Source organism: Lethenteron reissneri, chromosome 8, assembly GCF_015708825.2.
Source record: "Lethenteron reissneri isolate LAM-NWPU_2019-01 chromosome 8, ASM1570882v1, whole genome shotgun sequence".
NCBI lineage: Eukaryota > Metazoa > Chordata > Hyperoartia > Petromyzontiformes > Petromyzontidae > Lethenteron > Lethenteron reissneri.
This window is the reverse complement of record NC_083786.1, coordinates 11,403,951-11,548,129: the sequence shown is the minus strand read 5'-3', so window position 1 is coordinate 11,548,129 and position 144,179 is coordinate 11,403,951. Positions and strand designations below refer to the sequence as shown.

The window sequence follows — 144,179 nt, the reverse complement described above, 5'->3', positions numbered from 1 at the left end:
GCACTTCCATCTGCTGCACTGCCAGTCGACAAGCGGTCTGTCTCATGGCCGGTGGTGGCCCATCCAAAGCCCGGTCCGAGTTCAACTCCTGCTTAGCTTCCACCATCTGGGCACATTCCGCACGATTTGGTCAGAGGCTTTTCTCTTATAAAACGGTGCTCGTAACAATGTGGTGAATTTTTTTTTTACCGGTGCTTGTACATCACTGCCAACGCATGTCATTATTGTTTTGTTCTTCCTCATTGTATTTCTTCAATCACAATCATGCACGCACACACAGACACACAAACAAAGCCTGCCCCTATAGCCTTGACAGACTATTGGGGCGAGTACTGTTAGCGGACACCTATGAAGACCGGCACGGGGTGGCAGCACCACGGCCGACCGCCTTTGTCTCCCCAGTGGGGATGTTTTACACACCGCTGGGGAGTCAACCTAGGGGAGGCCCAGGACCGGTTCAGATAATCTTCACTGGTGTTGGCCCGTGCACAGGAATCGAACTCGGGTCACCGGGTTCGTAGCACAGTGCAATAACCACTCCATCACTGCTCCCCACACACAACAAAGACAAAGATCCACCGTGTAGCCTGGACAGACTGTTGGGGCAAGTGCTGTTCGTGAGCACCTCTTAAGACCAGCACGGCACACGAGGGGGTGGGTGGCCAGTTCCACGCCCGGCCGCCTTTGTCTCCCCAGTGGCGATAGTTCAGATAATCGTCACCAGTCTTGGCCATGAGCCGCAATTAAACTCGGGTCACAAGGTTCATAGCGCAGCGTGCTATTCGCTACACTACCGCTCCCCACACACACACATACACACACGTACGTATTATTACGTACACAAATGCCATCTTATCCAGAGTAAATTAGCAACTGCTATACGAGGCTCCATCAATTGCATCTCTCTGGTTACCACATTAGATTAGGGCTCTGTTAGCTGTTACCGGAAAGAGCATGTGGATATCATTGTTCCTGGAAGCTGCATAACACAACTGGAGGTTGATGACAGGGTAGCCAAGCTTTCATTGAATGCGACTCTTTGATGTATAAGTGGTGCGAAAGTGGCTTTATGTCTGAAACTGCTCACCCCAGAGAATTGTCATTTCAGAGATTTTGTTTGAGAAAGGTGGAGAGATTGGGGGGGGGGGATGCTTGAGTGAGGAAGGGATGTTAGGGTTTGGTGGGAGTGACAGGAAGGTGGCTGAAAGGTTTATCCCAAGCTCAGCAACCACTCACAATTTTCTTTGTAAAAAAAAGAAAGAAAATGTGATTTTAAATTATTTGCATGAAATGAGATTTCATAATAATTTTGAGTTCCTTTTTGATTCCACTGCTTTCCATTAGAGTTTATTTTTAACGTAGTCCCAATAATTTATTTTCCCGCACGGCGTTTGAATGCAGCTCTTGTAGTGCCATCAATGAGATGACAATGAGTGACATCCTTGCCATCTTTCATTGCTGGTTTAAAATAATCCTGCCTTTTGCATTCCAAATTCGGAAATGACTACGGCACAGCATTCAAAATTAAGCATGCAAAAAAAGATAACTTTCCTTTTTATATTATTGCTCAAATGAGGGCTTACATTATACAGATAATTTTAATTGCGTAACTTTTTTTTAACAGCATCGTCCTCAAGTAATTCCCGAGCAATTAAAAACAATTGTTATTTCGGAAACCGGACATATTTATATGTGCACACACAGAAATGTATATTTCCACACCTTGCCTTCACTTTGCACTGTGAGCCCCCCCCGCAACCACAGAGGAGGTATCACGCCCGACGAGATGTGCGCAGCGTAACGCACCCACAATTCCTGCTGCCAGGACGCAATCAGCGGCATGTGGCGGGCAAATCGGTCGCCGTTTTTTTTAGCTCTTCCCTTTCTTTTCTTCCCCTGAGCTGTGTCACGGCGGCGTAATGCTAAGTGTTCCATAACCTTGCAGCCCCCCCCCCCCCTCTGCGCACAGACCGTATGGCCCATCTGGGTAATGCGTACAAAGGGAATGGCGCATCTCTGCAGATCGGGACGATCGAAAGGGAATCTCGAGCGCAAGTGCACACATACGGCACGCTAATCCCCGGCAGAAGGGAGCGCCAGTGTTCTGCTTCAGGGAGAGGGAGAGCCACATTACTCCAAAATGGGTCTCAGCTGGAAAGCAATATGCGCCCTACAATAGCTGCATGCGCGGGGAATAATCCCGTCCTGCGCTCCTCCTCGCGAGCACACACGGGTGCTCTCGCCGTTATTATTTTCATTATTATCATCATCATCATCATCCGCCATCGTCGATGCCCTTAATGTAATTTATGTATCTTTGAAATTAAGCAATTAATTACGCAGCAATGACACCACTTGTAAATTGGTAAATACCGTGATGCATTGATGCGATTAGCCACGATTCTATTACAGGTAAATTAAATTTATGCACAAGGCAAGAGACCCGAGAGTTCGGGCTTGCTATGCAAATGCGGAGCGTGCGAAGGTGGAGTCATGTTTACAGTCGATGTGAGTGGATTTTTAATAAACATCTTTGTTAATATAATAATTAATCAGAATGTTCCGATTCGCATTAGCATGTGTTGCACAACCTCTTACAAGTTCACAAGCTGTTTTAGTTAATCTAGCTGATGCCTAATATAGCATAAATGTGTTAATGTTGTGTGCTCAAGGTGATGTCATGCATTTTAACTGCTTATTCCTATATTGTATGGACAATTATGAAAAGAACACACCCAAAACTCGTATTACCGCAAAACGCATACCGTACCTATACTGCAAATGCCATTAGGCCACTTGAGATCGTTAAACCAAAACAATAACACACCGATCTCTTACTTTCACCTTCGCTACTAAAACACTTTGCCATTCACCAACATCTTGAAAAGCTCTGATGGTGGCCAGAAGAGAGAAGAAAAAGAGGATGCATAAATCATGAAGATTTATCACTTCTTGTCGAAAAGAAAACAAACCCGATCTCAGCCGGGGCTGGGGCCAGCGCTTAGCCCGAGGAGGGATAGAAAGAAAGAAAGAATGGAGGGGAAAAAAACGCGTGGGGGGTGGAGGAATGAGTGAGCTGAGGCTAGGCCACAGCGTGACTCGAGTGAAACCAGAGAGGGCATCTCCGTAACCAGGCACCAGGTATAGAGAGACGCCGTCGTTGTGATATGGTCCCTTGCCATGTGTGTCTGGCCGGAATTCAGTTTCTCGCCAAGCCCCGCGTGGCTTGGAGCCGCTTTTGTAGAAACAGACAGCAGCCGGAGCGTCCGGCTGTCATCATGACTATATATGGATGGCAGTGGCGGTTATTAATATATATTAAAGCCCAATTTTCTGTTGATTTATCGAAGTTGGCGATCCATTCGAGGTGCGAAAGGCGCCCGAGCAATTGAGAGCGTCATATGACCGGATACAAAACGGCGTGAAATAATTGATCAACTGTCACAACACTGCGTTGGAATACCCCCCCACCACCCCCCAATAAAGACGGGGCAGCGATGTGCATCGCAATGAAAACCTGCAGTCGGCAACGAGAGGGAATGCTCTATGCAACCCATGGAAAATTGCACGACATCCGAAAAGAGAAAATGAGTTGCATTGGATTATCAGCTGGCCAGAGTGCATTACATTTAAATGAAATGGGTTTTATTTAAACTCGACTGTAATTTGGCTACTTTTTTCAAAGAAATAATATCACTCGCGACAGCTGCTAAAGTGGCTTATAAGGGTGACTGCCCCGACCTTACGATGCGTGCATCAAGTTCACCGCTTCCAATGAAGCCAGTTGGCCCCCGCTTTGTGTGCCTCCCCTGCTTAACAAGCTGTTGCGTTGTCACGGCCCTAATGTGATTTACAGAAACGGAGATTACCTGGGATATGACAATGGGAAGGTCTGTTGTTAAACACGGACGCAAGTCAGCAATGACTAAACCTGCTGTCGTCTCTGCCTGTGCCGGCTAACACGCCGGCGTGCGCGTTGCCGTCGGCACACTGTCTGAGGATAGCGGTGGCAAATTGGAGAATGGCTGCAAATCGAAAAGACAAATATTTGTCGGGCTGAGCATGAATATGAGAAACGCAACAGACACGTAGAATAGTTTTATCTGAACAGAAAATGAGGTTTGTTGGAGGGACATAGCTGGAGAAGAGAGATTATATGTATGATAATTGTTGAAGACACACATACTTTCCTTTGTTAGGAACATGCTGTTTTGCTCTAGCGAATTAATTTTACGTTTGCTCACGTTCATTTTGAGCCAACCTATGCAGCCTACTTTGTTAAGATCATAAATTATTTCCTATAGCTCCTTTCCATTGGCTGAGATGACTGTTATCTGAAAATCTGAGATGATGAATTATTCCTCCACTTATGTTCATGTCTTTATTTCTCCAGTCCATTGTTTTTAATGTCTTCCAGCATCATTGTGCATAACTTGATTGGGTTTCTCCTTTTGTAGAAATAAATGTATTTATTGGGTATTTATTGATGGCAGATCAAGATAAAAATGGTGAGTGAGGAAAAACTAGAGTCCTTTTTAAAAAACGAATTCTGGCAATACAAATCAGCATAGCGATGTGATTAAAGAGAACGTTTTCAATCAGTGCATGTTACCTGCTATGACATACGGATCAGACCCATGGTCATTGGCCAAAGAAAATATGACAATAGCTGAAAAGTATTCAAAGAAGTGTCGTGAATCATTTCAGAGACACTATTAGGAGGCAACAACGTTCATTCTACACTTTACACGACACCGGTACACACGTGACTAATACGCCTGTCTCTCACTCTTGTTACCCACGGGACCATAATACACCGATCTCTTTTCTATACTCGATAACTACAATCGGGTCAGAGCAGCCACGTGCTGTCTGACCCACGATGTCGAAGGCGTAGACGTAGCACCTCGGTTCCACTTCACCCACGGACAGCCCCGACATGCGATCGGGGCTCCCCTTTTATCCCTCTCGGCGCGACCTGGCTCCACCCTCGGCTGCGTCCCCCTTCTCGAACGTTCCCGAAGGTTTCCGACAACCTCGCACATGCTACCTGCCTGGCTCCGCCCTTAACCACGCCCCCCTGAGGAACTCTCCAGAAGATTTTCGGCTACACTAACCGAGAGATGAATGCTTGAAATGAGCCTTAGACGGACAGAGATACTCGTAGATTAGATATTACATGTCAGTTACAGACACGAAACGGACCGTTAAGAGCAGTGAGTGTGCTTGTGTAGGACACATTGCAAGAAGGGGTTGATGGCCGATCGTTAACTACGGTGGAGGACTACCCGCCATGGGAGGAAAAGCACCAGAGAGTATAACAACTGTGGAGATGCAGAAACGAGATGAGCTCACGTGCACGAGCAAGGCAGATCGTGGCATCGTCGCAGGACCGCGAGAGACGACAATGACTTGCAGAGGCCTTCATCCAGCAATGGACAGACCACGGATAATGATGATGAGGATGATGACATTGACAAAAATAAAGTGCCATGGTGTAGTATCTGCGCGAAAGAGAGCGCTGTTGTTAGGCAGCCGTTTATGCGATGGGCAGACTGCGAGCAGCGCTCTCAAAACACCCAACCGCTTCTTCTTGGTTCTTTCGGTAAAGTCACGTAGAAGGGAAATAATAAAAGAATAAAAATTAAACATTATTTTATTATGTTTTATTTTTATTATTTAAACATAATAATTGTATTATGTTTTATTTTTATTATTTTATTATTTCCCTTCTATGTGACTTTACCGAAAGAACCAATAAGATGAATCCCTGCAGTCACGAAAGCTTTAAATCGAAACCCAACCGCTTGCTCCCGCCGCGTGGCGTTGAACAAGGAGGCGCCTCTCCTGAGTTGTCGTGGGGGGTTGGGGGGGAGCACTCTCACAGCCAAGGAGACGGATTCCCTCCGTGGGCGCTGGGAGATAAATCTGAGCCCGAATAAGCAATTATGGAACTCAATGCCCTTGCAAATAGATCGTGCATCTCGCGTACTCCTAAAGACGCTTCCTAACGCGGGAGAGTGCAAGGTCTATTATCCACGGCAGTATACGGGGGTCGCCATTGGCAGATCCCATTATCCACGTTTATCCAGGGAAATTACTCCTGTTATCAGTGTGGTTATGCTATGTGCAGATAATAGGATGAATCCAAAGGACTTCTGTTAACCGTGGATGAATATGGATAGAGCAAAAGCTGGCTGCAAGCACACCTTATTTAAGCCCAGTTCCCATATAAGCAACACATACTTACACTACGCTGGTGGGGATAAGACAAAGAGCAACTACTGATGCAAGAACACCTCGGATATAAGCACACATGGTCTTGCTCCCAAGGGTTGTGCTTATATCCAGTTTGTACCGTAAAAGGATACATCTAGGCTAAGTTAATGGGACTTTCTGAAAATGTATTGGGATCATGCATACCCGAAGCGGCAGATAAATCACTGTGTAACAAAACATATTTCTTTTTTATTCCTGGGTAGTAAGTGTTATTTTCCAATTGCTTATGCCTCAAAAGTACAGAAAATGGCTATTATTCCCCACTCTATTAATAACACTGTGTAACAAATCTTGACTGAATGCTTTCGTGACTGCAGGAATTCATATTTTTGGGGTATTTCGGTAAAGTCACATAGATAGGTTTCAAAGAAAATAACAAAATAACAAAAAACTACGACATTTCGATCGCAACACAAGCGGTCGTCATCAGGAAAAGGGGGATTAGCTTCCAAGGCAAATTGTTTATAAGGGTTTGAAATGGGCGTAGCCCAAATATCAGCAGCCAATGCCAATGCAAGTGGTGGGCAGTGACTGCGGAAGTGGTGGGCTTTCCACCAATCACAAGGCTGCCAGCTAAAATATAGCATGTCAATGTATTAACTAGTTAAAGTCATAACTAGCTGTGATGTTCCCATCCTACCACCTTACCGATGTTAGTTGTTAATTTCGGCTCTATAATTTTTACAATAACAGATAAAATGTCTCACTAACACAGCGACATACTGTAACACAGCTACCTCGCGTACCATCCTCGAGGACTGCTTCACCATCTGCCATTAACATGCTAAGCTCTCACATTAACATGCTCATCTCTCACATTAACATGCTCATCTCTCACATTAACATGCTAATCTCACACATTAACATAGCCACCTTTGCGCACTCGCCGTGGAAGCTGCTGAACGATCTTAGCCATGTTGTACCGTAGTCGGTATGCGTTGTCAATCGCCTTGGTGAAAGGCACTTTATAAATTCAAAATGGAATAGAAGAGAACTTAAACATTTTTCATCTCGGTGCTAACAGCCGGAGACATAACGCTATATAGCATAAGTAACACGGGTCACCGTCCCCTTGCAATTCCACATTTTCGCTGCGTTTCTGCACGCGAGCACACCCACAGTCGAGGCCCAGTGAGAACTTTGGGAATAGCCGGCAAAAACGACCAAGCGTCGGGATTAAACAAAAAAACACTTCCACGCCAACAAGAGCTGCCGATTGAGTTACGGTAAATAAATTGGAATACGGCGCGATCGTAAATTGTCCCCCCTTTGGCCACACCTGGCGGGGGCGAAATAAAACAAAAGCAATGTCAGATCACCAGCGAGGGCTCTAAACAAAGTCGCTAGCGGCTGTGTTCCGGAGTGCATCGTTTTTATATGCATTCAATACACTTTGGATTTATCGGCGCGTTAAGCGGAGAATGGGGAATATACGACCGTACGTGGCGCAGAATGGCAGTGGCCTTAAATATATATTTTTTCAGGTTGCAAAATGGTCCAAGTTGCCCACGTACCTGCAATAACGCCTCATAGCGTTGTTTATTTCATTATATAACCATAGTAACCATGATTTTTTATTGACCTCTTGTAATATTATACCATACCCCCCCCCCCCCCCACCATTTTCTCCAAGTTTTTACTTTATATTTCACGAGCCAAATAATAAAAATCGAATTACCAGAGGTATCTAAAGTCGTTTGTTTAATGCGCTTATTCTGTTGAAACACGACTGGTTTGCGACAGCCACGTCTGTTTTAAATTCGTGGATTTTTTTTTTTACCCAGAGACCCAACGGCTTACGGCCCTTTTTTTATTTCTTCTTATATAAATATGTATTTATACGCTTAGCGTAGGTTTTTTTTTCTCCTCGCTTCCCCACGGCTGCAACGACGTGGGAATTAAGAAACCGCAACACCTTTTACGTGGAAACCCGATTCCGTTCCCATCTTCACACCAACCCCCGCTCCGCCACCACCACTGAGAGCTGGGGGGGTGGGGGTCCCATAGGGGGCCCGGCCTGGAATGTTTCAATTCCCCTCGCCCTTTAAGTTTTCCGACGAACGAAGCCAAATGCTGCACTCGATATTTTCGTCAACGCCCCCAGGCAGACTTGTAGGAGTATGGAATATCGACGTAAGGCACGACCACTCGAGTACAACGGGTGGTCGAGATGTCTAAGTCTCGATGTGAAACCTCTTCGTCTTGCAGCCCATGGTGGCTGTTGCCACCAAAACTATTCGTGTTTGCTTCCAGCTAAAATTTTCTCATTTTTTTAAAAGTCCATCCTTAACATAACAAAAACGCAACGCCTCTGAGTGTCACAATTACGTAACATAAGAAACTAAACATGACCCAAAAAGCTTCCCAAGTGGAACAGTTCATGATTCACTTCCTAAAAGAATGTTACAATTTATTCAAATTTGTATTATTTTTTTTGCTTGGTATTATGAGAAGTACCAGTATGGAATATTGCCATATACTCTACTGGTCAATTTCAACCACTGCCTAACCATTATATTCCTCTATGATTGTACCCTATATTGCTCTAACCCCATAAGAACATAATACGTAGCACGGGGATAAAATGAGGTGAGATAGATGTGGCATGCCAAAATAATTCCCGGAACAGGAGGGTTCCAGACTGTTCTGCTGAATCTTTTTTTGTTCTGCTGAAATTCAGCACTGTCGGCAAGCATTAGAAGTTGCACATAAACTGCAGTCACTTCACTTCAAGGCTTCCCTAGCACAATCCATGATGATGGTGATGAATTCTGGGTAAGCTGGCATTAATAATTATTGGGATCCAAGGGCAAGTTTTACAAAAGGACTCCATTAATTTCTCCTCTTCCTGCAATGAAGGCCTAATTTTAGAGCGTGTGTGACACAATCCCTTTAGCCTTTCTCCACGACTGATGCCAGAACGCACTTCTTCAGATGTTTGTCCCCGCAAACAGGTGGCCGAGTGGCTCAGAGGTCAGAGTGCTGAGCTGGCACCGGCGAGATTCGAGATTTCGGTCCAGGTTTCAGCTGCCTGTGATCAAGTTGTGCGTTGATGGGCTCAGCCAGGTCACCAGTGCCTGTACAATAACAAAAACCACATCACATTACAGCTCGAAGAATAAAAAAAATAAGGGTTTTAAATTCATGCGATGAACACGACTTTTGTATGCAGATTGGGTGGGAAATTGCTGGACCAGATGTCACTTGAAAGGATCTCTCAGGGGTAGCTCTGTGCTATCCGCTTCCGTGGGACGTCTCTCTTAGACGAAGAGTTGGCCTGCTCTGCGAGACATCCAAATTGATTCCTCGTCATATGAAGCAATGCCGATACCACAATGAGGACAACGTTATTTATTTATTAAGATGTTGTCCACAGTGGGGTTCAACATTGCATCGATGCAAGAGCACGGTCATACAATTTCCCCCGTCAAGCGATTTGTGGCCCAGTGGCACAGGAGAGTAGTAACTCTAGAGCCCATAGCACTGGGCAATGAAAACCTGGTTTATTAATCTTCATTTGCCTCTTCAAGCTCTGCAGTTTTAATAACAAAAAACCCATGCGATTACAAAATATGTCTCCACTTGAAAATACTGTTCATATTATTGCCACGGAGCGACATTTCCATCTTAATGTTGCTCTTATGCTTGGTGGATTTGGGGGGGTAATCAAAATAAATCGGCACCCCCCCGCCCCCTTCCAAACCCAACTAAAAGGCCTCGTGAACAGGAAGTATAAGCCAATTCACTTAATGTTAAAAGAACATTTTTACGTAACAGAATATATCTTTGGTGCGTTGTAAAGTGCACTCGAATGTACTGTAGATTGTTTCATTTTAAACGTAATTGCTCAGTGGAGAGACCCTGTGGACAAAGAGGGGGCAGTGGTTTAATAATAACACCGTATGACCTGAGCTAGGAATTTAAAACCTTATCATTCACACGTTACATAAACACAGGGTCGCCTCCTCGTATCCTCTTCTCAACATTTGCAGCATCACCTCAGCCCCCCCTCCTCAGCCCCCACTTCTGTGCCATACCAATCCCCCCCCCCCATTCTCCACCCCCCCCCCCCGACGTCAGCTACCCACAGCAATGTCATTTCGCCCCCCCAATGTGCAAAATGGCAGTACCACCCATAGCGGAGTGAATGAGCCACCACACACACCTTGATGTGGTCGAGAATCCCAGTGCTGGTATGCCGGTACACACGGACCAACCAAACATCTGCCAGCAATGTGGACTCGTGGTCGGTTGCACACACCTGATCATTACGGGTTTAGGCCCCTTAGCGACTCCCTGATTGATGAAGGGGGCGGGGGGGGAGGTGAAAGTTACACGCATTGGAGGGGGATTACGGAGGTCAGGATGTTCTCATTTCAACTGTGCGTCCGCGTATGGTAACATTTGTACGGTTGTCTCGAAAAGTAAGCCTTTGTTGTTTGAAAAAAAAAAGAAATCCCATATTCTGTTTTAGTTTCAGATTAACGGCATTAACCATGAACAGCTTTGGCGATATCACGCAACAATTCCAAAATCTCCCGTTGGACTACACGTGGCGACTATTCACGTGTGGCTCTGATCTCGGTTGTTTGGAAAGCTTTCCCTTGTTCAAGCTCATTCATCATCCTCCTATGATGTATCGACTGCTGGAAGAAAGTCCTCAGCAAGCCGTCACCGCGTCTCTCGCTCGTGCGGATCCAGCTAATCCATCTCGTCCCTCTTACACACGGCCTCGTTTCACTGATCCATCTCCACGTCGGTCATCCCCTTGGTCTCTTGATCCCGTGGCTGCCGCTCCGTTTGCATTTCAAGTTCAAGTTCATTTATTAGGTAGAGCTCTGTGAGCCATTCGGCTCTTGAATCGGGTGCAACCGCAACAAACAAAAAACAAAAACATGAACAAAAAACATCTTAAAGTGAATATGTGACTGAGTGCAAACAGAAAATCCAAGAAAAGACAGCAAAATATTGCAGAAAAAGCACTGTACACCACCGCTGTGTGCAAAAATCCCAGTGGGATGCAAGTCAAACAACAACAACCACAAGACAACTTAGATTAAGGCCATCAGTCTAACTCTGTACTACAACAAACAAACATGGCCAAAGCAAAAAACTTTTCGAAAATCACCAAAATAAAGCCATAAAAGCAATGAAACAGTGCTCATAGGAACTGTGACCGAATTTTCACAATAAACGACGTAAACAACAACATGTACTACCAAACTCTGCAGCCATAGCTGGCTGCATGAGTCACTCCACAACAGTAGGAGCATCTGAGCACAGGGCCCTCGCTCCTTCTCGTGACGTGTCGACCGTGTCGTGCCCCAGCACACTTCATCCCCCGAGTGGTCAATCTATCGTCTCGAACTCACGAATTTGTTGTCTCTCGAATTCACGCGTTCGTCTGTCGGTGTGATCGCGAGCGAGCGCGCGAGCCAGTGAGCGAGCACCTCTCCACATTTCTCCGCGCACTTTTCTGCGTTTGTTCCATTCCCTTTGTCGTTTTCCATGTTTAGCTCATTACGGCCATTACAATGTTCAAGGCATGCAACGTCAACAGATGTGCACCAGATGAGTGTCGATTCAATTGTAAACAACTGGCATTTCGTTGCTGACTCTGCACAAAGGCTCACACACACACACACATGCGCGCGCACAATCACCATATAAAGTACGCATGAGGTCGCAGCTGCTTGCGAATGCTCATAGCTTCACTTTGTTGACCCTTTTCTTTTTTACGAAAAGTAGTTTTACTTTTGCATTTTTTTTAGAGCGTCTACGTGAAGTCCTACTCAGAATTAATGGTGACATTTCCAAGGCAAGGCTAGAAATAAAAAAATGAAAAGTGACTTTCGGCTCTCAAAAGCTGCCCGAGGCGAGCACCGCAAGCCATCAATGCACTCGCAGTCTCGTCTTGGAACACATTGGACATGCGTCACTACAAACCCCCTGCACTCAAAGGTGACATTGCCATTCTGCCATAATGTATGCCTTCTAATTTGTCCGTCGGTAAAGGAAATGCATGTATGTTGAACTTCTTTCGCACCGCACGTAGCCGTACCGCGCTAATTGGAGGTAATATAAATAATAAAATAATAAAATAAAACATAATAAGATAATTCTCACGACGTTTCGGCCACAACGCAAGCAGCCTTCCTCAGGTGAAGACCAGGTCTGTCGGGGAGACAGCGTCTGAATGAAACGTCGTGAGAATTATCTTATTATGCTTTTTTTTATTATTTTATTATTTCCATTCTACGTGACTTTACCGAAAGAAACAAGAAGATGAATCCCTGCAGTCACGAAAGCTTTACATCGAAATTGGAGGTAAGAGGTAAAGGCGCAGCCCTGCAAAGGCTTTCACGCGCCGCTGCTGGCAGAAGGGCGCCTTAACACCGAGGGAGCTCAAGATCGTGTTTTGGCCTACTCATCCACGTTGCCCAAACGTTTTAGAAGGAATTGGCGCACCCACACGTGACCCCCCGCCGCACGAGACCTGCCGATTGGCTGTCCGTGGTGCTACACATTGAGAGCGCTTGGTGGGCGCAGGCCGGGAGGGATTAAATAAACGTGCGCCGTCTCTTCTACCCAATTATCTTTGTTCTTCTTCCCTAATCCTCCTCTACCCATAATAATAATACAAAAAAATACATGCTCCAGCTAGCGGTCCTCCACCTGGGTGAGGAATTTAGCCCAATTTTTGTCCGTCGAGTTTATGTGCCCCCTCCCTTATGTTGACAGGTTTATGGTCTGCACCGGGCTCATGTTGAATTACAATCAGAATAATAATAAACACAACAATAAACTTGCACCGTTGTTTTCAAATGCCACGCCTGGAAAGCGGAATCGAACCGGCAACATCTGGATTGCAAATCGATTGCACTTTTAAATTTAGATGGAAAACCCATTTCCTTACAAACTGCATTTTGTGTTTAGTTTGGTGTCCTTCCCCGCAGTACGGTTGGCTACATCCGGTGCGAAAGAAGTTCACCATGCTTCCATTGTGCCAGCCATTACACCACAGCAGCTCCAGAATTCATGGCAAGCTGCTACAAGTCCTCGCAATGTCGCGAGCGCAGTGGCAAGTACTAGGAGACGTGGGTGGATGGATTGGTGGCACAGTGGTTCGCGTGCTGCTGTACCCAAGATCGATTCCAGGCCATGGCTAGCTATCAACGGCCACACAAAAGAGTCAAGTTTATTCCCGCGGTGGACGAATGTCAATGCCACCGGAGAGGCTTAACCTCGAACAGACTGATCGAGGCAGACAGCTGTACAACGAAGGAAAGATATTTTGATGAATGTTTTAATTCTAGTTAAATGTCAGCGATTGATTAATTCAATAGCTTAAGTAGAATTGAGTTGTTAATTGTTCTTTGAATTAAACTTAAGTGCTGTTTAGTGGCTGTTTGGATTGTTGTTTGAATTTTAATCGATAAATTTGTGGTTATTTGAAAAGTGGAAGATGTTAAGGAAGTCGCATGAAGCGTTGTTACTACATTGCGTCACAGCATAACATCATTGTATTTGCGTGACGTCATTGTCCCTGAACATGGCTGCTTAACTCAGACACGAGTCTGATCTCGTCATTCTATGAATCTGGAACAAACAATCAGTGCCAGTTAATATCAGAACCATTGCTGCCTCGGTCTCGACCATATTTCACCAGGCATGCACGGATCAGCGTGGTGAAGTAGTGTTACAAAAGCATGACCAACATGGCATGACAGGCCTTCATACATCGGTGGATTGATATAAGGCCTGAATATGTATGATTGTTATTATGATTGTTCTAGCCGGGCGGCGGTGGCGCATATCTGTAATCCAGGGATCGGCGGATCGCACAAAATGCCGCGAAACTCTCTTCCCGTGGGTATCAGGGAGGTGTCATACCCTGGCTCGCTGGAGGAAGACAGTACAGCAAGTTGACTAATCGCCATCTGTTTCCATCTGTACGGGGATGGAGTGCCCCCCCCCCCCCCAGTGCAAGGCGTGGGTCTTCCCCGGGTGCTCTGGTTTCCTCTCACACGTATAAACACTCGTGAATTGGCTGAAAACATCTGAAAATATAATACCAAATACAGGACCCTCGTGAAAGAGACTTGTATAATAATTGTTTACTTACAATAATTAATGTAATACGTTACGACACACCGTCATAAGTTTACAACACAATCTAAATGGCCCTGCACAGATTTGGCGTGGGAAAAGCATGCAGTTTTATTTACTTATTATTTTAACGTTCCAAAATGTGTGGTAAGCCACAGCGAGTCCACGCCGTGTCGATGCCAGGAGCAGGGCCGCTAAGAAGTGCTCAAGAGGAGGCCAATTAATTTGTCCCTCGGCTGCAGATGGCGACACGTCGTTGTGGCATCTGTCAGCGGAGAGCTTTGACTCACGGGTGACTTAGTGATGGATGGGGCTCATTCTTCATGTCCTTCGGTTTGTTGTTTCTTCTCGACAATCCGGAGCGATGGGTTAGTGGGGGGGGGGGGGGGGTGCGGTCAGTTTCCCAGCCACACCTTGAGAAACGTGGGGCAGGCGAGTCAGGGTGGACGGTGAGAGAGAGATGGGGCGTGGGGTAAAAAACAAATATGCCAGGACGTTTGTCCGTAGGGATGGACAAATTGATACCGTATGCCAACCATGTGGCCCTCATGGAAGGTCGAAAGAGTGACCTGCGCTTGCTTCGGCCGTCGGAAATGAGCTCGTAAATCATCGTAGCTTTCTTAGCTGAGCTCAACATCTGAACCCTCTTCAGGGAGATACCGTTATCGGGAAGGAAGACTACGATAATTCAATCCGCTATTTCAGCTCAATTATTTGTTTGCCCAATTCTTGTTACCCCAGAAAAACTTTGCTCCCGTGCCGCAAACCTGCTGCCTGCCTTGCCAGCAGACAACCTCTTCAGAAAATCATTCTCTCAAGATTCTTCTTTCATTGTTTTCGTCTTCCCACCAGTGCCCACAACTTAGGGAAAGGGAAACTCAATACTGACCTTTTAGCTCACAAGTTTATTTCTCCTGCGCCAACTCCAACCGGATAATGCACGTCGTATTGTGGGTATGTAATCCCTAAACCTGAGACCCATTAAGAATTTGCGAGCATCTGCCCTGTGTTGACCACCGAGAGCTAATGTTCTGACGCTGGGGAGAGCAGCGTGATGCATAATGCAGCTGCCGGCCTCAGACAAACTTTATAACTCGAGCCCGCCTTGTCTCCCGCAGCACAAACAACATAAATTCGACTGTTTCCTCTCAACCCCTTCCACGAGCCCCAGCTTTTTTTTCTCTTCCCCTTCCCAGTTTTGTTCAAATCCATTGATGCGGCATGCACAGACGACACTGGGCCCATTACACAAAGGCAAACGAACAGAGTTTTGATTAAAGTGAAGTCGTTGCCAACTTGGATCCCGAATTACACGCACAACGCAATTAGTAGCGGTGAATGTTTCATGGATAATATTAGTTTTGTTAAACATATACATCGATGTTTAAATTATAATACCTTCTGGGGGGGGGGGGGCGGGGGCTTTTGCAGAGCTTCCTCTTGTCAAGGCCCTTCTACCAGCAGTGGCCTGAGCAGGAAATTGCAGGGTTCCGCCGTCTAAGTTAGTATTGTGAGAGCGACATCAGCGGTGGTATTCATCTCAACGCGTTTTTTTTGTCGTCACTGCCATCACCAAGCATTCTCTATCCACTGCTGGACAAATGCTGGCGTTGGTTTGTTTTCTCGGTCGAAGATTTACAAGGCTACAAACTGCAGTGGAAATGCAAACATAAAAAAAACACGAATGAAAATACAATATTGCTATGGGTTTATTGTATCACTTTGGTTTAAAATTATATCTGTTTAAATTTGTGGGCAAAAAAAAAAAGATTGGAAAAGACAACTTGGCAAGTAGTTGTGTTGGTTTAGCTTTTTTTCCGCCCAATATTAACTTTGCTTCTCATGCATATTTAAACGAAACACAACAGCACGTTACGTAAGTTGCATTGTCTGTGTCCTTATCATCTGCGGACTCATTTAAGGAGATGTCTTGCTGGGCTTAATGAGGTGTGGAATTAAATAGAATGTGCAATGTGCGGCACATCCACGGGGGTTCTCAGGGGCACCTTCCCGACCACTTTGACTGCAGGGCCCTTCCAAGTCCTCCGCCAAAGTTGACCAACGCAACGTGGACTATTATCCAAATGTACGCTGTCTCATAAAACGATGACTGAGGCAGAGACAGTGTATGTGTCCTTGGAGACATCTCCCCTCCCATCCACCAACCCCCTCCATCACAAAGTCACCTACGGGCCGATGTTCATTATCGGCCGAGCTATGTACATGTACAGAGCCATTTCAGTGCACTGCTGAGTGAGGGCCTCTCCGCGCTGTGTGGGTATTTGGGGTTGTTTGACCATAATTCACCACTACGGTTTGTGCGGTTTGCTGAAAGGAGTGGCAGGAGGGAGCCAGCGACAGTTCTGTTATCGCTCGCCACCGATGTAAGCCAAGGCAGGGAATTTAACTCAGTTTATCAGGTGAAAAAATTAGTTCGCTATCCACTGTGCGAAGAAGCTCCTTCCATTAAACTTGTATTCACCATAATCAGCGGCCATGATTAATCCACTGTTAGATGAAGTTGTAAACTCTTGAGGAAAAGAATGAGAAGAGAAATCATGGGCGCAACACACACACACACGCGCAAGATCAAAGACGTCACAGCGAGCAATGCAAGCATTTGAGCAGCAGCAGCAACCATATAGAGCAATTAAGCAAACAAGTAAAACAAAAGTTACACAGCAGGCAGCTGCAACACGCACACACGAGCATCTCTTCCAGCGTTCGAACCCAGCTCGTCCGAGTCGGTTCGGTGGATTGCGGGAATTCTGGCGACGACGGCGTTCAGAGACCGCTCGCTTGGTGCTCTTCATCGCCAGCCCAGCGGCTCCGACTCCCCCTGGCACGACGAAGACGACGCACGCGCACGCACGCACGCACGCGCACGCCGCCACGGCAACCCGAGAACGACGGGCACACAAGCACTGAGATCCCTCGTGGTGATGGGGGGGGGGGAGAAGCAGCGGATCTCGGCTCCCGAGTCTTGTTTGTAGAGATTGGGCCACTTACGAAAAGAGATTCGCCGAACAACAGGTGGCTCTTTATTACCCCGTTTCAGATGTCTCCTCCGTTGATAGGTTCGAGGCTGTTGTCGGGGGCCATTCCGTGTACGTTGCACGCCGTCTTTCGCGTACTCGTCGAGACCTCTGAGATATGCAGAGAATGCTGGTGAAGCACTTCTGGTTATTTGCCTATTCCCTCGACGTAATTTGCGAAATTAACATCGGACTTAATGAGATGCGTCGTACCTGGGGTGGGGAGTCTGGGAGGAGGAGGGGGGGTGCAGTGTTTCCTGCACTTGGCTGGTGACCTCAATTTGAATCCCGGCCATGGATAATATCAGTGGTGAGTGATATCGAAAGCGCACTGAAGAAGCGAGGTGAAGTATGGTCAAACAATTCCCCACGACGGAGGCGGCATGCTGCGAGCAGTGGATTGGCAAAGGCCTGCAAATTATCCATCATCACCATCAGCCTTGGTCAAGCCACTGCTGGATGAAGGCCACCCAAACTACCACCATCTCTCTTGATCCTGCGATGAAATCGAGTATGAAACACTCTTTTCTATTTTATTTCACGATGTCTATATATTTGAATTCAGCTTGCGTCTGCCTGGCTCCTGTGAGACTGTAATGGTTGGCTACAGTTCAAGGTGTAATTTAAGCGCCTTTATTTTAAGAGGCCACTTTTGGGGTGTGACAATACGGTGATTGAGCCATTTCTAGAATGACCTTTGTTAAACCCGTGACATTTCTGCACATGTAACCACACAGATGTCCTTGCAATTAGGTCCACACTGTTTGGTCCTGCGAGGCTAAAGGTGGAATTTTTATTTCCACATTTGAATATGCAGCCCTTCCCTGCACGGCCACCCGCGAGCTTTGTCCTCGAAGGATAGATGCGTCATACCGCTATTCCTACTCATTAACGCGAACTAATGTTTACGTTCAAATGAGACGAATTACTACAAAAATAAATTCACTTATTCTTTGTCAATCCACTGCTAGATGAAGGCCTCCCCATGCTGTGTCGCTCATGGGATCTAGTGACGAGGCAGAGGAGGGTTGCAGGACCGGTTCAGGTATCACTCACCACTGATGTTCGTCGTGGCAGGGAATCGAATTGAGATTGTTGGGTTTATAACGGCAGTGTTCTAACCAATGTGCCACTGTTCCACCCTGTTTAACATTTTAACATGTATTATTCATGTAGATAGTTTATTTTATCATGTCCGATGCTATTTTATTTGTTTCAACGATTTATTTTTGCACGCCTTCTTGCAATAGGCATTATTTTATTGTTAACGGTATTTCTCTAACGGCTTTTAAAACATGTATGGCATTCACTTAACTCGTTTTGCCTTCCCTGCAGATTCACAATGCGCGTTAGAAATATGGGACGTTGTATACCTCACGAATTAACATTTCATACACATTTCACATTATGCAGAACAGACAGATTAACATTTAAAAGCAAATTACCATCCAATAAAGCCAAGAGTTTTTTTTTTAAATTAGTTTAATTCATTGTTCGCACTGATGTTATGCCCAATAACGTTGACCCTATTAAACACAACACCCTACCACTTTATATTCATACTACAAATGTTAGACATGTATTTATCTTTTGTTGTAACCTAATGTAATAATTCAGTGTAAAGTGTTTTAATTGTACACAGTAAGAATAATTTCCACTTGTAATGCACCCCGCCAGTATTCGCTCACTGTCAATGAGATGGAAACGACTCAGAGGCGCGAGGAACCACAGACACCCCCCCTCTCCCCCCAGCTCTGCAGTCCTCTATATATTAAGATGTTTCAGCCAATCAGTGAGTGTTTACATGTAGGAGGAAACCTGAGCACCCAGGAAAAAGCCTGCGTGTGCGAGGGGACAACACTCCATCTCATACAGATGGGGAACAGGTCGAGTCAATATGTTGCTGTACCTGCCTTCTGGCCAGCCAGGATATGGCTGGATGAAGCGCTCCCCACGCCATGGGGGCCATGCTGGTTATTGACCATACTTCACCACGCTGGGTCAGTGTGGGAGAGTGAAGTGGGGGCAGAGTACAAAGGACAATTTTTACACGCACTGTACGTTTGTTTTCTCTCTCTCAATATTCGCCTTACTATGTCACGGTGGTGAGATGTTAGCTACCTCGCCTGGTATACAATAAGTCGTGGGTTCAATCCCGACCCTGATGCCTGTATATTTGGAGTTTGCATGTTCTCCCCGTGATCACGTGCATTTTTCTCCGAGTCCTCCGGTGTTTCCCTCCACAATTAGAATCGACTTGCATGTAGAGTATTTGGCTACTATGAATTTACACTTGATACGCCACTATAATGAGCTATCATTTGTGGCCAGGTCGCTACTGAAAAAGAGCTATACAGCTCAGTGAGCTTTACCTGATAAAATAAACTAGTTTCGTTTAATTTTTTATGTCACATGAAAATATAGACCAATACATTCATCATTCAATAACTGAATTCATGACTAAGATTTATATATATACTCTTAAAGCGACTATAAATATTACAGCCATTAACAACATCACATTCCATATATATGAAGATAAGCAATTTATATATGTGAAATGGCGTAATTATTTTTCAGTAACATGCGGCTGTTTAAAGAATGCATGGATTACTGATATTTGTGAACAGCAGCAGCAGGCACAACCGACGATAAGAGTTATCACAGTGTCCGCTGCTACAGCCTGAAATAAAAGCTGTTAAAAGACACAAACCAGGCCCTCGATGAGACTGACAACCGATAAAGAGCGTGAGAGCATCTTAGAATTTGGCTAAAGAATCCCACTTGAAGCTCCCGTTGGGCTAAAATTAAATAGCTGTTATTCGAGCGTGGGCATTGTGTTACGAATAGTCTCATCCTATAAACTTCCTTTCTTTGGCTTTGCTGTAAACACCTCCTTCAAAGTAATTGCCGTGCTTGCCCACTTCACCGGACAAAATATGTGCTTCGAGACGTATCGGCATTTAATTGGCTTTACCTCTGACATGCAGACACAGCCTCTGATGTGACAAAGCCACTCTACTATGCAGCACTGATAAGATTGAGTGGGGCCCCTCTTTAAAGCTGACACAAAAATGTAATCAGCTTAGCCCGAACATAAGTTAACAGTGTTATTTCTGGGCGGCCTAAAAGATAAATCTAATAGTTTACATATATATAAATGCACTTGCATTGCTGCTTTGGGTTTTTTTTTCTTCCGCGTTGAGCATTTGTGTGTCACTTCACACGCTATGCGGGAGAAAAATAAAACTTCCCCCCAAAGAATTGTTATACAATCGACGGCCATACATGTGTAAAACGTCAGCAAATGCGAAGGCGGCAATACACCGGAGTAATTGGGAACAGACTTACCGGCTAAAACGCAAAGTATCTTTTTTTTTAAACAATTCTGATCACGCACCCTGTGCACGTAAACTGGATGAGAAACAGACGACGCAGTTGCGCAACTCTGGCGAATGACTGCCAACAGACACACGTGTCTCGTGCCAGGCCTGATCCCAACGCTTGCATCTCTCTGTCTCTCTCTCTCTCTCTCCTGCTCAGAAGCAAAAGTTAAACAACAAAACGTTCTCGTTTAAAAACAAAGCTCGCGGGCTCTTCGTTGCAAATGTGAGGCAGCTTTTATCAAGAAAGAGAGAGAGACAGAACGAGATTAAGACAAACCTGAACTGTATGGTTGGCAATGAGGCTCTGAAATGTGATCTTCCGATTTCAAAACGCCCACAAATGCCATTACAACTCAAGGTCTTCCTAGGGCACAGTCTGGCACCTAGAACGCATGGGGGGTGGCTGTGTCTGTCGCCACTTCAAAAGGACCCCAAGTGCATCATCTCCGCTGCGCTGCGCTACTTGAGTTTAAGTTACACGTTATGTACCGTGACTCACCAATATTGGTTTGGTGTTTTTTGTTTCAGCTTTCCCCCCCCAATTCTCGCTTTCTCTACTCCGTTACTGTGTTTAAAAAAATAAACCACAGCACGATATTCGTTGTTATATCAGTGTAGTAGATTTGTTTTATTAAAATAGATAAAGGCGCAGACTTTCAATTGCTTGCTTACGGCTCTTCTGACGGAAGGTCCTTCACGACAGGGAGCTCTGGACAACCTCTGGAGGATATTTGGCCTACTCTTCCACACTGACCAGACATATTGGAAGAGCTGGGAGTACGCACGAAACAAGAACTGCTGATGGATTCACTTTTGTGAATCCGTTGATGCTGTTGGGGGCCCCATTTTTTTACTCTCGTGCCAGAAGATCGAAACGGCGACCTCTGTATTTAGATACAGTCTACATCCACATTTATACTGTTATATTGTCAATATAGTCAATGTTGTTCCCACAGGCAAAACAGGATATACAGTTGAAGTATCGGCTCATGCCTGAAATGTCTTTGTGACACCATTGCTGAAAGAAGGGCCTCCAAATACGTTCTCGACAGCTCCTCTACAGGGCATTTGGCCTACTCTACCACTTTAGGGAAATATTTTCGAAGTAGTGAGAGTGGTCGAACGTGATCCCCACCACAAGTAACCTGGCGATTGATGAACAGTGGTGGACCCATGTGCACAGCGGACTTTGCGTGGACAGAGGCGGGGCGATTTAAGAGACGTGCCCCATTGTTTCAATTGCCACACGCTGGGAGATCCAAGCGGAGACTTCGTGAGTCCGCTGCCCCCATCACACCACGGCAGCATCCCGTAACCAAGAGGAGTAACGCCCATTTATACTTACCCATCATCACCATTTATCGCAGTGGATTTGCTCAAACCCACTTTCTTTAATTCTCTATATATAACAAAAATATATATTTTAGAAAGGTAACTGGGACCAAAGTCTACCCTTGCATGTTTCTTTTTAAAGAAGCATGGCTGCAAAATGCAGCCTTTAATTGTGGTTTGCAAACGTGGCAGCCAGGGTAGGATTACAGATTAATTTAACGAGCAACACGCAGGCTCCCAAGACCCCACGACATCTTTACAAGTGCAGGCTACGCGAGGGCACGTGCTTTTTTTTCATGACAAATCAAATACAATCAATGAACGTGAGAGCGATCAACGCGTCTCGACGGTGAAGCTTGTGTTGCCTCCGAAACGTCGTGATTTTATTTTATTTTACTTTTTTTTATTTACATTTTTTACCTACGTGACTTTACCGAAAAAACCTACGAATATCGGGAAGCTGCTCGGAGTGCGTCGGCAAGCGGTGGATTGCAAAGATCCCCCGCCCACTCATCGGCGCAGCAGCAAGATGTCGTGCCAGGCATCACATTGTTGTTTCACATGGAGAACGAGTTGCTTTTCTTTCGGTCGGAATATTATTTCTGTTCTTGGCAAAAAAATGTATTCCACGCTGCGTGCAGGCCCAGGATACAAACCGTATGCTTCGTTTGAGGATGGTGCGAACCATTCTAAGCGTTTTCTTTTGTCGTTTGCCGATATTCTCGCCAGAAATAACGAGCTACAGTTTGGTTATGTAATTCCACAATTTGATTTAAGAAAACCCCATCATTAAAATATTTTGGTTAACATAAACATTTTCAAACATTACCCCATTAGAGTTGTTGCATGTTAGTGCTGTGTCAAACAAGGTTTATAAACGAAACATATATAAAAGTTTAACTTTATATCGTGAAAAATACAGCTCAATACAAGGGATTAATAATCTTTGGAGAAACTAATTAATACCGCCCATTGGCTAAACGTCCAGTATCGCACTTGGGCAAGCGCAATTGTTTTAAACTTAAGTTTGGAGTGCTTCCTTTTTTTTTACACAAAACAGAAAATACTGACCACCTCCGGCAACCAACACACTAAACAGCCCAGAGCGGCATAACAAGATGAAAGGAATTCCCCAGCCAGTCTCCTTGCTGTGAAGCGGAGGAGGGAGGAGGGAGGAGGGAGGTGGTGGGGCGCTGTCCGACTTTACCGAGGGAGGGTTAAGCTCGGTGGTCAGTTTGGTGGAGTGTGTGTGTGGGGTGGGGGTCGTTATCGATGGGCCGACGTGTTTAGAGAGACAGAAGCCACGGAAGGACGAGTTCACCTGACACTCGCCCGCCCTCACCACACCCCCCACCCCCTCGCGTGCCCCCGAGGTGAATCGTTCATCGCGTATAGGTGGAACGACGGCTGACTTTCCAGGTTACAAAGTGGCCACTTGAGCAAGGGGCACAGCGGCGCGATTCAGCCAGTCACCTTCAGGATGACAGCTCTGACGACGCCCCATGTCGCTCTGAAAAGCCGTCGCCGGTATTCAGTGCGTGTCAGTTTGACGGCGCGTTTGACACGTGGATGGGAGCAAGAGTGGGAAGAGCTGGATGAGGAGGAGGGATGAGGAGGAGGGGGAGTTTGGGAGAAAACAACGAAACGGGTTTCGTATATATATAAAAATAAACAGGCAGTAGAATTTGCAACACGCACTCCGCTTGCATCCAACCCTGCCTGCAGAGATTCTTCTCAACACTCGTTGATGCACTTGGGGTTGTGGCAGGGTTAGCTGCGAGCTTTCAAAGGGAACACAGGTAGGACTTGAAGTAGCCGGGTTCATATCTCACGGCGAAGACAAACACATTAGCCGCCCGGCCAAATGGAATCCCAGACTTTGAGCCCTAATGCCGCCTCGCGACGCCTTTGAAGCAACCATTTCAATTTGTGAGTCAAGAGTTCATAGTTGAAGCGCAGGTTTAGTCAGCTCAGTAACAGGTGCTCAAGCATTTAATCAATGGACAGTGAGTGATGGGGCCCATTCTCCGCACGCACGCGCCGCGCAGCCTGTGCACTCAGGTAGGCAGCGATAGCACGCGGGGCTCGTGTTCGGCAACACCGCGTAGCGAGCATCTGATCAAATGAGAATTTCCCAGCAAAGTCAAAGCGAGTTCCTGCCGCTCAAATGAGCATCGAGGCTGCGCTCATCTCCCGTTTAACAGGTTCGAGGTGAGGGGTGGAAATTGCACATTGCTATGACAGGGGTGAGTCTATCCATCGGACAACCACCGTTGACTTCTCCACAAATGGGTATGTTGTTTCATTGACGACGAAGGGACGATGGATTCCCATAAACACACTGGGATTTATACGTGTGAAAACACAGCTTCGAGACAACTTACTTCGAGAAATGGGTCGCTATTTGAAACAATCCCATGCACATCTTTGTTTTGTTTTCGTATTACACGAGCAATGCCTTTTAAACTACAAAGTGAGAGGGGGCACAGCCACACTTGGGCAGTGTCTGGGTGTTCTACTCGCGAATGGCTCCCGGCGCTAATTGTTGAGATCACGGACGCGATCCGCAACGATCACCGCCCACTCCGTCACAGAGGACCTGCACGACACTGTCATTATATTAAATCCACGTAACTACTACTGGCTACGGGACGCAGTACTGAGCCGCCTGTTTTCATGTTACTTTGTATTTAAGTTGTTGTCAGCAGAACGAGCGTTCATCACCTTGTCGAAAACGTCAAAATGGTGTGTCTTAGCCATATCTAAACATGTTGGGGGTCTCTCTTAGCCATGTCCAAACATCTTGGTGCAGTCCAGACATCCAAGCCACCTCTTCACCAGGCACAACGCTGTTTTTATTGTTTTCAAATTGGAGTGAAATAGCATGTTTCCCACAATGCCTTGCAAGGAAGCACACGTTGGACGATGTGTAATTTTAAAGGTATATTTCACAATACATTACACGGAGCTCCCCACGTGCCTAGCACGACTCAATTGCAATTCTTTGCACCGGAGCCTCCGCAAGGCTGTGCTCCGGTGGCAAGAGGTCATGAATCTCAGCTGTAGGAAAGCAGCCGCTTTGCTCGTGATGAGAAAAGCAGAACTCACGGTGCGGCATCTGGTTTCATATGGGCCTCATTGCTTCTGCCTACTGTGGGGCAGATGGAAGCTTGTGTTTTCATTTCCTCCTTGATTTTCGTCAAAGGCTGAAGAAGATTTCCTTGATTGTTTTAACATTCTGCGACTCTTAAAAGTTGCTTGCCATTAATTTTCGCCGCGGTCTCGACCTCGTGTCGTCTGAAAGCACTTCGCTGGACCAAAAGTTGAGATGTAAAATGCATGCAGAGGTGAGCCTTTTACTTTAAACATAACGTGCAATATAACTTTTCAAAGTGTTGTTGCCACCTTGTTTATAAAACACCGTGTACTTTTTGCCGATGCCTATCACCTACATTATCTGTCCTCACACCTACTAATAACTACGGAGAAAGCGTTTTTTTTTTAAAACAAACACCATATTCTAAAAAAATAGCAATCTGTGTGTCTTTAGACAATGGCTCATTTGAAACACTTCAGTAATTTCGCGCGCGCGCATAATTGCCTTCGATGAAACACAACACAGAGAGAAAAAAAAGACGAATCCCCATTCACAATGAGCGCACTATCCCAAACACATTCTTCATTCATAGCCACCATGCAATTTACACCATTTTTTATAATTTGAATAGGAAAATAACGGTTCTGCCACACCTAAACATTAGCGGTAATCGCTTAATTAGATGCGACATAAGACTGCCAGTTCCCTTTGTCCTTGCAAAATGTCCCAAATCTAATTGCGAAAGCACCTGGTCTATTATGCCAGATGCACCGCACATTTTTGGAAATTCACATGGACAGCAAAATCCAAAAGTATCGCTTTGCCAACAACGCCGTTAATGATTAAGGCACAAGTTGGATGCCTTCGCGCTCGGACCCTTTCCATCTGAAAAGGACACCCAGATGATGTACATTGGGGAAGCCAACCGTTTGACTAAGATGCATGTTATTTTCGTTTTTTTTACCTATGGAGTTTGGAGAAATATCCTCTTTCAGAGGTTAAATCCCAAAGACGCAGGTCAAAGGGCAATAAGTGCCACGTAAGCGCAAGGGCCCAAGACACAGCGAGAATGTTGACAAAGTTAAGGTTTGGGAAAAATGCTTTAGAAGAAGAATACGATTACAACATTGTCCCTTTGGAAAAAAACAAAAAATCGTTGCTCGAAACAACCTCCAACAAAATGTGCCATCAAGTTTCTCCTGTGAAGGAACGCAAGACGGGAAGTGGCATATTTACAAATATTTTGGTTCAGGCTTTAGGACAAAGTTACGTAGTTTAGGCTGACATTATCATGTTACAAGCGGCTCAACGTCTTTACAAAGCGGGCCCGAAACACTTCACATATTTATTCTGTAGAAAATAAAAGCACATGTGATCACTCAAGCGGCATTGCGATAGTATTCTACTCCATCTCTATTCCACATTTCAGTGGTGTTGTTCTGCTGGTAATAATCTTGGAAATGTGAAACCAGAAAGAATCGCCGCTGTTCACTTTTTTTCTCTCCCTCCTTTTTCCAATTTTGTCATTGGAATCCGAATCTCTGGTGCGTGTATTTGTATATTCATCTAACTACAATGAGAGGAATAGAATTTGGATTTTCACCGATACTGTTTTCATTATCGTCTTGTTCCCATCTCGTTTAAGGCTCAATATCTAAGAGGAAAACAAAGCAACAGCTTATATCCATCTCTCCGTCTCATATAAAAGGTCTTGATTGAGACAAATTTAATCCGACACAATAAATAAGAAGCACTTTTATAGAGATGCAATCGATGATTTTTTTTTAACAAGCAGGTGAAAGGAATTGTATCTTGTTACTGTGGATAAGCCATTGGCCGTATTTAACGACATATCTTACTCTCTATCTTGAAATACAAGGATTCTGCAATTTTTTGTTTTACTATGCTGGATTTTTCGCCTGTTAAGCAAATATACGAGTTTGATTTGCTAACTTAACAGTAGCGTGCATAGACTGTGCATTACTCCCCAAAGGGTCTGGCTCCAGAAAAGAAACGGTATTCTCGCTGTGGATCAAGCAATATTAATCCCACATCAAAACGATCAATGAAGCCAAATCCCATTAAAAAAATTAGCCAAACACTACGCCCTGTAACATAACGCTTGGACACGAACACTGCTGGACTAAAACCCACCGGTTTAAACAAAGCGCCCTATGGCGCAGTGGTGACACGTGGCGAAGAAGCCCGATTCTAACTTCCTAGGTTTTCACGGTCGTGCTGCTGAATAGCTCACCGATGACAAGTCTGGTCGTGCCACGTGTTGTTCGGCATAATGCCCGACGTTTCGCTCCACCTGCTGGAAGCCTCTTCAAGGAAGCGAAATGCTGGGCATCAAGTCGAACAACGCGCGGTCAAACCCGAAAGGACATCGGAGAGCGCCCAAATTATGGTTGGAAAGTCAAAATAATTCGAAGAGCCTCCTCTGTTGCCACCTGTTACTCCCAAACCATAGATGGAGCCCTTGAGCAATTTCTCACCAGACTGAATGAACCAACAACGTCCACTGTTTATTTAGCATGGCAAATTGGGCGTGCGTCAATGGTTCGTGGCACGCACCTCTTGTTTAGGCTAGCTTCAACAGCCCACATACAGGCCCTCAATCACCTGACTGGCCAGACTTGGTTTCACAGAGAGCGCTGCTGGGTGTGGCTGATTCAGATAATTCATTGAGAGATAAAGTGGCTTTTGAATTGCAGCTTGCGTCGGCTATATTGTTTCTGCGCCTGAGGCTGGTTGTGTGCCAAGTCGCCTTTGGCACGGAGGGCGGGGGGGCTACAAATTGATGAACTAAAATGTCCGCATTGGCCTGAAATGCAGGCCGCTGGCAAGGAAAACGAGAGTGGAGGATCGAGTGATAGCTTGCCCATAATGGAGCAGAAGTAAATGCTACAGCTGGCCTTGACGTCGGCTTAACAACAAGAAGTGGCACATATGCTGGGAGGGGGGGGGCACGCAGAATCCGTCATTACATGTGAGACAAAGTGTGTCATTTAGGTACATGCTGAAGGTTACCACCTGGTTTGCGTGTGAATGGAAAAAGATTGCCAAGAAGTATTAACGTGGCCCCTTGTACACGGTGGCCCAAAAGTCAAGACGCATCGGGTTATTTAATTTATGTTAACACTGACATTAAAACATTAACACATTGTATTTTTAAGTTAATATATTATATGCATTGTTAATATCTATTTTTCTTTTTAGATGACATTTAAAAATGGAAGGAAATTTGACTCAAGACGAATGAGTTCAAGGGTTTTTATGTATGCTAAAGGAGGCAGATGTAATCTTTTTTTAAGTCCTAAATTCATTTCAGAACAGAATTCATGCATGCATTAATGTTAGATTGAACATTTGTTAAAATAAGTTAAATAACCCTACGTGTCTTGACTCTTTTGCCACCCTGCATATTCATTGCTCTTTTGGCCAAATGTGTCTCATCCCTTCATCTCTACAAAAGCAAATACCGTACATTGAGTTTAAACTGATATGTCCTTGGTAGCGGCGAAATTCATGGCTCTCTTTTCCCCTTTGTACCATCCTACAAAAATACATTTATTTCACCCATGACTAATGTGTAAGAGATTCTCGCAACATTTTTCATATATGATATATTTTTTCAATAACACTGAAAATTGTAAAAATTCTAAAATTAAAAACTTTTACAATTTTAATTTTTTTTAAACAAATCTTATAACATAAAATTCCGAGCAACAATTGTACATCATACCTTTCAGAGTTTTTTTTGCATTGCTCGCAGGTGAAATGAGGTGCCCAGGGTTTGTCTTGATCCTTGAAAACCATGCCGAAATATGCCTTGTAGGCCTCACACATCTTAGCAGATGCTTCCACAGAGTACTTTTTCGCTCTTGTCTTGATAAATTGACCGCAGACGTAGTAAAATGCGTCTGCCGGATGCTTGTAGCCTCTTGATGCCATCTCAGAAAATGCAGATATGTATCCAAACTGAACTGGTGGGCTGAAGGTCCCTGTACTTATACTACTATTTATATTACTGGAAAGTTCTAGAATGTTCTAGAAGTTACTCCAAGTTTACTCAGCACTGAATCTATCTGGAATGTTCTGGAAAATAGGTAAATTTCAAAATATCACTGTCCTGGTTACAAAAGGAAAGTTTGTGGGGAATAATTGCCATTTTCTGTACTTTTGAGGCATAAGCAATTAAGAAATAACACTTACTACCTAGGAAGAAAAAACAATTGTTACACAGTCATTTATCTGAATTTTACAATCAAGAGCAAACGGTCAAAACAAATGTTCAAGGCCGATTTAATAAATGTTACTGTACATATGTGGTGATATATGTTTTTTATTTAGTTCGGGATAGAAATAATTGGCACGACAATTGCAGTGTACCCAATGCATACTTTGGATGGGCAGAGGAGGGTGTCCGGGGTTGTTGGGGGGAGCTTTGTAAACTTGCCACCAGTGATTGAACTGGCAATCGGATGATTGAACTGGAGATTGAACTGGCAATCACTGAAGTGCAAGACAGTCCAGCATGCTATAACCATTACACCACGCGAAAGGATACAGTCAAAAAGTTCAACTCGCATTTCTACTTTATTATTTACATCATGAAAAAAAACAAATCTGGCAGCCAATATCGCTGCTTCAACCTGAACATATTTCGGGTATCTTTTTTGGGCTATTCTCAGGAGAGATATCGTGCTCCCTTATAATACATTATTTACTCATAGCTGCCTGCTGCTTCCCTCAGAGCAAGAAATAAAAACAGTTGGGCTATCATAAATATAGCCGCGTGTGTATGAGCCACTGATGATGATGGTGCTGATGGAGGAGGCAATTGTAATTATGCAACACTAAACAGATAGAAACTTGTCCGGCTCTGGCCACAGCTTCCTTTAGTCACTTAGAGATGTAATTTTACGGCATTGAAAGCCAGCCAGCTTATATCAAAAATAAAAAATAAACTTTCATTGCTCATCCAGAAGGAGTTGGCCTTCGCTCAGAGACATTCTGCTGCTGGGATTGGTATAATCTGGAAATTACCTGCCACCTAGAGCACATTTAGCGCCCAATCCTCGCTCAACGTAATGAACATAAAAATCGAGGGACGATATCCCCCCTCGCCCCCTCCGACGCCTACTGTGTGCCTGGGATCAGACAATCCACAATAAATGAGTTTGCAAAAAACGGTATCGTTTTTCCGCCACCTGTTTTAAAGTGGCATTTAAGCCCTCCCTGATGTAGGCGATCAGACACGGCAAGAAAATGTGAAATCCGGTTATGTCATTTTGTGAAATGTAACTGCAAAAATGAATGTGAGGGCCGCATTTGTCGGCACTGCAGGGGATGCTGCATCGCAGTCGCAGCAGCCCGGCGAAGAGCTGCGGGTTCGTTCTTATTAAATCCTTTATATTAAGTTCGCTTGTTTGCTTGCGTGCTTGCTTACGACCGTGCAAATCTTTCGGTCGTTTTTTAACCCACTTCCCGTGATCCAATCGAGCTGACATTATCCACACAGACTCGTTGTGCGTGACAATTAATTTTCGTGAAAAAAAATTCCCAAAATTGTACACTTTTTAGGCAAAAAAAAAATTATTTTACATATATTCAAATAGAACTCATTCTTGGCTTTGGCTGAACGTCACAGTATAAGAGCCCAGAGCGTAACCCCTCCACAGGCCGTGGCGGAGTAGCGCAGTTGGTAGCGCCCTCGCTTTCCATGCCAAAGGTCGCGGGATCGATACCCGCGTCCTCCACAGGCGAATATATCTTTAAATCCTTTATATTAAGTTCGCTGCCACGCATATAAAGGATTTATAGTGAAAAACTTTGTTTTTACGGGTTATATACTTATATTAAGTTCGCTTGCTTGCGTGCTTGCTTGCTTACGACCGTGCAAATCTTTCGGTCGTTTTTTAACCCACTTCCCGTGATCCAATCGAGCTGACATTTTCCACACAGACTCGTTGTGCGTGACAATGAATTTTCGTGGAAAAAAAATTCCTAAATTTTACACTGTTTAGGGGAAAATAAATAAATATTTAATTACCAAATGCTTAATGCTGGCAGACAATCATCCGACCCATAGGTGGCAGCCATCTCAAGCCAGAGGACGAGAGGACTCTAGCCGCCACGCATATAAAGGATTTAGAGTGAAAAACTTTGTTTTTACGGGTTAATTATTTTTGGATGCGAAGGCGCACGAAGATGCAATCCGGCGGAGGCGCACGGTGACGCATTCATGCCTGTGAAGTTCACGAGAGGGCGCCCTTTTACAGGGGTGTCGTTTATATTTGTCAATCTTCAATTAAAACACAAATAGTTACTAAAGAACATCTAATTGCAGTTTCCAACTGCACATACTTTTTAATTAAATGTCATGCACTAGGCGCTGTTTCATTTGGCGTTGGTCCGTTGTCATTTTTTATAAACGTATTATTTGTTATGACGACAGGCACGAGGTAAAACTCGGCTGAAACACGCAAGGTCTGTATAAATATGTACTAGAATATAAGTCCCGAGTTAGGATATAGGGAACAGTAGAAAAGCAAAGAGATGATTATAGAAAAGGAATATGCCCTTCCACCTCAATTAACTTTGCCAGCCTTCCTATAACGTCGTATCGTTCAATGAATGTACTACAACATTAATTGTTCTTTCTCCCTATCTTTGAATTCCGGCATTTCGTGTTAAATCATTGAAGGTCCACAGCATGATAACAACTTCATAGGAACGTTGGACATTGAGACGGCGTTGAATAGCAGTCATTTTGGCCAAGACTTGCGCTGTTTTAACACGGGAACTGCGTTACCACAGCCACCGTATTGCCGTTATAGCCATGACATAATGCACATGCACAGTCCATGCATTTGTCAATCCACTCCAAGACGAGGGGCCTCCCCACACCTTGCAGGAATGTGGAATGTATTGACCATACTTCACCACGCTTGTTCGTGCCGTCTGGTGTGGATTGAGAGGAGTGGAGACGCAGGGATGTTGCGGCACTGTCCTCTACAGGTCACACCGCCGACTGCATCTGTTTGTTGCCCATGGTCGTCGACGCATGGTGGTCACCCATCCAAGCGTTGTCCGGGCTTAAAAATCCCTGCAGAGCTTCTGAGATCGGACAAGATTGGGCTCATTCCGGGTGATTTGGTCATAGTTGTCGTCACGAGAATGACTTCCGTATGCCTGTACGCTGATAAAACTGGACGTATGGATGCGGTAGACGTTTGCAGTGGCCAGGCCTCATGTCAATACGTTGTTGGGCACTTTCTCTCCTCGTACATTTCGTCGTGGAATTAAAATTCCGCAATGATAAACAAAACATACTGCGAGCCTCATAACACTTCAGCGGTGCAATGTACGCATTTTTGGCCCTGAACCAGTGGAGGAAATTACGCGTGACTATGGAAGATGCCACTTACTGTACCAACTCACCCAGATTGTATCTGATCTCATCAAATCTCACAACCTACGCAGGGTTAAGCCTGAAAGATGCTTGTGTGGGTGGCCAGACTTGAAGCTCCTGCATGGCTACATACTTAGCAGCACAGGGCAGTGGCAGCGACATACATTATTTTTTATTATAATGTACTAGACCTTTTAATTTAAAGCTTTCGTGACTGCAGGGATCATATTCTTGGTTCTTTCTTGCTTGTGTTGCAATCGAACAGTCGTGAGAATTGTATTGTTTTATATTTTTCTTACTTTATTGTTTCCCTTCTACGTGACTTTACCGAAAGAACCAAGAATATATACTATACCTGTCAATGCTTCCCACATTTTCCAATCGGCACTGACCAGCGTGGGGAAATATGGCCAAATAGCCCCATGATTCACACAACCTGGGGAGGCCCTCATCCAACGGTGGGTTGACAGTCTGGCCACAGGTCAATGTCTCGTTCAATACATAGTCTTTCTCACAATTCACGTGTGAATGACAAATTCTGATAAGGGGGCATTTACATGGTGACTCCCTTCCTTGCTGTGCCCCAGAGGTTACACATCAATGCCTTGAGAGGAATCTGATGTCATGAGAATGTATATATTAAAACCTGGGCCACACAATCATGGGTGTAGCAAGAGCATTGTTAAACTAAAAAAAGTCCCAGACACACACACAATCGCGTATTGTGCCGCTGTCAATCTCACAGAGATAGGGGTGTGTTGGATGTGTTGTGACCAATTTACTCAAAATCTCTGTGCAAGTACATGAGACGCACTTTTTGTGAAATAACTTGTAAAGTATTATACATCATTATCGTTTGCTTTCCTTGACAGACTTCAGCTCAATCTTTGGTTAATGCCTGCATCAATGTTTGGATATATTGTAATTAAATAACCTCTCCCCCACTATTATCATATCTCCGATTATCACGGTTGGCTACGTATGGCGAGAAATAAGTTATACATATATGTACATTTTATTCCGATTGCTTCATAAGAGTATTCTAAACAAAACAGCTATTTCCAATTACAATGTGCCCCTTGTATTGCCTTAATAAACGGCACATCTACCTGTATAACAACTTTAAATGCCTTATTCTCTCTTCACCAACCTCCACTAGTCAGCATGGTGAAGTATGGCCAAACAACCCCCATGACCAACACGGCATGGTGATATCCAGCAGTGAATGGACAAAGATGGGTCCATTACAAAAATATATATGACATCCAGTTTGTAGAAACACATTGACACAATGTCAATAATTGCATCTAAGATCACACTCGCTTGCCATACTTTCCCCGGTAAACAATGTGAACGATCACAGTCAAATGCCGAGCCTTCACATCGCGCCCTGCTTTCACATCGTAAACAGTGCTGCGCGGTTTCAACTGGCTCAGTTAGTGGACCGGTGCTGCCCTCTCGTGCCGGCTGTGTGTGGGTGTGTTGTTGTCTCTGCACGTCTGACAATGTGCAGCCCACATTTCAACAAAGGACACGCGCGCCACGTGGAGTGCATCTTCGTGCACTCTAGAATGCAGTCTTGTGCAGTGCATTGATTTGCTGGCACAGTTGTGGAGTGTTCGGTTGAGCGTACACTGTTACAGGCACTGCGCTTTTGTCTCACGTCCGCATCGCCCCATTGGCAGGGTGAGATACGTACGGTGCGAAAAAAGTTTAACGTACATACATTTAAAAGCGAGTATACGTTCCAAAGCAGGATGTTGTGAGAATCGTATATAGGTTCAGAACGTCAATGAGATTTTCCATAATAAAAAATACATTATAAGTAGCCTCACATTACTCTCACCCTCCATAGCTCATCATTAGACGCAGTTATAAAATAAAAATATGCCGGATTAGCAATTCCTCTTTGCAGAATTCCTCTCAGCCATCCTTATTTCTTCCGGCTCACAGTCATCTGCTTATGATTGGCTCCGAGGATATGATTTTTAATTACGTGTGCTGGCAACCCGACAATGTTTATGAATGCAATAACTCACAAACGCATTACAGCGTTATAATACGACTTTTGGAAAGGCTTAAGGTCAGTGGGCAGGGCACACACTGCAATATTGTAAATCTGACGGTGAACGTTCAAGATTATGAATGATAATGTTTACCATTTGTTTTGGAAACTGCAAACCAGTTTCCATACACACAGTGGGTGAAACTGTCACGTGACAAAGGAACGGGAACTTTATGCTTCAAGGCCACTTCTGAGTGAATATTGGACACAATACCACACAAGAGGAACCCTTCAATAGCAAGATAACAATCATTTACAGCCCTTTGTCAATCCACTGCTAGATGAAGGCACATGATGTTTGACCGTCCTTGACCACGCTGGTCGAGTTGGTGACAGGGTTGGAGGCCTCGGACCGGTTCCGATGTCACTCGCCACTGATGTTAGCCGTGGCAGGGAATCAAACGCCGCTTGCTGGATCCATAGGGCAGTGCACAGACCACCGCACCGTCACTCCCGCTCCCTTCGATAAATCAAGCAATGCTTTCACAGATGCTGGAAAATGTCACTTTTTGAAAAGAAGCCTTCACATGTTTATATTTATTTATTTTATTCATCAGATGTAAAAGTCACATGAATAAATGAAATATTCGCTTTGCTTAGCCCGCTCTATCTATATGTACAGCAGGTATTTTGAAGTAAGTAGCGGCAAGTAGATTGGTACAGTGTCATTGTATTATTATTATTCGCATGCGTTCTAACCGGTAGCATGGCATTGTTGGGGCGCCACAGTGGAGAGATGTTAACTACCTCGCCTGGCATACAGGAGGTCGTGTGTTTGATCACGACTCTGACACCTGCTGTATATTTGGAGTTTGGATGTTACTCTCCCCGTAGTCGTGTGCATTTTTCTCCGGACCCTCAGGGTTTCCCCTCCACATTTAGTCACGTACGTTTGGAGTATTTGGCTGCTATAAATTCCCAAAGGATAAGCTACTTTGTTGAGCTATCAATTGTGGCCAGGTCGCTTCTGAAAAAGAGCAATATAGCTCCGTGGGCCTTACCTGGTAAAATACAAGTAGTTTGTAAGTAGTTTAATTGGGATAGGTCCTCGTGAAAGTAATAAAATGGGGGCTCTTGTACAATTCACTCCCCAAGCTCGACGCAGCTCAGCACTTGGGCCCTTTGTCCTGTAGGCCCTGGTGCAGTTTCACCGCCTGTACACTCCACAGCTACGCCACCGACGGCACCCCGCACGCCTGTTTACTCCCACACTCATGACAACACTTGGTGATACATCGGTTCGACAAAACTTACAAATCGTTCTTTATGCGTCTGAAACTTTTACACACTTTTACATTCCAGTCACCCATTCATCGTCATCGTCGACCACGATCGATCTACTTCTGTTTGAAGACCTCCACAACTGCCGTTTATCCCTGATGGCCCTGTGATGCTCACCACTGTCAGTATCCTCTTGGTTCTTTCGGTAAAGTCATGTAGAATGGAAATAATTAAATATAATAATAAAATAATAATACCGAAATAACCAAGAAGATAAATCCCTGCAGTCACGAAAGCTTTAAATCGAAATTATTATTGTATCAAGAACTTGCAGTGGCCATTTGCTCATAACATAACACCACTACGGTAAACATTCGGCCGTCAGTAAAGTGCTGCGCCAGTCCTCTCAGCGCGGCAGCAGCAATAATGAGCAATTTCCTCCAACTCCCCCTCTCCTCCCACCTCTGTCCATCCAACAAATATCAACAGGACCACCAACAGTGAGTCGATCAGCAAGGTCACGTGTGGTGGGGTAAAGTGTGGGTACTCCTACCTCTTCCATGATACGTGGCAGAGTAGGCATGGAAGTGTTTATTGTGGAAGCATAGGCTACAAACCACCTAGACCAGGGTTGGGTCAGCAACCAAAATGAGAAGAACAGCCCCATTTGATTTCAAATTCGGTAAAACCCCCCTCCCCTCCCCACTCAATGTTGCAAGTGCCGCAATGTCAAGTGGACAATGTCACGAAGCAGCCCTTAAAGAGCCGCGAGTTGGTGACCTCCATGCTCTGGACTCTAGAGGGGATCCCTAGAGCCTGCTGCAGAAACAACCTTTCTGCTGGCAGTGGCGTGAGGCAGAAATTGCAGGGCTGCGCTTTAACCCTTTTTTTTTCAAACAGCCAGCTGCTTCCTCCACGTGCTTATTTTCCTCTCTCTACCACCCAGGTTCCTGTCTGTCTAATTTCAGTTCCATGTGTGCCCTTGTTTATAATCTCTCTTTACGTGGATGCTGCCATTGTAAAATGGGGGTGGTTTAAGGTTTGCCAGGAATTACACAGCAAATGAAAGTGTGTGGAGCAATGCTCTGCCCCTTAATGCTCCCATGTTGCGTTTGGATTAATGTAATGGAGTACACTATATTGGATTCACGAGAATGAACTGCCTGCCAATGACCAACTTACTCGGAATGCGCCAGATCGTGTCAGTTCCCTGTCGCCAAGCAGGTTGTAGCCTGTATACTGAAGTTCTCGAATGTGTCCCCACGATAATAAAGAAAACAGGTGTTATAGGTGGCTGCAGAGCTACACGGTGGACAGGAGAGATCCGTGCAGTAAGAATCCATAGTTGGACTCTACTTTGATGCCCTCACATCTGTGCTCCCCGCCTTCATCCGTACTGACAAGCGTGGTGAAGAATGGTGAAGTAAGGTCACTGAACCTCCACAATCCTGCAGTGTATTGATTATCGGGTGATACGTGTGAGTGTGTGTATATACACGTGGAATGTAATATATAAAGTTTAGCAGCGGTTGACTAAATGTCCATGATCTGTGAATGTAATTTAAGATCCCGTGCCAGGTTAATAAAGCTTTCACAGCGATGCCCTGAGATGAACTTGAGGATGTCAACCGACTGTTTGATTTCTTGCGAAGAAAACGTGGGAGTTTAAGCCCGCGATGTGTGGCGCCGACGCACACAGCCATACATCAACGGACTGCCATAAGCCGAATGGCAAAGTCTCTTCTGTAGAAATTATCGCAGTCGGGAAGGAGGTGTGGTGATATGAACTGCACGTGTGTAAGTACCACGACACGTGCCAAACATTATGGGCGAACACACGGACGTATACGCAGTGCTCTGTTCTGTGTGTCCACACGTGAGAAAAAAATATCAAAAGTTCAGTTCAAAACTGATATTATCCAGCAGCGTTTATGGTTGATGAAACATAGGCCTTTCATCAAGCCGGCTTGCTCATCATGAGGATGGTCGACCTCTTCAAAAAAGGTTCCACTATTCTGCTCCCCAAGAGTATTCATGGACAATTTACATGCGTGTGACAAGAGGGTTAATGGGTCTGTGACTCTTCAAGTCAATTTTATAGAAACACTTTTTGAATAGATGAATGATCGAGGCATCATTCCGTGACTTATTTATTTTATCTGTAAACGTGTAATCAATGAGTCCTCTAGCTTTGTTTCAATAACGGGTTCCTTCTTTGGATGATGTCCTCCGTTTATTTTTGTCTGGTTCAGGAGCTCTCCCCTCATGTGCTCTGTAAAGCGCCGCGGTGGTGAGATGTTAACTCCATCGCCTGGTATGCATGAGATTGTGGGTTCGATCACGACCGTGATCCCTGTATATTTGGAGTTTGCACGTCTCTCTCACCGTGGTCGCGTGGATTTTTCTCCGGGTCCTCCAGTTTTCCCCTCCAAATTTTGTAATCAACTTGCGTTTAGAGTATTTGGCTGCTGTAAATGTCTACACAAACCACTTCATTGGCCTATCATATGCGGCCAGATCGCTTTTGAAAAAGAGCTATGTAGCTCAGTTGACCTTACCTGGTGCAATAAAAAACATGTTTATAGTTTTAAGTGCAATATGCACTTATTTAGGTGTATTCATTTGATGGTCCAATCCACAGCTATATGATTATTTATTTTATTACAAACATCTGCAGCAAGTTCCCCAAATAATGTAAGATGTTATCTCTATGGTAAGTTATGGTCCCATCATTCTCTACAATGTGTGACATTCCAATCACCAATCTCCTCTTTGCTGGTTTTATGTATGTATAAGTTATTTTGCATCGTACGTAGCCACCCACGCTAATCGGATGTGCGGCGGATAGACAACAAACTAAACACAAAAAGCAGTTCTAAAGAATTTTTTTTCAATCTAGATGATTTAAAAGTGCATAGCTCCAGTGGATTCCTAATATCGGAAGAGCGTTCCAGACGGCCGCATGCTTCCTTGCTCACTATGGCGCCTTCAATCACTGTCGTGTTGTTTTCTATTCTTTATTTTGTCAGTCTTGTCCTGTTTGTTTTTCGAGTTCTGTGTATTCAACCATTGTCTAGCATCTCCATCATCTCTCTTCATCTCTCCTCTTCCTTCATCTGTATTTTATGGTTTCATATCATTCGTTCTCCGTTATTGTGTCTTTCCCTCAATTTTAATGCACTATTACTATTCCAGCTATTGCATCGTTTAATGTGGTGGAATCCATTTACGAGTTTGCTTAACTTAATGCCGGTTCGGTTTGTGCGATTTCGTGTGTTTGTGGCTAACCTATATATGACATTTGAATTAATCATATGAGGCTAAGTGGTTGGACGTGGGACAACGTTGTCTGCAACTGTCTCCTCGTGCGGTGCATTGTGGGTTGGGTGACTGTGGGGTCCATGCTACGCGATGTCGGTTTGTGTGCCCTACTTTTGGAACGCATCTACTACCTCGTGAAGACCTGTAAGAATGTTCCTCCTCTTGCCATTCGAAACTGTCGCTTAGAGTTAGTCGAACATCGCCGATCTCCTGACTCAGATTTTCATGTTAACTTATGTTTGCCTATAATTAGCTTTTTATAAGTGGCTATATTAAAGTTCAGCTTGCATAACAAGAGCCTAAGCTCACGTCCTGCATTGGAATTCTTGAGGACATAGGCATCTCTTACATTATAATCATTACAATTAAGACGATCTCATTCATAACGTCACCAACTGGGCTTCTGCATGGCCATTTCCTCGATTCCTTCATTCTGAAAAAAAGTATTCGTTCCTGTCCCGTCTGTGTTGGTGGCATGTTCTAATAGTCACTCACCTACCCCAGTCCACACTCAGATACAAAACTTACAAATCGTTCTTTATGCGTCTGAACCTTAAACCCACTTTTACATTCCAGTCACGCATTCATCGTCAACGTCGACCACGATCGATCTACTTCTTATGAAGACCTCCACAAGCTGCCGTTTATCCCTGATGTCCCTGTGATGCTGCAAAACATCTTGCACCTACACCCGAGCTGATCTCATTGCTGTGCGGTCCACGTCCCCTTGAACGCCTTTGGCTGTCGTTCCGTAGTCAGTCTTGACCACCAGGCATCATCATCTGCTACCGACATGTTCTGCCCAAACAGGCTCACTTCTCTCTTCGTGAACTCCCTCGTCTCTAACTCGCGTTTGATGTCTCCCGTGGCGTGTTCGTTGCCTGACCCACGTGCCCCTCTGGCAGCGTGCGGCCACGTATCCCAAACCATCGACCACATCGTAAACACTCCGCCGACTTCTGCTGTTTTCACTCCTTTACAGGAGGAATAGACGAGGTCCACTCTTGCCTTTGATCAAACAATTTAGTGGCTAACAACATGTACAATTACATATTCAATCTGATGTTATAAATCCATGTTATTAATCCATGTTATTGATCCATACGACAGAAGAAGAGTGATTCCAAGTCCGCAACTCTCCGCGTCTATCACCACGCACTTCTTAGCGTTTGTTCTATTTTTCTTTGCCATTATATTTATATGCCCTGATGAATAAAAATGTTCTTCTTAAACACACTGGTAAGTTGCTTGGATTTTTTTTTAAATGCCCTGGAAATACCCATCGGTTGAAAGCAGAAGCAGCGTTAGGCTTGTTTTCATCTTTCCTCAGACACCAAGTCAAGTGATTTGGAGAACTGATTAGTTGTTCATGGGGCCATTCGCACAAAAATGCCCCTTGGTACCACACAGGGCGGCAAAGCTAACAATGCATATCGTGAATAATTGCATCTCTCAATTAAAAATACGTGTAATAGTAAGCTCTCCCTTGCAGTTTGTTGACGTAAGAAAATGTTAAATTATATTTGATAGAGAATGTATTGTTGAATATCAAAAACACTAATATATGAAATATCTACAGAATGACAAAATAAATATGTGAGTTTGTCTATGAAATGGAGAGTATATATGCGAATGTTTCTGCCCTGGAAGGTACTACCCATGGTGAAGTCTGCCCATGGTGAAGACTGGCCGGGTTGAAGAATGATATCATCTTTCACCCCAGGTGTTACCAACCAAACCCCTTGGCTCATGGGAGTTTCAAATATTCCACCTGGTGGCATATGGAAGGAATCATTACGTTTTGAAAGTTATCGACAATGGCAAAGCACACTACGGTGTATATATATATATATAAATCCTCCTAATGGGTTCTATGTTTGTGAATGTTCTTTGTCTGATTTTTGGTGAAAACTGTACCAATGTCTCCATTATATCGCTCTGCTATGAAGAGAAGGGCCATTGCCCGAAACGTCAACTATGAAACGTTTTATTCTATTTTACCGCAAAGTTATTGACCAATGTTCGGATTTCGATTGCATTGTTCGTGCTCATTGCTCTACTGGCAACGCACACTCACGAATGTGGTTCTACTACGACATTGTGCCCGCACCAGTTGCAGAACCGACACAGCTCTGCGGACCTTTGCCAGAGATGGAGACCACTCCTCTATTGTTTTCCATCACGGCCCTGTTTGGTGGTTGACATTCGAAAGAAGGCCGCTTGAAAGAAAGGCCGAAACTTACTTCACCAACGCGATGTTTAAATTTCCTTCCCAGCAGCTGTGCCTCTATGCCAATGCGGCATATATATTATTTTATATGAACTTTTTTTGGTTTTTCTCTCCCCGTCCGCCCCTCCCTCCCTCTCTCTCTCTCAAACAGAACTGTATTTGGCCTTCAGGCGATATCCTTGCATTGCGTGCAATCGCTTCCTGAGTCTCGCTGCCTTTTTCCCACTATTGTCCGCGAGCCCCCCCCCCCCCGTGGCTTTGCCCAAACCCGCTGGTGGCGGGGGGGGAGTTTCGCTGCTGCAAGAGCAGTCACTGTACGGCGGGGTTATTTTTCGTTACTTTTTTGTTTTTCTTTTCGTGCTCATCGTCTCCCGGTTCCTTCACCCAGGCTTTTCTACCACGGCTATTTTCGGGGAGGAAACTACATTCAAAGAAAGGAACCTCCCCCCCTCTGAGTAAAGTAACCAGTAGCATCTGAAATAATGAGTTTACCTTGGGCTTGGATCGCGGTTAGGTTTCGTGAAAGATCATGGTTAGGAGATCGACGTTGCGAAATTACATTTCTTGGCAATATTCCACTCACGTACCGAATGTGCACATGATAGGAACACCGCTCGTTCTTTCTTTTTTTAGATCCATGCGTGGAAGCAGCATTATTCGCTCATTTCCAGAGTGGGCCCACTTTCGCCGACAAGACGCCACCAGTGTGGGGGCCGCAACGCCGCTTGCGAAGCGAGTTTTTCATCATATAGGGCCTTGTCGTGGGCCCTACGTTACGGGCCGCACTTAAAGCCACCAGGGTCCACCATTGGCCCGCGGGCCTTGAAATGAAGAACACTGTGCAAGGCGTACATACGATATTAAAATTCAATATTTGCGTGTACTGCGCTGTAGATGGAAACGCTGTGATGAATCCACATTGCGCCGTGGGGGAGCGATGGCACAGCGAGCGGTCTGTGCACTGCGACATTAACTTGCCGACCCGAGTTTGAGCGCAGGCCAAGGCTAACATCAGCGACAAATTAAATATGAATTGGTCTTTCGCTCCACACCCCCCCCCCCTTTAACAACCTGTACTATGCAGCGTGAAGTATGGTGAAACAATAGCCGTAACCAACAGCATGGAGAGGATCTCACCCAGCAGAGGATTCATTGTGAATTGTTTTGCTTGCACTAAATTGCATGAGATCGTTCACTTTAATATCCATAACTCTGTCTCATTTACAAATATTATAGTGCTCATTAACACGAAGGATTTGCCGTACATAGACTGCTGTGCAGTAACGTCACACTGTTGATAAATTGCGTGTGTTTATTAGGCGAAAGTTGTGCCATATTGTACGTACGAACGAGGCACCAAGTCCAGATTTTTTTTCCACTGCTCGGAAAAGGGAAAATAAAACGGGGGATAGGAGGAGGAGGGGGTGGGGTGGGTACGTTTCCAGCATGGCTTTTAGAATTTTGCTTGGCATTTGTTGTCAAACATTTTTCTCACATGTTTCACATTTTGTGCGGCAGTTCGACACGCGCAACACAAGAGCTGACTCATTCTGCTTGGCACGGAGACGAAGGGAGAGCTCTCTGCGAAGCTGGAGCTCACAGCTACCGCAAACTCCAGCGCAAAAAAACAACAATTCGTAATTGTTTACGACTCCCACCGACGGCTGGCAACAGACACACACACACACACACGCGGCGTGTGTGCGATGAGGATCTGCGAGGTCTATTTAACGCGCCGTGTGTTTGACGCGTGGGTTTAAATGCCACTCTCGGGATAAACTGCAGCCGTTTTCATTCCACCAATGAACGAGGCCCCTCGCCACCACTAAACACGCTAATTCGGTCAGATTGTGTGTTATTTTTACTTACCATACTTTATCGTGTTGGTCTTTACCGGTTGGTGAAATGGAGGGGTGGCAGGACCGGTTCAGATATCCCACGCGACTAATAGTAGCCATGGTTGGGAATTGAACTGGGTCGCAGGGTTCATGGCACAGCGCGATTAGCCAGGCCCGGTGCTCTGGGTGGTAACGCAGTCGGCTGTGCACCCGCACGCCCCCTCAACCCCTACACACGTCTCAACTTCACTGCCGCCGAACATTGTAACACCGTTCCACGTCCATCGATGTCATGAAGCCACTGTGTTATCCAGAGCTTCTCAAACTCGAGTTGAAAACTGGAGTTCAATTCCCCACGACTCGTCGATATTACCAACATAACATTGCGGTGGCGCGCGTGTTTGGCACATGTTGGGAAATGGGTTGATTTGTAATCAACCAAGATTGAGACGTCCCGATCGAAGCGTTGTTTGAGTCGGGTTAACTCGGGTCTGTACAATGTCGGGCGTATAGTTCTGAATCCCGTGCGATGATTCAGCAGCAGTGGGTTGTAAGCAACATGTGGCGTCGTTCTATGGGTGTGTGTGTGCTTGTGTGCGTTTTGATATTAAGTGGAGGCGAAATGGTTTGCGCAGTGTGCTACGAACACGGCTCCCGAGTTCAATTCCCGCTCACGACAGATAACAGTGTGCGAATGTTTGAACCGGTTGTGGGCCTCCCCCTAGGTCGACTCAGCCTCAAATGAGTACCTGGTGCGGTGTATGAACATTTCCGCTTGGTGGGTGGTTAGCGGTGCTGACCACGAGCGGTGCTGACCACTCACCCTCTCGTGTGCCGTTCCGGCCTTCACAAGTACTGCTCGCTGACAGCACTTGCCCCAGCAGTACGTTAAGGCTACACGGGGGAGCTTTGTCTCTTGGTTCGACATTGAAGCTGCGTAACCGCACAAATCAGTTGTCACGCGGGCCGCCGCCGGTCAGAAAGAGAGACATCACAGGACGGCTTCTCGGGGACAAATGGCAGCAGGAGGGACACTTGGATGGTGCAGGCATCGACGTGGCATCGTCGGCGCGCTTGGCAACGCTCGCACACGAGGCGAGGAGGCTGTACTCCACTCTAAACCCTCCGCACCCGCCAAAGCGCAGGGCACCCAGAGCACAAGAAACGACTCAGAGCCACACCAAAGTCACCTTAAGCATCGCTTCTCAATTGTCAATAGCAACAGCACAGGACTATCGAGTTGCAGCCCTGCGGCACATTTGCTCGCTCAAGCCGCTGCTGGCAGGAGCTCCACAAGAGAGAGTTCCTCTCGAGAGCACCTCTAGAGTAGAGGGTATTTGGCCTACTCTTCCACGTTCGCCGGACATCTTGGAAGAGGTTAGAGTACCCACACTTTACCCCACGACACGTGATCTTCCCATCAACTGATGTTCACCCGTCTACTGTATGTGTTCCTGCTTCGTGGGTAGAGATGGGCGGATTTAAGAAACTGGCACCATTGTTTAGACTGCCAAGCCGGGAGATCGAATCAAACCGGCGACCTCCGTTGCAAGTCCCGTGTGCCATCCATTGTTACACCATTCATGGCAGCATCCAGTACCACTGCACGTGTAATAAATGTGACATGAAGCAGGCCTACGGGCTGTTTCCAGACACCCTTGAATCCGTAGTTTATATAAATCCACTGTGACCCTGACTTGATATGAAAAAAAACGCATTCCACGTATGGTATTGAGGTGTGTTGGCTTATAATGAACACGTACTCTTTTTGAGGAATACTGTAGAATGATGGGAAGTGAGATGAAACCGAGAGAATGTTGCAATAATGTAATTTATTATTTAAATCATCATAGGTATAAACAGGGCACATTGTGCACTCGATAATATACTAAGTATGGGGTAGTCAGTTTAAGACGTAGGCTTTCACGACCAATATCACCCATATTAGAGATGTCTCATGGATGATATTGGTGGAAAAAACCCTGTATTATGGAAGTATGATGTAGTATTGTTGCAGTGGTTATCACACCACGCGATTAAATACAACTAACATCAGTCCTGAGCGCTGTCCAAACCAGTCTTGTAAAAATCCTGCCCATAGCAACTCACACTGACCAGCATGGTGAAGTAAGGCATAACAGCCCCCATGCCCGGCACGGCACGGGGGCAGCATTCGTAGAGAAGTGGATTGACAACGGGCTGATGAGGAGAACCAAAATGGCACTAACAAGCGAAAGGAATTTGTCCATTTTGACATGTCGGCTTTCAGTTTAACACGTAGACTTTCGCGACCAATATTATTCATAATCAACATTTTTGGGTTTAGATCGCGTTATTTATAAATGTGTCGTAACCCTCCACCACCCGACACGGCCAATCAGCAAAAAAGTGTCACGTTGACAAAAGACAAGTAGTTCACTGCTTTAGCCCACCGGTGTGTTGAAGCGTGAAACCACAACATTTACAATTTTTTGTGGAGGATTACGACACATTTATAAATAACGCGATCTAAACCCCAAAAACGTTGATTATGTAGGCTTTCGCGACCAATACAGTTTTTGTTGTTAGATCGCGCAAAAGGTGGACTTCTCCACAAATCTGGCTGTCGCCTGATGAAGCTAGTTGTAATTACTGGCGAAACGTCGTACTCAGATGGTAAATGTTGTGGCTTGGCTCACCAACACACCGGTGTGCTGTACTAGTGACGAATTGGCACGTTCTGTTTACCTGACAACCAAAACTAATTGGTGGTGGCGGATTTAACGACACATTTATATATTTACGTGATCTAACCGCCCAAAAAAACCCTGTATTACGTGCATTTTCCAGACAACTAAAATTTATATTTAACGTTTGGTGCCATCCTTTGTTGTTTGCGAAATACGACAGCCATTTGTGTTGCTATTATCAGCTGGAACGCAATAAATGGACATGATTTAAATGTATCCTGAAGGGGGACACGTGGCCGAGCCAATGTGTGCAAGTTACAGACTTCTTGACGGTTACAAAAAAAGTGTCCTTAGTAGTCAGGACGCATCGCTCGCATGAACGGCGTGCTGTTAGCAACGTGGCGGCCTTCAAAGGACGCAACACGGCCGACCACAGAGATGGAGCAACGAAATCAGATCGCGTGCAGGTTGCTGCTGGCTGGATGGTTGTGGTTGTTGTTGTTGTTGCATCGTAGGAACCGTTAGAGGTCGCGACGGCTCGGGGAGGCATTCACCCGGGGATGTGATGATGATGATGAAGAACTGATGCAAAGCGTTTGTAAGTTATGATCCTTTGGCCAGCCGACAAGCACACAGCAATAACGATGCGATTCCCCAGAGCATTCTCAGAGGTTTGAATGAGCAGCCAACCCATATCGCCCTGCCCTGCATGTCACACTCTTACATTATGCATGGCGAAAATAACAGACACAAATGTCCACACACTTAGACTTACAGAACTGGCGACCATCAATGAAGGGGGGTGGGTGGCCAGCACCACACCCGGCCGCATTTGTCTCCCCAGTGGCGATTATTTCACATCTCGGGGAGGCGTAATCGTCACTTGGGGTGGCCGTGGGTCGTCAGATTCGTAGCGCAGCGCGCTAACCACTTACACCACCGCTCCCCCGCACACTGACGCCCACACACACGTACGTGCACGCACACACCGCACACAACAACAACCGCGTTCACCACTGAGTGGCGGTGACGTCACCACAGCACTCGTACCATGCTAGGTGCACTTTGAGGCCACGTGAAGTGTCGAAGGCTCGCTGGCATACAAATACAAAGATCCCCAGTATAGCCTTAAGAGACTGAAGAGGCAAATGCTGTTCCCAACACAGGGACCGTACACCACGCACCAACACACCGCATACACACGCTCATACAAAGATAAATATCCCCCGTATAGCCTTAACATGATGTAGGAGCAAGTGCTGTTAGCGAGCACCTATGAAGGCCGGAACGGTACACGAGGGGATGGGTGGCCAGCACCACGCCCGGCCGCCTTTGTCTCCCCAGTGGCGACGTTTACACATCGCACCAGGTAACTCATTTGATGTTGAGTCGACCTAGGGGAGGCCGCCCCAGAACCGGTTCAGATAATCGTCACCGGTGTTGGCCGTAAGCGGGAATCCAACCCGGGTGGCCAGGTTCGTAGCGCAGCGTAGCGCGCTAACAGCTACCCTACTCACACACACACTCACCCACACACGCACGCACGCACACACGCACAGACACACTCACACACACACTCACCCACACACGCACGCACACACACTCACTCACACACGCACTCACACACACACGCACACACTCACCCACACACACTCACTCACACACGGACACACACACGCACACACACACGCACTCACACACACACTCACCCACACACGCACACATGCACACACACGCACATGCGCGCGAGTGCTGTGCGTGGGCAGCAGGAGGAGGAGGAAGGAAGCTTGCGATGAGCGAGAGGGATGGGAGGGAGGGGAGGGAGCTCTCGGAGCGCGCGGCGAGTTTATTTCGCCTCCTCGTTCGCGTCGAGCAGCACGCGTGCACGCAGGGGTCTCCTGCTGACAGCCACTGTCAGGAGCTGCCAGCGTCGGGCGAATCCTCGCCGCTCCGCCGAGTTGCACGCCGCAGACGCATCGCTCGCAGACGCTCGCAGACGCGTGCGCTAACGCTCGCAGCGCTTTATGTGTGCGCGTCAATCGGTGCGCGTGTCAGCAGACTCACTTGTTTACACGTGTCCACACCGTACGAAGGACAGGCAACAACACCCCCCCCCCCCCCGTATAGCCTTCTAGCAGGCTGTTGTGGCAAGTGGTGCTAGCAAGCACCTTAGATATACAGTACTTAGACACGTGCACAATACACACACACACACACGTGTTTGCATGTACACAGGCGCTTGTAGTTAAAACATTCACATACGTGGACATAGAGGAAAGGACATTAGACATTCACTTAAACATTAAAACGCACACATTTGCAAATGTAGACTTGCCTTCTTACATATGTAGATACATCTACAACAGATCAGCATGCATGTAGATGCACGTACATAACGTTCACATGCAGAGACTTTCACACACACGTGCAGACACATAGGTACGGTGTGAAACAAGTTGAATACATTCGGCTATTGTAGTAGTTTTACTTATTTACAGTTTACCATATGTAGTACAGCAATTATTTTTATTGTGCCTGATTACCCAGGGATAGCCTTATACTACTAATGTTATGCAGATACCAAATAATATTAAATATACTGCTTGCTGTATATAGATATATTTTTGTATTAATAATATATACTCATAACTAGTAGCAATTACATACACCTAATAAGATTTAATTACAGTTTTCAAAGAGCAAACATTGACCAAAAAAACCCCAGCTCACAATTTCAACTTCCACGATAATGCAAGCGTGTGACGACCATCATCAGCATCAACATCAGCACCACCACCACCATCATCATGACCAAGAGGCGGTGGCCACCGTGGTCAGATCAGACTCAAGTCCTCTCTGCGGCCACTCGGATCAAAGGGACCAGAACCGACCCCGAGCCGGGTCAAGTCCAGCAGGGCTGGGGCCATGCCCAGGGGTGTCTCCACAGGGGTCCCTGCAGTCGATGCAGCTCGATTCCCAATCACCTCTAGCGGCGTTCGGGATCTCCTTCCAGCTGCAGATCGGATTGTCACGAGAGGCCGTGACGCTGGACGCGAACGGGATGTCTCTGGCGGCCATCAGAGAGCTCGCGTGCTCAATCGTGGATCAGAAGGTACGTTGCTAACGATGTCATCTTCGGAGGGCTTTTGAGAATTGTGTTTGCTAATTTTTGGGGGTGATGCGGCGGTTTGATTGTTGCGCCTCAGTGCAGTACTGGCTGTTGCGACTGCTGCTGCTGCTGCTACTACAGCAATGCCAGCAGAAGCTGATGAAGAAAAATGAGCATAGTCATCATCATCAGTAGTAGTAGCGATAGTTCCCAACAGTAGAAAGAGCAACACTATCACCATCACCAGCAGCATCATGACGCCAACAGCACCACCAGCAGAACCACAATCACTATCACCAGCACCACCACAGCACCAAAAGCACAACCACTACTAACCACCACCATCACCATGGCACTACCAGCAGCACCATCATGAGCCCCATCTCCAGTACCAACACAGCACGTCCACCAGCTGCCACTTCCATCAACACCAATTTCTACTGTACCTCACTGTTCACTTATTGTTGTGCCGGCTGGTCAGAGCAGTTACCTCACCACTGGGTGAACAGTGGCAGACCTATGAATGAACTAACCCCCGGCCATAGAAATATGGAATTTCCACCACTAGCCCGGGACTGACAATGGATAAGTGCTCCGTCCGTGTGCTTATTTGCGACGAGAAACACTTTTTGTGAACGTCAAAGACCCGCCGATTGAATTACTGGGGGAATATCTTTGCTCAAATCACCATCGATTAAAATTTCTATGAGCTGAGGCAAAGTCTACCCAGAGGATCAACACCGTTGACTTCTCCGCAAAGTAGTAGTCATTTATTCTTTGTCTGTCTATTTAAGGCCACCCCACAGAGACGATCACCTCTCTCTGTACCTGGGTTGCTCTCTCTATGTATCTTGGTGATATCTGTCTGCTTATATGTCTGTCTATAGTTTTCTGGTTATATTCTATGTCGCTATTTCATTATACCTGATGATGATTGCTTGTGTTGCAATCGAAACGTCGTATGCTATTATTTAATTTATTATTTTATTTTTATACGTGACTTTACCGAAAAAACCAAAAAATAATTCCTGCAGTCACGAAAGCTCCAAAATTAAGATAGTAGTAATTTGTTTTTATCAACCCCGGAGGGATGATGGGTTAACCCCCGACCAGAATTTGAACTTCGATACCCTTCTTGTTTGCGAGCCGTCTTGCTCCCCCGCCGAGCCACCTGGCTGGGTTGGTCGCATGACGGGCCTGTTGCACATTATACGTCCACATTCCCTACAGATAGCAGAGACAATCCGTTTAACAGGATTCTTCTGAAACAGACACTATTATAATGCATTGCACTGCGATCGGATTTGTCAGATTACAGTATCTTAATAACATACATTAAACTTTGCGTATTCACGCACAACTTCCGGCCTATTAGTCCACTGCTGGATGAATGCCTCAGAGTCAACGAGGTTGTTTAAGCCATACTTCACCACCATCGTCAGTGGGTTGGAGAATGGAGTTGTGAGTGGCACCAGGTCTGGTTTAGACATCGCTCGCCTTGACCTGTACTTGAACTCAAGGTCGTTGGGTTCATGGCCCAGGTGAACAGCCCAAAGCAGCCACCCAGCATTCGCCCCACAGCCAGGGCTAGCGTGTTGCAACTCAACTAAAACTAAATGGGACCACCTGTCCAATCCCCCCCACCCCCCCCATACTGTGTAACCCAGCAACTGGCCCATGTGACCCGTGGGCCCTGGCGCAGTGGCACCGCCTGCACACTCGATGGCTATGCCACCGCAGGACAACATCGTTGCATCATTGCTGATTGTTGTAGTATCCTCCAGGTGGTCCTTTTGAACGACATACTTTTTTAAAAATTATATTTTACCAGGTAAGGCCCACTTAGCTATATAGCTCTTTTTCAGAAGCGACCTGGTTATCATAAATTATAGCCCAAAGAAGTGGCTTATCACGTGGACATTTATAGCAGCCAAATGCTCTAAACGCATGCTGATTCTAAATGTGGAGGGAAAAACTGGAGGATCTGGAAAAAAATCCACATGACCACGGGGATAACATGCAAACTCAAAATATACAGACGGCAGGGTCGGGATCGAACCCTTGATCTCATGTATACCAGGCGAGGTGGTTAACATCTCACCACCATGGCACTGTGGCAGGTAAATTGTCAAAGCCTACGACCTGCTGTGCAATAGATCTTACAGACTCTCGTTAATAACCGCAAGTTAGATTAATCTATTGTATTAAAGCAGCTGGGTTGAGCTTAGTAAGTTAAATTGGATACCACAAGTGCATAGCCAGGTGTTACAGGTGCGGGACTTTGAGGTGGCCATCAACTTGGGTTCAGTCTGCAATTGGTTGAGTAGATTGGATCATCCGTGGATTAAATAGCTCCCCCCCTCTCCTCCCCCTCAACTTGCTTGTTAAGGGATTACATCTTGAATCATTGCCTCACTTGATGCAGCTAATCCGGCTGTGACGGTCCCACCTGATGACGGAGACTTGTGTTGCCTCCGAAACGTCGTGATTTTTGTTTTATTTTATTTTTATTAATTTTGATGTTTTACCTACGTGACTTTACCGAAAAAACCTAAGAATATGAATCCTTGCAGTCACGAAAGCTTCAAATCTAGAATCTATGCGGAGCTTTAAGAGTTATCAGTTCATATTTGTGGTTTCGTTCGGGTGGCCTGGCTTCCTCCCATGAGCCAACAAAACATAACTAGAGGTTCAGCGAGGCTGTCTTGCGTAATTAAAGGGCACTTTGTAATTATTATTACGATTCTTTTGCACAAGTGTTTTATCCAAAATCCAAAAAAATTAAATGATGCACAATTGTAATGTAAATACTGTAAGCATTGAAAGGCAGAAAATAAGTTATACGTATGTTAAACTTCTTTCGCACCGTACGTAGCCAACCTTGTTAATCGGAGTTGAAATGATCTCTGTTCAGTACGAGGTCTCGCCAAACGCAAGTGTCTTCATACCCTCGTGATTGCGAGCGGCGGGGGACAAATGGCTGAATTTTGGGAGGCTGCATAGGCAGAGACATGTAATTATACACACAGGGCCCTAAGCACGGTATTATAGTACTGCCTGTATGCGCAACACCACTAACTACACATGTGCATCCGGTGTCTGCATCTGCCGCTTGTCAATTCGTACCTTGAGCAATGTGCACTTCCTGGCCAGTCCACCGAATCGTTGCCATCTCCGATTTGACCAACAGTTCGGCAAATTTCAGAGGATGGTGGACAGCACGCATAGAGCATCAATAATTGGTCGTATTAAACAATAAAATACCGTCTAAGAAATGCATTTTACGGCATGTCTTGCAAACACTGTACGAGACAAGATAGTGATTACCGTGAGCTCAAAATATCGTGGCTGGCGCACCATTATTGAGAACAATACAGAATAACTAAGGTTACTATGTACGACATGGCAGCTGCTTGGGAGAGGCCTTCATCCAGCAGTGGATGACCATGGCTGATGATGACAGCGGTGATGAATTAACGTTAATCTTCATGCTTTGTCACTCATCGTTCAATACTTTAAGAGCTAAAGTCTACAAACATGCTGAAAACATCCTGGAAACAGATCACGAGCAAACATGGGAGGAGAGTACACATGATTATTACTGTTTAGTCGTATAATATTTATATGATATTTAATAGCTTCTGTAGGCTGTGGCACCATCTGTCACCACGGCCGTGTACACAGGAAGGCCACCATATGCACAAGGGGCTCATCCTCATTCTACTTTTGGCTGTCGAGTTAAATGTGGCATGACGGACAAAAATCTTTAGATACATCCGTATTAGTGTAATGATGAAATGAATCATCTTTAAACAAAATCTGGCGTGTGATGATGATGTTTTTTTTAAATATTCTAATTTAGACATTCATTAAGAGGTGTCTCTATCGAGCAATCTTAACCTATCAGTTGTCTGATTAAACAAGTGATGTTGCTCTTTAAAAAAAAACACTACAATTTGAAAATGTATATTGTTTCTTCAGAATATCTGGTGTATTCTTCATTCTTGTTTGACTCGTAATTCACGAATCATATACAATGACAAACATCTTTCAATAAATTAGTAGTGGTATGATTGCACAAGTTATTCGAACTGCATTTAGTTACATTGGACTACAGTAAAAATATGCATAAGACCTTCTAATTGACAGTTGGCAGTTCAAGTTTGGCACATCTGCAAGTGCTACATCTCGTAAAAAAAATAGCCACAGGTCTTTAAATTATCACTCACCTGTGTTCTTTCTGAGGTTGGCCAAGCCATGGTGTGTAATGCATTATCTCAGGTGGCGTAGCGTGGTTATTGAGCTCCCCCCCCCCCCCCCCAAAAAAAAAAAGTGTATTTTTATAATTTTTGCATGGTGTACAGTCTGGAAAGTACCCACATGGCAAATTTCAAGTTTGTTGCATGTCGGTAAGTACGCTAAACATTTTGAACAGACACACATACTCACAACTTTGACTTTTATATACATGGAAATTACTGCTCTCTTTTACCTTAATTCTATTTCTTGTAAATGTTTCACCACTGCATCGAGACACCTGCTTTTTTGTCTTCCTGTACTCCTTTTCCTTCCCCTTATGCGTCACATTGCCAAGTACAGGTTCCTGCCCGGCCTCATTTTTGCAAAGTATTACAGTATTTTTAGTATTATTCTCAAAGGCTGTTTCACGTGACTTGACCTGGAGACTTTATCTCAACTTCTCTGTTGAACCAGTTCTTTAGAATGACGCGTTTATCTCGTGTGTCGATCGATGCAAAGGATTTGACGTTCTTTGTAACAAAAAAAAGGGAAAATTGTGTTTGCATGTAACAAGTGCGATAATATTAAATTCATGGTAAACAGCATTTGGGGGTGGGGAGCAATGGTGCACTGCACTATGAACATAGCAACCTGAGTTCAATTCCCAGCCAAGGTTAACATCGACTTCCTTCACTGACCCTTACCATCAAGCACGGTGAAGAATGGTAAAAACAAACCCCATGGCCGACACAGCGTAGGGAGGCCTTTGTCTAATAGTGGATTGCCGAGCTCACCTTTATTACTGTATTTTTAGATAATTATTTTAAACAGCACGTGTTGTTTTACATTTTCTGCATCCTGCAGCCCTATATTAGCAATCCGAGAGTAATTAAATTCTTCAACAATACTGGAAAATGAAATCAAATTCCAAGAACTGTTTGTGAGGATTTTTCGCTGGTAGTTGTGCACTGGCATCATCAGGCAACTGACCCATTTGTGAAAATCTTTTCCAATCTTGGGCCTTGTGTGACGTCATCAATGTAGAGGTAAGTAGGAAACTGCAGTAAACGATGCCAAGAGTGATCTGACCCAAAACACAGGGCATCTGTGAAAAAGAGCTTTCTGGCTCATCGGATTCCTCCAGTATAGATATTTTGATGTGATTCTGAAATATTAAGAATAAATTATTAAGCATAGCAATGGTCGCGTAACATCCTACGTGTTGAATTTAAACTTCAAGAAAAGTTTTGGATTTTCCAAAATGCCAAAGCCCTTTTAGGGTGTGGCCAAACATCAGCTTGAACTATGAATAGTTTGCAGTTGAAATGTCAGTAAATAATTTTACCACATCGGATAGACAGCAGGCTTGAACAAACATGCGCGGGGTTGACTTGGGGTCATGTTTCCTAAGTCAGTCCTTACTGTCACTTAGAATAACAAAACGTTAGTCTAATTACGAAGGAAAGAAAAACAAAGCAAACACGTATAATCTAAATATGCTAAGGTCACGGGGATTTAGAACTTTAATTTTGGTGACAGAATAAATGATAAAATCCACTTTGCCATCTCGATTAATCCGCAACTAGAAGCCATCGCTATACAGTATTAGAGCAATTTACTTAAATATGCCGTTATACATTTGTTTTTTTCCCCGATTAGCACGGTGGGTTACGTTACGGTATGAAAAAAGTTCAACATACATAGAATTCACTGCTGGGTGAAGGCTTAGCCGTGCTGTCAGTCATGGCGGTTGTTTGACCATACTTCACCACGTTGGTTAGAAAAGGTTGGTTGATGGGGAATGGGTGGGACCACGACCAATTCAGATATATTCGCTGTGGCCATATGCAGAACTCGGGTTGTCAGATTCATGAGTGCATCACCCACTGCACCACTGATCCACCCCACAAATCGTGTCACACTGTGTATCCTGTACACAACAGTAACTCACTCTTGACACTTTTGTCTGTACAATGAGTTCATCGTCAAGCAGGCAAGCTTCACACGATGCAAGGGCACATAACCCAGCCTATTAACTACGTTCATACATGTTATATTTATAGAGGGTGGCACAAAAGTCAGGACACATAGGGTTATAATATTCGTGTTAACACATCGCGTATTGTTATTTCATTTATTTTAACAAATGTTCAATCTGAATGCCATTAACATGAATGCATGCGTGTATTCTCTTTAGAATTTTTTTTGGGACTTTTTAAAGATTACAGCTGCCTTCTTTAGCATGTATACAAACTAACTGAACTCGTTTGTCTGAAGTCAAATGTCTTTCTATTTCTAGATTTGAAGCTTTCGTGACTGCAAGGATTCATATTCTTAGTTTTTTTCGGTAAAGTCACATACGTGACTTTACCGAAAAAACCTAAGAATATGTCTTTCTATTTGTATACGTCATCTTTAAAGGAAGAAGAACGTATTAATTTCTGATTACAGAAAAAGCTACTGTTCAGAATAAGCAATTTGAATGTGTTCATGGCATGTGTTTAAATATATAAAAAAATTAACCCGTAAAAACAAAGTTTTTCACTATGAATCCTTTATATGCGTGGCGGCTAGAGTCCTCTCGTCCTCTGGCTTGAGATGGCCGCCACCTATGGGTCAGATGATTGCTTGCCACCATTAAGCAATTGGTAATTACATATAATTTTTTTTCCCTAAAAAGTGTAAAATTTTGGAAAAAAAATTTCACGAAAATTAATTGTCACGCACAACGAGTCTGTGTGCAAAATGTCAGCTCGATTGGATCACGGGAAGTGGGTAAAAAAACGACCGAAAGATTTGCACGGTCGTAAGTGCGCAAGCAAACAAGCAAGTGAACTTAATATAAAGGATTTTAAAAAAAAATTCACGAAAATTAATTGTCACGCACAACGAGTCTGTGTGCAAAATGTCAGCTCGATTGGATCACGGGAAGTGGGTAAAAAAACGACCGAAAGATTTGCACGATCGTAAGCGCGCAAGCAAGCAAGTGAACTTAATATAAAGGATTTAATAACCCGACGTGCCCTGATTTGTGGGCCGCCCTCTATAGAGACAGCAGTGACGTGAGCAAACAGTCACTGGGCTGGACCTTTCATTTTATATTTAGCTTGATCCATTTATATATACCCAACACAGTACCATGTAGTATGGCAAAAGCAATGTTTTTTTCCAGAACCTCCACCTACCTCCATGCAATATCAATACATTCACATTTATTTAATAATGTTTTATTTTTAATATTTTATTATTTCCCTTCTACGTGACTTTACCGAAAGAACCAAGAAGATACATTCACAGTATTAAATCCGCCACCACTCTGCTCTAGGATACGAAGCCATGGCTTTCAGTGTTCAGTCAGCAGTTGAGATGAAAGTAAGAGTGTCATTTGAAATCCACGAGGTGTCTGTAAATGGATCACCCTGTACATGTGTCCGTTTTTCCCCCTGGGGAAGCAAATGAGGTGAGCAGTTTTGCTGTAATTGTTGGTAAACGCGATTAATAATCATAAAAAACGGACAGCCCTTTATTAATCCACAGATTGATGAAGGCATATCCCAATGCTGTGTGGATCATGGGGGCTGTGTTGACCATACTTCACCACACTGAACCGTGCGGGCTAGTAAACAGGCCAGGGGAAGGGTGCAGCACTCGCCACTGACGTTCACCATAGCTGCGAATGAAACTCAGGTCGCCAGGTTCATCGTGCGGTGTGCTAACCACTGTGCCACCACTCCACCCCCTAATCCACTATGATATTTGAGACGATATACTGCTATATTTACCTCTACTGAATCATTATAAAATGACATTTGCCCACACTAATCTATGCTGTGACTGTTTTTAGACACCACTTTCCAATGCATATCTACTTGAAGTGTAATCTTTCGCGGTGGCGAAATGTTAACTCCCTCGCCTGGTCTGCAGGAGGTCGTGGGTTCGACCCTGACCCTGACGCTGATATATTTAGAGTTTGCGTGTTCTTCCTGTGGCCGTGTGGATTTTTCCCCGGGTCCTCCGCTTTTTCCCTCCACATTTAGAAACGTGCGCGTTTCGATTATTTGAATGCTATACATTACGACGTGATAAGCCACTTCGTTGAGCTATCATTCGTGGCCAGGTAGCTTATAAAAAAGAGCTATACAGCTCCATGGGGCTTACCCAATAAAATAAAATAAGAAAAATTGTTTCGTAGGAATAGTAAATAGACTGCCCACACTTCTCTTACCTGAGAATACTTTCACTGTAAATATTTCTGGGAAACATTTGATTAAAATAAAAAAAAAACATATACATTTCTACAGGGTCAACCGTGCAGCGTGACCTTGTTTAAAGGTGGGAGGCAATACAAAAACTCACAATAATTAAATAAATATATTATGTGTTTTATTTTTTTTACAAACGACACGATCCACTTTAGTCTGTCGTGCATCCTGCTCTGTCTCTCGCCCCCTGTGCGCACGAGGCGAGGCTGAATTGTACTTTATTTTTGTGCCAGCATTCTTTTTGACTTTGGGTATAATAATCTGGAAGGGGGGGGCAGGGGGGGGGTAAGCCTTCAGCAGGGGTATTGATGGGGGGGGGCTCAGTTTCCTGCCACCTTCCGTACGTAGTAAATGTCCGAGCAGCACGTGTCTTGTGTGGGACGTAGCAAGGACACGCGACTTATAACTTAACATGCGGCACAAGACAGCACTGTGGCGCATACAAATCTATATCACCTACACTGTATGTCATGAGTCAGATATTATTCATAGCCTTGAAGGCCGCTGAGTCAATATTTAAAGCTTTGTAGTGTGTGTGTGTGTGTACCATAAATGCAGTACAGTTGTGTGTTTGTGTTCACATATGCCTCATGGTTGCTTTGGCTACATGCGTACACACATGCACAATATATTCAGTTATAACAATAATAATGTTCAGAACATTTCGTCCATTCACTGGTAGATGAAGACCTTCCCACGCTGTCGGTCATGAGAGTTTTTTTTTCGTGCCAAAATGTACCGTGTTGTTCATTGTGGGTTGGTGAAAGGAGGGTTGAAGGGAGATCCAGAATCACGTCACATATCACTCACAACGGATGTTCGCCATGGCCACGAATCAAACTTGGATTTCCATGCTTATTGCAACGTGTGTTAAACCACCACGCCACTGCACACTGTCTAAGCCTGTTCTTTAACGAAACAGTCAAAAGTATGAATTTCCACATCCAAAAAAAAGTGTTTTGGTTCATCAGCCGATTGGTCTTCCAGACCAACATTTTTCAGCAGCATTTGCCAAAGCATGACAACTCCAGACCGGTTTTGACTATTTGCTTCTCATCAGCAGTTGTGCCGGTTTAACAAATGCAGCCAGGTTCCAAATGATACAGGCCAGAGCACTCTTCAAAATGCGTAGGCGTCCATTCAGCGTAACAGACAGTATTCAGTATTCTAAATTATCCACCCGTATGTCGCACCCCTGATCATTATATACTATTACGAACGAACGGAGTTTCCCAATATCCACATTTAATCGTGCTCAAGAGGAGGAGTGACCTAGATGTGGCAGCAAAAAGATCCTTGCATTTTCCTTTCACGAAGTCGCTTGGAATTCCCCCTGATCTGGTCAAATCTGGGAAGGTGATGGGGACTGAGACCGGGCAGCACTTGCACGGATGGGTGACCACCACGCACACAAATACAAGGTGCAACAGGCGGCAGTAGAGGCCAGAGCAGCAAAGTCCATAGTTGTGCTCTCCCCCCGCCTCCACAAGTCCGTACACACCAGCGTGGAGAAGTATGGTCAGACATCCCCGATGGGCCACGAGATGTGGGGAGGCCCTCATCCAGTCGTGGATAGACACATAATGGGTAATAGGAGTCACCAAGTTTCCCGGAATGGCTAAACTCATCTCATCTTCTCAGTGTTTGTGCAGAAGTCACCCGGAAGCAGTCGATCATTCATCATGTTCACGTTTTTTGCAGATAACCAGACGGATAACACAGACACACGTGGCTAACAACATCTGCTCATAAGGCACTCTCAAATCGACATCAACTGCACACCATGACCGCAGACGTGCATTTGTTACCCCAAAAATTAACGATTGTACCTATAACCATACATCGATAATGATTGCGTGTGGCAAAAGTAGAACGCATTTTTATGATAATGCCATGATTAAAGCGCTGAGCGAGACACCCTTTATAATATTGACACGTGTGGTTCTGAGACGAGGTGAAATGTGTAAATACGCCCTCTGGACTCGTTCACACCCCCCCCCCCCCCCGCACAGCTGCGTTCGGCAAGAGCCTTTGCCACCAGTGGACAGGAGCCGGGCAATGGGGCTGCTTCTATAGCCACATACAGGCCGCTTGAGCTGCTGTGCAAAGGCTGTCACGTTATAAACTGCATTGTGTTCCTAATACGTGGAAAACAATGCGGTTAGGGTTACCACAGCATGCTCTTTCGCCATACTAGTTATAACGGTCCGGTTTTCATCGTAATTGTCAGACCTTTGTCAAACCACTGGTGGATGAAGGCCTTCCCAGGACGTGTCGGTCCGTTGTGGTCGTTTGACCACACTTCACCATGATCGTCGGTGTGGGGTGGTGAATATGGGAACCCTGGACTGGGTTCAAATATTGATCGCTACCGAATAGAGGTGGCCAGATTCATAGTGGAGTGTGCTAGCCACTGTGGCATCACTCCCCCCCCCCCCCCACCACATATTTCATGTATGTTGGAACACAAGTGCACAGTGCACATTTATTTGGTCAACACGAGTACTTGCTTGGTTAATAGATGAGGCTGTGCTGGCCCATTTAGTAATGCTTGGCGGCTCTTTGCTCCTGCTATTTCATTTACCGCCAGGTTATACACAGCTGGAATTCATCTGGATGCATAGAAGCAGATGAGCATCTGCAATGCAGTGTTTACATTTATTACCTCAACATAAACAGAATTTCTGAGCATATTGTTCAATAATTGATAACTTTTTCCCCCAAAATGTGTTTTAAAAAATAAATATGCACAAGCGCATGCAAAAATTTAACAGCAATATGTTAATGCCATTCTACAAGTGGTGTGTGTAATAATGGTAATGTATCACTTAAAATCAATGTTTGGATTTGCTCTGCATTGAGCATCTGCAAATCAATTACGTACTTTGTGATGTACTCACATATGCTAATGAACATTTAAGCTAATAGAATTAACATACAGACACACAGACACACACACAAAGGAACACAAGCAGGCGCGCGGGGCATGTGGCATGGGTTGCAAGCGTCCGTGGCGGAGCGTCAAATATTAAAAACCGAACCGTCTGGGCGCTCTCCGTTGGTCGTCCCTCTCATTAGCCTGAAAGTTCATCCGCTCGGCGTGGTTCCGGTGTCGGGAATGCGTCTATTGTCTCGCCCCGCAAGGCGATACCCGCGGACGCTACGGGCGCACCAGTCGGTGGACGTGGCTCTGATCGTAGCCGGCGCTCGTTTGTGCCATGAGCCTCGCCAGTTGGCCGATGGCACGGGTGTCTGGTGACGGTGCTGGCGCATTCATGCGCATGTAGGTGCGCGTGCATGCGTGCGTGTGTTTCCACAAATCTGTTATCAGCGCAAGGGTCTGTAGTTGCTATTGCCTTGCTTGTGGCTGTGTTTATGCCTTGTTTTGGTCACTCTGGGGTTCCACAAAGGACCCGATGAATCCTATACCCCAGGGCTTAGTTTCTCACTGAATATTTTACGGGTCCGCTGGTAGACTGGAGAAGGTGGCACGGGACTCGAAGCCACAGCCGTGGATGGGATATTGTATGCAGAGAAGCATACTGAATGTGGTGTGCCAGGTGCAGACATATTTTCCAGGTCACCGTCGCAGTTGAAATTGAGCTCTGCCTATATCGTATGAGACGAATGTCTTATTTAGAGTTGTTCATTAAAGGGCCTCGCCATTGCCACGTGGCTGGCACATTGTAAAGCTGCAGTTGCGTAGGCGAACGGGGAGCATTTAGAAGAAGACTCGATGACGTACAAGATACACTCGGCATGTTTGGTCAGATAAAGGAAGATATCTCCAAAATCAGTGGTAGATTCCAGCAAGTGAAACCCCGTCAAGAGCTCTGTTCAGTGTAAATAAAAAAATTAAGATGCATCCCTGAAATCACTCACTCATGCGAGGACAAGTGACACTAGATAGCCCCTCTAAAATGTATTTGGCCCACCCTTCCATGCTGGCCACGTGTCTTGGAAGAGGTGGCCTTAGCGACACTCGCCCATAGCTTCAACTGCCGTGCCTGGAGATCGAATTTAACTGCCAGATCAATGTTCCAATCATAACACACCGCAGTCGGATCTCTGTGCGGTGTGCAGCTGTCTAAAATAAAATTCAGGCGCATGTTGGTAGGTTTTTATAATCCGGATTCTTCTGGGTTGTCCAGGAAAGCCTCACTGAGTCTCAAGACTCATTTTCAGGAGGATCCTGCCACCGTAGGAGCAATGTTCCTACACATCGAATCTCGAATGAATATATTGCAGGTACATTTTTAGCCATGAGTTGTCGGCCAATACCAATGAAGTTTTTGTATGGTGTTTTAAGAGGAAGGCCCTTGCAGAACAAACAGGGGGAGAACATACAAACTCCGCACAGAAAGCGCCAGAGTCAGGAATCGAACCACACAAGCGTTACCACTCTGCCACCTGCTACCAGGCTGTAGACCTCAACCTCTGGATTGTGACGCTGCAGCTTCGTTAAACATTAGTAAGGGTTGTCACGTAAACAAAACGTGTCAATTAGTTACTAGTTCAGCACATCGGTGTGTTGGAGAGTAAAACCACAACATTTACCTCTATTATGGATAATATGGGTGGCGAAAGCCGATGTGTTAAGTGGTGCTTTAATTATCGACGCAGCATTTTGAGCAGGGGGTGAGTTTGTCGAGGATTTTATTCCGGTTTCCCGCACGTCCGCGCTCTATCTCATGCGCGGGTATCTCTTTGCTTATTTATTTATTCATCATCAGTCCGTTAACGTGTTCTCGGGATTATAACAGACGGCTCCTCAAATTAAAACGCACCCCAAACACGTGCCCGGCCGTGTCAATGCAGTTGTACAGATCACTCGCGCTAGCATGCCGACCGCATAATGAGATGCACGTATAACTATTTGTATTTAACAGGCAGAGGTGGGTGGTGGGGGGGTCTATTATTTGTATTTGTTCATCTGGAGCGGTAAGGGTGGCACATTGGTCGTAACACTTGCTTCTTGACATCGAGCACCTTTCCGCTGTGAAGTCCGTATGTTCTCCCCCTGCACTGCATGGGCTTCCTCTGGGTGTGTAAGAACATACAATGTAATGAATGGTTCGTTGGCTTCCCCAGGTGAATAAATAATGACTGTATTATTATTATCGCGACTGCTACTACTCCGACCTGCTGCTGTGTGCTCCTCTCTGTAACGAGCACACTGAACAAGACTTGGTGATTTCCAGCCCACGACAGTGGAGAGGCCCCAGTGTATTGAGCCATGGGCCACTCGCTTGTTGAAGCCTCGGGGTGCTGCTGAAGGGCTCTCGTCGGACGCGCGAGCATCACTCCATCTCTTAACCAGATGCATTCATGTGCAGCAGCACTGCTTGTGTTGTTGTTGTTGTTGTTAATGAGGCATCATATTTATTTTCTTCAAGGTGCATTACTCGCTTTTGTTTTTTTTTCTTGCAATATTACCTGCATGTATGTTGTATGCATGTTGTACGTATGTTGCATGTATGTATGTTTCATGTATGTATGTTTCATGCATGTATGTTACATATATGTAGGTTGTATTTATGCATGTTGAACTGCTTTCGCACCGTACGTAGCCAATCGTGCTCATCAGAAGCTCAGGGAAAGGACAACAAACTAAACACAAAAAGTAGTTTTTGAAAAAACGAGTTTTCAATCGAGATAATTTAAAAGTGCACAGCCTCCAGTGGCTTCCTAACATCGGAAGGGAAGAGCGTTGCAGACGGCCGCAGAAGCGCATCTAAAAGAGGCCACACGATGCAAGTGACCACCGCCTTCGTTCGATGACCAGCCAGAAGCCGCTGCTGCCGCTGCTGCTTCTGCGAGGATGACCGGAGTTGTTCGCTTGAGGATGGTTTAGCAGTGCAGGATCTGCCGCACGTGCACACCGCACCTCGCCGTCCAAAAACAGCGTCTTTCCGCTTCAGTGTGCAGCTGTCCCAGAGGATGCGAACGCTGCTTCGCGTTGTGGGCTCATCATCAGGATACACGCATCGGCCGGGCCACGCCGCAGACACTCGCGCAGAATTGCCAGAATCAGAATCTTGATTTACACTGCAGGAGCAATGAGCTGCTGAGGCCCTTTCTCACAGATGTCCAGTCGGGGCAGGTCAGAACGTTACAACAACAATAGTGCCATTCATCCGGCTTGCAGGGTGGCGCGCTGGTGATACCCGATCCCAGACTCGGCCGTCTTTTTTCGTGGCCGCTTGTAACGTCTTCCCCCCCACCCACCCACCCCCCTCTTCCGCGTGGTCTTCCTCCGTCTTCTCCGGTTTCCGCCAATGGCTGACAAGGGACGTTGTCAAAGGCATTGGGCCAAACGTCCCAATGCAGGACCCTCTTGAAAATAGTCTCCAGACTCAGTGTGGGCTTTGTGGGGTGACGAAGTGATTCGATTCGTACTCGGTGATTGTTGTCCCCCTCTGCACGGTTGACTACGTACGGTGTGAAAGAAGTTCAGCAGGCATACATACAGTGCCCTCTGCAGAATTTACCCCGGGGATAATCTGAACCAATAATTTGAATTCATGTTACTTTTTAACAACTGCTCTCGGGCGTCGCGAGTTCTTGACCGCATGATGATCTTGTTCACGATGAGCTGAATGTGTATTTTGTTTTCACTCTACATCGCTTGCACGTTTCATCTTGGAGCAACCGTCGACATGGAAGAATCGATTTTTTTGGAGTGCATCTGCCCCGAGAATTTGCGATTGCACTATCGCCCATTGTATTTAATGCTGGGGCCCTCTTACATAACGGCCTCGTAAACCGCAGCGTGCACAAGCCTCCTCTCCATACTGCCTCATATGATGTCGTTCCGCGTTACGCTGCAGCGGAGAATGAATATAAGGACGCATTATATGAGCGCAGCTTTGGTATCTAGCATCATACTCTCACATTACACCGCTCGGTGGAAGGCAAAGGGCAAGTTCTGATACAAGCACACTTTGGACATAATCACACGTCCGTAGTCCGAAGGGGGGTTGGTGAACAGGGGGCAGCATAGACATGGAACCATAGAAGTAGAGTAGAACAAGACCGGATCAGATATCACTTTCCCTCTGATATAAGCCATGGCCAGGAATCTCATGTTGCCGAGAAGGTGAATTTGAAGTGAATATGATCACTTGTGTTTACACCAATAATGCGTAGCTATTAAACATTCAGCCAGGACTGGGGCTTGGAAGGTGTTTTGAAAAGACCGCAGATATCAAGACGAATGTACTTTGTACACCAATGTACGCTCAGAATGAAATGCGACCAACTGAAAAGTGTCCCGTTGACTGAATACATCAGCTCATGTTTCCCCGCGTGGAATAAAAATAAAATGTAAGCGATAAACATCCGTTAATAATTTCATGTATATATCCCGCACATACAATTATCAGTATGAAAGAACTTCCACATCCATGCATCGTGATGTCTGGCGCGCGTTTGGGTTGTCAAGCACAATGTCCAACAGCAGCTCGCCGGCGGGCTGCGCAGCGAATACCTCCGCGGTCGATACGTACCCTCGATTTGTGGGCCGTTTATTTGCAACTCTCATCCGCAGTTCCCCGAGTGTGGTTTCTACGGCATGTACGACAAGATCCTTCTCTTCCGCCACGACCCGCATTCGGACAACGTTCTGCAGCTGCTGGCAACGGCCGATGGCATCCAAGCCGGGGACCTTGTCGAAGTGGTGCTTTCAGGTGCCATCACGCACGCACGCACGCACAAATATCTCTCGGTTTGCCGAGCCGTGCCAGGGCCGTGCCGAGCCAGCCCAGCACGGCTTAGCACGCGCCGGGGTTGTTTTTACGTTGCTCTTGACATCAGGGGTGCCGCGGTGGCCAGATGTTAACTAACTTTCCTGGTTTGCAGGAGGTCGTGGGTTTGATCCTGACCATGATGCCTGTATATTTGGAGTTTGCATGTTCTCCCCGTGATCACGTGCAATTTTCTTCGAGTCCTCCGGGTTGGCTGCTATACATTTCCACGTGATAAACCAGCCACTTTGTCGAGCTTTCATTTTTGGCCAGGTCACTTCAGAAAAAGAGCTATATAGCTCAGTGGGCTATACCTGGTGAAAAAAAAAACCTGAGTCAAGACGCACGTAGACGACGCGAAAATGCCAGGGTTGTTCATCTTCCTCACAGCGTACCGACTGACGTCGCGTGCAGTGAACACGTCGTGAGCCCCGCCCCTGACCCTGTTTGGCCTCCAGCCAGGTGCACGGTTTGGTTCCGACTCGGCACGGAAACAGCAGATGGAAAACAACCCGTACCGCGAGGGCCGCGTGCTGACTTTCAACAGACTTTTGTGAGCACGCGTTAGGGCCGGCACGGAACACCAAGAGGCGGTGTTGTCGGCTACCACACCCAGATCGCCTTCGTCTCCACAGTTCTGACGTTTTCCACATTGCACCGGGTTACTCATTTGAAGTAGAATCAACATAAGGGAGGACCAGGGATGGTTCCGCCATGACTCACCGCTGATATTATCCATGGCTGGGAGTCAAAAGCAGGTCGCCTGGTTCTCTAGCTAGCGACACACAGCGCGCACACGCACACACGGTTGGCTACATACGGCGTGAAAGAAGTTTAACATATATACATACTTACGCAGGCAAACCTGTGATCATCAGCAGGTGACATAAATGAGGAAATCACACGGGAAGGGGCACTGAGAAGGCTCTTCCTGCTATCGCTGAGCTCACTCTTCTGCGTGAATGTCCACGCGTGCTTGCAGCGATGTGAACCTCTGCCTTTGTTCTTCTGATGACATTTCCGAGTGTGTCTTTCAAAGGCGGTCACAGGAGTGGCTCTCAACCTCAGGTGTAGGGAAGTGTACTTGGGGCAGATGTGTTGAAGCACAGAACCATCACGACATTGTTACGTTATTGGCGGTGGCGTAGCGATCGAATCGTGCGCGCGCCCTGCACCATGGGACCCAACAGGTCAGAGGGGGCCCAGGCACCTGGCTAGGAAAATGGAGCGGAAATTGTAGAGGGGGCCCAATTCCATTCCCAGCACCATAGCCCCTGCCAACCAGGCGCCACACCACTGGCTTTAGGTTGCCCCTGTCTTTTGTCACGAGCACAGTATTATTTTTCATCACCGCAACGGACACAGCCCTTGGCCGCGATGAATAATCCTCAGCACAGCGCCGCTGTGAGCCACGAGCGGCCGCGCGTCCCAAGAACGGCGCCAACGGCTGTTTTGAGTGCTCCACACCAAACGTTGAATGTGCGTCCGTGATTAAGGTAGACTGACCAAAAGCACAAGCCTCGGTGCCGCGGCCCATTCGGCCGATTGCTATGGTTACAACTTCCACTCTGAAACAGTATCACGCTGGGCGAACGCGCGAACGCGTGAATCAGTGAGAGCGCTGCGTTCGCCGTATAGTTGCACTAGCGTCTGGGCTCTGCACAAGTACCCCTTTATTTAAAAGGTCTGGAAATAAAGAAAGAACGACCATTCTATCGCGTGCAGTCTTTTCAACCGAAGAGCCGAATCTTTTTTTTAGGGGGGTGGGGTGGGGGAGCTGGAGCAATGCGTGCAAAGAGAGGGGGGACACTTGCGTGGAAATTTGAAAGGAGTCTGTGTTCTGTAAATGTCACGGTCCGGAGAGGCTGCTCATGGGAAAGCGTTGTGCCTCTGCTGTCCTTCGCGGCCCAGTAATGAAGGCTTCGTCAGACTGAAGCGGCCCAGTCGTTACCGCGGCTCAAGAGCGCAGCCCGTTTAAGCGTACGCGTCGCTGGATGGAAAACGCCCGCAGCGGTGGAGGTGGCAAATTCTGGAGAAATAAATTGTCCTGGAGGAATCCGATGAGCTCCGAGGCTCTATTTCACAGATGTCCAGTAAGGGGCGGGTCAGAAAGTTACAGCAGCAGACAATACAAAAACCGATATGAGTGCAAAGTATAGGAAAGGTATGCAAGTCACAAAAAAAAATAGAAAATGAATAAAATATATATGCAGAAATAGCAATAAATTCATCATATTCTTTGCAAAACGCATTTGTAAAAATCTATCCTTTTACCAAAGTCTTTGTGCGATTTCAAATTTGCGACCTGGAACCTTCCGTTGATTTTGTTTAGCCAGGCTCATTTGCAAGAGTCACCGGGGGCAACAATCTCTGCCAGTGGGTGCTCAGCGATTGCAATGCAAATTCCCATCTGAGTAATTTTCCTCTTATTATTAGTATTTTTATTTTTTCAAAAACCTGCTCCTTGACGCCAGCACGCAATGACCAACTCTTGCGAACATCCACTGCGAAGCACGCGACACGCATCATTCTGGTTATAAGAAAACTAAAACTGCACAAATCTTGACTTAAAGTTTTCGTGACTGCAGGGATTCATATTCTTTTTGTCTTTCGGTCGCCTTCAGGAAAACGGCTGCTTGCGTTGCGATCGATACGTCATAGTTTTCTGTTATTTTTTTATTATTTTCTTTGAACGTATCTACGTGACTTTACCGAAAGACCCAAGAATATTAAACTGTACACTTTTCTTATTTTACCAGGTAAGGCCCACTGAGTTGCGACATAGCTCTTTTTCAGAGCGACCTGGCCACAAATGATAGTGGCTGATGACGTGGAAATTTACAGCAGCCAAAGACTCTAAAAGCATGTTGATGTTGATTCTAAATGTGGAGGGAAAAACCGGAGAAGCCGGAGAAAAAGTCACATGACCACCACGGGGAGAGAGGCATGCAAACTCCAAATATACAGCCGGTGTCAGCGTCGGGATCGAACCCATGACCTCCTGTATGCCAGGCGAGGTAGTTAACATCTCGCCACCGTGGCGCCCCAATAACATCTGCAACACGTGGTGAAATGCGCTACCGCTTGTCCACGTCACCGTCCATTCTCAAATGGGTGGCAACCGCATCCTGTTATCCATGTTGATCTACTCCCGGTATTTACTTCACCCGGAGATGTAAATACTCCGCTAAGACACACATTTAAATGCGATGCAAGTGAGTCCTGGGTTACATCACAAGATCGAAGATCGTGACCTCAAGTCGATAAGACCAAACCGGCGTCCATTTGAATAAACTGGTCACAGGAAATGGTTCATCCTGACAATATTTAAATGTTGAGAGGACGGGGAAAATTGCACAATTGAGAAATACATGCAATTTATATCAGGACCATGTATAAAATAAACAATGCACAATAACTTTCAAATGTTATTAAAATCAATAGCAATTGGCCCTGTATCAAGACAGATACGAGGAAGAATTTGCGTGAATAAAGGCAGATTATACATTCCACCCCTCGTGGCCCCTCGCACCAAATGCGATTACAGGATTTGCGCCGTAATACGTATCGCTTGGTGAACAGCGCTGATGAAGTGATGCATCTGATGATGACGTTGATGAATGTGGGATCAAGTCAACGGTGGTGTTGTTTTCCTGTCTCTCTTCCTCTCTCTTTTTTTGCCGTCGCTACACCAAAGCGTCGGCGACGTTCGAGGATTTCCAGATCCGTCCGCACGCGCTCTTCGTGCACTCGTACAAGTCTCCCGCGTTCTGCGACTACTGCGGGGAGATGCTCTGGGGCCTGGTGCGGCAGGGGCTCAAGTGCGAAGGTCGGAGGGATGGATTCATTCTCTCGCTCAACGTTTGCCCGGCCGATCGATCAATCGCTATGGTCGTGTCTATATGAATTATATATATATTACATTTGGTAAATTGTGTCAAAACTCGTGTACGTGAAGTTTTAAAATCGGTATCAACAGCTGCGAAGTATTGAAGCGTTTCGGTTTATCTTCTTGGTTCTTTCGGTAAAGTCACGTAGAAGGGAAGTAATTCAATAATAAAAATAAAACATAAAATAAAATTCTCACGACGTTTCGGCCACAACGCAAGCAGCCGTCCTCAGGTGAAGAACAGGGCTGTCTTTCAGGGCTGTCGGAAAGACAGCCTTGAAAGACAGTGTCCGAATGAGCTGTCTTTCCGACAGCCCTGTTCTTCACCTGAGGACGGCTGCTTGCGTTGTGGCTGAAACGTGAGAATTTTATTAAATGTTTTATTTTATTATTTTATTATTTTCCTTCTACGTGACTTTACCGAAAGAACCAAGAAGATGAATCGCTGGAGTCACGAAAGCTTAAAATCGAAATTTCGTTTCGGTATAGCCAAAGTGAAATTCAACTCGGATGAAGGAGATGTTACCTCGTTTGCCCAGTAAGAAGGAGGTCGTGGGTTCGATCCCGACCCTGGTGTCTGCCATGTCGACTTTTCTCCGAGTCCTCCGGCTTTGCCCTGCTCCACGTTTAGAAACGTGCGCTCATGTTATTTGGCCGCTTGTATCATTGATCATGTTCCGATGATAAGCGACGTCGCTGAGGCATCATGTGCGGCCAGGTCACCTCTGAAAAGGAGCTCACAGCTCTGTGGGGCTTCACCTGGTGAAAATAGAACAGTGAGAAAGGTGGGCGCTGAGGTGCAGATTAAAAACTCATCATGGGCACGCTGTCTCTTCATGGACACGCCAACGAGGTTGAAAGCTCCACAGGGAATGAGCGACACATGCAGGTAGACTAGGGTCGGTAGCATGTGACCAGTACGCAGAGCCATCGTCTGAAGTATACTCGATGTGGTGTGCTGGGTACAAACACATATATTGGGCCACTTGTAGACTGGAATATATCGGCATCTGACGAATAGCTAGAGCCATAGCGGTATGTATACTACTGGACGTGGTGTGCCGGAATGTGGAAATATTTTAAGGGGTCACAAAGTCGAACAGAACCCAGCCGAAGTGAAGCTCCACTCAGAGAACACCCGTTGCCTTCACAATGCCTTGTTGACGCTATGGGTGCTGTTCTGGTCAATGTTTCGGACTTGTAAATGGTCAAATCGTCAATCCAGATAATATACGGAGTTTTCAAGTCATCTAGCACGTGGATAAGTAACCGAGATTAGTTATAAACACTTGTTTTTTGGGGTTGGCCACGTAATGCTCCCATCAATATATTGTCAAGACCCTGCACCACCCGACGAAACCCAATAAATGAAAGTGTTTAACGTGCAATTTATCATATGTTGAGCTCACCAGTGAGTTGAATAACTGTTTTCACAACCAAACGTGTCAATTAGAGAGTCAAAACACGTCTCTAAATCTTGATTATGGCCTGTTTTCACGGTGTTGTTGTGTTTATTTTTCCATGAGACGTCATATTCAGGGTATTGATTTAGGGGTAATGGCATAGCTTATTTATTGCTGTTTCATCATTGACATGAAAATGCTGCTACAGAAGCTGCCACTTCCATCTGCTAAAAATCGATTAGTATAGTTTAAACGGTCACATAGTCACAGATACGGTTTATTTACTTAAAAGGTACATTGGTATTGAAGTAAACATGTTATACAATTGTAATATGTAAACGGGCTCGCATTTATGTCAACTGCAAGTGAAATTATAAAGAATCGACAGCTTAGCATCGCACTGTGATTTTTGTGGGTGGGTGGGTGGGTGTGTGTCTGAGTGGGCGGCTGAGTGGGTGGGTGGGTGGGTGGCTGAGTGGGTGGGTGGGTGGCTGGGTGGGTGGCTGAGTGGGTGGCTGAGTGGGTGGTTGAGTGGGCGGTTGGGTGGTTGGGCGGGTGGGTGGGTGGCTGAGTGGGTGGCTGAGTGGGTGTCTGAGTGGGCGGCTGGGTGGTTGGGTGGGTGGGTGGTTGGGTGGGTGGGTGGGTGGCTGAGTGGGTGGCTGAGTGGGCGGTTGGGTGGTTGGGTGGATGGGTGGGTGGCTGAGTGGGTGGTTGAGTGGGTGGCTGAGTGGGTGGGTGGCTGAGTGGGTGGTTGAGTGGATGGTTGAGTGGGCGGCTGGGTGGTTGGGCGGGTGGGTGGCTGGATGGGTGGGAGGCTGGCTGGATGATTTGCTGCATGCTGCCGGGTACTGCATCCCACCCCTCTCGCAGGCTGTGGCCTCGACTACCACAAGCGCTGCGCCTTCAGGATCCCCAACAACTGCTCCGGCGTGCGGAAGCGACGCCTGTCGACCGTGTCCGTCAGCAATCCCGAGGAGCTGGTGCCGGTGAGACGCGGGTCGCGTGCGTGACACTTTGGCGGTGCCGGCGATCGCGTGCACACGCACACACACACACACGCACACACACACACGCACACACACACACGCACACACACACACGCACACACGCACACACACACACCCACACACGCACACACACACACGCACACACGCACACACGCGCACACACGCCCACACACGCACACACGCACACACGCACGCGGCCGTTCAAACAGAACCCAGGGTCGGTTACTATTTGCTGTCGAGTTCGGCTAACGGCGCTGCTGCAATTGTCATAAAAAAATGTATCCAAGGTCTTGATTCAATAATCACTGGAGCTACTGATATTCAGTTCCCCATACCCAGATATTAGTAAACCCAGGAATGAATAAGAATTCCCACGAATGAGCAATTTTTATTCACATTTCAAATATGGAGCCCCACTATTATTTTGCCGTAACAAAGTAAAACTTTGTGTGCATTTTCAACAAGATCCTTACTTCTAAAACCACCTCGCAAACTTAATCATAAGACAGCCGCTCAGTTTTAGGGCATGGAAACTTGTGCACCACCCCTATTGTGTAGAAGAGGCCAATTTAAGGACGCCTAGAAGTATGAAAATCTGAATCTTTATTTAGATTGGAGAAATCCGATGAGCTATGAAGCTCTTTTTCACGGATGTCCAGCATCTCACGGTAACTTACAAGTAGTTCAGCAGTTCTCTCAGCAGTAGTTCTGTGACGGCGTCTTCCTCCAAGGAGCCGCCGACGCACGGCTCACCCGTGCCTGGCGGCGGAGTCACCCTGGTGCGATTTCTCCGCTCGATTCGGCGTCTCCTTGCAGAGGAGCCCCACGGAAGGGGAGTTCCCTCCGTTCAAGCGCGTGCCGGGAGGGCCGGGCAAGGTAAAGGTGCCGCACACTTTCGTGGTGCAGTCGTACAAGCGGCCCACGTCTTGCCAGCACTGCAAGCGGCTGCTTCGCGGACTCTTCCGCCAGGGCCTGCAGTGCAAAGGTGCGCCACCCAAACGCCCGCACGATGCCCGCTTGTGATGAAATAAGCCGCCCGGTGCCTGCGCACGAGATTATTTCATCGCTTCATCTCCCTGACGGCCGTCTCGCTCTCTTGGACATGTTCCGTCGTATTTTTTTTGCTGTGTTCCATATTGTATTTATTGGCCTCCATGAGCGAATAGAACTGCTCCGATTTCTTTTTTAAATGCTGCCCATTCTCTACGGGTGTGCGTGCGCGTGTTTTGTTGTCGTATTCAATTAACGTCGCATTCAGATGTTGTTGTTATTCTTTGGCAGAGAGCACTGGCAGTCGCTTGTAGTGTGCTGCTATCGGACGGCACTGCCCACAGTCTCCCTGACCTGAGTGCCTGTGCCCTGCAGACTGCAAGTTTAACTGCCACAAGCGATGCGCAACAAAAGTTCCAAAGAACTGCCTGGGAGAGGTCCTCCTCTGTGATGGTAAACACTCACACACTCACACACTCACACACACACTCACACACACACTCACACACACACTCACACACACTCACACACTCACACACACACACTCACACACACACTCACACACACACTCACACACACACTCACACACACACACTCACACACACTCACACACACACTCACACACTCACACACACACTCACACACACACACTCACACACACACTCACACACACACTCACACACACACTCACACACTCACACACACACACTCACACACACACTCACACACACACTCACACACACACTCACACACTCACACACACTCACACACACACTCACACACACACTCACACACACACTCACACACACACTGCCGTTTGCTTTAATTTCGACAGACACTTCCAAATGTTGACACAAACAGCAATAACAGCAATTTGCATGTATAGAGAGTCTCTGTAAGGAAGGCTGCAATGGTCCGCACACGCAACGTGCAATCCAGAGGTCACCGGTGCGAATCGATCATCAGGCGCTCCGGTTGCAACGACGGTGAAAGTTTCTGAAATCCCCCCGCTGCCGCCGCCTCTGTCCATCCAGCCGTATAAACCGGTCCACCATACGCCGTGTGTGGGGTGGGGTTAAGTGCGGGTCCAAATACCAAGATCCCCCCCCCCCCGTATAGCCGCAACAGACTGCAAGTGCTGTGGGGCGAGCACCGATGTGTGGGTGCTCCCACCTCTTCACAGGTGTCTCGCCAGTGTGGAAGAGTAGGCCAAAAATATCCTCCTTTAGTCGAGGCCCTTCCAAAATGCAATTGCATCTCACGACGCTTTACATATGTATGAAAGTATGAATGTTGAACTTTCCTTGCACCGTACGTAGCCAACCGCGCTAGTCGGAGGTGCTTCAAATTGAAGAGCAAGTAGATTAGAGTCGAGGGGGGGGGGGGTTGTCAGGGCTGGGAAATATGGGAGAGAGGGGAGAGAATAACTTCGTGGCAATAGCCCAGCTTTAAAAACAAAACTGCTATGGCTACCTCTGTGTTATGGTCATGGTCTGCATGTCGTGTTTCCATGAACTCAGAATGCAGACTCTTTGACAGCGTGCAGGCACTAAAGAGCAATAACTCGAACACGCATAAGTGCAAAATATATATATATTTTTTATATCCCTCCGAGCCATTAAGAGAAATTGTGAAGTAGTCGGGACAGAACGTTGAGTCGTGACCGCTGAGAATCTGGGTTTGGATCTGGGATTCAATCACCCATCATTAAACTGGGTTCCCATGTGGAATGAAATGTTGAACTCAGCCCACTCACCAATGAGCGCAGGCAACAAAAACCTCCAATGAAATTGGGATTTTTACTTAATTTGGCTCAAATTCTAGGTCCCAAAATGAAATTATAAAATTACAGTTCGGATTCCATGTGACGGACGTCTCCGCGGCAAAGTGCGTGGGTACGTGCCCTCGAAGGGAATCTCAAAAGTAGTTCTGTGGTATCTTCTTCCGCACGCCAATCTTTAGCATGGCGTGATGCACTGCTTTGTGAGAGTTCCGAATGGAAACTCCACATCTTGAAATGATGCCGATTGCACAGTTGGGAAGTAGAAAAGGCAAGGGGTGTGACCAAGGCAAACAAAGCGAGCAACATTCATTTTTAATGTCATCACAACATCTCTTCGTTCCAATTTGGCACGTCAAAATCTACGAGTGAAATCATTAATCCAACACTGACCTTCTATCAAATTAAAGCCCGAAGCTTGGATTCAGAAAGCCGCCGTACAATTCGAATAGAAATGGGGAGACAAATTGGGCAAAAAACATTGAATATACAAGAACCACTACAAGTACAATTCGGGGTGCGCACTCTTGCAAACCGTCGTAACCCTTGCGAGCGAGACTACCGTACCCTTCCTCTGCCGATCTCTCAGCCGGTCAAACAATGAAACTCGGCCCGGAGCTGTGCCTGTCGCGTCGTCCGCAGAGCCTCCGAGCCCCGCGAGCGACGCGGATGCCGCCATGGAGGAGCTGGGCTACGAGAGCGAGGGCGAGCAGACGCGCGGCTCCCCGGTGGACGAGTTCGAGGAGCGGCCGTCGTCGCGCGGGGAGAGGTCGCAGTCGACGGAGCGAGGCATGGACGCGGAACGGAGCCGAGCCATCAGGTGACGGACGCTGTCGCCGCATCGCCCCAAGCTGCGCCGAGGCAGCACGGGAGAGACAGAGATAGAACGAGACAGAGGGACAGAAAGACACAGAGAGAGAGACACCGAGAGACAGAGACAGAGGGGCAGAGAGACAGAGAGAGACACGGAGAGACAGAGACAGAGGGGCAGAGAGACAGAGAGAGACACGGAGAGACAGAGATGCAGAGAGAGAGATACAGAGAAAGACAGAGAGGCAGAGAGAGAAAGACAGAGAGAGAGACACACAGAGAGAGAGACAAAGAGAGAGACAACGAGAGACATAGAGAGACAGACAGACAGAGAGCGAGAGACAGGGAGACAGAGGGGCAGAGACAGACAGAGAGAGCGAGAGACAGATAGAAAGACAGAGAGACAGAGAGAGACAAAGAGAGATACAACGAAAATGACAGAGGGAGAGAGACAGAGAGAGAGAGAGAGACAAAGAGAGATACAACGAGAAAGACAGAGAGAGAGACAGAGAGACGCCTGCGGTACCATGTGCCTCGTCAAAGCGAGTGCGTCCTGTGCGTTGACGTGAGGTCCCTGGACGCATCACACGGGACGCTCCCCAATCGCGTCAGGTCGTGCACGCCAATCTGGGTTGCGCCTGGGACGCTTTGTCGTGGCCAGTCGATGGCATTGCAGCGCAATCCATTGTTGTACTGTACCTCTATGTCTCGCGGTGGAAATGGGTCGGAACGCCCTGGAACTCCGTGGTGGGAGTGTGAATGTGAACCCGACTGCGTTCCGGAAGGATTCAAGGATTCATCTTTTATTTATTTGAGTTACAGATAGACCCCTCGACTAACAAGAGAAACCCACAGACAAGCACAGAGACCCGTGGTCATTTCTTACCATTTCCAGCCATGTCTATATTCCCACGTCAATGACTGCTGTGAATATGATTTCGTCCTAAATGTGATTATGTAATTGTTATATAGCGTTGTGATATGCAATTGCATGAATGACGCGTGATATAAAACTTAATTATTGTTATTATGCCACTGGCCTTCACCAACCCGTACTGACCAGTGTGGTGAAGTATGGTCAACAAATCCCACGTCTCGTATGGTGTGGGGAGGCCTTCATCCAGAAGCAGCTGAACAAGGGCATGCAAATATTCTTGGTTCTTTCGGTAAAGTCACGTAGAAGAGAAATAATAAAAGAATATTAATAGAGATGTCACATCTGATGATGATTGCTTGTGTTGCAGTCGAAACATCGTGAGAATTTTTATTGTTTTATATAAATATTATTTTATTATTTCCCTTCTATGTGACTTTACCGAAATAACCAGGAATATGAATCCCTGCAGTCACGAAAGCTTTAAATTACGATTTAAGGGCATGCAAATTAGTAATAACCTCATACAAATGAAAATCACGCCGTTCATGATGGGCATCCTTGATGGACATGTTGAGACCTTCAGCTTGAGAATCCGGTTTCATCTCGGGCGTTTGAGACCCGGATTCGAACCGGGGATCTCAGCGTTGCAGGCTCAGTGTCTCTGACTCCCGATTGCAGAGGGATTCTGGACACACGGCCCTATATTATAGTATCATAATAATGTACTTATTATATAAATATGTAAATGTATTATTATTGCTTTGGCGATGTAAATGCTTACTCCGCACTCAGTCCACACAAATGAGCGGGGGTAGGAGAAGGGCGGAATGAGGAAAGCGCCGTTGTCGTGCCGAACGAGTGGACGAGTGAACGAGTGAGCGCGTGGTCCCCCTCCCCGCTTGCGACGCAGCCCCTCGCCCAGCAACAACATCCCGCTGATGCGGGTGGTGCAGTCCGTGAAGCACGCCAAGCGCCGGGGGAGCAGCGTGCTCAAGGAGGGCTGGATGGTCCACTTCACCAGCAAGGACACCCTGGTGTGTACGTGCGTGTGTACGTGTGTGTGTGTACGTGTGTGTGTTAGTGTTGTGGTTAGCGCTACGCTGCGCTACGAACCTGGCGACCCGGGTTTTTTATTCCCGCTCACGGCCAACACCGGTGACGATAATCATCTGAACCGGTCATGGGCCTCCCCTAGGTCGATTCAGCCTCACAATGAATACCTGGTGCGGTGTGTAAACATCCACAATGGGGAGACAAAGGCGGTCGGGCGTGGCGTTTGCCACCGACCCCCTCATGTGCCGTGCTGGCCTTCATAGGTGCTCGCAAAGAGCGCTTGCTCCAACAGTCGGTTAAGGTTATACGGGGGATCTTTGTATTTGTTTGTGTGTCTCACTAATCTTGCATCAGTTGCCTCGTGCGTTTGGCACGGGCCCCCTTGTCCCACGGTCCCCACTCTGCGTAGCCCGGCGCATGGGGGGTCCTCTGGCAGTGCAGTTGCACCGCCTGCATGCTCGATAATCAGAGTCTTTATTAATTTTTTTCCTGGAAGAATCCGATGAGCTATGAAGCTCTTTTTCACGGATGTCCAGTAGGGTTGGGTCAGCGAATTTGCGTCAGCAAACGATACAAAAGATGGTATGAGTGCAAGATAGAGAAAAGGTAAGCAGGTCGCTCCAACTAAATACGTAAATAAATACACAATAAAGTATAGAAGTACAAATTGCACAAGTACATACATCCCTGTCGATTTGTCAACAGCAAACGCAAGCTTGGGCACGGCACGAAAACAACAACAGTCCCAGACCACACCAACACAACGCATGGTCCCTCAATTACGTCGCGTGCGCATGCACCTCGACAGCCACGCAATGCGACAACTCCTTCTCGCCAGCCGTCCGCGCCTGCGAGAATTCCACGAATCGCGCGTGGAATGTCCCAGCGAGCGAGCGAGGGAGCGAGCGCTGCGTGCCCAAAGTCACAGCGACGTTGGCGATTGTTTTTTCTTTCAGCGCAAACGCCACTTCTGGAGGCTGGACAGCAAGTGCATCACCCTCTTCCAGTCGGACGCCGGGAGCAAGTATTACAAGGTGACCACGAGACCCAGGCAATGATTCTTCACGTTCACGTCAGTGTTGTGTCAGACTTGCTCGAGCCCGTCGCGGGTACGTGTGCGCCTCTTTGGTTACGTCGACCATACTTCACCACGCTTGTCAGCGCATGGTTGACAATTGCCGGGAATTAATATATACACGGGAGCACAGACGAACAGTACAACAATGAATTTAGCTAAACTGTCGTTATCATAGCCCCGACAGCCTAAAACATCCTGCAATGCACGGCGGTGACCCATCCAAGCACTAGCCACATGGAACCCCACTGAAGCTTTTGCCACGTGATGGTGGCGAGATGTTAACTCCCTCATCTGATACGCAGGAGGTCATGGGTTCGATCCCGACGCTGACGCGTGCATATTTTGAAGTTTGCACGTTTGCCCCGTGGTGGCATGGATTTCTCTCCGGGCCCTCTAGTTTTTCTCTCCACATTTAGAATCAACACGCGTTTGGAGTATTTCGCCGCTATAAATTTCCACGTGACGATAAGTCACTTTGTTGACCTATTATTTGTGGCCACGTCGCTTCTGAAAAAGAGCTACATAGCTCAGTGGGCCTTACCTGTTAAAAAAAAATACAATTATGACATCGGGTATAGTCAGTGTTCAGCCCAGGTGACCAAATGTGTTGTTTCTGTAACCACAGGAGATCCCCCTGTCGGAGATCCTGGCGGTAGAGCCCCGTCAGGCCCAGGCCGCCCCCGCGTCTGACTGCGGGCCGCACTGCTTCGAGCTGGTCACGGCGCACGTGACGTACCACGTGGGGGAGGCCGCGGACGGTGCCGCGGTGACGCTCATGCCTCTGGATCTCTCCGGCACGGGCGGCGGTGGCTTCGGTGGCTTCGGTGGCAGTGGCGGCGGGAGCAGCGCGGATGTGGCGCGGGAGTGGGAGCTCGCCATCAGGCAGGCGCTGATGCCCGTCACCCTGCAGGGCTCCGTCAACTCGGGCTCCGGACAGAACCAGCACAGTGAGTGCTCCGTACGCCCGGGCGTGGCCCCTGTAACTTAATATCACAACAACGTGCTCGGCAAAGGTGAACGACAACACCTCGCTGATCTCGTCAAGGAGCATAAACCATCATTACGCGAACTGCGGTCATCCGCGCAGCAGCGGCGGCTCTTGGCTGCTGCCATCGAACAAAGACGGTGACCACATCGCGCGCTTTCAGATGCCCTTCTGTGGCCGTCTGGAACACTCTCCATTCCGATATTCAGAAGCGACTGGAGCTACGCACTTTTAAATCACCAAGATTAGAACTGCTCATTGTGTGTAGTTTGTTGTCCTTCCCCTGCACCTCCGTTTAGCATGCTTTGCTATGTATGGTGCGAAAAAAGTTCAACACGGGAGTTACTTCAGCTTATTTTGAATGCCACATCTGCCCACTTGTCTGCAGGCACGGGTCACCATCTACCTGTCCAGTTTTAATGGACTTAATTCTACGAACCGGAACTGATTAGTTCTTGTTGTTGTTTTGCCGTGTAATTTACAGAAGAAGTTTCTGTCAGTATTTCCTGCTGCCAAGTCCAGGAAAATGTGGTAAGTTTTTTCAAGTCTCGAGACTGGAATAGTCTCATTGGCAAGAGTAACCTGAGGTATTTAGTACTGCCAGTAGGACGCAACGATTCCTACGTAGAATCCCAATTGAGTAACTTCTTTGCGGTGTAGAGTTTAAATTCTGGTCAACGTGGACGCTGACGCCGGCACGCGATGTGCGACTCTTGCGAACGGCGTCAGGGGACCTGTAACGTCCACTGTGTGGCAGGCGGCGCGTAGTGTGACTATTATGGTTGTTACACACCGCAGTAATAACCGGGGCGGCCGCTGGACTCGAACCGCGAACCTCCGCAACAAATAGCGGTGAACGCACTAACGCCGGGCCGCATCACTGCCAAAACTATAAGCCATAACGTACGAACGGTGATATCACCACAGAGGTTATAGTTCCAGAAAGCAATGCACTTTAACAACATACAAACGTCCTTCACATTAATACCAAACACGTATTTATTTTATTCACTTTTAATTCGAGCGTTTTCATTTCATGTTTAATGTTGACTTTTTTTGTTTTACATCCTCCGCAGGACATCAGCACGGTCTACCAAATATTCCCTGACGAGGTGCTGGGCTCGGGCCAATTTGGAATCGTCTTCGGGGGTAGGGCTGTCACATGTTCACCGCAAAATTTGTCAAAATAGCGCTCGAGGATTAGCGCTGGCAGCGTGACAGCTCTGGCAGCGTGGCAGCTCGCTAACTGACATTCGCGACGTAAAAAAGTTAAAATATATAAAAATTCCGTCCGCAAATCTCGCAGGCGTCTCGGGCGGGAGACGACAACCCTCGGCATGGTTTTAGCGAGCGGTCTTCGGGAAGCTGCTCAAACTCGCGAGGCGACCGCGATGACCTCGGAGTGAGGGGCACGCCGTGACGGCGCCCCCTTCTCTTTCCCCACCGCAGGGAAGCACAGGCAGACGGGGCGTGACGCGGCAATCAAAGTGATCGATAAGCAGAAGTTTCCCACCAAGCAGGAAAGCCAGCTCCGCAACGAGGTCTCCATCCTTCAGGTGCGCGCACGCGAGCACGCGCTTGCCAGTCGCGCGCGCGGAGCGGTGGCGCCAGCGGCGTGACTGTCGAGTGCGCAGGCGGTGCAACTGCACCGGGGCACACGGGCCGGGGGTTGCGGGGCAGGCGCCGGGCTACGGGCTGCGGTGTTGGGTCGGGGGTGCCCCGGTGCGTTTTTTGCACACCAGGGCGCAGGCCACGCTGCTCTAGCGGGTGGCGCGGTAATGTTTGCTGCGACCAGGATAGCCTCGTTTGCAAGCGCCCTGGGTCACTAAAATTACAAAAGCAAAACGAGTAATAAAGCAGTACGGCAATGACGTAGAAATCAGAACAAAAAACACAACAACTGTGTATGAAATGAGGAATCGAAAATATATTTGCAAACATAAATCGACTTTGAATTAAAATTCCCTCGCCCCCACACACCCCCCCCCCACGCCCCCCCCCCCCCGCCCCAGAACCTGCACCACCCAGGGGTGGTAAACCTGGACTGCATGTTCGAGACGCCCGAGCGCGTGTTCGTGGTCATGGAGAAGCTCCACGGGGACATGCTCGAGATGATCCTGTCCTCCGAGCGCGGCCGCCTGCCCGAGCACATCACCAAGTTCCTCATCACGCAGGTTCCAATGGCATCGCCGTCATTGCGATATCATCATCATCATCATCGCCACCACCACCACCGCGACCTCTTCATTTTACTGATCTATTATATCAGGGGTCGGGAACCTTTTTTACTGGGAGAGCCATAAAAGCCAAATATTTCTAAATATATTTCATTGAGAACCATATAGTATTTTTAACGTATAATAAATTAAATATGTCTTACTTTTAATGCGACTTCTGGTCACGGGACCCGTGACCCGTGAAATTTATCTTCAAAACTAATTTCTGTTTACTTTAAAATGACACAGTATTATTAAGCAATATTACAAGTTTTTTTAAATCAGTTCCAAACTGATTTTTTTTTTCAACTCAAAATTGTCTGGGAGCCATATGCCGTCACCGGAAGAGCCATATATGGCTCGCGAGCCATAGGTTCCCGACCGCTGTATTATATGATAGTGGCTTGAGTCGCTGTACATGTCCAGAACACGCACTTCAAGTGCAGATATCAACACCTCTTTTGATTGTCACAATTCAGGTACGCGATTCGATAATCAATTAAAAAAATATTTTATTGTTGACGTCTTCCCCAATGTTGTGCTGTTGACATCGTTGCTCGAGGAATCCGTCCGGATCACCCACAGCGCAGTGCAACCCTCCGTGCTAAGAGAACGGCCCACAGAAGTGGATGCCACTGAGCTACCTCTTGAGATCAGTTCAAGCGACCTCTGCTTTGCACAGCAGATGGCAGCACTTTCCCACCAGTTTAAACACGTCGGCTTTCGCAACCAATGTTGTGGATTTGTAAATGTTGTGGATTTGCTCTCCAACACACCGGTGTGCTTTACTCGTAACGAATCAGCATGTTTTGTTTACGTGACAAACCTTCACTAATTGGCTGTGTCGGTTGCTGGCAGGTTTAACGATACGTTTATATATTTACGCATTTGTCGTTTTTGGAATGTGCATGCGTGCGTTCATTTGTGAAATGTGTGCGCGCAGTCATGAATGACCTGGGCTGAGATCATAAACTCACAAGCCTGGTTTAATCACAGGCAGCTGCTTGCATTTGAACTGAGAAACTCAGCGGTGCCAGCTCAGCGCTATGACCTCTGAGCTACCCAGCCAAAATCATTTTATTAAACTTAAAATGCAGGCCCACATGACCAGTGAAACTTGTATGAAGTTTTGTTTTGCTGCGTTGTGTCTGTGTGTCGGTTCACGAATATCTTTTGAAGTGAGTCGATAAGAGATGCCCGTACCCTACTTGCGTCATCGTTCTGAAGCAGAAGATAACAACGACATTGTTCTCATTGTCTCTGTAAAACCGCAATTGTCAAAAAGCCCAACGATAGAAAGCAACTCCCTTTCCTTATCTTGACAACGCAACGGGGGTTTAGCCCTGATATGCAACGCACTCAAATCTCCTACAAACTATGTACGATGGGCTGTAAAACAAAGTATAGCATGCATTCTTGGCTTGGTACATGGCTGGCATGGGGCGGTGGTGTCGTGGCACATTGGTGGCACTTTGTTGCAGAGGTTCGCGGTTCGAAACCGGCAGGTCGCCCTGGTTAACCCTGCGGGCGAATTAATAATAATGTACGTGCCATCTGGCTCACGGTGGGACGTTACAAGATCCAGACATGCGTAGGCCATTGCCCGCCAGCATCGTGGTCCAAATTTAGTCAACTGAAAACATTTCTACTCATGTGGTATCACGCGGAGCGATCTCGCTCACCACTCTTGAAACGACTGCAGACCGTGCCTGTAAAACACAGCGCCCTCGTGGATGGCCTTAGCTTGCTGTAAGAGCGGCACGAATGCTACACGATCCTACGTTGTGTGCATCTACAGCTTGCCACCAATCCACTGCTGGATGAGGGTCTACCTACGTCATGCGGATCGTGAAGGGTACTTGGCCATACCGCACTACGCTGGTCAGTGTGGATTGGCAAAGGCAGGGGACATAGATTAACAACAGTGGGTTGTACTGTACTGCCGTATACTGCTCACAACCTGGGGTGCGTGGTGGCCACCTGTGCAAGTTTGATCTCGGGTTGAGCAGCCGATTGCAATTCAGATTCCAAGTCCAAGTATCTTGAGGCTCAAATATGCATGGGGCAGTGCTCATCTCCAAGTCAGCTACCTACATGACTCTATGGGTCTCTAGGTATATGGGTCTCCATAGAAGTCTATAGGTTACTGTACAAGTCTTTGAGTTTCTACACGAGGATATATGTATACATAGCCTAATGTCTCAATGTCTCAGTTTACGTCTGTTTAAGTATTTGTAAGTCTCCACACAAATTTAGTTGGTCTCTGTGTAAGTCTATGGGTTTCTAATAAAGTCTATGTGGCTCTCTGTGCCACACATTTGTGGGTCTGTATGTACGTCAATGTTAGTTTCTGGGTCTCTATGTAAGTCTTTGTGTCTATGTGTAAATCTGTAACCTCCTGCTGTAATTATGGGTACACAAATTTCCCTTGAAAAAGTGACTCCTGGTCTCAATGGGCTCCAATGTGGTTTGCCGTAGCCAACTTTGTGTGAACCGTGGCTTCCAGTTGCATAACCACATGCTGCTCATCAGCAGTTGCTGCCGAAATCACACGCTTACAGACGGCCATGCGGCTGACGAGACCTGTAAAAAATAACTTTTTGTTTCACGCGGTAGGGACAGATGTGTCGAAGGAGGCGCATTGTCGGCTAACTTATTTCGCTGTCCCCGCATCGCCTTCGCAGATCCTCATCGCGCTGCGTCACCTGCACTTCAAGAACATCGTCCACTGCGACCTCAAGCCCGAGAACGTCCTGCTCGCTTCCCCGGAGCCCCTTCCCCAGGTCGGCAGAGTCTGCCGGGCGGTGCCGTCCTGGTTATTGTCGCCGGCGTCTTGACCGTGAGGTGCCACGCACCGCCCTCCTTAGCAAGCGGGCGTTAATAACAACAACAACAACAACAAGTGAATGCGAATAGGGAGAAGGCTATTGGCTGCTGGGGGCGTCTTTTGTGCAAAATTGAATTCTTACCGGGAAATGATTCAGTTGGGATTCTGCAAAGCAATGTCGCCCCCCCCCTACCCCCGCCTGTCGGGACCATGGCGTGATAGTCGTGTGCTTTAGAAACAATGGCGCAGGTACTTTATAGCAGTGGTTCTTAACCTTTACTGCAGCTATGCGTCCCTTTGGTTCTCAATCGTTAAAAAAAATGTATGTCAATAAATACTTTGGTTTGATGAAACGAAGTAGTTGCACTTAGGTGCCTCGTGTGTAACTTGTGTTTCGATGATTTAGCTTCGGAAAAAATCCGGCCACGTCTCGCACCCCCAGAAAGGGCATCTCGCACCCCCAGGGGGTGGCGTGCAACCCCAGGTTAAGAAGAACCACTGCTCTGTATGGCTGTTATGATGATCATCCCACGGCAGTGGAGGCGGTATGGGAATCTGAAAATCGGCCACGTCACCTTGTTTGGCCTGCTTTATCAGGGCGCTGCAGTGCTGGGTACTTGAAAGTGACGGCAGGAAAAAAAATGATAATGACAGGGGGGGCGGGGGGGGAGGAAATAAAAAATAATGAAAACAGCGCAAAAAACAATGAAGCGAGTGTGCCGATAGATGCCAACGCGCGTGGAAAATAATCGCACGGTCCTACGGAGCGAGGCCAGTTCTTGAGAAACCCGTGTCTTGGCGATCAGAGAGAGCCTCATTGAGGCAAGGGAATGCATTTGGCACTTGCTTTGAAGTCTGTTCGACGGGAATGGGCCATGATGGGATAACAAGAAGAAATAATTCATGTGAATCATTTTGAGAGTGCTCCAATTTCGAAAGGGTTATGTCTCACTACGAAACTCTTATGGGTTTTAATATATGAAATACATGTTATTTTAATTAATGTTGTTTTTTTCTGACCTTATGTGAACGAAAAGATACAAGGTTGCCCGTTTTCTCATTGAATATAGGTAAATTTCAAAATATCACTGTCCTGGTCACAAAAGCAAAGTTTGTTGGGAATAATAGCCATTTACTCAACTTTTTAGGCATAAGCAATTGGGAAATAACACTTACTACCCAGGAACGAAAATTGTGTTACATTTTTTCTTACCACTCTTGGCTACGTACGGTGCGAAAGAAGTTCAACATCCATACATACATTCTAGATTTGAAGCTTTCGTGACTGCAATGATTCATACTCTTAGGTTTTTGTCGGTAAAGTCACGTAGGTAAACAATAATTATATATTCATTTATTTTTATTTTATTTTATTATTATTTTTTTACCTACGTGACTTTACCGAAAAAACCTAAGAGTATGAATCCATACATACACTTCGTTGAGTTTCATTTGTGACGAGGTCACTTCTACATCATCTGGCGAATTGCCCGATGATGCTGGATGCAATTACCTTCGAAACGTCGTACTCAAAAATTGTAAATGTTGTGGTTTCATGCTTCAACACACCGGTGGGCTAAAGCAGTGAACTATTTGTCTTTTGTCAACGTGACACTTTTTTACTGATTGGCCGTGTCGGGTGGTGGAGGGTTACGACACATTTATAAATAACGCGATCTAAACCCAAAAACGTTGATTATGAAGAGCTATATAGCTCAGAATCAGAATCTGTATTTAGAAACTGGAGGATTCCGATGATCTACGCAGCTATTTTTCACACATCTCCAGTATAAGCAAGCCAGTGGGCCTTAACCGGTAAAAAAAAAAAAGTCAATAGTTTTAGTTTGTTGAACACGGTTCCGCCACCGTAGGTGAAGCTGTGCGACTTCGGCTTCGCGAGGATCATCGGCGAGAAGTCGTTCCGCCGCTCGGTGGTGGGCACTCCGGCCTACCTGGCTCCCGAGGTCCTGCGCAGCAAGCAGGGCTACAACCGCTCGCTCGACATGTGGTCGGTGGGCGTCATCGTCTACGTGAGCCTCAGCGGCACCTTCCCCTTCAACGAGGACGAGGACATCAACGAGCAGATCCAGAACGCCGCCTTCATGTACCCGCCGCACCCTTGGCGCGAGATATCGCCCCACGGTAATGGTCAGGTGTGACGACGACGCATGAGATCGGGGGGGGGGTCACTCCTACCCACACACCCTCCACCTCCAACAATATCGCCAGATGCAGTTTACATTTTTAAAATTGTATTGTAATCGAGCCCGGCACAGAGCACGAACCGCGACGTTGGGAAGGGGGGGGGGGGGGTTCAGAAACTGCGCGGACCTCCGTCCCGAACGCTGTGCCCCCCGAGTTTAGAGACGGGGGCGGCTCGCTGCCCCACCGCTCGCCACCTGCAGTTGAACGTCATACCCGACGACTCTCCCGTATCTCATCATCGTGAGATGGCAACGACCGGAGGAGGCCTTTATCCACTGCTGGATGAAGCTCTCGCCGAGTCGTTGTCATCCCCCACGATGCCTTGCGGTGTAACGAATCGCCCGAGGATGTGCACACGGAGTGATTTCAATGCTCCGTCTCCGGGGTGAGCATGTGCTCTCAGGCGTGTCCCCTCCGTTGGCTATGAGACTCGTCGCGCTGGAGCTGTGCAATTCTCCAATGCGTTTTTTTTTGGGTCGCACCTCACGTAACAAGTCAGAGAACACGAATGGATCGAACGGATCGTTGAATCCATTCGTGTGAAGCCTTGAGTTTTTATTTTCCACCTCCCATGTAGACGTCATCACTTCAGCAGGCCTCACCTGTACCTCCAAACCCTGAGTACAATTCCCTCGAACCATCGCACGTCCACCCCACACCCCCCCCCCCTCCGATATACAGCGTAAGCTGCACAAGAAATGAAAGGAACTTGAGCAAATTCTAGATTTGAAGCTTTCGTGACTGCAAGGATTCATACTCTTCGTTAAGAGTATGAACTTGACCAAGACGATGGCAAAAACAAGTTAATAGAAGCGTATTCTTAGGTTTTTTCGGTAAAGTCACGTAAGTAAAAAAAATTCATTAATAAAAGTAAAAATAAGATAAAATAAAAAATACAGCAATCGTGCTGTGACGGTTCCACCTGAAGACGGAAGCTTGTGTTGCCTCCGAAACGTCGTGATTTTTATTTTTGTATTTTATCTTTATTTTACTTTTATTAATTTTAATTTTTGACCTACGTGACTTTACCGAAAAAAAACCTAAGAATATGAATCCTTGCAGTCACGAAAGCTTCAAATTTAGAAATAAATAGAAGCGGACACGCGACGGCACTCCACCGTGAAGGACCGGTGAAGAGCAAGAAGGAGTGGGAGCCGTCGTCACGCGAGCCGCACTGAGCCGTCGTCACGCGAGCCGCACTGAGCCAGCTTAAGAGCTGTGCATTAATTGCTGCTCGAGAGCTCTGCATATTTAGAGAAGCGGGGGGAGGGCAAAGCTCTTACAATGTTGCCTGAATAGATGAGTTCGGCATATTTTTTTTCGTTATTCAATTTCCTCCGTGATGGTGTCTGGCTTTGGAATGGCGATGACACAACACTGCGTAATGCTTGAATATGAAACGGTGAATATGGTTGAGTTAGGGAGCGCGTAAGATGAGTGGCGCAAATATTTTAAAAGGATCCTCTCAGAATCGAAGTGGTTTTGTGTTGTTGTTGAAAAGGCTGTCCCCCCTCGCTCTGTCTCTCTCACCCGTGAATATCGGCTGTGAAGTGTTGCACTGTTGTGGTGGGTGGTGGGGTGGTGGGTGGTGATGGGAGGGGGGGACGGTGGTGGTAGGGGGGGACACCCAGACCTGCATGCCAGGTGCTCACAATCACAGTCGTCGCACGGCAACCTAAGTGCACTTCACTTTCTTCGAGTCGAATTTGCAGATCTCATTAGCCCAGCCGTTCGACGCTCCATCAGCCGATGCGCTCCATCCCCCACAACCCCCCCCACCTCCCTCCACAATCCAAACCTGACTCTCTCGCTCTCGCCACAAAATATCACGAACAAAACAAAAACTCGGCTAAATGCTCCCCTGATTGGCTCGGATATATGCGACTCTGCAATTCCGCCAGCAATTGGTCCTCGTGAAAAAAGAAAGTTGCTAAAACTGTGGAATCGCACGGCGCGTGTCCCACTCGCGAGAAACGCGCGCTCTTTACCGCTCGCGTTCGGTGCAATTCGCGCTGAGCGGCGCGCGGAATGTGCCGGCAGCTTCAATCCGTCGCCCGAATGCTTCCAATTTTCGTAAACAATTTCAACCCATCTGCGGTCGGTCAAATTATCAACGGTGATTCAAACTTTTTTTTTGGTCAGACACAATGTATAGGCTACTAGAAGTGGTCAGAAAATGACGACGGAAATCTACAGCAACCTCCTGCGGAGCCCGTTTCATTTCAGAGCCACGTCTGTAAGCACTCAGCGTAGAATGCACAACGCAGTTACGCATACAATGGTAATGACCGTGAGCACCCAGGCAACTTTAATGTCCACAAACCGTGCATGTGCACATATGAATCTCCTGGATTTGCATGCAGTATGCATTAACGTGGCGCTGTTGGCAAAACAATAGGGCTTCCAATCACAAGGGCAATTGGTTTGAATCCAGACCATTGTGGAGTGTAGTTTCCCATTAATCTACGATCATTAAAATGAGCTCCATCAGCTGATATCGCTTTGCTGGGAAGCCACTTGTTGTAAAATGTAACATTTACTACCATACTAAGTCGGCGTCGGCCCAAACCAACCGAATGTTGAAGGCCTCCGGAAGCCATTTGCATCTCTCACGGGCCTGCAATGTCAACAACCGACCCTGGGCCTACACACAAGCTGGTCTCCTCTGCTGGGTGGATGGACTCTTGGAGGCATTCCCTCCTTTGGCTGCCACTCCGTAGTCAACCCAACCGCTAACCCATGCATGGTGGTAGCATTTATCGGCCGCCATGCAGTTGATGATTTATATTGTTCCCGTCACGCGTACGTGAATATTCACGATTGACTTTTACACCTTTTCTGCGTTGCTTCTGCTCCTGTTGCTGCTGCTGCTGCTCCTCTGTTACAGCCATCGACTTAATTGGTAACCTGCTTCAGGTGAAGATGAGGCAGCGGTTCAGTGTGGACAAGTCGCTGAGTCACCCGTGGTTACAGGTACAGAGCCCGCAGTGGGACGTCACCCTGAATGGAACCTCGGAAGGCACAAGTGCTATGGTGACATTAAGGCCGTAATTATAATATATATTGGGGGGGGGGCATCCTCCCTCCCCCCCCCCCCCAATATTCAAATATGCTCAAAATGTCCCCCCCCCCCCCCCAATATATTGCTAGGAAATAGATTTGTTTATATGACTGTGGTTATGGTTGTACTTTATAAATCCCTAATCTCTGCCATTACATACAATGAAACAAGAAAAAGTAAAAAAACCAGCAATGTAATACAATGCACTATTAGACATTATCGTAAAAAATAATAAAAAAAAGTCCATCCTATGTGTTAGTTAATTTTTTAATATTTTAGGCAGGAAATGGCAGGAAATTCGTTTTCAATGTTGACTCCATGGCTATGGCCTTGGGTGACATTACCAAAACTTGGCGGCTGGTGTTGTATGTAAATTATATGGGGAGTGGAAGTGGAGTGATTAGGTCACGGCGCTATGAACCAAGCGGCCCGAGTTAAAATCCTGGCCACGCCTAACATCAGTGGTGATTATCTAAACTGGTCTCGGGCCTCTCTTGGATCAAGTCGGCCGTAAATGAGTACCTGGTTGCGGTGTGTAAACACCGGTAGTTGGGAGACAAAGGTGGCGGGGCGTGGCACCGCTCACACCGCCCCTCGTACACTATTGCTGCTTGCTAACAGCCCTTTCCCCAACAGCCTGTATGTTATATTCTTGGCTCTTTCGGTAAAGTCACGTAGAAGGGAAATAATAAAATCATCATCAGGCGTGGTTTTCACACCTGATGATGATTGCTTGTGTTGCAATCGAAACGTCGTGAGAATTTTATATTTTTATTATTTTATTATTTCCCTTCTACGTGACTTTACCGAAAGAACCAAGAATATGAATCCCTGCAGTCACGAAAGCTTAAAATCGAAATTTAGCCTGTATGTTGTACTGTATGTTGATCTTCTTACGCACTATACGTCACCAACCGTGCTAATCGGAGGTGCGTGGGGGGGGGGGGGACCACAAACTAAACACAAACAGCGGTTCTAGAATCTTGACCCCTCTTGACCTTTGCGTAAAGGCCCTCCCGCCCCCGCCTCGCCCGGTCTCGCCGGCAGGACTACCCCACGTGGCTGCAGCTTCGCGAGCTCGAGCTGCGTCTGGGCGAGCGCTACATCACGCACGAGAGCGACGACGCGCGCTGGCAGGAGTACGCGCGTGACCGCGACCTGCCCTTCCCCGTGCACCTCCGCGACAGCCTCGACCACTCGGCCGCCCGCTGGAGCTGTGCCGTCTCCGCGGAGAGAGCGGCCCTCGCAGAAAACGGTCGCTTCCTTCCCGACGGCGGCGGCGGCGGCGACTGCTACCGCCGGCTCGCAGATATCTCAAGCGACTCGGACATCGTGAAGTGTCTGAGCAAGCGCGTCAACAGCCTGTGATTGTGTTTCATGTGCGAGCACACGTGTCAATCCACTGCTGCTGGGTGGTCGGACTTCTTAACGCCGTGTGGGTTGTTGGGGGGGTGTTTGACCGGACTTCACCGTGCTGGTCAAATATGTCCCCGTGGCTCAAGGTGCACAGCCGAGGAGAGTATTTTTTCTTTGGTCATCCCTTTCAATGCCTTCTCATGCCCCGTTTGAGGACATTGCTAAAGTGGCTGTTTGATAAGAGGCTGTGGTTGGTGAGATGTTAGTGTTGGTGAATTGTGTTCACGTACAGCTCTTGTATCAGTCCGTTGAGGGATGAGGGCCTCCGCCGATGAGGGCCTCCGGGTCGTGGGGTTCTCTGACCGTATCTCAAGCTGGTCCGTGAGAGTTTGTGAAGGTCGGGTGCATAGGCGTTGCAGCATTGCACAACACAATGGATATTTCTGCACTGCCTTCTGCTGACGCAGCCTATTAACTCTTGTTTGATGCATGGTGGTCGCCCATCCAAGCGCTATACAGGCTCAAACCTGCTTAGCTTCTGAGATCTGAAAGATCGTCAGCATTGCGGGCGAATCATCCAATTTTAAAGAAAGTTAAGTCAACCTGCACTAACGAGCTTTGGATGGCCTTTGGCAACAGCAACCTTCAGCCTCCAGTGTAAATTCCACATTCCCATGGCAGGGGTTAGTCTCCCAGCATTTCCACTGAACTTCTCACAAAGTAGGGACCGAATCGGCCCCTCACCAGGAATTGAACTCCCGACTTTCTGATTGCGATTCAAGCGCTCTTCTGACCAACAGTGCCACTTGCCTGGCTTTGACACGAGTACAACAACAATTTAAATTAATTCAGGATCCAAAAGCAATTGGATTTAGAGATGCTTGACGCATTTTTGTTGTTCATCAAACCGCATTAAGGTCGAAGAGGGGTGGGTGGATGACGAGGGGATCGGTGCAGGGAAACAAAGAGAGAGCAACGCAGTTGGCACAGCCCGGGACCAAACAGCCAGGGCCCAGCTGGGACAGCCCGGACGAGATGTTAACTCCCTCGCCTGGTATACAGGAGGTCGTGGGTTCGATCCCGACCCTGACGCCTGCTGCTGTATATTGGGAGTTTGCGTGTTCTCTCTCCCCGTGGTCGCGTGGATTTTCTCCAGGTCCTCCGGCGTTTCCCTCCACATTTAGAATCAACGCGCGTTTAGAGCAGTGGTTCTTCTTAACCTGGGGTTGCACGCATGCCTTGGGGGGTGCGTGATGCCCTTTCTGGGGGTGCGAGACATGCCAGATTGTTTCAGAAGTTAAATAATTGAAACCCAAATTAAGCACGGGCATGGAAGTATAACTACTTTGTTTCACCAAACCCTCTATGTATTTATTAACATGTTTTTTTTTTTTACGATTGAGAACCAAAGGGGTGAAAGGCTGCAGTAAAGGTTAAGAACCGCTGATTTAGAGGATCTGGCCGCTATAAATCTCCACATGACGTAAAGCCACTTCGCTGAACTATCTTTTTTGGACAGGTCGCTTCTGAAAGAGAGCTATATAAGCTCAGTGGGCCTTACCTGCTAAAATAAAACATTGTTTTGGTTTATAGTTAAGTTCCAGGGCGTCCTTGGGAAATTGGTGCCCTTGAACGAGTACAGTATTAATAATGTGGAGTTATTTCATCCAGTGAATCATTTTTTATTTTCGTTGGAAAGCCACCTGAATGTGCCTTTTGCCGAGCATGGTGGCAGCACAGACCTGTGGTTCAGTGTGAGACTGCCGACAGGGCTTTAAGGTGGCCTGTGGAAGGCGCTAAATCAAAGTACAGGTTCCCCTCGCTCTATGCGGTGGATGCGTTAAAAAAAAGAGGGGCGCACAAAGCAAAACTGCACGACACAGCTGCCTGCCGAGAAGCACACACAGCACAATACACAGTGTTGTGCCACATCCAAGTTTATAGCTGAATACGGGTTCCCCACAACTCCGATTAGCACGGTTGGTTCTAGATTTGAAGCTTTCGTGACTGCAAGGATTCATTCTCTTAGTTCTTTCGGTAAAGTCACGTAGGTAAAAAATAAAATTAAAATTAATAAAAAATAAAAACAATAAAATCACGACGTTTCGGACGGAAGCTTGTGTTGCCTCCGAAACGTCGTGATTTTATTGTTTTTATTAATTTTAATTTCATTTTTTACCTACGTGACTTTACCGAAAGAACTAAGAGTATAGCACGGTTGGTTACATGCACGCGTTTCCCTGGTTAACCGACTGCTCCTGACCATTATCCCTCTACCGTTGTCGCGTCGTGAAGCGAAGCCGGGTAACTTTAATCGGCTCCCATTTGCGGGGAGGATTACTCGGACGTTGCGGCTGGACCAAGGATTGTTGTGGACACGCGGAATGTATCCCCTCTGTGACTCATGTTCATTGGCTTCAAGAATAACAATAATCATGAATAAATCAAACATCCGTACATAATTGGTAGAAATAGGTTATCCGCATATACGCGAAATTGCACAAACTGAACCCGCGTATAGCGAGGGAGACCTGTGAGTTGGTGACCTCTAAATCAATGGCAGGTTTGAGTGATGATGACCCCTTTTATGCGTGCGTTGTTATTTCTTGTTGGGTACGTGCTCTGGTTTTCTTTCAAAAACTAAAAATTCGAAAAGCAGAATTGGTCAAACATCCCAAAGAGGACCGTCTTGAGACTCAGTCGAGTTTGTTCCCTGGGTAAGTGAAGGGCGTTGTTCTCGTATGTTATTTGACAACTGCCATTGTTATATTTATTGTCCTATGAAAGTGTTTTTATATATATAACGATATCAGGAAGGCTGAAAAGATCAATTTTAAGTGAGATAACGATTGTCAGGATTTTAGATATATTCTTATCAGTTTACACAGAAGAAATAAATTTTGTATCTGGCAATTCATGCCACTATTGGGGTACTGCAGATGAAATAATCAGGTATCCTTTTAATATTTTTTTAAATATAAACTTGCAATGTCAACCTTGCAGTTTTCTAGAATGTAGTTATACGAACGTTAAGGCTTTTGCTCTATTTTTAATATTATATTTCATAGCTATCAAGATTTACCCTCTGCATTTATGCCGCAGCATATCTGTTGTCAAAATAATGCAAGAGTCAAAGCTATAAACAAACGGCGCAACGTATAAACTTGAAAACAACAAACACATTTTCTTTTAAACATGACAAATATCTGATATTTACGAAGGTGACAGTTAAAAAAACACAATAGCTGTTCCACCATTCTAAAACATGCACTGAGCCTAGTGGTTACAAATTGATCCCACATCTGATTCTCGTGCCCATCATGATCATCGGCCATGGTCAATCCACTGCTGGATGAAAGCCTCCCCAAGCCGCCACCACCTGTGACGCAACAACCACCGAGAACCTAATTCTCATGTCAACAAAAACTCAACACAATCGTCAACAATACTGCCTTTAAATTAAATATAAGTCAACTTATCGGGCAGTGGCCCGAGAACCACGGCTGGGGTGGAGGGAATGATGTGTGACATCAGCGCGACGCACGAACCCGGCTCAACGCGCCAGCCATCCAGGAAGCCAGCCAGCCAGCCAGCAAAACTTTTTTTAAAACATCGTATGGTTAAATTATTTTATGTTATATGAAGAACTATTTCCTGAAATGTCACCGACATCTTTCATTTGAAGGCCACAGTGTTATTAACGAATGTGTTGAGTTTTTTGTTGTTGCTTTTATTCAGGTTTGTGTACCACAATGGCAACGCAGCATGACCAAATAATTTACACACCAATTTCCATGTTTTGTTTTTTCACACACAAGCCAATAATTCACAATACAATTATTATTGAATCAGTGCTTACATGTACGATACATGCATCAAATTGATTGTGTGAAAAACAATGATTATGATTAATGCCACGTGTAATAGGTTCACGTGATACTTTCCAACCATTAACGATCACAACATTGACAAAAATGAAGCATGTCTTGGATAAAACACGTGACCCAGAATCGCAATAATATATTGGATCACGAGAGAGGTTGTTTCAGTCTGACAGTGCACGCCTGTGTTACAATGGAACCACAGAAATTGGATCTGAAGACACGGACAGAGTTTAACGACCAATGCATTAATTTGGACAGAGATGAAAGCATTCCACATTTGAACTTAAAATACATTAAAAATAATCTATCGAAAAAAATCTCAATTACGTGTCTGTCTTTAATGAATTTTAAATAATTGAGTGTGTGGTCCATAATCTTGAACGTGTCCGATACCAAACACGAATCTCCACGGCAACACCATTTAACTTCTGGATGATTGCTCACAGATGTCCCTCTTCTTAGAATTACCCACTGTTGTGCAGCAACACACATTTAAAATCTAGAAATACGTTTCAAAACTAGGTCATCGTTATTGAGCATCGACGAGTTGGATTGGACAAGCTGCCACTTAAAACGGGCTTTGACTTCACGAACGGCGATTCGCGTGCTGTCTTTTTAACTTTTCACACGATAATGCAACACCTGTTGAGATTAACGATTTCACCTGTATTGATCATGGCTGCCCTACTTTCTAAACATTGCACACTCACAGCAAGACCACTGTGATAAGCAAGCAATATGTTTGAAAGTGGGTCATGCTATTCAACATCGGTGAGTGGGACAAGATGCATCCGAACTACAGGTTTTGACTTTGCTAAGTTGTTCCTGTTTTTTCTTATTTGTTACACTTATAAGAAAATCATGCAATACCACTGTTGAGATTAATTACGATGCTTGTTTAACAACATACCTCTGCTGAACTGGATACTGCCATTTGAAACTCATGTGTGAGATGCCAGTAAGAAAAATAATAAAGCTTGCAGTGCCATTGCAAATCAAGGCTGAATGTGCTTTTGACATTTTCTCCCTACAGAAAGGGCTTTGGCTTGGTGCCACCTGCAGGATAACTTGGTGAATGGTTGTTACACTGATCAGTGTAAAGCAGAGGGCGTGGTGATGCGTGGATTCGTCAAATGATATCAGTTCTTAAGGCTCGCAATTTTTTTCAAAGCTTCGTCAATTCGGGGCTGTATATCGGGCTCCCTCCCCATGCCGTGCTGGCCATGGGGATTGTATTACCATGCTTTCCCATTGCAGGGTCAACGCGGTTCGTGAAGGCTCACGGTACACGGCATCAAATCGCGCGCGCAAGAATTGATCGTTTACGATACTTGAAAATTGTGTGCGGATGTCCTGCCGCTACAAATGGGCTCATGAAAGCGACATGAACACACGAGACAAAACGAAATGAGGACCAAAACAAGCGAGAAAGCAAAACATTGAATTCGTCCATCAAATTATGACGTTGAACTGCGACAATTCCCCATGTTGCTGGGAGGGAGGGTAAACCGTTGACACCCCTCACAAAAAGTGGTGTGATAGAGTAACATAGAATGGTTATCCAGGCAGGCATCCACAAGAACTCAATGTACTCAGGAATTTTTTAAATTAACGATTATCGCCGTGGCGTTTATCTACACATGGCAATACGTTGGGCCTAACATCAGGATTGTACCCGTAGGTTCTCTGTAAACAATTCCAACCTCGCCACGTGACGTAGTCACATGCATGTACACAACTGTCTAAAAAGTCAAAGAATTACATTTCAAACATCATGTACAACAAAGACTGGCCCTGAATTGTGTACGTTTTCCCGATACCATTGTTGTAATCACATTGAATTGACATGCAGTTGTACCAGAAGCACAACAACCGATATATAGCACAAGTTGTATAGAATTATAATAATGAGCTCTTTGCAGTTTAAACAGATTAGACTAAGCTGTATTTTGTTGCCTGTGTTGCTGCCAATTTAGGAATGAAGTCCATGCCAATTCCAGCTTCAATTTAATCAATATCTCTATCCAAGTCCTCTTCTACCAAACACATAAACAAACACGATCAGTATTTATTGTTACTCGTTTATTTCTTACGTTTCTCCAGAGTTCACGTTTAAAATTTTGAGGCTGCAAGTTACGTGAAACGGAGGCCTCGGTAAAAGTTATGCAAGTGTGACATGAATCAAATCTGTACATGATGAGAAAATCCCATCATATAAGAGAATAAGAGCACAGGTTGGAACACAGACTTCCCCGAACAGTCGTATGGAGGTAACCAGGTCCAAAGTGGTCCAACTCTGTTCACTGCTGCCTTGCAGTCGGTCACATTTACTCAAATTTATTTCCATGGTGACCTAAGGCAAGAGGACCACAATGCACTTCTTCTAGAAATGCTGAATATTTCTGCCAAATGCACAGAGGCTTGTGCTTTGGACACATGATTGTGCGCTGCTTGAAACTTAAAACCCACTGCGTTTGAACAAATCAGAAGAACACGTCAGTTGGCGAGTGGTTTTAAAAGTGGGTTTTTTGTGTTCTCGTTATCAAACACCCAAATAAATAACAGAGCAGTGCAACTTATGATAATCTTTGGAAGTGACCTTCCACTCCTTTACATTTGCATTGTACATTTTAGAATGTTATAGTTGTACTCTATTTGATGGGTTCACATAAATGGAAGTCTGAGTCAAGTGGTGGTGCAGTCATTCGCGCGTTACGCTATTTACTCGGCGACCCGAGTTTGATTCCCAGCCATGCCTAATATCAGTGATGAGTAAGGCAGCCACGTGCCCAGCCAGTGCCAACAATTGCCCGAGCTCTGCGGTTCTCCATATGTTACATTTTTTCAGTTAATTAATCAGTCTTTACATGTGGGAGAAAACCAGAGCAACCGGATGTAAGGTGGCAACACGCTATCCCTTACAGCCTGAATAGGTGGGGTCCAGATTTAAATATGTGGGAGACCACAAGGGAGTTTCACAACGTTTGTGTGATCCACGAACACTCACCTCTACAGTCTAGGATTACAGACATACACCACCACCGCCCAGCTACGAATAAGTGCCAAACCTCCATAAGTGAAAGGCATACGGAGGCCTCCATCCAGTGGTGGGCGAGTTGTAAAACACGGTAGAGTTACAGAAGATGTGCAAATGCAAACAGGACTTTTGTAGGTCATTTCATGACGAGTTCACTGAAACCTGGCACGGGTGGTGGCGCTGGGCTCTTTGTAGGTTCCCGAGTCGGGCCGGGTGACAATCGTGCACTCGGAACTAAGGAGAAGAACTTGAATCGCATGCCCATCTTCTCTGGGCTCATCAGCATCTCGTAGCCGGCCAGCAATCGCCGGCGAGTGTCGGCGTCACCCGCGTTTCGCAGCAGAATCTGAGTTTGAAAAGAAAGCAGAGACCACCCGGTGCTGTCTATGGAGGTTTTTCAAAACTGAGAAGATCGCGAACCCTGAGTAGATAAGTAACAATGCATCGATTGCTGAAGTAATATCAATTATTTTGCTCGTGCACCACATTTGAGCGCATGAAAAATTACATCTCATGACTTATGCAAAGTATATGCAAGTTAAAGCTTGACTTAAAGCTTTCGTGACTGGAGGAATTCAAATTATGTGGGTCTTTCAGTAAAGTCACGTAGATAGGTTCAAAGAAAATAACAAAAAACTACGACGTTTCGATCGCAACACAAGCGGTCGTCATCAGGAAGACGCACACTTGTGTTGCGATCGAAATATGCAAGTTATATGCTAATTACACGGTAAAGTCAATGCAGCGAACAATCAGGACAATTGATCAAACTACTGTGGGGGGATTGGGGGAGTGCAGGGGATGGGAGGGGCAGGGTAAATTGTTGTATGGCCACCCCCAATGTTCAACCATTTGTTTAAAAGGTGAGCACCTTCCATGACATCACTGATGCATTGCAATGACATCACAGAAGATTTAATATTTAATGTTTCAATTCTACACAATAAATATTGCAATGTTAGTGTCTGCCAAACAACCTTTTGTTGTGCCTTAATGATACCCAGTATTGTTACACAATATTGGCCAATGTGAAGAATGACATTTGTAAGAAAACAAAAATTGACATGAAAAAATAACGAGGATGTGCTAAAGTTGGAACGAGGGTTTATGAGAGTTCAAGAATGTGTGCCACGGGCTAGAGCCCTCATTTCCAGGCTGCCTCTGGACATAGGAACCAATGGACGACATGTCCCCACTTGACCCTGCACAGACATCACCCCCCTTTTTCAGCTACTGGTGACACAAAAATATCACGTGCAAAGTTTGTGAGGGTTGAGTGAAATATGCATAATTTAAAAAGTCTGCCGCACAAACGAGTTGGAGGGGCATTTGTTTACAGTACCAAGCCTTGGGCGAGCCCGAGAGAACTTCCATATTACCGTGGCAATGTTGGCACCACTGAAATCCTGGGTTAGATTCCGGGCAACTACCCGTGATGAACTGGGTTTTCCAGTGTAGTGAGTTCGTCTTTGCCCAGTCACCAGACCGCACGCAAAAAACCCACCACATTTTATATTGCTCTGCAGTTAATTTGTGTAAATTCAAGGTATGTAATTTAAAAAATTTCAGTTTGACTGCAATGCGATGAACACTACTTTGTAAGCAGGGCAGGTGGGAAAGTGGCTGCCCCCTCGTTTGGATAAGAAATCGCTTGATGATATCTCGGAAGTAGTCCTGTGATATCCACCTCCGCTGAACATTCTCGAACATGGGTGCTTGCACTGCCCTGCAAGAGTTCCTTTTAGGATTGTTCGCTTCGTGAAATGATACCGAGAACGCAATCTATAAAACAATGGGAAAGGTGTCACAACCGATACAACGATCGATCCTTCATTTGAAAATATGCATCCCTGAATCTTGGAAATTCACTGAATCGCAAGTGGGGGGTGGTGGGAAACAAATCATTAACATCTGTATTATAAATGTAGAGTCTCTCAGGCTGTGATCACTCACACACTCACACAGACCAATTGAAACTTGATGTAAATTCCAGCCTCTATCCTATAACAGCATCGACCGGCACAAATATTAATGATCCATAAGCTCTTCGTTGCATTGTTCCCATCGGGTCCACTGATGAGGCCACGCTGTAAGCTGAGCTGCTTTCCGAACGAGCATTCCGAGGCCCTTTTGCCATGTCAGAATGTGTGTTCGGCTCGGAGAGACGGAGGGAGAATATGAGATGCCGGAGTAGGGAAGCTCTCAGCTCCACCATTGTGGGCATGCTTTGTGCTGGTGAATACCTCGCATTAAGAAATTCAATAGCTAAGTGCAATATGAAAACTGGTCTTCATGATAAGCACGAGAGGAGAGCCCAGTGTGGGGGTGAAGCACACACCTGCAATCCGGCGCTTTGAGGGCGAGGGGTGGTGGACCCCACACATTTATGAAACTCCCAACCCACTGAGGCTGTGAGGTGACCAAGAGATGGCAGTACAGCAAGCGGGTGGAATCCAAATGTGTGGAGCTTCGAGTGTTATCTCCTCGTACGAGTGTGGTTTTCTCTGGGTACTCCGGCTTTATACCGTATGTCAAACACTAATTCGTGGAATTGGCCAAACATTTCCATGCAGGACCCTCCTGGGAGTCTCAAGACTCATGTAAATTCCTGGGTTCACCTGGGCATTACTGTAATAATTATTTATAGAAGGTGTGCACGTAAATATTTTCCTCCTGTGCATATATCTATTCCTCCATGTGTGCATATCCTTTCTTGGCCCATATTTCCACAAGTCACTGTTAAACTGTATGTTTCACAAACGCATTAGCTTTAGATCAATAAACATAAAGAATGAATTACTTTACCTGCGTACACGATTTCAAGTAAAATCGGCTTCATTGAGTTAAAATAATTTAAATAGCTTCGGGAAACGAACACAAGTGCTTACAATATAATGTGACACTTTTCCGAGAGGTGGCATCTTAATGATTTTTTGTTCTTTCCTTTCATTTCTTGGCTCCTTCCTCTGTTGTCACAACAAGTCCCGGTGCTTGTTGACAAACACACTTTCAGGGCGATAAGCCGATAAGGCGGGCACACGCATCGGCGTGGCACTGCGTGAGCATCTTCACTACCTCCACAGGTGCCGTGCCCTGGAGACCACAAACAACTCCTGAGAGCCGGCTCTCCAGCACGCGAGCCCCGGGGCAAGAAAGGAAAGCGTGTGAAAGGGGTTCCGCTGGCACGTAGCTAAATCGCAACTCTGCGTCAATACATCACTCGCACTTCGAATGTCAAGAGCTACAAGATGCCGCCGTAAACATTCTTCACAGAAGCAGGGCATAATACCAACCGGGCCGGTCCAAGTCGACGACCTGGAAAATATTTCCAGACCCAGCGAACTGCAACCAGTTGAAGGGGATGAGAATGGAAGGAAATGTATGGGGAAAAAGGATGCCCTTTGTTTGTAGGTAAATGACAACGCTGTGAGAATACATCACCCGCACTTCAAATGGATGGCAAGCGCGAAAAGAGGCTGAGAACGATATTCATAAGCAGGAAATAATTTCAGTCCGGGTCGCTGAACCGGAAAGCACGCAGCACACTGCATCCAGCATAAACATCTCACTATGGCTGTCGCCACTAGTCACGTGCCACCTTTTACAGTTTACGAGCATCCCAAAAAAAGAATCGGTGATAAATCAAGCCCTGTTCGAAAGGTCAAATTTATAACATATGCAATCCCAGTCAAGTTTTGTGTTGTGGTTTGTATGTCTGTTTATGTTTATATCTATATGTAACAGGAGTTGTTTGAGTTGATAGAGATTTTAACCAGACACAATAAGTCTAAGCCAGTTAATTAACCTTAATGACATCCCTGAAAACCATATGGAAAATCATCCCACGGCAGGACCGACGTGAAAAATGTTAATAAAATGACTTAATGATGTTTACTCGGATAAATAAAGCACACATTTATTTACAATTAGCATAACTTTGTGATTTTAAATAATTACTTTACAAAGCCATAAATATTCTTTGGGTCTTTCGGTAAAGTCACGTAGATAGGTTGAAAAAATATTAATTCCTGCAGTCACGAAAGCAATAAATCCCAATGACAAATGTCATTCAGTTTAATGAGGGCTAAATGCGCCAAGTTCACTGTGCCAGGAAAAACAATTCAATTTGTTTTATTACAGAGCGGTGTCCTGTACACAGACAAGCACAGACACGCACGGATCTGGCAATGAAGTGTGCATTCAAGGTGTAAAAATAAAAAAAAACTATTTGGCAACGGGAAATTAAGTGAGATTTGCAATTGGCGGTGATCTTATGCTACGTCATCTTTAGCTTGGAACAGTAGCAACAAGGAGCAAGCGAGACGTAGCTGCTATGAAGTGTGCAGGGGGTGCAACTGCAGAGAGACCCACAGGACAGATGGGCCGTGGACGCAGAGTTAATAATAAGGCGGAGAAATTGGGACAGGGAGTCCCATTCAATTCCTTGCACGAGGGTTCATGCTATCCACACTACACCACTGACAAAGAGCCTTGATAGGCCACCCCAAGCATGTCTGAGCACGAATCTGGGTCCGAATTCTAACCTTCAAGCGCAGGTCGATGCCCATGTTTTGAAGAAAATCTCGCTGGGCGATTGGCCCCAGGCAGGTCACCCCGTGGCCCTCGGCCGCGCGACGCAGGTATGCAAAGTCGACGTCGGCCGTCAGGTCAGCCAACCCCGGGGCGCACAGCACGTGGTGTGGTTTGTGGCCACGGAAGCCCTGCGCGCACACGCATGGCAGGCAAAAACACGGAACATTACCCACACGGCACATGGTGGAATCAAATCGCATTTATACTGCGCTCGCCATTGAAAGACAACTCTAAAAAGCTTACCACATTATTCAATAACATAGACTGCTAATTGTAAATGAACCTAGGTTATGCATTAGAAAAATTGCATGCCCCGTTTAGGTAAAACCGTGCACAGTTTACTGTATAATTTGACATGACGATATATACACGTGCAGCTCTTTTCCAATCCACTGCTGGATGAGGGCCTCTCCATGGCATGTGAATGCGAAAATGGAACAATGCTGAAATTTGTGCAAAGAATCGTAGAGATATATGATTATAATTACACCAAGAGAAGTGAAGAGGGGCACGTGAATCAAAGAAGAAAGTGACACATCATCTTGACTTTATGTATGTATGGTGAACTTCTTTCGCACTGTGCGTAGTCAACCGTGCTAATCGGTGGTGCGGGTGGAAGGCCAACAAACTAAACACAAAAAAGCAGTTCTAAAGAAATGAGTTTTCAATCTAGATTTAAAAGTGCATCGCTCCAGTGGCTTCCTAATATCGGAAGAGCATTCCAGACGGCCACGGAAATAAAGTAGGCTTGGGCAGGACACATCGCTCAATTTGAATGACGGCCAATGAATACAAGTTACAATCAAATGGCAGCCAAAGGAAATAAAGCACCGGGGAGCGGATGACCACTGTGGGGATGGAACAATGAGATTAGCAGTGAAATCTTAACACCATGGCATTGCAGGATCCGCGCCACTTTGCCTAGTTTTGTCCCATGGCGAGAGGGGGGAGCTCACCCGGAAGGTGTCGGTGCCAGTGCCCTCGTGTCCATAATCGGCGATGAGCGCCCCCCCGCCGTGTGCAGCCACGCGCTCGGCCAGGTTCGTCACGAGCACCGCGGCCTCCGCACACACTTCCACGTGCTCACGCACCTCCCCGGCCTGCGGTCCGACGAGCGGAAGAATCGCGCAGCTGCTTGTGGCCACGCACCCAGCACCGGAGCTTAACATCTCACTTACTCAATATTGTTGTTGCCTGGATCGCTGGCCGGCTGGAGAAGGCACGTGACTGGTAGCCACAGCCGTAGCGGCAGGCATACTGGACGTGGTTGTGCCGGGCGCATATTATCCAGGGTTGCCGGACTGGATAGACCCGGCTGAAATTAAGCCCTGCACCACAGCACTATTCCATTGCTATTCTGTCATACATCGACAGATTAATATATTCTCATCTAATGAGCGTTAGATACATTCTCGTAGACCTATTGTACTTGGATTTTGTAATACGAGCAATGCAAGTCTGCAAACGACAGAGGGCAGCATTTTCCCACACATGATCTCTGAATACTTGAATCCCAGCTTTCAACAACTCACTCCATATTACATGCAACTGCTGAATCAGGTACATAAAACACCACGACACAGCAACATTTTTTTGTTAATCCCGACAAAATCAAATTCATTATAAAGGGCCTGCATGGAATATCACTTTTCGTAAAAATGCATTAAGTTAATTTGGCAGTTAACCATGGCTTGGCTAATGTATCATCCACCTGATCAGCCCTCCATGGCCCTAAATAAGGGCCAGGGCAACCCCATGCAGGTATTATTACACGCAGCTTAATTACGTGAGATGGCAGAAGACAGAAATCTCAAAAGCGAGACAGTGCGGATTGTTTTTTTTGTTTTTGTGTTTTAACCTGACCTGAACAAGAGCACTCGAGGCCAAGCTGGGAGTCGGAGCCATCACAAACCTCAACCCAAAAGGCAACTCTGGATCAATGTCGACCATCACCTCCCTCCAGCCGCGCTCCGTTTTCTGTGTACAAACAACACCGCTTTTAGGTCGTTTTTTTCCCCCATTACTGGCTAAAAGTAACAAAGCACAGGTTTACAACTCGTGTCGGGCAGAGGTACAGAAACGTTTCATTCTGGAGCTGCCCAATAGGATTTTCAAATAGCTTTTTGTGGGCCACACATTAGTCAATACTAAACTTTAGACTGTATCCATTAACTAAACTTAGCACTCTATGCATTAATCAGTTAGGTCTGCATGTATTGACTGCGGTGCTCAGAACTTTGAATCATAACAGGTGACAACGCAATTTAAAACTAGAAAGCAATGGCAGGTCACACACCTTCCCCTCTGGTATCTGATTAATGTGGCCGATATGCTTTCAGCAAGGGACAGATATCATTTGCAGGCCGATTCGAAGTGACTGGCCCCATGATGTGGCCAAAGGCCGTATGAAATTAAGTCACGGGTGGTTTCTCCTGATGTGGTGTACAGTGTGCAACTCAAGCATTATTTATTTACATTGTGGTTCTCGTAATGGAAATCAGGTCGTACAACAGAACCGATTAAGCACATTTTCACGAGCGATCCACAGCCATAAAAACACTAAAACAAAAGCGCACTAACCTTGAACGTATGGATGGGCAACGCATCAAAGAATTCATGTGCCACAAAGAAAGTGAAGCCTATAAAAAAAATGACATCACGTCAAATAAACGTTATTACTTAAAGCTGTTACGTAAGATTGTTGATATTAATAAAAAATAGCGTCTTTGGTTTTCTTTGTTGAAACATTAAATGAATTTGGCACGGTTGACCTTCTGGCACATCTTGCAGATTCCGATGCCAGCAGACTGGAATTCCACTCCTCGTTACGCGTTGTTTGTAGGTGGAAGATTCCGCTTGCGCGTGGGAATCCAGGTTCGACTGCTGCTCTTGCGTCGTGCCGATGAGCACCTGCTCTTGCACCTCGCTCAATGTGGAGCTCACTTCCACCAAGTGCAGAGTCACCTCCGTTTTGTCCAGAACTTGCCTCAACTGCTCGACCACCTAGAAAGAGCAGAGAACGGATGTGGAGGATTCTTGTTCACACTGCGGGGAATTTAAGAATCAACGACAAAGATTTTTGTAGAAAACCGTAGACTCGCATATAGACCCAGTGATTAACATAAAGACCATCAACCTCACATAGACCCTTGGACTCACAAAGACCCATATATATATGGAAAAATCACAAAGCTTTTGATTAATGGAACTCATTGTTAGAATCTGTGTGTGTGTGTCTTTCAATGGTGTAATAAATTCAAACATTTTTGAAAACCAATATATTTCACCCTTATTTTTCAACACTAACCTATGTTACCGCAGTCTTGGGTGAAATAACATTAGGTGGTGTATTTTATTTTGTTGATGAGGATTGTGATGTGCATTTGCATGTATGTTGAACTTCTTTCGCACCATACATAGATAACTGTGCTAATCGGAGATGCGGGAACTGGTTTAAAGGGGAGGACAAACCCGGAGCACATCACTGGCCAGGCTGCCACGTCCTGGGCCCAGCTCCACCAGACGAAGAGAAGGGGGCTTCCCAGCAGCCACCCACTCGCTCACGCACCACACTGCCACCAGCTGAGGCCCAACGGATGACAAAAAGAAGATCCACAACCACACATCATTGCTGACCGTGGCCCATCTCCATGACGAGTGGACAATCTGCATCTTTGTCAAAAGGAGCTTCTCCGAAACTGCTCAATAAAATTTAAAAGAAAGAAATTTTACTTGCAAGCTTACGATGTTTAGTTTATTGAACGGACAATGACATTCTCAAGAGAAAAAAAGACATTTTAACCGGCATTGTTTATCCCTTCTGGTATTTACATCTCAATGCATAGTAAGGCAAGTCAAGTGTCAAAATCATACAACAGATAGGCATGTGGGATTGGGCGAAGCCAAATAAGTTTCACGTGAGTTTCATATCACCCCATCAATAGGACGGGGCTGCCCACTTGTGTATCATACGAAGCTTAGCTACAGCAAAGTGTTCATTAAATGTAGTTGTGGAAAACACAAGACGCTTGTGTACCTCTCCAAATATCTGGCTGATCTCTGGGGATGTAACAAAATCGCCACGCTCTCCAAGCATGTCGTGGTGGATATAGTATCCCTGCAAAAGAATTCGAATCATATCATCACATACAAGAAAACGTGGTGTAATCCGCTGTGCTCTGCACCCAAAACAATTCACAACACCTGTGCAAAGTGTACCTACTGCACCTAGACGTGTACACAACGCTTGCCTTCATCAGTAAATGGAAAAAAGCACACACGTGTTTTCAGAATAAAAATTCGAGTAATAATTAAATTATAAACTTTCTCCTTCAATGAGCTTGTAAAAAACAGGCAGGTTAATTAAAAAAATAATAACGCGTGTCACGGACGCTAAGAAAACAAGAATTTGAAGTTTCGGCTGACTTGGCTGATATTTTTACATCTGCTGAAACATTGAGATTTTGGTTCTGACAGACAAGAATGCTGTGGATTTCATGTACAAATCAAATATGCTCTCGTGACGGTTATATAAAAAAACACCGCGTGACCTGCCTTTGCGGGGTTGGTCAGAACCTCTCGCATGTATTCCGCTGTCGATATGGGTCCAGTGGCCTTGATTTTAGACACCAAATGCTTCAGCATCGGCGTCACCTCCACGCCACTCTCTGGATGAGTGGATGAAAATCTCTCGACGTCCTTCCGCGTTTCCAAAAGACCTATAACGTCATGTGGTACAACGTTAAGATTATTGCAACTTAATTTTCACGTGCAAAATCTATAATCGATTGTTTTAGCTCAACAAGCAATGAAAGAGGATTCATGGATTGCAAATGATCCTCGTACTCACAACACGCGCATATAATTGCGCTTGAGAAACTAGATGATTAACAATTTATATCACGTGTGCAATTATGTAAATGATGCTATTACATTTGCACTAATGGAGTGAAGAAAATTATTTAATTGAAATAGATCAAAAGAGGAATAAATACAAAGGACATGATGTAAAATAAAACATCATACATTTCACAACTGAGTTGTAACCCTGAAATGTGACACTTCATTGAATCGCTGGGGAAGGTGCCGGAATGAGTACTGCCTTGTGTTTACATTGTGCAGTAAAAAAAGTTGTTGTTTTTGCGTAAGTCGTGCTGTTCAGGAGGCTACCGTTATAATTTATAAATGTATCATATGAGCTAGAACAATATTTTTTTGTAAGTGTATATTTCTAAAATATAACGTGCGATTTACAAAAACATGATGAAGCATGCATGTACATTTACTTCATGATCCCATTACAGGGTTCAGAGTTTATCCTTCATTGAAACGGAACATGGTTTAAAAACTGACAATATATAAAAAAAACACATCTTTGGAATTTTAAATTAAAATTCCTATAATTACGATTCAACAAAGCATCAGTAAGAAAGTCGGTAATTACGGGTGGGCTCAAAAGGAAGAGTTTAATTTTGCAGGCAGCGAGGAATGCAAACGACGCTCAAAACCTAAGGCCGTCGCCGTCACCCCCATGAATACCGCTCCCGCTTCTATTAAAGGATCGTGGAGATTGACAGAGCTCGGATTGTGTGGCGACGATCTCACGACCCCAGGGTGCAGCCCTAATTCTGAGCGTCACTCAGAGGCTCAGTCGGCCCGCTCAGCTGCAGGTGACTATTAATTTGGGAGGGGGGGGGGGGGAATTACCGTGCCCGGCAGCCGGCGCGGTGAATGGAGGGTGGGACCGCTTGTGAGATGAACGTGGCCGCCAGCATTCGACACCAGCACTTCGGTGGCCGTAAGAGCTGACAATTCCTTCACTTTATTAGCCGGAGACGAGAGGCCCCGGTGAGGTGCGTTACCAAGCTTCACCAGTTGTGGTTGGATGCGGAGGGCAATGTTCGTGGTTTCATTGTTACACTGCATGTATGTATGTAACTATGCATGATGGAAACGTGTACTGTATTGGCTATTTTAAAATAATGAGGCACGAAGCTTGGTATTGTTTTTAATACATTGCTTGCTTACAATTTTTGTTTTATTACATCTAAATATATATTGTGCAAACACTTTATCATTGATATCCGTCGATTTGTAGTAATATTAATCCTTAATGGGGTTTTGTTAATAAATTGTATAGGCCACTGAAATGGACCAGCAAATACAATGGGCTGCCAATCAACAATTAGCAGTGCTCACAAAACAACAGCCTCTCCGCTCAGTTCATTCTCTCAGTCCCAACCCAGGCTACATTTCAAAAAAAGGGGGCCACAGAGGACAAATCAACTCGACGCCAGGTGAGGTATTGTGCGTTAATGAGGCAGGAAGTGGGACGGCATAAAAACCCCATTAAGTTCTTTAATTCGTGCAAAGTGTGGAAAAGATCCACAAAAAGTGTGGGTTTTTTTTTTGTTCACATCATTTGAGCGCTTAGCCGTGTCAAGAATTGCCTTTGTTTAAAACAGGGGGGGGGGGGGGGAGCCTTTGTCCATAGGTGCTTGTGCTGGTGCTTTTGCAGAGAATGTTCCTCTAAAAGGACCCTGTCTGCAGCCCGGTTGGTGTCCCCGTGTGTGTTCAGTCTTAATGGTGTCGTGCTTTTGTGATGTCCAAGGACCTGGCCTTCAAAATCCCAAGAAAGAAATTGGCAGGGGTCCTTCGTCCCTTCATTTAACATGTACCATTAAATTAGCCGCAAGCCCTCACTTCTAAGCTGTGGATCTGGAGGGAGGGGGGGGGACTATTACTCTATATTAACCAATTCAGGTTAGAAAATAAAGCCCATATACTGCATTTAAAATAACATGCATTAGCAACTACGAAGCAAAGCATATTACAATACGTGTAATTTGCAGAAAAGAACGTTGAGAATGAATCCGTTTATTTAACAAAAACAAGAATGTAAAAAGGAGTTAAAGTTTGGGGACTTATTTGCACGTTGAACTGCTAATTAAAACCATACAAATAATAACATATTCCCAAACATTTTAGCACATTGATAAATACTGAGCTGTGTCGAGCAAACAGCCAATCTGGCGAAAAAAACATTCTTAGTTCTAGTAGGAAATCATTATCAGGCAATTAAACTATAAACAGGCATTAGCTTGTGGCGAAAGCAGTAATTTTCTAGTGCCTAATGCCTTGAAGCCAGTGGCCTCTTAATCCTTTTCAAAAAGTGCAAACAGCAAAACAGAGCCATCCCTAATCTGGTGATTAATCCACAGTTGGAAGCTGTTCGCCCAAGGCTTTGGAAACATTAGCTTGAAGCAGTTCAAATTACAGCAGGGAGAAACTAAAAGCAGTGATTCTTCTTCTATCGCAGGCAGCGTACACGATACGACATCGGCAAGCCAACTACACGGCCATAAAGTAGATCATATTAAACTCACATACAGAGAGTAATTAAAAACACTCATCAATGGAATAAAAAAACGTATTTATGGAATGATAAAACATACAAGTGCAACACTATTTAGAAAACAAAAGTACTGAGGCTTTCATATTCTTTGATACTTTCGGTAAAGTCACGTAGATAGAAAAATATTTTTCTCCGCCTAATGACGACCGCTTGTGTTGCGATCGAAACGTCGTGCGTTTTTTGTTTGTTTATAAAAAAAAAATTGTATTATTTCTATTTGGTTATTTTATATCGACGTGACTTTACCGAAAGAACCAAAGAATATGAATTCCTGCAGTCACGAAAGTTTTAAGTCAAATTTTTTCTGAGGCTTTGCTGAAAAAGATGTACTATTATTATTCAATCAAATGCAGTTGGACAGCATTGTCGTGTCTTGCATAGTTATACGGAGAAATCTCCTCTCATGTGCCTACTCTTGCCCACTGTTTCTACTCTATCTGCAACTCCCAAATCGCCCTAGAATTGGTATCGTGGAAGTAACATTATCCATTCTATTATCTGCCATGTAGAGCAGAAAACAAAAGTAAGCGAGAAGTAGCGGAGAATTAAATCAGTCGCGATTTTGCGCACATAACCTCGTAATCTGGAATTTACTGGCACATTGATCCAATTATCCGCGCTTTTGCACGGGTGTTAAGCAGTCTGTCAATCATTCCATTATAAACACGTGGCAAGTGGAGACGCGCGTTTTATCCACACACGGATAAGAGTAAAACGTAAGGGGAAAAACCTCGAATATAATTGGACCCACAAATATAACACCACACATGTGTAAATCTTATCTTAGCTACTTGTTAAATTCATTGATGCTACCATCTCAATTTTTTTTTATCATTGTAATCAATGCAGTAGAGTGTTAATAGTTTCAATGTATCGTCGTAAATAAACAAAACGCATTGTCGCCGTAAAGAATGATACACAGAAAACGACGACTTAGTTTGCTATCTCAGCGAGTTTGACAAAGCATTAGCTCAAGACCAAGTATTGTTGAGGGTAATCCATTTAAATGTCACAGCCCTATGTTGATCCACTGCTGGATGAGGCCCTCTCCACACCGTGAGGGTTATTCGACCACATTTCACCACGTTGGTCGGTGCATATTTCACCACGTTGGACATGTGTGCGGAGCATAGACGTGGGCACATTGAAGTGCAATACAACAATAAATGTTGTTGCATTGCCTTCTGCATGTGCCCAAGTGTCGACATACTCGCACTCCGTACACAAACCCCACAAAATACGACAGTGATGTTCGTGAGCACCTAGCTATGGGACGAGCACACCCCACACACCCGGCCGCCTTTGTCTCCCCTGTGTCAACGTTTACTTCACACCGCGCCAGATACTTATTTAAGGCTGAGTTGACCTAGAGGAGAACCCAGGGTAAAACTTCCCATGCAGCTTGACAAGTTGTTATCCGAGGCCGGGAATCGAACTGAGGTCGCAGGGTTCGTAGCAGTGCATTGCTTGAACCACCATAAAATGTAGAATAATTCAGCGGACGTGGTAAATCCACTGCTGGATGAATTCCTTCCGAACCCGCAAACTCTCGCCCGATCCTGCGACATCACAATACAATATTACAACATGCAACCACTGCGCACTAAAGCTAAACCTTACACACGCGACGGCACGTTTATATACGACTCGCCTCACTGCATAAAGTGCGTCGTTTAACGCAACTCCCGCGCGAAAAGTAAGTCACTTTTCCCTCGCTCCGAACTCGGTTGCCGCCCGCACCGACCCTCGACTAGAAGCCGCTGCCGGGAAAGGCGCCCCGACCCCCGCCGGACTGCGGCGCCACTCACCTAGGCCTCGGAGATGTCGGCGATAGAGACGACGCGCGTCGAACAGCGAACGGCGCACGACGGCACTCATGACGATTTGCCTCGTCCCTAATCGATTATAAATCGTCTTGCTTTGCTCGCTGCGAGCATTTAAAACGCAACTAAAAAGGGCAAAATAATAAGTGAACTCGGCACGGAGCGCGGTCGTGGCGGGCGACTCGCCGCTTGTGGCCGTATTCTCTGGATCACGAGAGGTGCTCGCACAGAACTTGCATTTGTGTGTTAAAGTTAACGCTAACAGTGCGGCTTATAATGCGGTTCGTGTGCTGAGTGTGTGTGTATGTGTGAGATAAAGTTTGTAAAATAAAGGGAAAAATAATCTATTGACAACCAGGCACACGAGTGGGGAATTGCGTCTTGTTTTATTTCCCGTAGTGTCTCGCAATCGGGGGATTACGGTAACAGGCCCCAGTGTCCACCACGTGCTTTGCACCGTCAGTGGCGCACAGGTCACGTTTTAAAGGGAAATTTTTAGGCTGAAATATTATAATTATAATATTGTTGCACGAATTCAAGTATTATTCAAATAACATTTAACTATTTAAATAACAGTACGTAAGCATTATTTAATTCATATAATTTCCATAATTTTATGAAAATTGTCATATTTTCATACTGTAATTTTAATAATGTTTAAATACTTTTTACATTCGCGCATTCATTTTTGGCCAGTAGGTAGCGATTAACTAATGAGCGGTGCATCTTCTTGGTTCACGTATAAACCTAATATAATGTCTTTATTAAGTTTTTTTTCCCCTTCTGCGTGACTTTACCGAAAGAACCAAGAAGATGAATCCCTGCAGTCACGAAAGCTTTAAATCGAAATTTAATTAGTGGTGTTTCGTATTAATTGCATGCACTCTGTATTACGAGGTTTTGTCCCTATAACCGCAGGGTTACAAACGCAATGGGATTCCCGGGTTCCGGAATTTCGCTCCGGAAAAATAAAATACCAGAGGAGAATATGAATAGGAGCGACGCGCGGAAATATAAAGGAGGGGTTGGACGGATTGTGGGTAGCCCCGGAAAATATACCATGAGAAATTACATGATGTCTACATCACCATATTTCTAAGTTTTACATTTTTTTGACAAATTCTGCATTGGGTAGGCGTTCCATACGCATTTTATATAAGCAATTGATGATGGTGACAGATGTGTTCATAGCTCGTAAATCAACCTTGCGGTGGAGCCGTGGCGCAGTGGTTAGCGCGCTTCGCTATGACCTGAATTCGATTGCCCCGGGCCGCATCTGGGCGGAATCAGTGGCAAGCGATATCTGAACCGGTTCACGATGACAGTCGTGATGAAGTATGGTCAAACAACCTCCACGATCAATATGGGCCTGGGGACGTCTTCATTCGCCAGTGGATCGGCAAAGGATCGTGCGCTATTTCTAGAGGAACGTTGCCCATATTAGTTTCTAATGTGTTGCTCTTTTTTCTTCTTACTGATACCGAAAATGAGATTCCTTTATCAACTCAGGTGCCTATACATAGGGCCAATGTAGAATGATCAGGTTTACAAATGGACATCTATGAACTTTGCTAGTGTATACAAACTGTATTGCTTTACACTTTTCAACGGGCTTTCTTTTGAGATCAGTTCCTTTCTTGAAATTCAATCTGGGGTTAATTTGCCCACCCAGTATTGAAGCCTTCAGAAGTCAGAATGGTGAATTTGTACACGGAACAGCTACACTGCGTAGATGTAATAGCACTCGGGTCTTTAGAAGAGTGCAGTTTACACGAGCGGCGACAATTACCACCACAAACCTATAATTTGCAGGGATTCATGTCTCGCTGAAGGTGCTCTGTTTAGGTGGATTATTACATCGCTGGCACGTGACGAGTAGCCACAGCCATAGCGAGAAGTATCCTGGGTGAGGTGTGCCGGATGCAGATATATTTACATGTTCACCGTCCCGACTGACCTGAATTCCTGCGTATGAGACTGCTTAGCTTATACGTTGGTTATAAAGATTTCACGAGAGATCCAATAATCATATGTGACGTCATTTAATTTGACAGTTCTGTATGTAGTTTACTTAACTATACCCTATGTTTGAACAATCATGCACATGATGTATATTGCATATAATGCATGCAATACTGATATATATATAAAACATCAGGTGCAGTGGTGGCGCAGTGGTTAGGGCAGTATGAACCCTGCTATTAAGTTTGATTCACGACGAACATCAGAGGTGAGCGACGTTGGAAGCCGTTCCAAATATCGGCATCCTCCACCACTTCGCCAACCCACCGTGGTGAACTATACTCAACAATCCCCGTGGCTAGCGCGGCGTGCTTGGGGGGCAGGAGGCAGGTGTTGATCCAACAGTGTATTGACAAAGAAATGTCAATAATTATTTTCTGTATAAGTCACAAAGAGAAAAAAAATGCAGTCGCTCAGGGCAAATTCCCGTCTCGTGAGGTTTACTATTCACAGGAAGCGATGCGTTTTAATGCAAAATTTACTTCGCAGAACACTCATATCACACACAGGATGTAGACACAATGAGAAAGTTCAACTCTGCCATCTTACAACTTTGTTACGTTTTAATATCTGAATCTACGTGTTAACACGTGAATTAATCCAAAGCCCGTTATTGATAACAGTAAAGCATATATGACATTCATATCAAGGAAGATATGTTGCTTCAAATACCATATGTATGCAATGGCCACATGCATTTAACCGGAGACGTCTAACACTGTAGGTATGCAGTTTACGTGTCTTTGTAGTTGAGTTGCTCAAGTTACTTTGCTATGGCAAAGGAAGCTGAGTCTCTACTTTAGATAATACGTGTTTTACCATAGGAAGCCTGATGAACACTGAAGACGACGTTAATGCCAACCAAAGTAACAGATGTACTTTGAAATAACACATCTATCATGTACTCTACTCTATATGATATCACCACCAACGTATTTCAGTAAATACAATTATGACACTATCACTATTTTATAAATCACACACAACATGTTCCAGTTCTAGTGCATGCTTATTATATATAATCGGTTACGCATTGTATAAAATTTATATATAGTATTATTCAACGACGTTTACAATATTGCGCATTTAATTCACATTTTAAATGCTTTTTTTTATTTTCCGACCTCATGCAGCTAAATGTAACCCCCAGCCACCAATTTGGTGCTAGCCGGGGTTTTACTGTAATCCTCATCGCCCATTGTCCAACTACAGCTGGTTGAAGTTCTATGGACAGACAGCAGTGCTGTGTTTATAACTATAAGATTAAATTTCAATATTATAGATGTCATGAGAAAAACGATCTGGAAACGTCCACGTGATACATTTTAACAATAACATTAATAATTTACAACCCTTTATCAATTATATAATTTGACGCCCCAAATAATTCCTCCTTTCACGTCCATGTCACTTTGGAAATGGAGTTCAGCGGTGGCGGCGTGATTAGCGAACTCCGCTGTGATCCTGTCCACTCGAGTTTGGGTCACAGCCATGGGTAACATCGGAGTGGCGTGATGTCCACGATTTGTCCACACTGACCAACGTGGTGAAGTATGGTCAAGCATCCCTCAAGACCGACACGACCTTTAGGGTTGACGAAGGTCCAAAAGTGCAATTAAGTGAGCAAAGAAGGGCGACGTTAATGTTCGTGAGACCGGATTGATGAGCCATCGTCACTGATGCCAGCCATGAATCGAACCCAGGCCGCCGAGTTCATATGTTATACGTGGTGTAGCGTGCGTATCACCGACCTAACACCATTCCGTGCCCCCTCTCAACATTATAGCGTAATCAGCCATGGTCAATCCACTTCAAGATGATGGTCTTCCACAAGCCGCCACCGCCACCCTCCACATCTCACGATCCTGCCATGTGACCATCCATCTGTACTCATTCTACAGCACCTGCACGTGAACTAGTTCCATCGCTCCATCGCATCTCGAGGGCCGTCCTGTCCTACGCGTCCCATTGCATTGCTGCCACTCCGTTTCCCGCCCGCTCGATATGTCGCACAGATATTTGCGAGTGACCTCTGTGTGATCCTGTGTCTCCCCACTCGCGGCTTTGTCCACTCTTCGGCGGCGCACAAAAAAAAATCACTTGCGTCTCACCACGAGTGACCCGCATGGTGAGAGTGTGTGAAAGGTTAATCCGCGCACTTCCCGACGCTTTGTCGCGTCCTAGCGGACGCCCTGACAATGCGTGTCACGCTTTGATGAGGATTTTGTCCGAACGTGACCCACGGGGTCAAGACAGCGTGAGCGCCCGGGTAGCGGAGGCTCGCGCGCGCGGCGTGCACGCTCTCAGCGAGTTACGGTGGCGAGAGGTCGTGCTTTTAAATGTGTGTGACACGTGCGCAGCCTACACGTATATATGCTGAAAAAGAGAGATTGCCTATTACATCCTGGCAGCTGGTACACCGGCAATTGATGCATTCGTGCAAGCCTGACTTTGCTGATGAGACTCTGCACGATTTCGAACCGGTCCACGGGTTTGCTTGTGCTAAATCAATGCTGCTGGGATTATGCATTCCCATGCAGAAGACCATACGACCGATGAGCTGGGCGTAATATATATATAATTTTCCGTGGTGAGACAAACACGTGAATGAGACAGTGTCTGCTTATTTATTTGGTTACTTATATTATTCACGACTCCCATGGGTATGTTATGGTATAGCCTATATATATATATCTACATTAGAGAACGCACGTGTGACCCATCGTATCGGGCACAACACAACATAATCATGAGCGTCGCTGTGGAAACTAAACGGGTCCACAGTTTGCTTGCGTAAAAGTTGAGTCGAACCAATGCCGATTAAATTGTGCACTCACAGAAGACCGTGTAGCTGATGGGATGTGTGAAAACTATTTTTCAGATGAAGGTCACATATGGAAAGTTTAACACGTAGACTTTCGTGACCAATATCATCCATAACAGAGTTTATTTGGGGTTAGATCGCTTAAATATATATATGTGCCGTTAAACCCGCCACCACCCGACACAGCCAATTAGTAAGGTTTGTCACGTAAACAGAACATTCCAATTCGTTACTAGTAGAGCCAAGCCACAGCAAGCTCTCCAACACACCGGTTAGTGCTGTTACTAGTGACGAATTGGCATGTTCTGTTTACGTGACAACCCTTACTCGTTGGCTGTGTCGGGTGGTGGCGGGTTTAAGGACACATTTATATATTTACGCGATCTATAAAAAAAACCCTGTATTATGCACAGATGGGAAGTCGGAATATTAAATTGTGTCATGTAGAGCTTGTATCTCTTATATCATCCAGCATTGGAAAGTATGCATTCACTTAATCCAGCAGTGGATATGTCATAGGTAATGATAATGTTTTAGAATAGATATGAAACCCGTACTGAGTAGTTCACGATATTCATTTCGCAAAAGTTATAGATGGGCTAGAGCGGTGGCGCAGTGATTAGCAACGCTGCAGCTGTGAACGTCGCACGCGACCTGCTCTCGATTCACGGCTAACATCAGTGATGTCTGGACCAGTAATTGTGCCTCTCCCCCCCCCCCCCCCCCACCTTCACCAACCCCAATCCGTACTGACCAGTGTGGTGAAGTATGGTCAAATAAACCTCATGACCACCAAAGGTGTACAGATAACCTTGTCCAGCAGTAGATTGACAACGGGCTGTAGTTTCATTACTTTTCATATTTGTCTAGATGGTGTTAAATTAGTAAATGAGATATATGGGCAAGCAGCATATACTAGACAGTACATGGCTTACGATGATGTGCGTACGCGTGTTTGCCAATGCTCCTAACCGGTAGCCGTTTTGTCCGCTTTCTTGTAGCTTGAGCGTCACACTCCGCGGGTAGATGATAATGGCGTGATTCTCTCTTGTTGGGGATACTTATTGTTTAACTTACGCCTGGCCCTGCCCAAGGAATGAAACTAATTAACCTCCGGGTGATGCATTTTTCGGTGGCTAGGGGATGGTAATTACCTCGCCTGGTATACAGGAGGGAATGGGTTCGATCTCGACCCTGACACCTGCCGTATTTGGAGTTTGCGCGTCTCTCTCTCTCTCATCATCGAGACGGTGGCCAGGAGATGTTAACTCCCTCGCCTGGTATACAGGAGGTCGTGGGTTCGATCTCGACTCTGACGCCTGTGTATTTGGAGTTTTTTGTGTCTCTCTCCGTGGTCGCGTGGATTTTTTTTCTCCGGGTCCTCTGTTTTTTCCCTCCACATTTAGAAACATGTGCTCAGAGTATTTGGTTGATATACATTTCCACACGATAAGCCACTTCGCTGAGCTATCATTTTTGGCCAGGTTGCTTCTTAAAAAGAGCTATATAGCTCAGTGGGCCTTACCGGGTAATCTACAAAAAAAATCTTTATAAATGTTGGTGGGTTTTTTTTTTATAAGCAGATAGACTCGACTGTAGTTGTGCCAGATTTTTTATTTATTTTACGTCTTTCTAGAACATCATTAGAATCTACATTGCGAACCCAGATTTTACATTTTTTATCTTTCTAGAACATCATAAGAATTTACATCGCTAACCCATACGCGATTGTCTATCCTGTAGGCCTGTTTTTATTGTACAATTATAAATGTATTTAAAGTGCACGTGGAATTCAAATTGCCACGTCTTATTTCAAATCTAAATTAATTGGCTTATACAGCTACTAATGTGGATACGTGCTTTATATTGGATTATGAATACGTATATTACCATGTGTATATCATTCAACACAGCTGTAGTTTTTATATTCGACCACAGACATTTTAAAACAAAGCAGTTTGTATTGAATAAGTTATAAATTGCCGTTTTACTTATGGGCAATTATTTCGTATCTCACCCGTTTACCACAATCTCAATGGCGAAATACATTTTGTGAGGCAATGAATAGATTTCACCTCCCAGAGTCTCAACTTTCCACTAAATTAAAATATAAAATTAAATATGTGTGTGTGTGTATATATTATAAACGTAGGCAATCTATGTGGCGGGATAGTGTGTGCAGTTGTGAGAGCATCGCTCTACGAACCTCGAGTTCCCTTCCCGCTCACCACCCCAAGCGAGTGACAGACTATCGGACCGGGGCCTGTGTCTTGCACACGGCAACGATGTGTAAACATCGTGCAATGGGGGAGACAAAGGCGGACGGGCGTAGTGTTGGCCACAACACCGTCGCGTGCGCCTCCGTCTACCTTCATAAAAAGTTCTCGAAAACAGCACTTGCCCCAGCAGCCTATGGTATAACACGTAAACTTTCGCCTGATGAAGCTAGTTGTAATTACTAGCGAAACGTCATAGTCGGATTGTAAATGTTGTGGCTTGGCTCTCCAACACACCGGTGTGCTGTACTAGTGACGAATTGGCACGTTCTGTTTACGTGACAAATATTACTAATTGGCTGTGTCGGGTGGTGGCGGGTTTAACGACACATTTATATTTTTACGCCATCTAACCCAACAAACCTGCATTATGGAGCCTATGTATAGGCTATACGGGGAATTTTTGTTTTTATATATATATATATACGTATACTGTACACGAAAAGCGTTTGTGGTATGAGACTGTGTGCATGTCTCGATAATCATTCCTTAGTAGATAAGCGTTATGTGAATTCCCGGAATCTGGAATCTGGAATGAAAAATAAACTCACACCGCGTGGGTAAGTAACGGGCAGGAGGAGTGCGAGTGGCCCGGCGTGCACGCCGAGACCCGGCAGACCTCACACCGAGCCACGCACGCCATGAGCGCTATCACGGCAGTCATCAGCATCAGCCGTGCTCAACACACTGCTGGATGAAGGGCTCTCCAAGCCGCCGCCAGCTGTCGAGATCCTGCGAAAATGTAATCACCTCGCACCTGCACACGAGCTGATTTCATTGCTCCATCTGCTCGGTTGACGTCCTCTCGGACGCGTTCCATCCCTTGGTCGCCACTCCGTTATTGTTCTTGACCATTAACCATCATCCCTTCGAGTGACGCGTCCTGTACAAGCCCGCTGTTTTTAACCGTACGATGTCAATTACCTGAGTGTGCCCCCCTCTCGATGTATTTCTCTTTCCGTAGCATGAATGTATCATTATATAGCCCGTGACAATCCACTGCTGGATTAAAGCCTTTCAACGCCGCGTCGGTCATGAATATGTTTGACCATACATCATCGCGCTGGTCAGTGTGGGTTCCGTGAGTGGGATTGACATGACCCCGTCACATATCACTCGCCACTGGCCCGAAATAGAACCCAGTTGGCCGGGTTCGTAGCGAGTGAGCCAACGACTAAATTAGTTTCTCTACAGTACACTCTGTAGTTGCATGGACTTCTTGTTCGGTCAACGGAGCCCTGGGCATGTTCTCCTCTTCGTGGTGAGAAACGTTCGTTCTGGTCCAAACTGCCGCAGGGCAATACTTGGCAATGGGTGACAAGAGTCACACACGTGTGCTGTTGTTCCAGATCGTCGTGAACTTTATTGGACGTTTGAGATGAAAATACAGTCGAGTACGTTTTTTATTTATTTATTTAAAGGGGTGTCTTTGGAGGGTCACGAATTTAATCGCGTGTGTCTAATGTGTACACGCGTACACGTATTACATATTATAATATTTAGCATGTACACGGACCTTTTATATCCACTTCGGCATGAAGGCCTCCCCCACGCATTGTCGGTCTGTCCACGTCACCTGGAGCCCGTGTACGGTAACACGCAGACGTGCAACACGCGCACACAAAGACAAAGATCCCCCGTGTAGCCTTAACAGACTGTTGGGGCAAGTGCTGTTAGCGAGCACCTATAAAGCCCGGCACGGCACACGAAGGGGTGGGTGGCCAACACCACGCCCGGCCGCCTTTGTATCCCTAGTGCCGATGTTTACACATCGCACCAGGCACTCATTTGTGGCTGAATCGAACTAGGGGAGGCCCAGGACCGGTTAAGATTATCGTCACTGGTGGTGCCCTTGAGCGGGAATCGATCTCAGCTCGCCGGGTTCGTATCGCAGCGGACTGATCGGTGTACACACACACACAGATCTCAATCTTAATTGTTGTTATACAGTACAGTGAGTCCTCTTTTAAGACGGTAGATACGTTCCTCAAAGGTGCCGCGCTAAGCGAAAAACGCGTGCGGCGAAAATCGTTTTCCCCCATCAAGAATGTAACGATGTAGTTCAGCGAGATACGATGTGCTACACACAACACAGCGGTGAGTGGGATGGGGCGAGACAAACAACTGAGGCTTCGCCGTCGCGATGAACTTATTTCACACCGTACGTAGCCAACCGCGCTAATCGCATGTGCGGGGGAAGGAAAACAAACCGAACACAAAAAGCAGTTCTAAAGAAATGAGTTTTCAATGGATACTGTATCATTATGCATGCCGTATCGTACCCGCTCAGCCACGCAGCTCCGACCACACAGAAACCGCGTGTTAACGGCGGCTTTGTTCTGTGTTACAACGAGCGAGTTCCATGAGCGGAAATTGTTCCCTAATGGGAGAATCGCGTTAAAGCGAAAACGCGTTATGGTGTGAACACCACGCGTTAAGCGAGGACTTACCATACGTATAAACTGTACGTGGTGCGGCAGTGGTCAGCGTCTTGGCGAACTGAGTTCGATTCCAGGCGACATCTGCCCTCACCAGTGTCACCTCCATCGCTCCCCCCCCCCCCCCATTCACAAAACCGCACTGACCAGCCCGGTGAAGTATGGCCAAACGACGTCTATGAATGAAATGGCGTGGGCGCCGTGGGGAGGCCTTCATCCGGCGGTGAAATGACGAAGATATGTTCTTATGTGTTCTTATGCCACTGTGCATTGAACACGCACAGTTGTGTTTTGTTCTCTTTATATTCGCTTCATTGCTGTACTTTATTTGTTTTGCTTTTTGTCACGTTGATGACCCAGGTGGCTTTGGCAAAGTAGCTTGTCCTGGTCTCTCGAGTTCTCAGCTGGTTAAACAAAACAAAAAACCTTGAACCTTGACTTGACAATGGTGCAAGTTTCCAAAACCGACCCTCCCGCCCGCCTCTCTCCAGCCAGCGGTATAAATGGGTTCACCAATGACGATCGTCACGTCGCTTGTGGTGCGGTAGAGCGTGGGTACTCCGACCTGCGATAAGTACAGCAGTTGCGGAGTAGGCAAAACACCCCCCTGTACATATCCCCCTGTACATTAACTAAAATATGCCCCCCCCCCCCTGGATATCCGCAGAAGACCACCACTGGGCTGCCTTCATCCTATAGAGGTCCTCTTAAAACAAATCCAACAATGACCTATAGGTCTATTTAATGCATCCAACTCCCTTTTGTAGCCTCAGAAGTGCCTCCTTATTCATACAGAAAGTTGGATTTGCTAAAACTTTGTTTGGTAATTTTTTTTTTGCGTATTGCTGCTCCACGGTGTTCGATTCGCGTGCTCTCATGTCACTGTTAGACCAAGGAAGTCGATGACATTTTCCGGCGCATCTTGCTCTCGTATCACGTGTGTACTGTTTCTTTGACTCGCGTTTGTTTCTTTGACGACCGTCAAATATCTCGTGTTTTTTTTAGTTTTGCAACATTCCTTAAGGAGCATGTGCTCGTTCTCTGCAATGTCGATGTTTTTGGCCTTGTTTTGTTGTTGCTGTGTTCACGCACCACGTATCTCCTTTACACTATTATCGGGAAACTGGCTAAACAATAACCTTAACTCGAAAGGGGTTCTCCAGAGCTCCCTCTGACGGAGATCCTTCCTCCAGCAGTAGCGTGAGGAAGCAAGTGCAGGGCTGCGCCTTGACATTCGCTTATAATTGAGCTTATGGCAGGGCTCGTCAACCAAAATAATAAGAGCCATATTTGCTTTTGCGAATTCGATAACAACGTAAAAAAAAACCCCACTCAATATTTCAAGCGCCTCGATGCCATGCGAATAACGCGAAGCAGCAGCCTTTTAAAGAGCCGCACGCAGCTACGGAGCCGCAGGTTTCCGACCTCCCCCCCAATGGGGGTCCCACCGCTTGCTGAGCAGGCCATGAGGACACCTGCCATGGCTGGGCCAGGGAGGATCCCGGGACCACCCAGGGAGGAAAGAGGCTGAAGGAGGTGGAGGGGGGCGCCACTTGGGGGTGGAGAGGCGAGGATTTACAGGGCGGGGGGCAAGGGGGGGGGGGTCAACGCGGGGGGGGGGGGGCACAATGACTGCCGGACACAAAGCAGGCGCGCACTGAACAATGGGGTCACTACACGGGTGAGATGCGGTACGGTAACGCGCACTGTGTAATTTTTTAGGCTATTACAGAGCGAGCTGGGTGAAGTGGTGGTTCACGGACTGCGCTAGAATTCGGGTGGCGCTTCAGCGGCCGTCTGGAACGCTCTTCCTTCCAATACGAAGAAGCCACTTGAGCTATGGACTTTACAAAATTTAGATTGGCAACTCATTTTTTTACAACTGCTTTTTGTGTGTTCGTTTGTTGTCTTCCCCCCCCCCCCTGCGCACCTTCGATTCACACGGTTGGCGACGAAAGAAGTTCAACAAACAGACGACTCCGCGCTGATCCACGTTCGCCTCTGCCTGTCTCTCGGTGTCATTCCAAACATGCATCACGCCGCACTTATATCTACGTTATTTGCGGTCGCTGCTGCATCGGCAGTGGTGCACAAACACAAACACAAACAACAACAAGCTAAACAGAGTCGTCAATCACACTCATGCCATGAAAGGAAAACAAATGTACAATAGGCGACGTTTCGCACCATGGTCCTCCTTTACGTGTTTGCCGTGAAGAAGGGTCACTGTCTAAAACGTCGTCTATTATATGTTGCCTTCAAAGGCCACAGAGTTATTGACGAACGTGTTGATTTTGTTTTGCTGTTGTTGTTCTTACTACTTATTTGCGGCACTCTCAGCCTCTGTTAACCATGCTTCTGGCAGTTTGCACTGATTGAAAACAACATCTTCCACAAGCACATTGGGATCACTCCATTCTTCTATTATTCACCTCTTCATTTCCAAATGTGCCTTCAGTAAACCGCGCCGATTTCTAGTTTTCGTCCCTGTAATGTGTATTATATTTATTTGATTTCCTAACGTGTTGTGTCACAGGACCTCGGGGCATTGACGTGGCCGCTCGCCGCTTGTTGCATGCAGAGGTTCACGGTTCCATTCCAGTGGACGCCCTGGTTATTAATGCAGGTGCTATTACCATATTATTATTGCGTGCCGTCTGCTTCGAGGTGGATGTTGAATATCACATGAGATCACTCGCAAGAGTATAGGTCATTGTGTGCTTACGCGAGTGTCCAAATTTGTTAAATTCTAAAATTAAACACAAATTACTCAATTGGGAATATACTTAGCAATCATTGCCGCCGACTGACAGACGAATACCCCAGGTGGTCACTCTTACAAATGAGACGCTCCTACTCTCTTGAGTTCTCACCAGGTTAAACAAAATATATTTGAACTTGACCTTTGTTTGCTTTGTTAAAAGTCACTGTCATTAAACAAAAGTCACGGTCATTAAATGAAGTAAAGGTCACTGATACGCGATTATGCAACCCGCATAAAATATAATTATCTTTCCTTTGTAGACCAAGGAAATCTTTTCCCGAGGGCCCGACTGAGGGCCTGAATATGACTTTCAAATACCTCTCGTGGCCCGCACATGGCCACACAACTCTTATTAGTGCGGATACCGTTATTTCAGAGTGGTTATCTTTTTGGGGTTAGATCGCATAAATATAAATGTGTCCTTAAACCCGCCACCATCCGGCACAGCCAGCTTTGTGTCTCGCCTGATGAGACTGGTTGTAATTACTGGCGAAACGTCGTACTCGAATTTTAAATGTTGTGGGTTTACTCTCCAACACACCAGGTGTGCTGTATTAGTAACGAATTTGCATGGTTTTTTTTAAGTTACAAACCTTACTAATTGGCTGTGTCGGATGGTGGCGGGTTTAGCGACACATTTAACCTTAAAATGACCTCTATTGTGGATAATGTTGGTCGCGAAAGCAGACGGGTTAAACTAAGATTCTTGCATTGACGGATAAACATTGTTAGTGGGGGTGCTTTGCAGTACGTGGTATGTCTGCTAGGTAGGCCCCACGTTGCTCCGGGTCGTATACAATGAATTCGGAGGTTGGATGCGGCTCGCGGGGCTGTAGATTTCCTTCTGCTCTTCGAAAAGACAAATACATACGCTGTGTGCCCCCCGCTGTTCGATACAAGTTTGTGGCTTCGATAATAAAATAAAATAAACATTAACGTTCAAGAGTACGCTAGTGACGTCACTGCAGTGACATTGTGATAGAATGTTTGAGAGTTACCCCCACAGCAAGGCCATAGCCATGGAGTCAACATTGGGGGGAACTAAATCTTCCAGGGTGTCTAGGGGACCCAACCCAGAAAAATATCTAAATTTGCAAACTCATTTCCTGCCTAAAATATTTAAAAAAATTCACTAACACATGGGATGGACTTTTTCTTTATTTGTTACAATGTCTAATAGTGTATTGTTTTACATTGCTCTGTTTTTACTTTTTTTTACCATTTCTTGTTTCATTGTATGTCATGGCAGAGATTAGGGATTAATAACGTACAACCATAACCACAATCATATAAACAGAAATCTATGCATTGATTTATATGAAGACAAGTCCAGATATTGTGGCCAAGGTTTATCAAATTGTTGTTTTTATTTACATAACAATTTTTTATAGCAATCTATTGATGGGGACATTTTGAGCATATTTGAATATTGGGGGCGGGGATATATATATATATATATATTGGGGGGGGTGGATATGTCCCCCCCTCCAATATATATTATTATTACGGCCTTGTCCAACAGTGAGTGACGCTCCTGACCACGACTATCCTGTTGTGTGTGTGTGTATATATGCATCCAGTAATACCCCGGTTTACGTTGGGGATGCGTTCCTGAAATGTGCGACCACGAATATGGAAACGACGTCAATCGAAGAAGCGATTCACGGGGAAGGTGGAGACCGAAGGCTGAGAGGCGACGGGAACGAGACAGGAGGGACGGTGCTGTCAGCAACGTGGGGGTTGAGGCGGCGCAAATCACGTGGCGGTGTTAATAAAGTGACGACGTATCTGCGAAACGACGTAAAATGGGGCAGAGATACATCGAGGTTTGACTGATACTCTTAGTTCTTTCGGTAAAGTCACGTAGGTAAAAAATGAAATTAATAAAAATAAAACAATAAAAATCACGACGTTTCGGAGGCAACACAAGTCTCCGTCATCAGGTGGGACCGTCACAGCCAGATTTGCTGCATCAAGTGAGGCAAGGATTCAAGATGTAATCCCTTAAATGTAAGTTGAGGGGGGAGGAGAGGGGGGGGGAGCTCATCAGAATGTGGTAGCCAAATAATGGAACGTATCGAGGTTTGACTGTATTATCATTGAAAGGTAAAGGTACAGCCCCTGAAATGGCTCGCCTATTGCACTGCTGGCGAAAGGGGGAGCTCCGGAGCTCCGGAGAGCCCCTCTCGAGGCTATCTTGGCCTCGTCTTCCACTCTTGCCAGACGCCTACGAAGCCCACGCTTTACCCCACCACACTCAGGGGCTGAGTGGACAGAGGCGGGGATATTTTATTTATTTGCCGATTGTTTGAAGTGCCGCAAACCGGGAGATCGAACCGGCTACCTCGGGATTTTCCCACGGCGGCATCGGGATTTGCTGGTGTTGTTGTTGTTTTTGTTGTTTCGTAAACAACGCCTCACACTCCTGTCAGCCCGGGACACAACTGCGCGTCTGTGCCTGCCAGATAAGATCGGTTATATTGTTGCTTTGTCCTGAAATAAATCACACATTGTATCATTCAACACGTCACCTGCCCTTATTAGGCAAGAGACATATTTAGTAAACAGTCGGGTGCGTGTTGGCGAAGGGATGGCGTAGTGACGTAACCGAATAATTAAATAATGTACCCAATCCACTGCTGGATGAAAGCCTCCCAACGCCGTGATCCTGTCATGGGAGCTGTTTGACCATACTTCACCACGCTGGTTTGTGAAGGCAGGAAGCAATAGACGCGGATGCACTCTGTCGAAGCACAGCACAGCACTGTGTTTTGTCGCACGATGTTCTGCTGCCCACGATTGCATCTGCATGTACGTATGTTGAACTTCGTTGGTACCGTACGTAGACACCCGTGCTAATCGGAGGCGCATCTATAATACTGCATAGCTGTAATTACATCCCTCTATAACCCGCAACGGGCTATGAATATCTTTTGGAGGGGCTCTCTGCATGGGGCCCTCTCGATTGGATGACGGGACCTTCCATCAACAGTGGTGTGAGCAACCCAACTGCACGGCAGCGCCTTTACCACTCACGTCACGAGGAAGTGGGTCCACTGCGGGGCTGGCTGAAGCCGCGTTGCCGGAGCACAGCTGAGAGCTGAGTGGTTCGTTCGCGCAGCGCGCCTTCCCTGCGGGCACCGCTGCTGTACACGTGACAGTCAACGCCATACCTGAGAGATGTGACAGCACCCCACGTCTAACCCCCCCCCCCCAACCACCTCCCTACTCCCCCCCTCGCCGCCTTGAGTTCTGAAGACGATTGCGAGTTCCGCACGACCGCGTGCAGAGAGCGCATGGCCACCCCCGTTGTCGTGAAGAAGGCCCATTGCCTGAAACGTCACCTTTTGACGCGTTTTGCGAACGGCAACCTCACCCGTTAACAAAACACGTCAATGATGCTCATCGCCGCCCACTCGAATCCCGATCCCCCTCCCCTGCTGTGAATCGCGCTGCTGCTGCTGTCACCGTGTCGGGGCCTCAGCCAGATGGGGAAGGCCGCGGGCGAACAGAGGGGACCCACGTGGACCTCGAGAATGAGCAGCTCCTCGTTCGAGATCCAAACAGCGCACGCCTCCTGCAGTGCCGGATAAAGCTAGTGCGGGGCCTGTAGCTTATGTTGTTATAATGGGGCCCTAAATAATACTAAAACATTAATATTAAACACGTACATTTTTTACTTGCATAGTAAAGTAATTGTGTTTTTTCATTTGCTATACGGCCAGGTAATAGGACAAATCGATAAACCTTAAACACCCAGTCGTTCATAAAAGTTGAAGGCGGTATAGTACTATAGTAATAGAGCAAGTGCAAAATCACTGAACCGAAATTGATAGCTTGAAAGCATTTAGCTACATATGTAGTAGCTACCACACGTGTTGTAGCTACTACACGTGTTGTAGCTACTACACGTGTTGTAGCTACTACACGTGTTGTAGCCACTACACGTGTTGTAGCCACTACATGTGTAGCTACTTTTGCTTGTTGTAGCTAATACACGTGTTGTAGCTACTACACGTGTTGTAGCTACTACACGTGTTGTAGCTACTACACGTGTTGTAGCTACTACATGTGTTGTAGCTACTACATGTGTTGTAGCTACTACACGTGTTGTAGCTAATACACGTGTTGTAGCTACCACACGTGTTGTAGCTACTACACGTGTTGTAGCTACTACACGTGTTGTAGCCACTACACGTGTTGTAGCTAATACATGTGTTGTAGCTACTACATGTGTTATAGCCACTACATGTGCTGTAGCTACTACATGTGTAGCTACTTTTGCTTCCAGGATAATCCGGCACTGACCTGCTGGCATTGGCATCCCCCCTCCTGGAAAACACCGGTGGTGGGACCGTCAGCCGCATCAGAACCGCAACGGGCCGCTGCGCACGTCTCCTTCGCGAATGGTAAATAAAAGAGATGAGCCACATGACGTATGTGGCCATGCAACCCAAACTCTGGAGCGTAGAGTAAACCCACTGTCGTCTGCGCTCATTCAACGGAGGAGGAGCATCAAAACTACACAAACACTCTCCTGAAACCCTCCCGTGACGGCTAGCAGACCTCGACATTTAGCTCCTGAACATATTGCCATCACACGCAACAATATCATAGAATGAATTCTAGATTTGAAGCTTTCGTGACTGCAAGGATTCATACTCTTTAGTTTTTTCGGTAAAGTCACGTAGGTAAAAAAATAAAATAAAAAATTAGTATTTTATTTTATTTCTATTATTACTTTTAGTAATTTTTTATTCATTTTTTTACCTACGTGACTTTACCTAAGAGTATAATAGAATGAGTTTTCATCTTTCGGATGCAGCCGTGTGTTGACGAACGTGTTAGCTTCGTTTTTGCATTACGAAGCGCATTCCCTGCAGTGACGTTATAAGCACCATCGGAGAGCACAGGTGATAGCCAAGGCCTGGTGGTATACAGGTGGGCCCTGGTGGTTATCGGAGGCGGGAGTCAAAACCACTTTCACATTTCGGGGCCGCGTGTCACGCGCGATCTTACAGATTTGGAAGCCCGCGTGGTTTGCAAGGCCACATGCATAGAGCGCCTGGCCATTCCCCGTCGCTCAGACTCCAAGTATATTAGTGCCCTCTGCCCTCTGCAAATGCCAGCGGACCTAGTAATGCTTCAAACGGACTTGGGAGATGAAGCAGATTTCGTTTGCGCTGTAACTTGACCCACCTTTTTAAAATAAATTAGCGGACCGACCTGTTCCGTGTCAGTCAACAGTTGGTAAATGGCGATTAGTTGAGACACAAGGAGAATTTCGCTCGGGACAATGGCGAGACTTGTAATTTGTGTGTGTGCTACCACGCCGTAGGTATTTGCACTTTGTTTTTTTTTCCCTAAGTCTGCGCTAACCCACTTCGTAGAAGCGCATAAGTGCGTAGTCAACTTTCACTCAAAGCCTTTCGCTTGTTGAGCCGAGTGTTTATTCCTCGAGCGACGCAACACAAACATTGATGGGGTTTTGTTTTATCTCCAGCGGAATTTAGCGACCATTCTCAATTGCGTTCGCGCTCTGAAAGGGAACACTTTGTTGTTGTTTGTATTGCAAGGAGGGGCGGGAGCGCGCAGCGCTAAGCCCACTGCGCTATGGATCCCGTTGAGCCGAGTTCGATTCACGAACACGGCTAACATCGGTGGCGAGTGATAACCGAACAGATCATATGGGCAACCAACCCCCTTCTACCAGCTCACCACCCTCACACCACTTCACCAACCCGCATTGATCAGCGTGGTGAAGTATGGTTAAACAGAGACCCTAACGAGCAACACTGCGTGTGGAGGCCTTCATCCAGCAGTGGATTGCCAAGCTCCAAGTTCAAGGCGCAGTCCTTGCAATTGCCTGCTCACTGAGCTGCTGGCTCTAGAAAACGAATCTGGAGGGTGTTTTGGCCTACTCTTTCACGCTGGCCAAACGTCTCGAAGGGGTGGGTGTGACCCGAGCGTTAACCCCCACCGCAGGCGACGTGCGGATGGACTAACGGTGGTGTGGTCGTTCACACTGCCAGGCGGACAGAGGCGGCACGACCGAAAAACGTTCGCGGTGCGATGTGTTTGTTCGTAGTCACTGCCGGATTGTGCGTGCGTGCTCGTGAATTCGTCACAAAGCTGCCACTGCTGCTGCTGCTGCCGCGTGAAAACTTTGCTTGGAAATCCAAGCGTGCAGGATTTGCACAGCACCGTCTCGCGTCATTGGCGACGGTCAACCAGACCACAACGCAGACAAGTGGCACCGTCTAGAATGCAGGTTCTGCTACCCGTATCAATGCCTGAAGGTGCACTCACTCCGCGCCCTGTTGTGTGCTCTTCCTTCCGATATTAGGGAGCCACTGGAGCTACGCACTTTTAAATCATCTCGATTGAAAACTCATCTCTTAGAACTGCGTTTTGTGTTTAGTGTTGTCCTTCCCCCGCACCTCCGATTAGCACGGTTGGCTACGTACGATGCGAAAGAAGTTCAACACACATTAACTACACTATACACTACACTAGAATACACTACACTATACACTATACTATACACCACGCTACGCAACACGTTATACACTACACTACTATACACTACACTACGATATATTAACCTACTGTATACTACACCACAAAACTAAATTGATAATAACATTCTTTAGAAATTACTTTTGTGTTTAGTTTGTTGTCCTTCCCCCGCACCTCCCATTGGCACAGCTTACTACGTAGGGTGCGAAAGAAGTCCAACACGCATACGTGTACACGTGCATTCAATCGTGGGTGGCGCTTAGGAAGCGGGATTCATTCAGCAGCGGACCGATCATGGCTTAGGATGAGATATCAGTTACAACCCTGTGTCCATCCACTGCTGCATGAAGACCTACCCGTGGCACGTCCGCCACGAGGGTTGTGCGACCATACTTCACCACGCTGGCCGACGCGGCTCGGAGTGGGCGCGGAGAGATAGGGAAGAGCGCCAGTTAGCAATTCACTGACGTTAGCCACATCAGGGAATCAAACTCAGGTGCACATAACAGAGCGTTTGTCAAACGGCGCTGCCGCTCTCGCCCCCTCGTCCTACATATACACAAGCACATTCACTTGAGCCAGAACTTGACAGCTCTTTATGTGTGTGTGTATATACTCGCGAAACAGTTAGAGAAGGACATCAAAATCACTTGAGACAAACATCACTTCGCTGCAAAATGTACCGTGTATGGATTCGCAGCCGCGCCGCTGACAGATGAGACTATGGGAGGCCCGAGTGTTTTGGCTGGTGGTCATCCATTCAGAGTTGGAAGGAAACTGCAAATGGGTTGAGTGAGTGAGAGAGAGGGAGGGAGGGAGCCTGCGGATGGGGGAGGGTTAGGAATGGTTATGGAAATGCTTTTCAGCCAGCCATTCGGATATATGGGGGTCAAAGGTCCCTCCGTGAACCATACATTCTGCTTGGCCTCGGAGTGAATGTGTATGCCTGAGAGCAATAAAGGATAGCACCTGCTCATGCGTGCCTGTATACACACTCTTAGGCTGAAGTATCAGGTGACAATGTACCGGCGTGTCTTTTTGGACGATCTGCGTTCGCTTGGTGAGCGCAAGTTCATGGCCGTCGCTGTTGCACTGTAAAATGTGCACTGAGTGCCGAATGCGCGATCATTACATGCTGGTAGGTGGACTGCTCTAGGATTATTACCGTAAACGATGTACTACTCCGTGCGAATTTGCGCGCACTCTGTCAATGTTGGACGATGGTTGATCCAACCACCCCAAGCCACACAGACGCCGTGCGGGCTCGTGGGGAATTTGACCACTGGTTTGCACGCGTTGGTGAAGCGTAGAAGCACAGCACAACAACAGATATGGCTGCACTGGCTTCTGTAGCACACCGTATATATAGCACTGTGTAACTTATGCGGGATAGAATTTTTGTTATTATTATTATGCAAGCCGCTTTATAAATAAAGATGCTGATAATGATTTAGGTGGTGAGGGTAATGACACCGATAATTGTGTTATACATCTGTTTTATGTATACTAAGTTGTGGAGCGGTGGGGCAGTGGTATGCGAACTGCGTTATGGACCCATCAACTTCAGTTCGAATCCCAGCGAGGGCTGACATCAGTGGCGAGTGATATCTGAACCGACACTTCACCAACCCGCACTGACCACCGTGGTGAAGTATGGTCAAATAACCCCTACCACTGACACAGCGTGGGGAGGCGCTTATCCCGCAGTGTATTGACAAAGGTCTGTACGTGATTATTGAGCAATGGAAATAAAACAATGTGGCTCCAAAAACACTATTTTCAAAGTTGATAATCATAATGTACGCCCATTTGTCAATGCACCGCTAGATTTAGACATACACAAAGACAAAGTTCCCCCGTATAGTCGTCAGTAGACTGTTGAGGCAAGTGCTGTTAGCGAGCACCTATGAAAGCCTGCATGGCACACGATGTGGTGGGTGGCCATCACCACGCCCGGCCGCCTTTATCTTGCTAGTGGCGATGTTTACACACCGCACCAGGTACTCATTTGAGGCTGAGTCGACCTAGGAGAGACCCAGGACCGGTTCAGATAATCGTTACGGGTGTTGGCCGCGAGCGGGAATTAAACCCGGGTCCCCAGGTTTATAGCGCAGCGCGCTAACCGCTACGCTACCTCTCCCCACGCCGTATCTGTCATAGAGGATGTTCCAATATACTTCACCACATTGTTCAGCGCGGTTTGCTTGAGATTGCGCCCTTTGGAAGTCACCGCTTTGGATGTCACAGATTACAGTCGTGGCCGGGAATCCAACTTAAGCCGCCAGACTCGTCGTGCAGTGCTCTAACCGCTGCGCCACCGCTCCACTCGCATGTAACATGAAGGGTAAAGAGACGTCCTCTCGTCTCGGCACGTTCGTCGCTTGGCTAAATAAATAAATAAATAGTCCGCGAAGCCAATAGGCCGAGAGACTAAAGCAGATTCAACGTTTATTTGGAGAGACAAACGCAAGTTTGTTTGTGGATGTATGGCAAGCATGAATGATATTTTAAGTAATAGTTAAACCTAACATGTTCTGCAATTGAAAAGTTACACCTATGTTTGAACAATGCATGGTGTATATATAAAACATATATGGTCGTAAACGCAACTTTACTTTAGGAGCCCCAGAGTAATTGTGCAATAAGCTCAATTCACATGACTGGATGACCTCTCAAGCGGAATGCCACTGGGCAGCGAGCGGGCGGCCTCGATGCTGCAGGAGACATGCCGGGCACCCGTCGCGTCTGAGTTTGATTCCAGGCCAGGGCTGACACCTGAATCGATCCTGGGTCCCCTGTTCAGCAATCTGCACAGACCGGCGTAGTGAAATATGGATTGTCAAAGAGCTGGACGTAAGTGAATTCATACTTAGGCCACCATCCTCGAGTGATTAATTGATTGATTATTTAATGCACATTAAATAACGCATACGAATGAATGTACATTAACGACTACATATGAATAAATGAATATTCAATATCAGTGGTCTACGGCTATCTGTCAATGCACTGCTGGGTGACGACCTCCTAACGTCGTGTGAGGTTATTGGGGTTGTTTGGCCATACTTCACCACGCTGGTCAGTGCGGGTTTGGTGAATGGGACGACCAGGACACGTGCATGCTATTTGGTATTTTTTTATTTCACAGCCCCCGACGCTGCTATCGATGAAGACGTAGTAGGCTGAAATCGCTCCAGAGTTCAGTCCGCACAATTTGCTTGCGTAAGCAAACGCCGCCGTTTAAACAGCAACGAGTCGAGAAGGCGATAGGGCCGATCGACTTAACACACACACACACGCACGCGTTTCACTGCTACGTGGAGACGCAGCGGAGGATCGAGATTTATTTATTTCATCCACAGACACTTTAAAGGGCGCCGGGAGACATGTACGGCCAAAAGCTGCGCTGTGGCTTCGGATAGGCGGCATTCGGATGATGGATGATGGGTTGGGGCCGGGGCTAGGGTACGTGCAAAAACAGACACCCCGTCCCCCCACCTGCACTGCCCTCAAAGACAAAGATCCCCCGTATAGCCTTAACAGACTGTTGGGGCAAGTGCTGTTAGCGAGCACCTTTGAAGGCCGGCACGGCACACGAGGGGGGCCAGCACCACGTCCGGCCGCCTTTGTCTCCCCAGTGGCGATGTTTACACACCGCACCAGGTACTCATTTGAGGCTGAGTCGACCCATGGGAGGCCCAGAACAGGTTCAGATAATCGTCACTGGTGTTGAACTCGGGTGGCCAGGTTCGTAGCGCAGCGCGCTGACCGCCACACCACCGCTCCCCTGCTCGCCCGCCCCCCACACACAGACACACGAACCCCCTCCACCAACATCGCAAACTTCATTTAGCCCCGACACCTCGGCGCATTCCGCTCTGTCTGACCGCACGGACTCTGTGATTAACGGCTTCTCTTCTCTTTTGCTTGGTGGGGGTTTTCTTTTCTTCTTCTTCTTCTTGTCACCATCGTGGCAAAAAGGTAATCATCTGGTCCACGGAGCGATCCCGCATGCGGTTAATGATAATGGCATATAAACTTGCGGTGTTATTGTAAGGACGAGCGTGTATACCCTGCTGTCGCTGACCCGTAAACTGTAATCCATCACGGATAAATAACGCGTGTAATGTACTCAAGGTATATACAAATGTGGAGCGGGGCCGTATAAAGTGCCACGAGTATGTGTAGACAATCGCAATGTTTAAGCGTATAAAGAGCAGCGTGACTAATTGCTCGAGGAAACATTTATCTCGAGGGTTTATTGTGCATACATAATGCGTACGCGGCGGGGTGGAGCGGTGGCGCTGCGGTTAGCGCACTGCGCTTCTATGAAACCACCACCACAGAGTTCGAGTCCAGGTCACGGCTGTCTGAATGGGTCCTGGTGTCATCTTCCCTCGTTCAGCAACCCGCACTAACCATCGTGGTGAAGTATGGTCACACGACCCCACCGAGTATAAAGCTTTATTATTAGAAAACTTACTTATGTACATATACGGTATAATACACGCACGCACACACATACGTGAACAACATAAAACAAAACATTTCTGATCATTGGTGCTTCACTGCGTGATGAAGTCCTTTCCACGTCGTGTCGATCATGGGAAAGGGTAGATTGATTGACCATACTTCCCCACACTGGTCAATGCTTCGCAATGATGCGAAGCATTGACCAGTCACGTCGCCTGTTTTCACATCGCAATGCGCTAACCACTCTGCCCCCCCCCCTACATACACAGTATAATATACATAGCGCTCACATATTACATGCAAACTACTCTGTGTGTACGTGTACGTATGTACACACAGTACGTATGTAATACAGAGTACGTATGTACACACAGCGTAAGGCAAGTAGACAAATAATACTCATGGGATTATGAAATAAATTTCATGCCACAAAACGCCTGCATTGTTATCAATGTGAGTATGAAATTGCAAGGCCTTTTCAGTAATTGCCAATTTAATAGGAACGGGTAAGGTCATTACACAATAGCCCTGATTTCCAAATTCTATACGGGTTGCAGATAAAGTCCCCCTTAAGTATGACTGCATGTGCGTATTGTGTTGCATATTTGGTGCCAAAAAAACTCCCAGCATATATCCCTTTTCACATATGTCCCGTTGGGAGAAACGCACAGCAAATCCGTTGTGCACACAAGGTGGTCATTTGCCATTTAATTCCACTGCGCATTCGTGTCAACGCCCCGATCGCCACGTGGAATCACGAGCCTATGTACCCACCCATTCTTTGCAGAGAAATACATCGTCGTTGCATAACTATGAACAACAATAAAAGCTCAAGATATGCGTCCATAACATCGTTGTCTTATAAGGGAATATATATAATAGGAGACGTTTCAGGCAATGGCTCTTCTTCGTGACTCACACGCGTAACTACGAGGTTATCCTTACGGGTTTTTTCTTGCAAGAAGATAATGATTTCATAGGATAACTAGTTTGTTGTTGTTGTTTGGTTAAAATAAAAAAAGCATACACACTCGTGCGCCTTCACGCATGTATGCGTATAAAACAAACAACGATGAACGCATGCTTTTGTCATTTTCGTTTATAAAGCAGGATCGTGAGACAAGGCGGCGGCTCGGAGGCTCTGGATTCGTCACCGCTTCAGCTGATGATGATCATGATGATTATTACAATAAAGTTGCGACGACGGCTGCGTCCACCAATGCCATATAAAGAGTATACGACAAACACAACCACTCCTAAATGTAACACGTGGAAAATAATTATTGGGGGATAAACTGAAATACCAGTGAATGTAAGAACAGCGATAAAACATCGATTTAAGCGTCGATGTTGATTTTAAATCAACGCAGAGCGCGCAAGGGTGTACGTTGTGCAGCGCAATTAAGCTCGTTTGCCAAATTACCCCTGGGTGGCCAGTATGCTAAATCGGGGTTACATAACCCATCACGCGTGTATACTTGGTGTAGCACGGATATATAAAATACATATTTACATGTTCATATACATGGAGTGGGTGGAGCGGTGGCGCAGTGGTGAGCGCACAGCGCGATGAATCCGCCGTCCTGAGTTTGATTCTTGGCCACGGATCTGGCACCGGTGGCGATGGATATCTGGACGAAATCCTGGGCCCCATATTGGGCCACACCCGAGGCCCCTTCGCCAACCTGCACTGAACACGGTGGTGAAGTATGCCGAAACAACGCCTATGACCGACACGGCGTGGTGGGAGGCATTCATCTAGCAGTGGATTGGCAAGGGGACTCTTGTGCAGAGCAACTGCTCACCACCCTTCGACCGCGTCGATGATTACATCGTCGGATTGTGACGAATAGCGGGCAACTTGAAGCCTTCATCCAACAGTGGATTGACCATGGCCGCTGCTAATGCAGACATCGGCAGTAGTCCATTGAATGTGTTCTGCATGAAGACACAGCCGTGTGTAAACTCGGGATACGAGCGCTCCTGTGTATAATAAATGTATGTGTGCGAGGGGGGGGGGGCACTGCTATGTCCTCTTAACCTTTTGTTGAAGGCTCCAACAAAACTCACGGGGCGTGCGTCGACAAAGTTAATAGCGAGCAACAAATAACGCCTACCTGCAATCTTCGATTCTCCACTGACGAATAGAAACGTTAACGAGACACAATTCCATCGGTCGCACGGCCTGCAAAGTCTGCACGGGGCTGGACATTCAGCGTCTCGTCGGCGGAGTTTGACTTGTTTGGTGGTCTACAGTAACCTACGCTGCTTCATCCGCCACTCGTACGGCCCGCCTGTTCGGCTGATGCATGCGACGGCAGATGAGATGCAAACCTCATTGCCGTATCGAGTTTCTCTCGGCTCTCCGGTATCAACCATCAGAGCCTCGGTGTGCGCACACGGACGCACTCACGGGGGAGCCGATGGGCTCTGTGATTATGCAGCCGATGGGCTCTGTGATTATGTGGTTTCTCTTATTGTCGGGATGTTTGTTATTCTGTTATGCGTATCATCAACATCGTCGTCGTCATCACAGCGTTCGAATGTTCCCCAGCTGTGGCGTCAATGTGACAGTAATTCGAGTATAGGACTTGACCAATTATGTCATCTAATATATGGGGGCGGTCATAAAAAAGGTGTTTGATAACGAAATACCAAAGGAATCACACCGATGCAATGTGTGGCTTGTTTTGAAGTCTGTCGTAAAGAGCTATAGACTGTAATCATTATAAAACGCTATAAACGCGCTGTGTTAGAGTTCAATATGTGCCGTCATACTTTGTATGTAATCTACTGAATAAACAACTTGCGGGTCCGGTGACGTCGGTAAAGTCAAGGTTTGTTTCATGTTGGTGCATAATCGTGGTTATGTGTTACCATGCACGACACGCAAATCCAAATAGATATGCATATATATGTAACGACACAGCTCCGTTTGGTGTTGTTCCCTACATCAAAATGTGTTTCACGCCGAGGCTCTCCACATCACGATTTTCCAGCAGCATTTGTTTAACGCAAGGAAACTCTGTATCGTTTTCGACCTCGTGTCAAGCTTGTTAAAACAAATGCTTTTGGGTGACGACATGATATTACCCCGGTTTACGTCGGGGATGCGTTCCGGAAATGTGCGACGACGAATATCGAAACGACGTCAATCGGAGAAGCGATTTGCAGGATAGTGGCAGCAGGTGGTGGTGGTGGTGACGAAGGCTGAACGGCGATGGATACGAGAAAGGAAGGCCGATACTGTCAGCGACGTGAGTGTGGGGGTTGAGACGATGCAAACCGGGTAGTAGCGGTGCTAATAAAGTGACGACGTATTTGCGAAACGACGTAAACAAAGGGGAGACGTGAAGTCGCGGTACGACTGCATTGCCCAGAGCACTCCGAACAAACCATCGGGTCTTGTTCAATGCACAACCAAATTGTGTCCATCTCCATTCGGCTTTGTTGGAGACATCAGCAAAGTTCCGCTCGTGTTTCCTTCAACATGCAATGTTGTTCCACAGCAACGCGTTGTGATTTTGTTTAAAGTCGAAACCGTGGATGTGTAAACTGCCGTAAGCGGTACGCACACCACGTAACCTCCACCCGCCAGGCTGGTGTGTAGAGAGGTTTTCCAAGTTCGGGTTCACATAGCCAACACTGCATCGACGCTGGCGCTAGTGGGAGAAGTGTTTGACTCATACCCGGTATTGTATGACACATAATGGTATTGTATAACGCTGAAATGTAAACTCCATTCCGTGTAATGATAGTAAAATGTGTTTTGTCAGCTTCCAACCCCCCCCCCCCCCCATTTCGATCCCGACTGTGTTGTCTGAGTCGTCACGTGGTGAGACAAGCGAGGCCGTTCGGATGTCTCGCTGAGCAGCGCGACCCTGCTGCGTGTCAGAGAACGGCCCGCGGAAGCGGATATCACAGAGCTACGTCTGAGGTTCATTCGAGTGCTCTCTGGAATTCTTACCTTGACAGTATCTCCCTGAGCCATTTGCGTGCACGGGATTGGTAAATGAATACACGTCGTGCCAAACACGGCGCGTACGTTCGCGTACATGCTCTGTATCTAAATACAATCTTGATTTGAGGCTTTCGTGACTGCAGGAATCCATACTCTTTGGTTATTTCGGTAAAGTCACGTAGGTATAAAATAAAAGAAACACAACTTATGCAACTAAACAACATTGGCGCTCTTGACGCATGTTCGTGGACACTTTCTATATAAAATGGACCACTGTGGAATCATTAATCAGGGTTAATTGACTATTCAGGCACACCTTAATGCAGACTATCATAATAATCCAGGCCGTGTGGCAGACACTGTTAGTGTCTCCATCACATGGCAGTACACGTATCCGTGAATGTATACTACTCCACTGCTGGATGAAGATTTTCCCTTGCCATCTCGATCACGGATCTGTGGTTTACTAAACGCGTAGGTCAGTGTACGATTGCGAAACAGGCTGGGATGCTATAAACCATCTGTGGTATACAGCTCACCACTGACGTTAGCCCTGCCTGGGAATCGAACTCAGTTAGCGCGGTTCATAACGCAGTTGCTCAAACCACACTAATACCCGCAGTTACAGATATACTATATTTGTGCTCGTGTAGATTTATATTTGAAACTATTTACACCACACTACCTACGGCGCGAAAGAGGTTCAACATACATACACACGGTAATATACTTAACGTATAACAATGTGTGTGTGTGAATGTTTTTTGTGTGTGTGTCTTTTACGAACATTTTGTGTGTGTGTCTTTTACGAATATCTCAACCGGTTCTGGGAAACCTCTAGGTCTACTCAGCCTTAAAATAGGATCCGGTGCTGCACGTCAGCACTGGGGATACAAAGGCGGTCGGGCGTCCAACTCGGCCACGCCACCCTTTCGTGCGCCGTGCTGCCCGCCAAGGGTGCTCGTGAACAGCACTTGCCCCAACAGTCGGTTGAGACTACACGGGGAATCTTTGTCTTGTTTCAAGTTAAATAATAAAAAGTCCGTAATGTAAGAGAGGTTCTCGCTGAGAGACAAACACTCGCCACGTTTCCGCCAGGTGGCCGAGCTCTAAAAAAAACCCCAAATTTTTAAACAAAGCCATTTCATCATATTCACAACATCCTGTTAACACGTCATAAATACACGACAATATGTTATAATTATTTTTTTATCGTCTTAAGTGTACTCATTTATTATTTTATTATTTTCCCAACCAGAGCGGATTCGCTGCAGCAATATTTGACCATGGCACGATTATCTGAACCCGTCCTGGGCCTCCCCTAGGTAGACTCGGCCTCAAACGACTTACCTGGTGCGATGTGTAAACATCGCCACTAGGGAGACAAAGGCGGCCGGGCGTGGTGCTGGCCACCCACCCCCTCGTGTGCCGTGCCGGCCTTCACAGGTGCTACTCGCGAACAGCACTTGCCCCAACAGTCTGTTAAGGCTATACGGGTAAAATGAGGATACGTATTTGTACATTGTTGAGTACAAAGTGTGGGCATTTTCCGGTCTATGACGGTCTTAAGACGTGAATTATAAAACTGGTTGTTCGTCACGGTCGTATTGCATCCATATAGCAGCATACGCGTGCATGAACCACACACATGTACACGCATCACACGAATGCACACTACACAGCGAAACAAAGAATCACCTTTCTTTCAGCGTCCCATTCGCAAAATCAGGCGTCTCTCCGCAACGAAAACCCGCGCCGTGGACATTTTTTCAGCAAATACAGCAGGCTCGTAAAAAAAAAGAGTAAAACATTTGTATAACACGCAAACACACTGGGAAACACAACTCCAAAATGTGAACACCTTCGCGATATTTCACGGCGCTATAGAGTAGCCATATCGTACTAAATAGCACATACTATATTACAGATTCCATCTGTGCGTGGCCGTGTTTAGTGGCGTCGTGGCGAGCCTAGTGCGCTACGAACCGGCGAACCGAGTTCGATTCCCGCTCACGACCAATAACAGTGCGAGCCAAAATCTGGAACCGGTCCCGGCCCTCCCCTAGCTAGACTCAGCCTTAAATGAACTCCTTGCGCGGTGTGCATTCGGCATCAGCACGATCGAGAGTGAGAGACAAAGGCGGCCGGGAGTGGTCTTCGGTCACCCAGGGACCCCTTTCGTGCGTGTTGGTCGTGCCAGGCCCATCGCAGGTGCTCGCTCCAACAGAACCGAACTTGCCCCAACAGTCTGCTTGCATCCATAATAGAGGGTTTTTGTTTGAGGTTAGATCGCGTAAATATATAAATGTGTCGTTAAAACCCGCCACCACCCGACACAGCCAACTAGTAAGGGTTGTCACGTAAACAGAACGTGGCCAATTCGTCACTAGTACAGCACACCGGCGTGTTGGAGAGCCAAGCCACGACATTTACAATCTGAGTACGACGTTTCGCCTGTAATTACAACAAGCTTCATCACCAAAAAACCCTTATTGTGGATGACATTGGTCGCGAAAGCCTACGTGTTAGTCTGCTTGCAGGATGTATACGGGGGAATCTTTGTCTGCTGCTGCGCGTGTCTGTGTGTATGCGTATCTGTGTGTGTGTGAGCGTGTCTGTGTGTGTGCGTGTCTGTGTGTGTGTGCGTGTCTGTGTGCGTGCGCGTGTCTGTGTGTCTGTGTGTGTGTCTGTGTGTCTGTGTGTCTGTGTGTCTGTCTGTGTGTGCGTGTCTGTGAGTGTGTGTGCGTGTCTGTGAGTATGCGCGTGTCTGTGTGTGTGTCTGTCTGTGTGTGCGTGTCTGTGAGTGTGTGTGTCTGTGTGTGTGTGCGTGTCTGTGTGTGTGTCTGTGTGTGCGCGTGTGTGTCTATGTCTGTGTGTGTGTGTCTGTGTGTGTGCGTGTCTGTGTTTGTGTGTGTGCGTGTCTGTGTGCGTGTCTGCGTGCGAGGCCAAACGGCGTGCCAGGCCGTGCGGGTGTCCCTGACGCTGCGATCGGGACGTCGTCCGATTGGCGGCAGGCGATAGAAATGGGTCGAGCGCATCGAGGCCGATCCGCGCGGATTGGGCGGCTCGGCGCGTCACTCGCGGCCCGCCCGACGCGTGGGCTGCGAACCTCGAGCGAGCGAGCGAGTGCCGTGCGCGTGTTTTGTTCTCGCCGTGCCCCCCGTGTCCCGCACCCATCGCCTCCTCTTCCACGACCCCCCCCCCCCCCGCCTTTCCTCCCGCCCCTCCAATGTCGCGCCGCTTCTTAATGAGCTCCCATGCACTTTAACACGTCGGACCGACACGGCCGAGGGCGCATTATGGGTCCCAGGGCAGCCAGATGAGTGCCGTGGCGTTCATCGGCTCCTCTTGCTGGCGTCTGCGCGTATATGTCGCTGACACACGGAGACGGGGAGAGCAAGAGCCAGCTTGCTTCGTCGCGTATATATTTATTATTTTCCCTCCGCCGCTGTTGGATTGTTCGTTTTTTTGCTGGCTTGGAGTGCTCGTCGCTGTCGCTGCTTTGGAAATTCTGCGTGGAACAGCTCGAGGCTGAGGGTCGTCTAGGCTGCGTCCGGATATGGGCGATCAACGGCATGCAGGCGCTGTTAAAGTGGCTGCGAAGACATCCTTCAGCATTGACAGCCTATTGCTCGAAGCGGTGCAGCGCGGATACCATCGCGGCGGCGGCAGTGACAGCAGCAGCAGCGGCGGCATTATCATCAACAGCAGCAGCAGCGGCATCATCATCAACAGCAGCAGCCGCGTCGTCAGGAGTGGGGACGGGGAAGCGGCTGGGAACGCCGGTGGCAGCACGGGCGTGGAGGAGGTGGAGGAGGTGGTGGAGGAGAGGACCCGCGGCACCGCGCGGCGCGATAGCAGCAGCAGCGGCGGCGGCGAGAAGAGGGCGAGCGCCGACGCGAACGGCGTGGAGGGATGCGACGAGGCGGACGACGAGAAGTCGTCCTGCCCCCGGCACGAGAAGAGCAACAGCAGCAGCAGCAACAGCAAGCACGAGAAGCCGCCCTTCAGCTACAACGCGCTCATCATGATGGCCATCAGGCAGAGCCCCGAGAAGAGACTCACGCTGAACGGCATCTACGAGTTCATCATGACCAACTTCCCCTACTACCGCGAGAACAAGCAGGGCTGGCAGAACTCCATCCGGCACAACCTGAGCCTCAACAAGTGCTTCGTGAAGGTGCCGCGCCACTACGACGACCCGGGCAAGGGCAACTACTGGATGCTCGACCCGTGCAGCGACGACGTCTTCATCGGAGGCACCACGGGCAAGCTGCGCCGGAGATCGGGCGCGTCCCGGGGCAAGCTCGCTTTCCGCCGCGGCCCTCTCTTTGCCTCGGCCGGCCTGGCGCTCATGGAGAGAGCGGCCTCGATCTTCTGGCCCATCATGCCCCCTCCGCCTCCTCCACCGCCTCCGCCGCATCATCCCCATCATCATCATCATCATCATCCTCACCCGTCCTCCATTCATCCTCACCTGCAGAATCATCACCAGCAGCAGCAGCAGCAGCAGCTTCAGCAACAGCACGGGCTGCATTACAGCGCAGCCCAGACGTTCCATTGCCCTCCGCACGCAAGCGCAGCTGCAGGGCTGTACGCGCCGCTGCTGTGCCACGCGGCCTTGGGAGGTCCTCCCCTGGCGCTCGCGGGAGCCTGCGGTGGCTTTTTGCAGCTTGCCGATGGGCTTAGAGGCTTTCGGGACTTACCGTTCCATCACCACCATCATCATCACCAGCAGCAGCAGCAGCAACTTACCGCGACCGCGTTTGCAGCTCTGACTGGCCTACACGGTGGGAAGGCGACGACTGAACCTCAGCAGCAAAGTCAAGTGGACGCGTCAAGCTCTACGGTGGAGCCGTGCGTGGGCACGAGCATCGTAGCAGCCATCCCCCCAGCACTCTCCGCCTTCTACCCGCGCGTGTCATCCGCCTACGCCTCTTTGCATTGACCGCGCAGCGTGCTGATGATCGCTAAGGTTTCTGAAACCACGTGTACATAGACGACACCGTGCTTTACCGATAAACAGACACAATTCAACGACGCGATCTCAAGACTGTAAGTTCTTGTTTCTCTTTGTTTATTCGTTTTCAAAGCAATCCGCACGCTCGACTCACTTGTGCGCCCAGATAATATAGCTGTATGATTTAATTGACGATTGAACGCGCCTCTAAAGTTATGCCGGCTCATGTGTACATAGCTACGATATTATAGAGGAAATGTGAATTTGTGTCATTGTGCAATAAGTCATTGTTTTCCA

At 46.5% G+C, this 144,179-nt stretch overlaps 3 protein-coding genes across 3 annotated transcripts in view; 2 read left to right on the top strand and 1 right to left on the bottom strand.

Annotated features, from left to right (window-relative positions):
• Positions 1–47,894: 47,894 nt before the first annotated feature.
• On the top strand, positions 47,895–92,988 carry LOC133361203 (serine/threonine-protein kinase D1-like). Its single transcript, XM_061580090.1, has 18 exons — positions 47,895–49,114; positions 65,162–65,300; positions 69,055–69,186; positions 71,520–71,635; positions 72,473–72,641; positions 73,022–73,099; positions 75,069–75,246; positions 77,024–77,147; positions 78,123–78,200; positions 78,870–79,191; positions 79,714–79,760; positions 80,306–80,378; positions 80,679–80,785; positions 81,242–81,403; positions 84,130–84,228; positions 86,144–86,414; positions 89,365–89,450; positions 90,586–92,988. The coding sequence occupies exons 1-18, from the start codon at positions 48,752–48,754 to the stop codon at positions 90,904–90,906; spliced, it is 2,865 nt and encodes a 954-aa protein (XP_061436074.1). The 5' UTR covers positions 47,895–48,751; the 3' UTR covers positions 90,907–92,988.
• Positions 92,989–93,053: 65 nt separating this feature from the next.
• NDUFAF7 (NADH:ubiquinone oxidoreductase complex assembly factor 7) lies at positions 93,054–111,837 on the bottom strand. Its single transcript, XM_061580079.1, has 10 exons — positions 111,631–111,837; positions 106,963–107,126; positions 106,445–106,525; positions 105,880–105,990; positions 105,180–105,411; positions 104,989–105,047; positions 104,272–104,385; positions 103,365–103,508; positions 102,360–102,536; positions 93,054–98,161 (listed from the first exon to the last, which is right to left on the bottom strand). Exons 1-10 carry the CDS (start codon positions 111,698–111,700, stop codon positions 97,952–97,954), a joined length of 1,362 nt encoding a protein of 453 aa, XP_061436063.1. The 5' UTR covers positions 111,701–111,837; the 3' UTR covers positions 93,054–97,951.
• A 30,315-nt stretch (positions 111,838–142,152) lies between these two features.
• LOC133339172 (forkhead box protein G1-like) overlaps positions 142,153–144,179 on the top strand; it is a 2,224-nt gene continuing 197 nt past the window's right edge. The window contains exon 1 of the mRNA XM_061547332.1: positions 142,153–144,179. This exon is cut by the window's right edge and continues 197 nt beyond it. Within this exon, the coding sequence (XP_061403316.1) occupies positions 142,482–143,870 (1,389 nt within the window). The 5' untranslated portion in view covers positions 142,153–142,481 and the 3' untranslated portion in view covers positions 143,871–144,179.

Coding starts and splice junctions, on each gene's coding strand:
- NDUFAF7 (XM_061580079.1), bottom strand. CDS start 111,700: ATGAGTGCCGTCGTGCGCCGTTCGCTGTTCGACGCGCGTCGTCTCTAT. Junction 105,412..105,879: donor TGGCCAGTGATGTGCTCCGG/GTTTGTCCTCCC, acceptor TGCTCTTTCTAG/GTGGTCGAGCAGTTGAGGCA. Junction 103,509..104,271: donor CCTCGAGTGCTCTTGTTCAG/GTCAGGTTAAAA, acceptor GTCGGACCGCAG/GCCGGGGAGGTGCGTGAGCA.
- LOC133361203 (XM_061580090.1), top strand. CDS start 48,752: ATGCAAGCGTGTGACGACCATCATCAGCATCAACATCAGCACCACCAC. Junction 73,100..75,068: donor AGAGGTCCTCCTCTGTGATG/GTAAACACTCAC, acceptor CGTCGTCCGCAG/AGCCTCCGAGCCCCGCGAGC. Junction 80,786..81,241: donor ACGAGGTCTCCATCCTTCAG/GTGCGCGCACGC, acceptor CCCCCGCCCCAG/AACCTGCACCACCCAGGGGT.